We start from the raw sequence: 144,179 nt of genomic DNA, 5'->3' as shown, positions 1-144,179 counted from the left end.
TGCTGTCTTAAGCCTCAACAATAATAGAACAAAGGATGGGTAATGCAGAGTACATAAAGTGCACAGATAATACAGTACCCAGTTTAATTTTATAAGACATACACAGTTGGCGTTGTTAAAAAGTTTGCGCTGCACTTTAAATCAATGTCCAATTGTTTATTGGCCATACACTGATTGGCATTTTAATTTTAACTAGTTATTCCTGTCAGTGCCTGCTCACAATGATAACTGTTAAAACCATCACTTGCACACGAGGACATTAAAAACAGACTCGATTTGACCCCTTTGTGACTTGTTTTGAAAGCATACTTTAATTGGAGTTGTGAGCATATCTCTTACACTCTTATACATGCCCATTAAAAAGACATAAGCAGGAGAGCTGAAAATACTGCTTACTACTTTTCTGTCAACACTGAATATTCTGTTCTAAGAATGTTAAAAACACTTTCATATGTGCTCGACAATTCACTCCCAGGATTTAGCAAGCATGGCCACTGCATAGGCTCAGCTCCACCCAGTTGGCCATCAACATCCTGTTATGTTGGAAGGATGGTGTTACGTGCCGTGTTTTGTCTCTCTCTCTCTCTCTCTTCTTCCAGGTGGGTGCTCTGGAAGCACCTCTACTGGCACAGCTGAGGCCACTCTGGCATCAGGGTGTGGCCAATAAGACCCTGAGCAGAGCGTCAGCTGTCGCCAGTGAGCCAAGCAGCAGTTTGGGAGAAGTGGTATGTGGAGTGAGAGTGTTGATGTTCCGTTGTGGAGTAGTGTGCAGTGTTAGGTGTTATTTTGTGTTTTCTTTTTCCCCTTCTGTTGTGGGAGAGGTGTTTTGTGTTAACCTATAGTTCTTTAATAAATACTTCTTTCATTTTAAAAACTCATCCTATGGCTTTCTTGTTTTTGGCCCGGTTTATTTTCTAATTGTTTGTCCCTCATACCCTAGACATCTTAGGGACGTAACAGATGGACTTTGTTCTCGTTGTTTATTTACAAAATAGGTTAGACCCAGAGCATGTGTCCTTCCCTCTCAGTGTATAGTCGTCTTATTCTGAATTCATTCATGTATGGGTCAGTAGAAAACAATATAGGACTAGTAGGCCTGTTAATTAGGAGAGATATGTTCAGTGTTGAATATCCTTTTTGTATTCTGCAGCATTTGAGTGAATCACTGACAAGGGCAGCCATTCAATAATGTAATACAAGCTGTTCTAATGTAAGGTATACACACAGTGCTTGGTAGAGACAGGTGGTGAAAGGAGAGGCAGTGAGAGGCTGAATACAGTGAAATTACATTAGACAGCTCTTCAAAGGTGAGGTCAGGGCCTTCAGGAAAAGCAGGGAGAGAGCTCACTTGTACCTTCATATGTAAGTGCATTCAAAACAAGCGAGCCTCTGTGGGGTTTTGTTTGTGAAGTTGTTGTTTTTTTGTATCTGTTGAAGCCTTGCAAACACAAAAGTTAAAATATCTCCAAGCCAAATTTCTTCACCAACACATGTTCGCCTGTAAATAAGCACAAGATGCATTTGTACCGGGCATGTTTTTGAAGGACACCTGTGAGAGATGGGCCTTGTACCTTCAGTGATAACCAATGAATATTTGGTGATGGGTGGATGACAAGAGAAGATTTGATTGAAATGAAATATGTAGCAGTGGGGCTGAGAGAAAGACGAGGGCGGAAAGGTAGAAAAGAGTGAGACATTGCAGAGAAGAATTGTTGAGTCAATATCCAGTCTCCCCCATGGCTAAAGTACTTCTCTAAGCCTCTCACACTGGTCTGGCCTCTCTCCTGCTCTTGCCTGTTTATCTTTGTCCGCCGATTCTGCCTTTTCTTTCCCACTATCTGCAGAAGTAGCAGGGCAATGATAGACAGGGAAGCTTGATTGAGATTCGTGTCGATTGTTTTAATAATTGATTATTTTGCTGAATTATTATTCAATGAAATCAATTATAAAACATGATCAATCAGTTTATATTCATTCCAGATTAACATTGAGGATCATATTTAACAAGTGAAGAAAAGGTAATTCTGCTCAACTGTGAGAAACGGTCACCTTATGAAACCACATTCAAGATAAAAAGGGCGTGGTTGTAAAGAGCAATGAAAGTGCAGCTCCTACACTACTCGTTAGTACCAACTCACATTGGGTCTAAACACAGAGACAATTTTATCCTGTTGTCCCCGTCTGCTGTGGTTTAAGAGAGTTTTGAATATAATGTAATTTTTCAAAGTTCCATAATTAAACTTGTCTACATGAGATATAACAGTATTTAGAGGCAAGGTGAGTTGAACCTGCTCTTTATCTTCTTTCCTTCACTTAATGATATATTTGATATTGTCTCATCCATGGATTTCTTTATGGGTACAGCTGTGTCCTACGTTTACTTCTGTTCAATTAGCCATGAAGAAATTACAACTTTCCTTCAATGCAATTTACATGCTCTTGTTAACTCTAAATCGGTGATGAAAATGAAATAAAACACATTCTGTTACAGTGGGTACAGATTACAGTAATTTACATATCTACTGTGACCACTTATATGAGGGATACAGAATATAAATATCTTGCCATCTGGCAAGAGGAAGATCTACTTTAAAATATCATATGGGGAACTTTCAAGTGAGACAGAAGATTGTTTGAAACTAAATCAGTTTTCCCCTTGAGTTGCAGAAAGAGGATTATGAAACAATGGCAATGTACTTCAGTATGTGGAAGCTGCTTGTGTGCAGTTGGCGCCTCATTTGTTTATAGCACTGTGAAAACCTCAGGTTTACAACATTTTTCCAGCACTCGGGGAATAAATTATCTTTATAACAGCAGCGTCCTCTCCTCAGAATCAGATCCGAAATGATCCACAACAAATGCTTGACAGCCTCATCATTTTAAGATTTGTTTGTCTGCTATTGCTTTGTTTGCGATAAATGACATGCACGTTTTTGCTGTGCGTCTACACAAAATGAAGTTCATGAAAGCATCTCTTCAGAGTGTAACCTCACGTTTGGACAAATGCAAATCTTTTCTCCACATCCGCACACTTTCCACCTTAAACTTTATTGACGCCAGTTTGAGTCCGCGCTCTGGTCCATAGAAACGGTTCTGCTGAAAAGAACAACAGCAATTGCCGTTTCAGAAAAGTGTCCCAAAACAATGTGTGCATATTCTGAATTGACAAAGTCGTCTAGCTGTTGGTGTTACTATGATTGAAGTAAAGGACAAGGTGAAGTGAACTTATTAGAGATTGATCGAGGTCAGGGTGGATGGATGGGTCAAAGAAAAGACCGTTTCAGATTTCAAACCACAAGCCAGTGTTCTCCGGCAGTCGCTGTAAATGTGTACATTGTGTTCATTTTTGGTTTCACAAATAATTATGTTTCCATAGCCTTGTTAATGAAGTAATTTAATGTAAATCATAATCTTTACCTAAAAACCCCAAACCAGGTAATTTGTTTGCCAAACGTGGAACCTGGATCGTTGCGATTCTACAAAACGTTTGTGTTTAAAAATAGGACTTTGCTGGGTGTCCAACACAATCAGCAGCACTTGGGTGAATTGTCATACTGGAATAAAAGAAGAGGGAAAAAAACAACAAGAAAGAAAAAAACACTGTTGAGTCAAGTGATGGGGAAAATGTCTCTATTATGCAACCAAACTCCATTGTACTGTTACTTTGGAAAAGTCATCTGTGCTCTCTCTCAGAGGGAGCTGGTGTTCTCTGCGCCCTCAGGAGACAATTACACAACTCCTTTGTTCTGATTTGATTAAATACATTTCTTCCAGCAGCACCCCTTTCTTGCTTCTTTGCACTAGGTGTAATGTCTCCAACACAGTCTTTCAAACACAGACACATATTCACAAACACATGCACACACACACACAGACGCTTGACTGCCAGAAGAGCTGAACAGTTAAAGTAAAACTCAAGGCTTAACCACCGATCCAGTTTGCTGAACTTTCTGCTCTATCGACACTTCTGCTGAGATTAAATAAAGCCCGGCTCCTTCCTCTCCCTCTTCCTCTCACTCCATCACTCCTCTCCTCCCTGTCTCCCTCCCTCTTTTTTTCCCATTACCTCCTCTCCACCTATTCTCCATACTACTGCCCGCCGTGCCCTTTCATATGCATTCAGGATTATTATCAAGCTCTGATTCTGTTTGTGTGTGTATGTGTATGCATGAGATAGTGCGTGTGTACTTATTCATGTACTCGCATGTGTGGGAATGCTTGCTGAGATTACCATTTCTATCTTGACTGATCAAATCCGTGTTGTGGAATCAAGCGGAGGCATAAGAGAGGTGGGACATAAAAAAAAGAAAAATAATTATGCCAGTGGTTATTACATAAGCTCGCTCCTCATTTTATTGGTACTCGTTTCTCCATCACCTCTCCTCTCCTCATTGTTGGGCTTTCTCATGAGAAGATGATTTGCTGTGTTACGGAGGATTGCTGACTTCTGTTGGCTTCTCACGCTGCATACTGCTGACATGGGTATAATTTTTGTTAAATGTGTGAAGATCCCTCACACATTTAGGCAGTTAGTGGATTGGATGATGCGGTTGCTGTGGGGAAATGAACTAAATACACCAGCAAGCAATAGCACTGCAGAACAAGATGTAGGGACCGAAAATTGCATGAACAAATCAGACAGAGGATATGTTTGGAGTTGATGAAATACTGGTGGCCTCGCTCTATATACCACGACCATGTAGGCCATGTATGAACTGTGTTGCACACAGGTTTTGAAATTTAAATTGTATATATCTTATCTGTTTGTGTTAAGTTGTGTTTGGACTCTAGGTGGAAATTAGCTGTGCAGCTACATTAATATTGATTTGCTCTTTCAATAAATGCCAGTGTGATATAATGAGATGATGCGTTTTATTTAGCTGAATAAAGTTTTTAACATTTTCTCTATGATCTCATTGGATACAGTTTGACATTCTGGCATTTGTTGTCCTCAGAAAGTGAGTCGTCCTGAGGTTGATTTCTTTTGACCGGATCTACAGTATGTTAGCCAGTATTGGTGGTGGTACACGGGTGTGTTGCAACAGGTGTCGGCAAAGGAGACAATTAAATGGGACAAATTTGCGATAACCCCCTTGAATTCTATGATCGGCTATGTGCAGGAAAATGCATCTAAGACAACATGGTCAGAATCCAGCTAGGCCCCATGCCTATGTTATATGTACAATGCACCAACCACACTAAGGTTATGTGTAAATATACTTTAAAATAATTCTGATTCTGACTAGCTTTCAGCCAAAAGCTTTGTAATTTAACAGACTGTGTTAAGACTGGAATGTCTAAACACATGTGGAATGCCCTAGGATCTGTCTAAGTGAGTGTATCAGCTGTATTATTATTATCCATGCACAGTATGCTCTTTGCTTCTCATTTTGTTACTAAAAGAAACATTTAAAGATTTAAATTGTGATTTGGTATCTTTTTTTTCCCTTGGGGGTGGGGGTAATTTTATTCATGTAGGGCGCCCCAAGGTCTCTTTTGCCTCAGGCTCTTGAAACACTTCTGGAAGTACTTTGTCCAAGAGGTGCAGTGTGAACTACAAACTATTTAATGCACCCCAAATGAAATGAGCTGTACATAACATGCTCTGTCTCCCTGTTGCTCTAGTTTAAAAATGAATTATGTTGAAAACACTTCCTTGATAATACACAAAGAGAAAACCAGAAACTGAAGCTTTATCCTTGCTGACATACCATTTATCTTCACTCACACCGTAATGCAGTCACTGTGCAGAGTGTAGAAATGCACAAAAACTCCAAACTGCTTCAGATGCAAAACAAACTAGCTGCAAGTCCGGATTTGCAGTGCGGAAAATGACGCCATTGTATTTAAGTAACTGTTTAGGAATGTTTTTTTGCTGTGGATCTTACAACGGTGATGTAGCGAGGCTATTTTCATTCATTAATAATAAACTCTTGTTACTTATGTTGTTTTCCAGCTGCTAAGACACACCATGAGCCAGTATGAAGGAGCTTCCCGTATGTCTAACCGGACCTTGCAGCTCTTGCCACAGCATTGAGAAGCTCAGGAGTCGACAGAGAAGAAAGATGGTAAGGTTAGATTCATTAGATCATTTTTCAGTTACATGTATAGGTGTATGTTGTAATTGAACTGTGCTTATTGTACTGATTGTGTTTACAGCTGATTGAAGCGGGACAGATGACAGAATGGCAGCTGATGGAAGTAACTGAGGAGTGAGTCATCTCACTTCCTTCCTATCTCTGAAAGTCTCGCATGTGCAATAGCGAGAAAACATGGACCAATGGTGGCGTCCGCTGCAACAGCATCGCAGGGAGAACTTCACCATCAGCCTGTTAGCTAGCTTGCTATATAAACGTATATACCTGTACTAAGGATTCTAGAATCCATTACAAAAATATTGTTCAAACTTTTTTTTAACAAGTTTAAAAGAGTATGTTATCCTAATCTCTAACAAACGTCTTTTTTAATCACAGTTCCGCGGTCAAAAGAAGACTGAAGTTTCGTTTTTTTGATGTTTTTATTGCTGATACTTTCCCTGTCCTTTTTGTTAACAGGAAAAATGGATAATTGATTTTAATTTTTTTTTAGTATCAGCAAAAAAAAATCTTTGCTTTTGTGTCAACAATACCTTATATGCAGCAAAGTTTATTAAAAAGGAATTTTTTTAATGAAGTATCGATCTTTATTGTCTTTATTTCCAGGTATCACATGCCTGGAAATAAAGGCATGTGAAATAAAGCTCTTATTTAGCTGTTGGCTAAATAAGAGCAATTGAGAATTTGTGTCATTCCTAATCCGACATAGTCCATTATCTATCTGGGTGTCTTTTCTACTGTTTTCCACTTATATCGATGGGTTCCTCGCTACTATGTATATACGGGTAGATAAGTAACCACACCCTACCATATCCAGCCCTGCCTTTCATAGGCATATGCTGTACTATGCTGTTGCCAAATTAAAGAACATTAAGAGAGAGAAGATTTTATTATTTATTTACGAATTGTTGGGGGGGAACTGAAGTACTGCTTACTTTGCAGTGCGGACATTTCCCCAAAACACCATGTATTCTTTTTGTGATCCATTATGTCGTTAGTACTACTTCGTAACATCCACGAATTGTCTTTTTTTCAATAGTCTTTTTAGATACGTAAGTTTCTTTCTTGTTGTGAGTAAATCAATATATATGTGTGTATTTATTCTTTTTGATTAATGAAATTTGGAGAATATATTGTACAGAATATCTGGACTTAGATAAACACTGTTCTCAAGTTAGAAGGTTTCACATTTAGGTTTAGGCAAATGTCCATAGTGGTTAGGGTTAGGGCCAGGATCCATGGTTTGGTTTTAGGCAGAGAGAGCATGGGTTAGGTTTAGGCAATAGTAGAGGAGACTTAGGTTTAGGCATGGGTAAAAAATGGTTAGGTAAAGGGCAATAGGCCATGGCCAGTCTTATTTAGTCTATTTAATGTGATACGCTGTGCCATTCACTTTGCTTTAGTTATATGTATGTTATTTTAGAAATGGGGTTTTCACTTTTATATATCATGTATCCCTCTACATAGCATGATTGCTATCGGTTCCTAATTGGTATGGATTTTTGTGTTTCCTTATGTTTAGGTTTATGCATTTGTTATGACCCTGGGTGTGTATATGTGATACTGTTCTGTTCCTCCTCCTAGAGTGTGAGCAGTCTTCTTTGAGTGTGTGTGTGTGTGTGTGTGTGTGCCTGATTGATAGCAGGTTGGACCTGCTGATTGGCGTGAGCCGCCTGATGGCTGCTCCAGGATTGGCCAGAGTGAAGAGAGGAGTCTACTTGAAGCACTGACTGACTTCAGTCTTCCTCTCCACCAATTCACCCACATCCAACTGGGACCAGTGTCTGGCTGAAGTATTGTTTTGTTGCGTAATATAGAACAATCCACTGTCTGAGTTTTTTGTAAAGGTATGAAAGTAGAAAACTGTGTGTGGTAGCCCTGTAGGAGGGAGAAGCCATTTTCTTTTACCCTTTTTTCTCCTGTTTCCTGGTTTAGGAGTTAGGTAAGCTTTTGTCTTTTTGTTAACATTTTTGGTTTGTAGCAGGAAGGTAGGGAGATAGATTGTTTTTGTTTGTTGTGTTGGCCTTAGCTCCCTCTGAAGTGAAAATAAAAAAGCTACCCCTAAACGGAAATACCTGGTGACACTAGCCTGCTTCGGAGTGGGAAGAATGGGGAGAAGCACCACATGTTATGTCTCCGTTTTCCCCTAGACCAGGGGCGTAACACATTAAAGGAGTTTTTCCTTGTGGATTATCCTGACACTGATGAATCTGACGATTCTATAACGGACCAACATCAAACTCAGCAACATTTTTATGAGAAGGAAATGTTGAGAAGCACAAAAACCATTCTGGTTTGCTGCTGAAACTTTGAATACCAATAATTAGTTGATAGTCCATTACCCCCAGGATGTTTCCCCACTAATTCAATTAAATAGAATCTGAATAACAATGAACAACCATGCCTTGGCATTACTCTCTTTTTGCAGATTGCTAAAGTACCAGATGTTTCCATTAATTCAAGTGATGACAGTACATCGAGCCCTTCAAATCCTATGCCCAGAAGGGCTTCACAAAGGCCTAAGAAAAACTATCGCCTTCCCGTAAGCTTTTTTAAATTCCTTCATGTTGTCACTTAAAGCGTGGCACCATCCAAACTCAACACCGTGTTCATTAACTAGATCGCAGATATATCCACATATGGACAATCAACTATGCACATATCAGTTGTCTTGTTAGTGAGCCTGGTGTTGATTTTTAGGGTTGTTACCTTTTTAAGTAGTACGTAGGACAATACTGAAAATTGATAATGGCGGGCAAGAGACCCAGGAGGCGGGAGGAGAGGAGGCCGGAAGAGAGGATCCGGTTCCTGGAGGAGACTGCGGCGCCAGGCAGCAGAGACGCAGGAGCTGCGTCACGCATACCGGCACCAGGAGGCAGAAATGTTGGACCTGGGGGATGCCATGCTCCTGGCTGATTTTTGAAAGAGTGTACGACATCCTGTAATTTTTTTTAGTGTTTCTTAATAATCAATTAATAATTAAAAAAAGTTATTTTGAGAGACAGAAAGTTCAGGCGACAGAAAGTTCAGTTTTGTGTTTGTTAATTATCATTAAATTTAACTCTTGATTCACTGAAAAAAAAATAAAGGCTGCAATTGCCAATTGTTCAAGAAGATTGAGAAGGTAACTAGCCAACACCAGTATTTACAGCAAAAACTAAGAGAGCTTGGCAGTTTGGTACTGGCATCAAATGCCTGAGAGTCAGGACATAATATCAATAATTGTCTATAACAGTGGATGCTAGCATTAGCAGGTTCTAGCTATGGTCAGACCAGCAGCAGTTCACGCTTTGACAGGACAAGAGTCACAGCAGTTTACTTGATATTTTAAAGTGTCAGATTATTCCAGAACATACTCTTGAGAAAAATCACCAAAAAACCCAGCACATTTTTGTACACTGAAATTTTGATGAAATGGAAATATTTTATCTTACCCCATACCTCAGCCTATACCAAACTCCATACAGCGAGAGAGCCAGATGTCTTATTCTGTTTAATCAGGCTCAGCACAAACAAAATGACTCAAGCCAAAGTGCTTTACAAACATGGCAAAGGAAAAACAATGGATTAAGAGAAAGTGAAGACAGTGCGGGGGTAAGATGCAATAGAAGACATAAAATACAAGTTAATGAGATAAAAAGAGACTAGAGATTAGATTTACAATTGTCCATAGTGGTATTGGATCCAATTCCTGAGCAACAGAGAAAGCTTGGTCCTCTTTTAGTTTTTAGATGAGAAGGAAAGCAGTTGGTGTGAGGAAGACTTGGGGCCAGAGCAACAAACAAATAGACTGGAATTAAAACAGATTCTGCTTGACGGAGGTAACAATCTGCTGAATATGAGGTAGGGGGGAGTTGAAGCTGCGTTTTTGAGTTCATGCGAACGTTAAGATGATGTTATTTTCCAGTTTTCCCCCTCAGATGATCTTTGTGGCTGAGGGCCGTCACGTGCTTCAGTCATTTATGATGCCCCTCCACCGAACGAGGGGTTGTTCGATACGGCAGTCAGTATTTTGACCAGATTGAAAAAAGGGGACTTACTTGGCAGAACCTGGAGGTAGGCATACGAGTTGTGTAATCTAGGGTACAGTGGTGTATTAACACCCTACTATCTGACTCTTAGTTTGTTGACTAGACATTAAGTGCAATGGATTCCTTATTGCATTATTATGTTACTTACAGGTGCCTGGGAGGGTAGTGCTGCTGAAGGAGCAGTAGAGATTGTCCGTCACAGGCGGAGACTCGGATACGGTTCATCATGCAGGGAACTCGACCCCGTCGCTTCATTCCTCTTTCACGTCTGTGGAGCGCGAAGAGGGAGGGCCGAAGACATGACTCTGAACCGGAACCACATGGAGCCCGGCCTCTTTTTCACCCTGCAGAAACCAACGGGTGACGTCACAGACCCTACGAACATTATATATAGTTTATGCTTGCCACACGCTTCAAAGGAGCCTCGAACTGGAAGGACACTCGAAAATGACTTTGAACCAGAACCATCTAGAGTCGGGCCGTGTCGTCATTAACAACGATGAGAGGTAATGCTAGCTGCTACTGTGATGTGCTAGCTAGCGGCTAACTGGCAGGTTCCACACGGAACACGTCACAGCAAACTTGACATGTTTCTTTCAGGGTTCCTACGGTCATGAAAAACCTGAAAAATCATGGAATTGTAAAATGTTAATTTCCAGGGCTGGAAAAGTGCTTGAAAAAAAAAAAAAATTATATTCATATTTTCATGTCGTTAATTTACGCTAAGTTATAAATAATTCGTATACTTATCAGAGAAAAACTTTCTGTCATTACTTGGACTGAAAGTTTTAAAAAGCTCCCAAACTATTCCATCTGTCAGACATGAGCATTAGTATTATTGTAGGTTACATATTCATTTATTTAAATTAAAAAATAAAGCTTTAAATTAACTTTTACAGTTATCTGTGTTGGTCACCATCCACTGTTTGTTCTATTCTGCAATTAATTCACCTCGTATACGTGAAACATGTGTGGGACGGGAACTTGTAGGAACAATTTCTCTGCACAAGAAAGCTCCCTATTACGACTGCAGAGGACATTTTCAACTCCGTGGACTGGGACATGTACGTGGGTATCACAACTGATGGCGCCGCCGGCATGACAGGAAAAAACTTTGGGGGTTGTGAGGAGAATACTTGAGAAAACAAGTTTGAACTACTGTGTTTTGCATGAAATTAAATCAAAAACATAATAACTCAAAGAAACAAACTGAAAATAAAATAAAAAAACTGAAAACACAAGACATGTAACTGTGGTTCGTGCCTCCTAACGGAGTTTCGACAATCTTGGGTCTTCCTCAGGTGTTATTAGGCACGTGAAAAAGCAAAATATTTCTATCTGAGCTGTGAGGTCCTTCCACTACAATGTTCAGAGCAAGAGTGAGTGAGGAGACTGAGGGCTCCTCTATTTATAGGCTGGCTCTCCCGGCCCCCTTCCCCTTGTCTATTCCACTATGATCCTTTAATTCTATAACTGTGAATAAAAACAATCTTATTTATATATATTATCATTCATGATACCGTGTATCTATGAATATATTATATTTTATTGGACTTAAGTGATATATTATAATATTATTTATTTTCTATTTAAAATAAAATTGTGACTTGTGACTTTTAATGAATTTCGTATAGATAAACTGTGACTGTTTTAACTCACTTATCAAATAACATGTTATTAATTTGAGTTGTCTACCTCTATGTATTGTTTTTGTAATAAATCATGTTATTACTACTTCGTGAAGGCTACGAATTGTCTTTTTTTGTTATAACTGAACTGTGACTTGTGATTTTAAGTCAATTTCGTATACATAAACTGTGATTGTTTTAACTAACATATCAAATTACATGTTATTTATTTCCTTAGTGTTTATTTGAGTTGTCTACATCCATGTATTGTTTTGTAATAAATCATGTTTTATTACTATTACTAACATGAATTGTCTTTTGTTCAATAGTCTGATTTGTAGATTTCTTTCTTGTACTTGTGAGTAAATTAATATATATATATATATATATATATATATGTATGTGTGTAATTTGGATAATATGTTGTACAGAATATCTAGACCTAGATAATAAGTTCTCAAGTTAAAAGGTTTTAGGCTTAGGCAAAGGTCCATAGTGGTTAGGGTTAGGGCAAGAGTCTAAGGTTAGGTTTAGGCAATAATAGACTAGGTTTAGGATTTAGGCTTGGGTAGAAAATGGTTAGGATTAGGGCCCTAGTCCACGGCCAGGATTCTAAACCCACTGTACACTATGAATTGGGTCTCCTGGGTGCTGAATATTATCTTCATTCTATTCTAATTAAATGCCCCATGTTGTTTAAGAGTCATGAAATATTCACAAAATTTTTGAATTTATTTCAACATTCCAGCCAGTTGGTTCTTTCGTGTTTCGGAGGAAGATCCTTCTTCTCTCCATTTTCTTTTGTTCTATATCGGTCCGAGACAAATTGTATTGGAGGCCTGCTACTCTAAGTGATCGTGGTCCATGTAATATGAAGTGTTTGATTAGAGGAGTATTTGTGTATTTCTTTTGTCTCAAATTATACCTGTGTTGTACCATTCTTGTGGCTATGGAATTTTTTGTTTCTCCTACTATGGTTTGAAATGCTGTGAAATTATGAAATTGATCTTGGTGTGTGTGTTTCTGATGAATTTAACTTTACAAAACACAGGTCTTTTACGTTTTTATTCCTCCTGTAAGCCGAAAATTACTTGGAATCTGTCCAGTAATCCTTGATCTTGTATCATTGTTTGAAAATTGTTCTTAAGTTTGTTGTTCATTACTCTACTCATAGTAGAGAATGTTGTAATAAGAGGAATCATTTCTCTATCTATTTGTGGTTTGTGTTCTTTATAGTTTTTTAAACAGTGTCTTAAAAATGATCTTGAATATTCCCTATTTCGTAGAGCACTAAAAAGTATTTTGACTGCTGCTGTGAAATCTGAATTGCGTGTACATATTCTGCGTAAACTCACCAGCTGTGATTTTATTAGATCCCTGGAGGTGTGTCTGAGATGAAAGCTCGTTTTAAAGAGCAGTGCATGTGTATCCGTGTCCTTAAAATAAACCTTGATGTCCAATTTATGTGATTGTGAGAATGTCGGTCCCTTGAATACCGTGGTGTCCAGAAAGTCCACAGACTGGTCACTTGAAGTGTACTTCAGAGTGATGGAAGCATCGTGTGTGTTCAATATGTTAACAAATTCATCAAACTCCTCCTTCTAGTAGGTCCATATCCCCCAAATGTCATCTAAATATCTATAATAATGGAGTGGCCTTTTGGGGCATTTTGCCAGGGCTTCGTATTCATGCTAGCTAACGTTAGCTTAAATGAGCTCGTGTTCGCTTAAGCGACTGTTAGATTTTTGGAGTATGCAGTTCGGGACTATAAACACAAAAATGTATCTGAGAGTTTAGGTACTTGTTAGTACCATGACTGTGGAAGCTTTTATATGTTTAAATGCATCCACATGGTTTTAGTTGCATGTGTGCATGCTCCTGTTGTTATAGTAAACTCATACCCCTCGGCTAGCATAATGGGTTCAGGATAGTCTCACTCAGTGCTTCCAATGAATGATGAACGGACCTGATTGGGGCTTCTCAGATTCACAGCTTTTTTTATCTGCACTTGAAATGAAACCATCACCAATTTTTCCGAAATGTTATGATTTTGCTATTATCTCGATCAACATATTAATGTAACGTTAGTTACAGTTAGCCTACTGTCTTCAGTTAGGCTACTGTCTTCAACATCTTTCCATAAATGCCAAATCCTCCTGTGTACTATAGTGCTACTGTGTAGTTCTAAATATGTAGGCCATGATGTGGTAACATGGTATGTTGAATAGCCTCACTGGTAGTAGAGTTCACATATTACATTTAAAACAGATGATTATGATGTGAGTGAGTAGGCAATGCATAATGATTACTGTGAAGTGTAATGACACCATCAGCACCTCTAGGACATTTTATTTTGCCTACACATGTAGAGACCTACATAAGTCCTCTTTATTCTTACCAGCATAAACAATTTCAGTGTTATTAATTTGTGCTCTTTCTGTCTTTGTTTATTTTAGAGGAAGCATTCAAGTGTCTTGGAAAGAGCAGAAATTGCATGAGATGATGGTGGCGAATGAAGTGCCATGCCCACCACACCTCCGCTCAAACAAACAGCACCTCAGCAATCACCCAAAGGAAAGTAAACACCCTGGTTCTTGAGTTCATAATTGCAGATGTGCAGCCCTTTTCATTAGTGTAAATGCCCCATTCCGTAAGATGATCAAAGGAATAAGTGGGGGTAGGACACCTATGTGCGGAAAAAAATTGATGCTGCCCATTGAAAGGGGATCTCTATGGAGCCAGAACAGTCTCAAAAGGATTAAATGCACACAGAAATGAATACGTGCGCAAAAAAGATCCACAAATACATTTTCAATGCACACACAAATATGTTTCATTCCATATATAAGTAAAAAAAATTCACATGTAAAATATAAGATTCATAAACATATTTCCGATGCACACACAAATAGAAAAAAAATTCACAAATATATGCATGTAAAAGTATTTGCAATCTTCATCAAATACATATTTGGAGCTTGTTACATTCACATATAAACTGTTGGACCTGCATTTACAAAGTGCTTTTAATTTGTAAACCTCGCTGCATTTGTGTGTGAGACTTTTGAGACTTTTGAGACTCCCCTGACGCGTCTCTGTTTCACGAATGCATTTTTTCTAAGAGGGGATCGTCTGTAGCCAATCAGATGTCTCACTCCTGTACAGCCAATCACGTGAGTGCCATTACACGACGTCATTAAAACGCCCGCAGGCAGCCTGGAGGTTTTTAGCCCGCCAGCCAATAGACATAGAATTAGTAGACGCTGATCCCCGGCTCCTCACACACAGTGAACGATGACAACAGAAAAGGGCTGTTGATGACGCGACAGTTTTGCTGAAATAAAGTGACACCCAGCGGGTCAAAGTGCTTATGTTATCGTGTCTTAACGCAGCTGTTTCCCGGTCTTGTTTCCAAACTGCGTTGCTAATTCAACAGCTGCAACAGCTTGAAGCTACACGGAGGCAGCTAGCTTCCCCCCAGCTTCCACACACAGTCAGCCGGACAACGCCGCTGGCTCAACACACTTGTCACACTAATCAGCTGCGTTGTCCTGCTGACTGTGGCTGGTTAGAGCACTTACAGCATGTGTGTACGGTCACATACGGTTATAACGAACTTTGATAACGGGGATAGCGGGCTAGCCACCATGCTAACTGCGGTGGGAACAGCGCCAAAACCCGCTGACTTAATCCCAAGGCTCTCATGACACTGTTTCTCAAACACCGTCAGGTTAGAAGCAAACACTTGGTAGTAGCTAGTACCGGGTGTCCGTGCTGACTGTGTGTGGAAGCTAGCTGTGTGTGAGGAGCCGGGGATCAGCGTCTACTAATTCTATGTCTATTGGCTGGCGGGCTAAAAACCTCCAGGCTGCCTGTGCGCGTTTAATGACGTTGTGTAATGGCACTCACGTGATTGGCTGTACAGGAGTGAGACATCTGATTGGCTACAGACGATCCCCTCTTAGAAAAAATGCATTCGTGAAACAGAGACACGTCAGGGGAGTCTCAAAAGTCTCAAAAGTCTCACACACAAATGCAGCGAGGTTTACAAATTAAAAGCACTTTGTAAATGCAGGTCCAACAGTTTATATATGAATGTAACAAGCTCCAAATTCGATTTGATGAAGATTGCAAATACTTTTACATGCATATATTTGTGAATTTTTTTTCTATTTGTGTGTGCATCGGAAATATGTTTATGAATCTTATATTTTACATGTGAATTTTTTTTACTTATATATGGAATGAAACATATTTGTGTGTGCATTGAAAATGTATTTGTGGATCTTTTTTGCGCACGTATTCATTTCTGTGTGCATATAATCCTTTTGAGACTGTTCTGGCTCCATAGATCTCAAAATATGAAGGAGGCACTTACTGAAACTCTTCAGGATGTTCAAACCGTGTGCACAAAAGCAGATATATGGACGGCTCATCATAAGAGTTTCATGGGAATTGCATGTCACTCGATTAAGCCAGAGACATTAGATTGAAAGTCTGCTGCATTGGCATGTGAAAGGATAAGGTGCCGCCACACCTATGATGTCATTGCTGCCAAAATTAGTCCAATTCATGCAGAATTCCAGATCCAAGGCAAAGTCAGTGCAACAGTCACTGACAATGGTAGCAATTTCGTTAAGGCAAGTCTGTCAAGTGATGTCAATTCTTGCCTGCTTATTGCTCAATACGGTCAACACCATCAAATGATATCTCACTGTGAACATTTTATGTAAATTGAATCAATTTGAAGTTGATCGGATTAGTTACTTGTAACGAAGCCCTGTTACAAGTAACTCAAAGTAAAAAAGTGGAATATTGCGAAAATGGCCAATAAATGCCAAATAGAAGGCTTCCTGATGCGTTTTTATCTTTAGTGCTGGGATATATCAGCCAAGCATCTTTGAACCTGCACAAACAGCTCAGGTGAAAGAGCTGTCACCTCCACCTCTTCATTCATTCTCCCACTCTTTTTGAGCCTCCTCCTCCTCTAATAAAGACCTCTGTCTGAGCCGGTTTAGGGGAGGGTGAAAGTCTGTGGGCTCAGGGAAAGCACAGGGAGGATTTCCTGCTCTCTCTCTGTCAAGCTGTGGGGTTATGTTGGGTTATGGGAGTGTTAGGGAGGGGAGAAAAGGTCTTAGCAATGGAGGCTCCCAACTGTTCTCATCATTTGGAGGAAAGTAGAAAGGAAAAAAGAAAGACATCAACAGGCAAAGGTACAAATGATGTTGGAGGGAAAGAAAACGAGAGAGGGGGGAAACCAACGGAGGCTGGACGTATATGTCATGTAGGGCTGGTCAATATAACTTCAAAGCAATATCGCAATTATTTCCAAATATTTTTACCTCAAGATAAGAAATTTATTCAATGTTTTTCAATAGGTGTCTTAAAAACTCTGGAGCAAATTAAACAAACACAAAGGGAGGAGATGGGGCAGGGTAGGACGGCACAGTACAAGGTATACCGGACATGTGTGTCTGACCTTATCCTGAAGCTGCGGGCCCCCACCTCAAAATGAATGATTTCTCTGTGATTTCCTCGTTCCTCTTCATTCTCTTGTTGTTCACTGTATTGCAGTCCAGCATTTGAAAATAAAAAGCGTGAAATTAAACAATTCCCCGGTGAATCAGACCCCTGGGGGCCCCCTGCATCCGTCTTTAGGAACTTCTGATGGGGTAAAATTGGGTTTTCACTCCGGATGGGACAACTGCGTGTATTAGAAGAGGCCATTGCGAAAAAAGAGCAAAGCAGAGCAAGACTTTCCAGCTTCCCTTACAGGATGAGCAGCCATGTGGAAAAAGAGCTGTGTTCGCTATAGACTTCAACTGCTTCACCACACGGCTGCATAGTAATCCGTGCGCTTGGCCTTACTTTGACCTATAGTTCCATCCCAAGACCCAGAAAAACCTTGTATAAGCTGATGTTAGTCGGCGAGGCTCTTTCACACTTTTATTTTTTATACCTCCTGCCACTTATTATTCAAAAAAAGAATAGACCAGCAGACAAAGCAATTTCTTTGCTAGATAAAACTACGGCCCGACACATTTTAAAAGAGGTGTGGATTTCGATGGGTGTCATTAAATTGGGAAATTGTTTGTGAAGCACTACAACAAATACTAGGTTATAATGTCCTCTATGAGCTGTTTTGTACTTTGTCTCTGTAATTATCCTGAATAAGGTTTAATGAAAAGGGTCAGGTACTCAGACTTACAATCCAATCATAAGGAACTGGAGGACGGTTGCAGCCTCGACTAAGATACTGTAATAATAATCTTTGGAAGAAATGCTCTTGATTGACAAAGTGGCACATATTGTGAGATTACATACGACCTGAAGTAAAATGGGAAAAAATATATAGAATTAAAATGCTGCCATCAGAATGCATTGTATAGAGGACTGTATAAGTGATGGGAAAAATGAATGGACTTCCCAAAACAGTTTTTTTTTTACCTGAAAGTGTCATTGTGCACTGTGGTGCAGTGGTGCCTCACGCCACCTCTGTTCCTGGTTCGAATCCTGGGGTCTTTCAAAGTGGAGTTTGCATGTTTTTCCTGTGTTTGTTTAGGTTCTCAGTTGCGGACTTTGTGTGACTATCAGTGTGAATGGTTGTTGGTCCTGTGATGCGCTTCCTGAGACTTCAACGTCTCAGTGTCAACTGGGATTGGAATACCATGACCCTCAAATGGTATAGATAATGAATAGTGTCAATGTTTAGTGGAGCAGATCTTTTGTCAATCTTGTAATTTAGTTTTTATATATGCCTCATATGCTCCTGTCATCTCTGAGGAAGCCACAAGTTCAGTATCTTGATGCTTTTTAATGCGCAATGTTATTATATTATAATAACACACATGATGTGTTTAAAAGCAGTGCCATACCTCTGTAACAGTTTGACTTCAGTAAACCTCCCTGAGCTACAATACACTGCAAATCACCTCCTCTCATGTCCCAGTCACAAGTAATGTTTGGTAACATGTGTACCCTCAGAAATTGTCTCCATTTAATGGACCAAGTTGACATTCTGGACCCCCCCCCCACTGTGCCCCAGTGGCCTATAAAGTTCCACCATAATGATGCAGGAAAGAGGACTGTATTTCCACTGTGTCTTGGCAGAGCACGGTGAGCTATAGGGATAAGTCCAACAGCTCTCCTCCTGCACAGGCCAACACTTCTCCGTTCACCGTCTGTTTAGATCAGGTCCCTGGTTCCCTATTAAGTCTGTTTACTTACTGCAGTCAGAATTGTGTATGTGTGACTATGTATTTGTTCATAGCATGTTTTATTCGATGCCACACCACATAAGCAGGCGACGTGCAGGTCTGTAGAATTAAAAGAAAAAAAAACGGAATTCTCTTTCCTCAAAAAAAACTTTAACATTTAACTTGTGTTTCAACTGATGTGACAAAGTTGATCGGAAGGAAGTTTTCATCGTGAATAATGATTTGAAAATGATGGAATGAAAGTAGAATATACTTTTCGATTTCTGTGGCTGGATATCATTTGGAAAACATGGTGTTTCTGTACTGGAGTAGAAAAACATAACAGAAAAAACATAGTGTCTGCTGTTTTGTTGTCTCCATGTGTTAGACCTGCATTTCTAATGCCTGAAAAAAACATATCCGCAACTCTTGAGGAGCACAGGACATTTGAAATGAAACAGACTGTGGACCAAGTTTTCCTACCCCACAGATTGTGGCTCCATATGGTTGAAAGTTATATAAAGTGCTGCAGTATGTCGGGTAAACTTGGGTTAGTCCTGCTGCAACAGTTTGTTCCCAATCAGGGCAAGTTAACTTGTAGTATAATTTAACCTACTACCTGTAAAACGTCTTTAAATATTGATATCAAATTGAATATGTTACAAAAAGCTTAGGATCAGATTTAAACCTGTGGTGACACATCACTGTTGGGAGAGTTTGGCTTTGCACCAGACTCACACTTGGAATAAAAGCTTCCAATTGAGCAGGGCGTTAGTTCAGGGAGGCCACAGAGCCAAGCTCAGCCCATTCGCAGTACATCAGCTGATAGCAACTGATGGCTCAGCTTATTCTCTTCAACGCATCCAGTTTTCAAATTTCATACAGGGCGCTCCATCGAAGCTGCCTGCATATCCTGACTGTGAGCTGCTTTGCAACCCATCTCCTCCCCAGTGCCTCCTTTTCATACTGTGTCTGACTTAATCAATGTCAGATCTGTCGTCATTGATGTCTGCTATATTCTGTTCACTAAGAAGAGGAGGAGAGGGGGTGCACATAAGCACGTATGGAAGTGCTGTAACGTCCCATAGCAAAGCCCTATACTGCCAAATATAACTTATTGTGAATGGAAATAGAAGTTTCCTTCGACTAAAGTGTTCCTGACTGCAACGTATATTGTGCATTAAACATACTGCCTCAGGCTTCACCCGTCCAACAAGTCAAGTGAATTCTATTTATATAACCCCAAATCACAAATTCACCTCGAAGGGCCCCACTGTCTCCGGCTCTCGTTGCTTCTCTTGCATGGGCTCATCACACAAATAGATTCAATTAGTCAACTATCATCGTAAATCTATCAATTGGAGCAATACAACAAAATAATAATAAAATATATATATATAAAACCTCACAAAAAAGCAGACCATGTAAATCTTTAAATCTACATCAATCAAAATGACAATGTATATTTTCATGGCCACAACTAACCCTGATGTTGTCTGAGTGTGATGACCACATCAGAGGCACATTTTATATCAATGTAACCAATTGATAACTAGGACTGTACTGGAGTCAAGATATTCAGCTGAGATTAAGTTGCACTTTATGGAAACTTAAACAGGGTTCATATTTTATATAAGAGGTTCCCAGAGGAGGGTGCAGAAGGTTTTCAAAGAATTCTTCTCACAGGCGGATATGGATGACTGGGGGGGGATATACATTATATAACAACTGTGGTAAGTGTTAGCTACAAGTTTACAGATAGTTGCAGATATTCGTGGTCCATGAATTCTCGAGACTGACATTTTGTACTTGGACTGAAAGATCTTGTCAGCTGTTAGAAAGATTGACAGAAACTATTCGCGGTTCCCAGATGATGTATAGTGATCTGATTTCTTATAGTGCTACCAAGAGATTTACATTTGATGGGAAATTACTCTTTCGAAAGGAATGTTGTGAATTTTATATTTTCAAGTAACTTGAGGAGCTCATAGAGGTTTAAGATCCTTCTTGCAAATGAAAATTTTTCCACATTGGACGTATCTGATTTGTTTAAAAGAGCGACGACCTATAACTTTATCATCTGAAAGCATAATACCCTTCTTCCGCTGCCTGAAGAGACAAAGGCATCTATGGTATAACCCAATTTTAATAATGTAATATTCATTGAAGAAAGTTTTTTGCCAGGGATTTGCTTGTTCATCCATGCTTTGCTGTTTTATTCAGGTGGAGGGGCATTCGCTTCATTTTGCATATCAAAGGCACAGTGTCTGATGTTCAGGATATAGTGAAATATTTACCTGTGATGCCTGGAAGACAGTGTCTCTTGATTCAGCGACACTCTATCCACTGCTTCCTCGATATCTCTGTTTTGATCTCTCTCTTCCCCTCTCCTCTCTTCGCGTGCTCCCTCCATCCATAGATTATGTATTAAGTACATCATCATCATCATGTTCCGTATTTTACCCCCGTAACCCTGTTCCTGTGCGCCCTTTGAAGGCCTGTGGAAATAATAATGATGTGTTGTTGAACTGGCATTGGATGAATGTTTGCAGTTGTTCAAAGGATGAGGGGATCAGCATGTGGTGGTGCAGCTGGAGGCTGCATAGGAATGTTTCACAGGTACACTGCCTCACAAACTAAACAGATGTCAATATAAACAAGACGCATGCAGTTTTTTTCGCACATGAATAACAGGATACTTCATTTACAATATTTATTCCTTTTAGCTTAGCTCCAACCCAACTAGAGACTAAATATTAAATCCTTAAAGCTAAAGCCGATGTAAAGTGGGCTTGGAAAACAAGAGTTGTGTATAAAAGCAAATTGTATTTTCATGTATATTATATATATATAGCCTCAACCAGATCTTGAGCTCGCCTCCAAGATGTTCTCAGATTTGTTGCCTAACAGCTAAGGCGCACCAAAATAGAGGTCTGAGACCAAATGGAGATCACTGGGAGGGGAGTGAGGGAGTAGGTGGCATATTCATTTAACAGTGTTGACTGATGAGGAACAAGCATTGGCTGATGAAAGATGTAAATGGCTTGTCGTTCAATTTACCAACACACTTTTCCCGCGCAGGTTCATCTTCTCCTCCCGCTGCAATCAGCGGTCTGAAAGCTTGCGGATACACACACAAAAGCACCACGAGTATGAATAATTTAGTGCTAATGGAGAAATAAATAATCTCCTCATTTGCATCAGGGGTAATTGATTCAAGGGAAGAGTTTGCCCCTCTGCCTCCTCCCCCTCCACCCCACCCTTCTCTTGTCTTCCTCCTCTTAGTCCATCTCCTCATCATTCCCACATTCTGTCTATCGGCAGGCTGCTTTCTCCCCGGGGCATTTGTGTGTTCCATTACTGCTCACCCTGCCCATGACAGCTACTATTAACCTTGGAGGTGTACGTGTGTTTGTGTGTGTTTCTAAGTGTGAGCGAGCTAGGGCAAGAGGGAGAGTGTGTGACCACGTGTGTGTGTGTCTGTGTATGTGTGTGTGTGTGTGTGTGTGCATATGCAATAGTTTGTCAGTACATACGTTTCTGTGAGTGCATGAGATACAGACAGTTGGATTAAAGTAGAGAGTGAGATAACTTGCTTGGAGAAGTGTCTTTAAATGTGGTTGTGTGTGTTTCCCTTTGAGTGCGTTTGTGTGTGTGTGTTAACAGGTGGGACATATTAAAACAGCCGAAGGCAATGGAATTGACTGTTGGTCTGCAAATAAGGAGGGGAGCTCATAGGCAATAGTTCTCATTTTCACAGACCCTATGCCAAACTAAATAGAGGCTACACAAACACACACACACACAAACACACACATATATATATATATATCACTCTCTTACTCTGTGTCTATCTTTCTCTCCCACCCATACACTCTCACTTTGTTCCACCTTCCACTCGAGCCAACTCACCATTATGAAACTCTAATGGTCTGCCATTCGTTTCCGCTCTTTGCTTAGTGAGGTGATGCAGCGAGGGCTAATGGTTCTATTTGTGTGTGTGTGTGTGTGTGTGTGTGTGTGTGTGTGTGTGTGTGTGTTTGGTGTGTCTGTTCAGGACTGTATCACAGATTGGGAGACAGCGGTATCATCAGCCTATGGGCCCTATAACATTTCACATGGTGCTCTAGTGGCCAGGTGCCCCCAATAACTCGAACTAATGTCTCAATACCATTCTATTTACTGCTGTGGGGTAGATTTTAAATATAAGTGTGTGTGTGTGTGTGTGTGTGTGTGTGTGTGTGTTTGTATTGGCAGGAAAGAGAGATTATCCTTGGGGAAAGCAGATAGATGGAATAATGCATGTTTTGAATATATTTACTATGCAGAATGTGGATGGGATATTGTGAGGCATTCAAGCACTGATGGGACTCGGTAATGGCAGCAGTGTCTAGGACTGGACACACACACACACACACACTTCCAATAAAAAGCTGACAGGCATAAATGACTTAGATTAATGATGCTGCAAACATTGAAGAAATACAGGTGGTTCCTTTTCTTCAAACTTTGTCTCTGTTTTCTCATTTGATGACTCATCTCTGTACACCTTTAGTACTGGGCAGGGCATGTGTGTTCATGTGTGTTCATGTGTGTTCACGCTGATATGTGTAGCCCATCACACTGGTTTTGATTACCAATGATAGGCAGTGTAATGAGGTGTCATAAAATCAGATTAATTTGAAGCTAGGTTAGAAACCAACGCCAGATGCTGCCTGCCAGCTTCTCTCTCTCTCTCTCTCTCTCTCTCTCTCTCTCTCTCTCTCTCTCTCTCTCACACACACAAACACAGACTTCAAACACAGAGTTGGGGAGGGTATGTGGTCCTTTGTCTCAATACATCTCTCATGTGTATGCGTACCTGCGTCAGCTCCTGTGAAGGTAAACACAACTCCATCACGGTGACAAGATCGATACCTTCTCGTAATTCCTGTCTCCACACATTCACCCTCTCTGCCCGTTTGTGTGAAGGAGGAGACCCGTACTTTTCTTTTTACTCCATTTATTGAACATTTTACATTTGTATATTTAGAGGGGGATATTAAAATTCAGGCTTGAGAGGGGCTTAATTATTGATTAAACTCAAATGCACACCCTTTTGACAGCTCTCCCCTTGTCGTGAAAACAAATCCCTTCATGGCAAAAAAATGGAATATGAATATGGTGATATAGCCCCAACCCTGCTCACTGTCTCCCTGTGTTGGCATGTTGTGTTGGGTTCACATATAGGGATCAGTGGGCCAGCACTGTCTCACTGATTAATAGTAAACACTGCAAGTATGTTAATTGGTTTTACCGTGCAAATTACATATTGCCATCATAATATAATGGTAGAGGTAAATACAGTGCACTTATACAATAATTTACCAATGCTTCACACCACGAGTCACATTCACCCTCATTCAGCTCTTTTCTATCACTCGGAACATTAGGGTCAGTTGAGGGTTAAGCGTCGAGGACACTTGGAGATGCAGACTGATCCATTAGCAACCTGCTGTGAACTGACCCACAGCTGCCATAGTAAAACAGTTGTGATCATAATATCATATTTAAATCCTAAGTATTTTATTGTAGTTGTTGTATATTAAACCTTTTTATTGCCTCATTGGCCAGCCACATTTTCAAAGTCAGGTTAGAAAAGGTCGTTCTTACATCCCATATTCCTCTTAGATGGAGGTTACCAGTGTAACTTCTACAGATATTGCCGAATTGTGAGTCGTTGTTTGCCACGCAGGGATAAATCATTGACAACAGAAGACAATCACAGATGAAGGGAAGAGAAGTCTGAAAAATGTTGTCAGGGGAAATGATTTTTGACCCCTTCAAGAGTCTGACAAGACAGAGTGTGAGTCTGTGAGTTTGAGACTGACAAATGAAAGAAATGTGGCTTTTACATATTAATGTATTCGATGCTGGATTTTAGTTAAAAAAAAAGAAGCTTCAATGATGAGGATGCTCTTTCTCCTTGGATTGATGTATATCAAGTGTAAAAGTCTCTGTCTGTCTTTTTATCTATTTGGTTTCCCGTATGTTCCTCTTAGTATTACCTGGGATATAGGATGGACTTAATGAAGGAACAAGTCAATTGCTGTTGTCAAGTAAACCCTTATCTGAATTTATGACAATAGTCTGGCAGAGAGAGGATATGCAAGGAGCATCATTCTGCCCTCTGCATACACAGTTTTCTTGTCCAATTAACGACACACTTTAGCATGCTCACATACATACACACACATACCCACACACACACACACCCCTGTCTAATTAATGCAGGAACCTGCTGGCAACCGAGAGCTGACCTGAAAAGAACTCTCCTCTTTCCACTCCTCACCTCGCTCTGTCTGCAACTTTCTTTTTTACATTTTTTGAAACATGGGTTGACAGAAAGTGCAGCTACCTGTAACCTTAGCCATCAAATTTAAATCCTGCATTGCAACTCTGAGCCAGATATTAGCTGTCTCTATCCGACGGATCTTATTTGTTTTTCCTCCTGTTTTCATCAAACAGAAAGCCTGTTGTTGCTCGTTTGCATGAGTGTGACCGTGTGTGTCTTTGCATCTGTACTCTAGTAATAACTGCTAAGCATCCCTCTGCTAGCCCCATAGCAGCCCCCCCCCCCCCCCGAAGATTTCTTATTTGACCCAACATTTCTGTCCTTATGTGTATAAATATTCTTTCTTCATTTAGCTCTTTTCCTTTATCTCATCTACCCACGTGTGTGTGTCTGTGTGTGTGTGTGTGCATGAGATGTCCATGTCCCCTTGCTCATGTGTACAGATGTTTAACTTGTGGGTGCTTTTAATAAGGGCTTTATGAGATATGGTGATGCATCCTTGCCTGTGAATACATTAGTGCATGCATCACTGTGTTTGCGTATTATTCTCCTGCCGTTACCTATCTGATGATCCAAAGGAACCAGAAGTTCTCACTCACCTCCAGCTCCAGTAAACCCCCCACTGCCACCAACACACACTGAGTGCAAATGATAGTGGCTTTGATTTCTCTGTTCCTTGCTCGGTTCGCTGTTTGACTGGCCTGGAGGTCTGGTTAAATATAGAGAGGGAGAGCAAACATATCAAAATTAGATCGGGATGATTAGATGCCGCTCTCGAGTTTCACAGTGTTATTGAAGAACTCCTCTGATTGACACTTTCACTCACTTCCGTTAGAAGGAATGAAGATGGAAGTGAATGATTATAGAAGGTGCTGTATCAAAGAAAACAAATTTTTCATCAGTAATATGTAATGACTGCCTCAAAGTTTAAGTTAGTTAATCTCTCTTTTGCAACTGCTGTTATCTTTTAGTACCATACATTTTAACATATATACTCCTAGTTTTCCATAAAATTTGGTGGAAGGATGCAGTATGAGTCAGACGGGAACCCATTACATTTTGGTGTGGATCTGGATAAGATGGCGGATCCAGATCTTTTTGTGTTCACTGTTTTTAACATTTCGAGATTGTAAATTTCTCTCAGAATAGTTCATAGATCTTGTTGAAATCAGACGTGTTATGTGGAAAGATATTCATGAGTGTGTGAAATGTTGTGTAGATTTGGATCGAGTGAATTTACAGAGTGCAAGTCTATTTTTTACATTTTGTAAATATCACTGTTACATCCATTCATACTTTCGTCATCTCATTGTTTTATAATTCATTCTATGTATTAGTTTACCTACATTGATCTTGATGTTTATTTGTCACTGTTTGCAATGTGTAGTTAATGCTTGACTGAATATTATTTTACCGATACTTACTGGGCCAAATGAAAATAAGGTTGAATCTTGTGACCAGCACAAATAATTTATCATTCATTTAATGAAGGCAGAATACAAAATAAAAACACTGGAGCTTATAGTTCACCCCCATTTTACTGAATTCCTTCTGTCTTTTTCCTCCTAAGTTTCTGGTTTCAGTATATTCAATAAATGTTTCAGCTGATACCAGTTTTTTTTGCTAGACGTGTTGATCTGAGTTCAAAGTACGTCAAAATCAGTCAAGAAAAACATGAAAATGAAAGGGCTGAAATCAATGTTGACTCAAAGCGGTATGTGTTTTATAGAAAATAACTCAGGAGCAACAGAGAGGCAACTGGCAACTCTGCTGTGGAGATGCATAACAGATAAATCATCAGGTAAACACAGAGGAAGCCCTGGTTGAAATTATTTAAATCCTTAGCTCAGATGGAAGCTTGACTGTCTTGGTCATTGAGCTACATAGAGGCAACCATTTGAGAATTTATCCTGATCGGATCAAATTTACACTTCCAAAAATTCCTTGAGTTTGTCATTTAGGAGTTCGTAACTGTTACTATATGCAAGAGGCAAATACAGTCACTGTATAGCTCAAAATAAGTTAACCAAATAAAATGTTTAATGTATCGCATTTTGCAGGTCGTCTTCTGTGGCTCTGAACTGTCTCTGCTCAGCTCAGTTATTATCTGTTAATGGCTATGGAAGCTTTGTACATCCAGTTCCCTTTTTTCCGACACGAGCCCATGTACGTGTTGCTGTCGGCTCTCACCCTTATGGACTGCATGCTGTCGGACAGTAATGTCCCGATGACAGACGACCATCGAGGTAATTGGCTAATGGTGGAGAGAGCATTGCTTAATTACCTCCTTCATTTGATGGGATTGGAAGCAGCACCGAGGTGACATTTGGCTACATCATGTCCATCCTCTTAGTCAATTAGCCAACCGAGGGAAAGGGAATGAATGGGAACGGAGAGGATTCATTAGTCTGTGGAGCGACGGTAACCATCTTTTTCCCCGACAAGAAGATGACTTTAATTCTGCACATTTACGCTTGCATGAACACATGTTGTCTCCAAGTTTCCCAATCACATTTTTTCCACCTGAAGTTGTCCACTCTTCTCACACACACACACACACACACACACACACACACACACACACACACACACACAAGCATGTACACACCCCAATTTATGTAATCATCATAGCCTGTCTTCCAACAATCACAGGAGAATCTGGGCAGCCCTCCGAGGCTAGAATTGAGATGGGACCCACTCAGTCAGTGAGAACTTGCCTTCATTATTATTATGAAGCTGTCGTTTGCAACTGAGAACGCATAAAGATAAAACTGAGCTGTGTATTTTTCTGCCATTTACACGCTGACACAAACACACACACACAAAGTTACACTGTACAAGCACAAACAGACACACAGTCAAACACACGTAATGTTATGGCCTGTGGTTATATATCTCTTTTCGATGTGGACTCGAGGGACATAGATTTATGACTCCTGTCTCCACAATCACTTTTGAATTCAAAACTCGGTTGAGCAGCACAGAAAAAGACTGCATGTGTGTGGCACGGCAGGCAGTCATGTCACTACATCAGAATGATAAATGCACATAACATATTCGACCACACATAATTGAGACCGCTTCAGGAGTGAATACTTAGTGATGAATATACAAGGGACCAGCCAGAAATATTTGAACCACTTCTTCCATGTAGTCTGATTGCACATTTTTTGAATCAATAATATCCGCCCGCAGATTTTCTGATTATTTGCTGTGATTTATTTCATCGCAATAATTTTCTGATTTAAGTACATCTGTTTTCTAGAACTACTACATTTACAAACCCATTTTCCAGTTTATTAGCTACACCTAACTACAGTATAACTGATGCATTCTGTGGCACTCTTTCATCATGGTTACAATGTTTCGTTTTTAATGAAACTGTTTTAGAGATCATACTAACAGCTCGGAACATGCCATTTTTCCTTTAAGAAGTGTCTCTGTTATTTAGTCGACGACCTTCTCTAGTCGAATGAAAATAGAAATTTCTGAGACCAAGTGCAATTTACCACAATTGGCAACTCAATGCATATTCCTAAATAGTTTTTCCAATTACTTTATGCTGCCAAACGTAATTGGTGCCTGGATTATGTTCACAGGTACGTTTTATCTTTTAAGTTTTGAAGTGCTACTTGTCAGTTTCAGTGACGTGGTTGGACTGGGCAGTTCGTATTTGTAGAAACATTAGGTAGAAACACAGAGTATTCCAGTGTGGCATCGAGTACACACAAAACAATTATACCTAAACACAATTTCACAAAACAATTTTCAGAAATGTAGAAATAGTGTAGAAAATCGTATAACTTCCCAGTCCCAGGAAGGCAGCACTTGGCCTCTCAACCTATGCTGCCGCACCTCAACTTAGTGGTGGGCCAATGCAGAAGCTCTCTTTTTATTACCAACAGACATGGAGCTAAAAATAAGAACAAGAAAGCTGAAACAGACATTTAACTGTGCTATGTGCATAGATGTAGGCAAATCAATAGATATGTATGTACATATGTAAAGCATGCAACAATAAATATAAAAATACCATGTCTATAAACACAGAGTATTTGCTTTAATTGTTAACGATAATACAAAGTGCAGGACTGAGATACTGAAAACTGTTCACATCCTGAGTCCCATCCGGGTTTAGCAGCAGGACTTATCAGTGTCTCATGCTTACTTTCCTTAAACACAACCATAACAATGTTTAATACTGCAGCAGTGACTGCATGTGGATATTTTACTGCAAGATTGCTTATTTTGTAAACAGAAACCGAGTGAACACTGCAGCTAAACATATTACTGATATGTCCAGTATCAGCATTTCCTCGTTATGTTGATAGAAACTGTTATGTGGGCGCCATTACGTTTCCTTTGAAACATTAGCTGCATATTAACGTAATTTGTAGGACGCGACATTGTGGTGTGATAGTGTATCTCTGCCATATCATGAGCTGGAAACTTAGCTGCATCTCTTTGTTATCACGGACACTGGTGATTCTGGCCTGTATATAGATTCCCATAATGCTATTGTAAACAGAGCAGCCTTCCAGAATAATTCACCCCCATCCCACCTCACAACACCAGCCTCACTCCAAGGGCTTAGAAGGGGGAGCTCCTGGGACAAATCTGGATTTAGCGGCATCGCGGCTGCCCCAGGAATATTTTCAACACAGGAAGCATCCGCTTGTCTCCATCACATTCATATGCAGAAGGATTTATTTCTTCATTCAAGATTATAGCAGATTGTCTGAGCGTCTCAATAAGAGGGTCTCAACAAAAGTAATCCCCTTCGAGGGGGGAGGAAAAGAGGTGGAGTCTGCACGTCTTTAATCGGCCATGGTAAAACTCGACATTATGGACCAGATGTGTGTGTATACACTTCTGGCCTTTGTGAATGACTTCATGAAACATAGACTGTGCATTTCAAGTGGAGGCGCAGCCAGGGGTGTGTAGCTCGTTTTCGTGTGGGTGTCACCGGGGCTGCCAACCATGAATTAATGAATCAAGTTGAAAATGTCAAAGCAGGTCCCAGATCGCTCTGCTGTGGCTCAGCTGTAGAGCACTGTCAGCACCAGGCAGCTAACCGATGGTAAGAGGCCTCACTTGCAAAACAAACAGTCACACACAGACCCACACACACACAGTCTGCCAAGTCTCCCATTTCTCTTGTTATAAAAAAGGTCATTCTTGTCTCTTCTCCTCTCCCGCTTCAGTGGCTGGTCAAATCTCTACAATCTAGCCCCACTGTATACCCCAGAGTGGTTTCAGCATGCGAGTGTTGGTGCAGCATTATTATGTTGCGACTGTATTGGTGACAGTTTTTTTGTTTTTTAATCATCTGGTATAAATGGAAATGTTCCCCTCAGCCAAATTAACATTCTGATGTCGTACAGTATCTGTCAGTGCTTTACATCCCATTTAGATCCATCATACCTCATGACACCATGTTCTCTGTGAGACAGGGGGCGCACATGCATATATGTGAGTGTGTGCATGTATCCGGGAGTATGAACAGGTTAGGGCGCAGCTTCATTAAGAGCACAAGTGTGATAATCTTCTCTCCACACTCCTCTTTTCATCACCACCTCATCTTTCTTTGCCTTTCATCACCCTCTTCTCCTCGGTGTGTGCCCGCAGCCACATGTGATTGATAAGGAGAGAACAAACAGCACGACATGGAGAGCAGCTCAGTTCATAAGGAACACCGTGTCCTGAGATTGTTTGGAGGCCTCGCAAACACCCGCACAAACACACACCATCAAAACTACACATAATTAGATTGTGAATATAAGTGTATCCAATAGCGTGATACAATTTTCTCCCTCCCACTTGTTTGCATTGTGCGGATTTTTTTTAATCACGTGTGTGTGGTACCGCGTGATTCATTATTAGCCTCCAGATCTTACAGGGGCCCTCCCCACTTAAATCCAAGCAGAACATTTTCTAATCTCTATCATTGAGAATAATGCCTGTGCAACAAGGGCAGCTTTCCAGCTCTGGGATCGATACACCGTCGTGGACACACATTTCAAGACTAACTGAAGCACGGAGGCATGAGCCAGTGGGTGTCTCTCAGCCTTTAAAGTGCGTTTTTACACATGCTTAGATGCAAGTGCCCTCTTAAATGTTGTCACACATGTATCCTACATGGTTGTATTCTCATGTAGATGCACATCTGTCAGCGGGGATGTTGCTGATGAAGCTTGCAGCAGTCAAGTCTCTCACAGAGTATCCTCAGGACACTTTGGAGAACGATGTAAAGTATATATGTAACAATATTGAGATCATTCAAAATATATTTATTACAAACATGTTAGGTTATAGTGTAGATATTTCAAACACCCACATAGTGATAGGGTTACTGTTTACGTCCATAGCAGCTTTCGAGTGGCTTAAATCAAGTTCATAAATAATTTTATGTGCTGGACAATTTGTCATGATCAGAAACCTCCATTCGTTTTAGGGAGAGGGCAAGAACATCCCAGAATATCTCATGAGATTGTTGTATTTTACATCCAGTGATGTCATTATGAGTGAGCAGTGTTTGGCCTCATACTCCTCGTCTGTTCTGATTAAATCGAAAAATGTATGGATGAATTGATGCCTAATATATTACATAAACCAATTATCGGCACCAAATTTCACAGTAATATCTATGAGTCAGAGGTGCAGGTTTCCTATTCCAACAGCAAGTAGTTTCTAATTTGGTGGTCAGGGTCCTCACAAGTAGGGTTGAGCTGCACACTAAGCCCAACCATAGACCATATATATAGACTGTCAACTAGTAAAGCTAAATCATATGGATTGCCCCTGATGGCTGCCTGCAGTATACATAAACCCTGCCTTCTCCATGTTACCAGATGGGCCAAACTGAAAAGTCAAAGATTCAAACAATTGTGTCATTTAAGCTAGTTCTAATCACTATCATTTATGTTCAGCGGTTTTTTTGAGTAAGTTTTGATTTAATTAGTCATGTGATGCTGTAAAAATGGGATGAAACATTGTATTTGACAGCTGAGACTGATTTATGATTAGTCGAGAGCATGTTTGGTTGGGACCTCGCTAACTCTGCTCCAAGATCAGCATCTGGGATATTTTGTCATCTAAACAGTTGGGGAAAATGGAGACGCATCATTTATCTTTATCTATAGTCTTGTGAAGCCAGCACTGTGATCATCCAGGTTGAAAATAGGTCTAAAGTGAAAAAAAAACTCTGCGAGGGAAAACCGGGCCAATAAAAAGTATTAAAATGAAACAATCTGGTGAGATAAATACAATTACTTACTTTGACTAAACTCCTCAACATGTATAAATAGACAAACTGTGAAAAGTTGTCATGAGAACCTGTTTTGAAGCCAATAATGCAGTCCTAATCCATTGCATCTGGGGGGGGGGGGGTTCAGTCTGTATTGGAAGTCTACAGTGTGTCTTCACTGAACAGAAGAAACTGACTAAACTGTCAAAATGATCATGTTGACTCTCCCACAGATGGCTGATGTTCAGAGCAGGACGAGGGAACAGAGTCACCTCACGCTGACTGTGTTGATTAGCACCCATCGAGTGTGTGGTCTGTTTACCACAGACTGTACGCGTGCACGTTTTACCTTCTGCTGTACATGTGTGTCTCAAGGCTGTGACTCAGCTGCGCATAATCCGGTTGGTGACAGCGGGGGGGTGTTCAGTGTAACTGTACTCGCTGCCAGTAGCTTTGGTTCACCATTTACCTCTTTTTTCTGTCAGTCCCAGTGGAATACACATCAAGCCTGTTTCCATGTTGTGGAGATTTCAGCCTTTGAAAGAAGCTTCAGCGACCGTGCAGTCTCCGCGATGTCTCTTCGAGTGAAATCCAGCATGCATCAAATGAAGAACAATAAAAAGACTCTCCTTTAAGAAAACATCAGCAGACCTAAAACAGGACTTGTTGTGACAGTTTGATGGAATGGAGGCATGACTGATTTGGTACGCTGTTTGCACTTTTCTACTCTTGAAGAGTCGGACGGCCACCCATCAGGTACAGCAACATCTAAACAGATCAAATAAATAAGATCTTTCTAGTACTGAAAATAAAAGTGTGATCATATAATTATTGCAAAAATACATCAAAGACACATCAGGAATTTGTGTAGGAATAATGATTTTACTTCATAGAAAAGTTTTAAACCTCAATTATACTGTTAGTATTTGATTTCCCTTCATAGACGATGACACTCCCTTTGTTTACTTCAGTGACTGAACATATTTGCAGAGGCAGCCAGGGCTCAGTTCCTTCTTTCAACTCCATTTTCTTGTTTTACCTCAAGCTGAAGGAAGCCTGATGCACTTGCTTAGATAAATCTTCTTAATGGTGAAACAGACCTTTTAAAATCTTTTCAGCGCTGTGGCTGATAACAGGATGCTAAAAGGCTGACCCAATAAAGAGTTATCTAAGGTGGACAGATGCCTTGGAGAAACAATCACACCAGTACACGCGCAGGCACACAGATTCCTACCTTTTCCTTCAGCACTACACTCACTAAGTGTGGACATATATTTCTAGTCATTCTACTCACAGAGGGGACCAGCACGGCCCACAGTGGAACTGATTGTGGTAAACACAGAGTGGGCCATCGATATAAACATAAACTTTCTTCATGTCTTTCCATTTTGATCATTTTGAACATTGAATCATCTTAGTTCGACAAATATTTTGAAAATAGTCCATAGTGTTGCATTATATTAGCACTACACCAGTTAGATTTTATGCAAACTGGCTGAACCGACATTTGTCACTGTGACAGGTTCTGGCAAATTAAAGCAGCCGACAACAACATCCTCTGCCGACAGCGTCACAAAGCTAAATCCAACTTGTATTGCATCGGTAATAAGCAACACGACAATTAGATTAACAATATATATGTCTGTTGTCTGACGAGTCGTGGTGGAAATCTACTGCAGAGTCGAGGCCTGCAAGGAGATCACAGTGCAGTAGAGGGAGGAGGAAAGTTGTGTCAGTTTAAAGACATTAATTCTTCATTAAAATGTCTAAATACCACTAGACATATGTTATATATTGTGTTGATTTATGTACTTACCATTGTTCAAAATATTTCACTCAATGTTCAAACCCTGAGGCATCCCTAATTTCCTTCAAGCTAACAAAACATTACATTTTGTTAAATTTTAACTGCATCATATCAACTTTACCTGTGACTTTCTGCAACCCTGCTCTAACTTCCAGTTCAAACCATCCACGGCAAAGGACACAGTTCAGCCAATATACCAGTTAGCTGTTTATTGCTGTTTATCAGCTAGATTTTCATTTGCAATAGTGGTAAAGACACTAACTCCCATGAGCCCCTGCTGTTTCACTAACAAACTAAGTCTTCTGTGATGGTTTTCAATTAGCAAGAGTTTTATTTAATTATGAATTCATCTTACAGAAAGTTAATGTGTGCTTTCACAGGTGATGATGAAATGAGACATCATTTGTTAGTCTGAAAGAAAAATAAAACCTGTAGGTAGATTTAGTAGCATTATGCTCATATGTTTTTCATCATCTTCTAAAACCCTTCCTTCAGAGATCGAAGTACAGTACATATAACTGTGTATGATCACATGTGCATCAGTGTGTGTCTGTTTGTCCACCACCAATGCCCGTGATGTCCACTGCTTTTATGGGCTTTTTGAGTTACGACCTTTAATAAGGATGCGTTATTATTATGCGTTATGGGAGTTTTTGGCGTCTCTGAGGTTGTGCAGTGATAAAGCTGTCAACTTAATATTACCCAGCCAGAGAGAATTTACTCCCCTTCTTTAAGTGTGTGAGTGTGTGTTTGCTCTGACTTGTGGCTTGGTCATAGCATTTACGTGGTGTTGTCACCACAAGGAGGCCCGCTGACTGACAGATATTAATTGCACTAAACAGTTTTTTTAGTTAATTTCTTCTCCCTGGTTCCCAGCATCAGAGAGAGAGACATGTGTGTGCTCTATTAAAACTCAGGAATATCTTTTCCCTTGCAGACACATTTGAACAAGCACAGATGCACCAATGCACCCTCGCTGACCCACATTCTTACCCCACATTCCAACATTTCTGCCACAGAGATTTCCTCTCTCCATGGGGGAGAGTTCCAGGTTTAACCCCCTTTTTCTCCCTGGATTTCTTGACCGTGTGTAGCAGTATATCTATCAATGATGGATGCTCCCTGCATAAAAGCCCAGTGTGTGTGGTCCCACAGATGAAGTCGTACACTGGGAGCAAGCTGCCGGAGTTTGGTTGTCACAAGCTGAGTCTCTCCTCTGCCTGCGGATCAGAATTTGCGCTTATTGGAGGAATGTAACACTTGCGTTGTTAGCATGAGGTGGATTAATGTGCAATAAACACCCTGAAAGATCGCAGATACATTCAGAGCTAGCCTTTATTTATTTAAACATTCTTTCACTAGTTTGTTAGGTCAACTTGTGTTTCTTCTCTCCCCCACTCTATGCTGATCATATCATTGGGACTGCAGTTTGTTCTCTTCTCGCAGCGGGAGCCCCCTGTGTATTTCACTTATTTTGTTTTATTTCGTTAATCAATTGCAATTCAATAGAGACATGTCTTGTATACGATATATTTTACACACATAGACAGTCTACAGCTGTCTGTGGTTTGGTAAAAGCTCTGGCTGGCCGACACTCCTCTGCATGCAGATTACTAATAAATGAGAAAGACACAGAGAGAGAGAGATGGGAGAGGAGTCATCCTCGTTGTCCCCTGAGAAACTCGGCTCATACACTGTTCTACACGGAAAGCCTTGGGTGATGCTGGGAGTTGGAGGCACTTGAATCGCTTGACTGTAGTTCTTCAGCTAAATTGAGCCCCAGCTGAATTCCATGTGGATTATCCCAAAAACGGCAGCAGCCGGACTTACTGGCAGTTCCCAGTCGCGCCTGCTGTCACTTCAGTGGCCTCAGTGTTACGCAGCAAAGTTCTCCACAGCTTCCCACTGCATGTAGTTAGGCATTATTAATGGGTCATCTGCCTTCTAACACCTAATAGTGTTGACGTTTAGATGGACTTTGACTAAAAGTGGCCCGGACAGCGTGTCTAAATATGTGAGACGTGGGGATAGAGTGGAGAAGAGAGAGAGAGAGAGGAAGAGAGGGAGAGCGATGCAATTAAACTGTTTTTTAGACCTTTTTACTGAGAGAAAAGGTCAAAGATCAGGCAGACATTTTTTAGAGCGAGCTCGGAGGCTCTGCTTGTTGCCGTGGGTGTGCAATTTGATTTATAATGCAGACGATCAATTGTCATTGTCTGTGCAATTGTTTGAGCCTCTTGGGAACCTTAAAGTAGTAAATCCAAAAAACATATTTAAAGAACCGCTCCTCTGTGTGACAGAAGCTGCTAACTATATTGAACATTAAAACTTTTAATCTACAATTAATTCTGTGATAAAGTTTACTTTGAAGCTGATGAAGTATAACACATGGAAATCCAACACGGCACTAACCACATTTCTACAACAATACACGAACACGGCGACAGCTGGAAGACAACAGTGAAATCAGATTACCATGACAACACAATCTGCTCAGTGCCTGGTGCTCTTGCATGTTATTAGCTGTTGTTATGGTTTAGTAGACGATTAAAGCAAAAACAATTGTTCATTGTCACAACTGCAGCACTGGGATATATGTTGTCTTCAAACAAATACTTGAGTCGACCCATTTAAATCAATTTTGATTATATTGAATGGGTTTAACATTTCATATCACTGAAACTAATGTGCCACTCTAAACAGTAACATCCTCACCTGTCCTTCCTGCCTCCCACTTCACAAAGTTGGTTTCCTCTCCCTCCCACATCAAAGTTTCCACCAATCCCTGGTCAAGTCTCTAACCACATGCTAATATATGCTAATCCACTCTGAATTTACATGCCACTGTTGGCCAATGAGCTGAGCTAGAACAAAAGGCTGGAGTTAACCTTTCTGTCATCACTCAGCTGCTGCAGCTCAGGAAAAAATACTTTTCAGATAAAGATGTGCATGAAGAAACACTCAGCTTTCAAAACAGCTCCTGCTGTGCATGCTGGATTTGACTTTCCACCACGCTCTCTACATGTATACATGTGAGATTTCAGAGCAGGAAAAGAGTGAGTAATATCCGGTCTTGAATCTGTGTACATTTCAACGGCTCTTCTGCAAACGAGACAGTTCTCCTTTTGAGACTGTCCTCCACGACTCTCCACAAGGATATGGAGCAGCCAGCCTGAGGGACAAAATAGTCTGAGGGGGTCTTGGGGCAAATCTCATCTTCTGGAGACCGATTTTGACCCCCAACCAAAAATAAAATAATTAATACTAAATTTTATTTCTGTGGTGCTTTTCCTAACAAATTTGCTAAGTGCTCAGAAATAAGAACGATTAAAACAAAAAACTCATAAAACAGGAGAATTGAATAAAGTTACAAAACTACAGAACATATTTATAAATGTTTGGATACCAATGTGAGTATTCAATCATATACATTGATCTTATTTTTAAAGATATATACAAATGTGGAAAATGTGAATTTGGATAATTTTATTACACAAAGCCCCATTTAATCTCATTTTATTCGTAAAAACACAAGCTAGGCAATCTGAAATTACAACTAAATACTGTTTCATGAAGAGCAACAATAATGTTCCCCACAGCAAAGTCCCTTTACTGAAAATCTGGCAGTGGAAACTAATCTTAAATATCAGTAGGCTGCTGCACACTGGAGGATTTTCAACTCTTAACCGATTTTATAAACGCCAGAGACCACCGACATAATGACAGATTGAACCCATTATTAATATTATAATCATCAGAACACACACTGGATGATTCTGCCAGAACTTATGACCACACACTTGCTGTTCGTAGGAAACTATTTCACAGAAACTTGCAATATCTTCTTCACTTTTATTTATGACGGTTGGCAAACAACTTTTAAGTGCATTACCGCCACCTTATAAACTGGAGTGTGGAACTTGCGTGATTGAACATAACTTCAGAAGAAAAAAATACATGGAGGAAGACCAAGTGTGAATACTTTTGCCCACCCCCCAAAAAAGGTAAATAAACCTATGGATGTAGTCATGGCTGAGAAGGCAGAATTGGCTTATACATTTTGTACGTTGGAAATGTGTCGTTTGTTTTTATTCGCAGCTGAACAAATACGCTTCCCGTTCAGCCTCACACTTCAGGATTATTTGGGCAGATAATCTGCACTGATTGACCCCGTTTGGAAGACCCCAGCGGCTGTTGGAAGGGCCAAATCGGGTCTAAAATCAGACCAATTAGTCTCCAGTGTGCAGGAGCCTTGAGATAAACAATATTCCTCAAGTTGAAAGACTGAGTGAAGATCAGAAGAACAGGCCCGTAGCTCATCCCGTAGCTCGTCCCGTAGCTCGTGCAATTAATAAATCCTAGTTAGGTATTATTGTGACATCTAATTGGTGTAAAAGTTATGACTGAAGGAAGTTATTTGATGTAGTAATTGTTGATATAAAGATTTAGGAGGAGGAAGGTTAAGTAACATTGCTATGTCGACAAAACACAGGATCCTCACGCGGGGGACTGCTGTTCATTTCTCTTGTAAATTGTAATAATGGTTTCTTATTGTAATAACCCTTGTACAACCTTAACCACCTGTTTAATATTGTAATCATGATTACCCCCCCCCCCCCCCCCCCCCCATTTTTGTTTCTGTACCTGGCCAAGTAATTTTGTTACCTTAAACAAACTACATAGATGTGGACCATTCCATAAGCGAAACTGTATGTTTATTATTGTCACACATTGTGCTGGAACACGCCTGTGGTCACATAAATATATACATAGACACAAAGGGTAAGAAGAATACACATGGAAGACATGATGTCTCCCCAAAGTGAAGCCAAATAATCGTTCCCCTGGGGCTGGCTGCAGTATAAATCATGAACCCTGTCTCCTTCATGTTAGCAGATGGTTAACATGGATGGTTAATCGCGTGTATCAGAAGGACTCAACACGCCACACTCCACAAACACTACTGGTTCCAAATGACGTGAAATGAACAAGATGCCTGCACCTGTATTGAGAATATTTGTCCAGATTTCTGTACAATCGAGGGAAATGGAGACGGACAAGTGACCTGTGAGGATGTTTAAGATGAAGGAGTCGCTGCTCATACCCGGTTCTCTGAAAATCCTCCAGAGAAGAGCTTCTTTCCCTCCACATTGAATTTGGTCATATTCACAAAAGCGTTTGCTCCATCACCGCTGGAGTTTTCTTTTTTGGCCTCTCTGTGACTGGAAGGCTGAGTGTGAAAAGCCTGGTTAACCTCAGTCAGGTCCTTGGGGGATACTAGAGTGCTGTGTGCTACATGTCAGAGGCTTAATGATGGCTCACAGTCAACTCCAGCTCAACTCAGCCTCCACGGTGTGAAAGTGCACGGACTCGTGTGCACGTCGGCTCACGTGTGTGTGAGCGGGTGGGGTGGGGGGGGGTTATTAAACATCTGAGTGTGCATCTGTGTGTGTTTCTCAGATCAAGGGTTAACCACATAGGGCACGATGTCAAAGGAAAACACTGCCGGCTCCACTCAGCTGTTACCATGGAGACAGGACTGCTAATTCTTCACGGTTCCTTAACATCGCTGCCACAGTTATCAATGTTGTCTATATTGATTTGGTCCCTTTTGCAAATTTAGTTCAGTGTTTCACGAGTATTTAAACTTATATTTAAAATCAGAATTATTTATATCCGTTAATCAGTTTCAGTCTCTCTGCTACAACAACTGCCACTGACACACTTTAATGGCAGTTGCAGTTTAAATGATGTTGGGCCTCTCTCGATTTGTCTTCAGACTTTACTTGTGTTCCTGGAGACTTGTGAAGTACAGGTCCAATTCAAAGTCCAGATAAACATGGTCAAAATGTTGTTTGCCAGCTGTGTCACTGTGCACCTCAACACATATTTGGATAATATATCATTTGAGTAATAAGTAATAATAAGTGCTCACACCAATGCAACCCTCAAGAACGTTTTTGGAGAAAAGCATCTCATGGACATTCAAGACTTTAAATCAGACAGAGAGGAGTAAAGTCACAGCTCCTATTTTAAATTATTTCCCCCTGTTACCAAAAGTTGTGAGATTCTTACACATACAAGACAAGAAACTAATTAAAAGTGGACAGTGGAAGCAGCTATCTTAAACCGAACAGACTGGAAAAGTGATCAAAATCACCAAAATATTTTCTTATCTAAATTGAAGCACTCAAAGCTCAGAGAGAAATGCTTTTAGATATTGGAGCTATGAAATGACAAACTCAGTACCTTTCATCTGATATTTAATTTGATTTGTAAGCTGTTTTTTTCCCTCAGATCTTTCATTTCTGCCAAAGGAAGAGAACTGACTAAAAAAGATAATTCTGATGCTTTGAGGACAGATATCTTCTTCAGGGAAAATAGGATCTTTGGATGGCTCAGCAGGCTTTTTGCTGTGTGTACAGTTGTCTTGTCAGATCACATTCAATTGCTTATCCAACAGTAACAAGTACTTTCTATGGTTTGTGAGTTGCTCAACTCATCAGTTCACTAACTGAGAAGAGTATTGCGGTTTCTTGTGCACATATTTTAGTGGCTGATACAGCACATCCTAATTGTATTGTGACCGAGGTCATTGGAGCCCGAATAATATGGGTGGGTGCATTAGGGGGGTAAAGCTTTTTTGATGCAATATAGCAGCTGATATATATTTGAGAATAAATGGTTATGGAAGTAAACATTGAGGCTTGATATTTTACAGTTTAACCATAAACTTTATTACGAATAGCCAGTAGTAATATCAACCAGTGTAAATACCTCTACCGACACCCATGTAAACAAATATATGCCTTGCAAAAGATGCCTCCATGAGGTGCAGGACACCATAATCATACATCTGTGTGTGTGTGTGTGTTCGCACATGCACAAAACAAGTCAAGAACACATGGACACCCCTGCAGTAGAGAATTAAATGCATGTTATGCTGAGCAGAATGACTCCTCCATGTTTGCTAAGGATGGTAAAATCTTTATGTTCTTACGGCCACCAACTCCTGAGATGCTGATGATCAGTCTGACTGTGATAATGGTCAGTGTGTTCGTATGATGATGCAAAAAACTCTGTAATTTTGGTTGAAAAGGAACGGCATAGCCCCCTAAACCCACTTCAAACTACTACCGTAAGCCCTGAATAAAAAGAAAACACAAATACAACCAATTATATGGAACTTGAAACTAGAAAATAAACATATTTTTACTTGTGCTCCTCTTTTCTGCATTGTTTATTGTTTTAATATCAGTTGATTTTCATCGGTGGAGCTCAGGCTCACCTGTGTCTGTGGGGGAATGTGTGTATCAGAATTCACAGCAGTTTTCTACTGTGATAATCTACATTGCGAAACATCAGTAAAACTCTGTTGGGCCTCCACCATTGCATACACACAAACACACACGCACAACCCACAAACAGTTCTTCCCACAGAGAAGCTTCCCTCATTGCAGCATTAAAGGGGGAGAGATGATTCCCTCTATTTCCAGGGAAATAGATTTTATATCAGCTGTGTGTTTGTAAATCAGATCTCCATTTCCAAGAAAGCAGGGGGTATTACTCTTATCTCCTTGACTGTATTTGTAAAAGCACAACAATATAGGTTACAACTTCTCACATTTCCTACCTGCCTGCCTTGGGAGCATGTTTTCCTGTTGCAGCTGGCAAAGCTACAATGGAATAAATCAATTAAAGTGCAAAAGCAGGATAAAGAAACATGAACACAACGCTGTTTCCTGAAACTTACAAAAATAGATATTTTCCCCTTGCCCCCACATCTTTCCCAATTGATTATTGCTGTCTTTAAACCCTAAGTTCCAAGATTGTAAGGGTTACAGTATATAATTTGCATTTAGACATACAAGCTACTGGAGAAAAATTCTGATCGTTCTATTGACTACGTATTTTATCACAGACATGTAAGATACAGAACAGAGTGAGAGAGGGAATTGCAAACAGAGAGCAATCGCAGATGGAAATCAATGAGGATGATGGAGACTGAGATAGTCGGATAGACATCTGCAGGGCTCATAGATATATGAGATCATTTATGAGATCTACAAAACCAAACCTGATTACCTGTTCCTCCTCGGACCTCCCTCCCCATCCTACCTACTCCTTCTCTCTTTGCCTTCTTCACTGTATCTGTCACTCAGCCCTGAAATATTCATGCCAGGCTCTGAAAAATGAATGCATCTGCTGAAAGGAGCAGAAGTTGAGAGAGAGGGAAGTTAGTCGTTTCGATGGATACTCCGTCACGATGAAAGCGACTGAGGGATTTGAGTCAGGCCGCTGCTTCAGGAAACGTGGATGACGTGGCGAGCTCACAGTAGCGGTTGCGTGTGTGTGAGCGGCTGTTTGGGAAAAAGGGAGGTAACGTTATGCCACGTTAAGTGAAGCGGGAGCAAAGAACATTAAATTTGATTGAGAGTGTTACAGAGCTCTCGGGCCGGAGAGTGAAGGAAGGAATGCATGAGAGAGAGGAAGGGGGGGAGCCTGAGATTTGCTGAGTGTGTATCACAACCACATAAATAATGGAGATGTGAGTTCTGCCACGTTTGACCTCAGGACTCTACAGGTTGATGAGACTGACAAGTTTACACAAACTGTCCACAGAAGAACTACAGGGTGAGACTGGTGGTGTTCAATCAATGCATTGTATTTGAAAATAATGGGCCTTCATAAAAGGGTAATTACACTACTATTACTACTCTTTCTCTCTCTCTCTCTCTATGTCTCTCTCTCTCTCTCTCCCACTCTCTCTCTCTTTCTCTCTCTCTGATCTCTCTATTTAATTGGCTGCAGAGTTTCTCTGCTCTCAGTCTCCACAAAGTACATTTTATATTGATCCTCTTTCCTCTGCTTCACAGGCTCTGCTTCCCATAGTTATCCCATCTACTGCCGGTGTCTCTATCTGCTGGATACACACACACACACACACACACACACATATATACATAAACACACACACACACACACACAGACATACACTAGAGACCACAAACACTTAAATTGTGTCTCTTTATGAAGTCGTATAAAGAGCCTAGGGAAATTAAATTGGACAGAATTTGTCACGGACGATCCAGTAGGTTCCTAATTTTAGTCTTTCGTTTTTTTGAAATACTTTGTTCTGCAAGTAGCAAAGTTTGATCTCCTCTTCTGCTGAGACGATATGCTGATTGATAAATTCATTAATGACAGGATTATTAATCAGCAGCTAGTTGATGATAAAATTTGTGCCCAAGTCAACTTTCAAGAAAAGCATCAAGGCTCTTAAAATGAGTTTATTGCTTTTCTTGGTCATACGTGACATACGTTTAATATTTTTTAGTTTCATGCTGCTAGTTACACAAAATTAAACATTTGAGGATTTCATCTTGGAGTTCAGGATCTTTCGATGGGCTTTGGATCCATTGTCTGATGTAATTGATTTAATGATTAATCTACTGTATTATAGGTGGATTTATAATAGATTTTCGCAACCCTTAAACTTTTCTGCACAGACAACATAGTTCTGAACTCATTCTTGGCACAGTGAAACACTTTTGCACTTAAAAAAACAAACATAGAGACAAAAGTGAACAATATGTATGTGTTTATTTTTCAATAGTGTGTAATGTGTATGTTTAGTTTTTAAGGGAAACATTCCCAGTTGCTGTATCGTTTCTATATTCTTGTTAGTGCATGATATAAAAGAGACACAGTTTTATTTTATTTTGTGTTATCAACATTTAACTTTCATCCTTTTAATAGGAATGTGTGATATTTGTGTACCTTCAGTGTAGAGTACTATAGCAAGGTGACAAATCTATATTTAGTGTTATGGTGATGAAAATGGTAACCTAGTGACCTGAACAGGAAATAAATCCCTGCAGCAGTCATTGAACAGCTCCTGTTGATGTGGTGTGGAAGTCAATGAATGAAGATAGTCTCTTCCCAGCCCAAATCCCAGCCCAGTGATATCAGAGGTGATGTCACCTGTGTGCCAAGCTTTGATGCCCTTTGGTTTTCCTACATGTTCGTCAGACCTGCTGATATCACATAACTAGTACTCATGAATAATACACATCAGCAAGTCGAATAACAACACACCACTGTTCTGACACAACTTGTGTACCAACATTCTTACAACATCACTTCGTCTGGAACAAGATGTCGGGCTTGATATTCCTGCTGTTTCACGCTCATCCTGTACACTGAAACACACACGTGGTGGTGCGTCCCACAGGTAGCTAATGGAGAATAACATTGTTTCCAGCAAGCTGGGCTATTAATCATGGATGACCTCCTGCATCACTGACGAATCAGCTTGATCTCACAGGGGAGGGTGTGAGTGTATATACACAAACACACACGTACTCGAACACACATAAATGCATGCATACACACAGAGGAGTGTGTGTGGAAATGCACATGCTCTTATACACGTGCATTTTATCAGTCTAATCTCATAGGAAAGAGCATGCTCTGAATGGCAAACAGAGAATTAATGCAGAGCAGGGGGCTCCCTCACTCGCTCCCTCCTCCTGTCTGAATCTTTACTTATCTGTCTCTCTCATGTCCTTCTCCTCCTCTCTCTCTTTTCTCTCTTGTCTCTTTTTTTGCAAAACAACAAAACAACATCTGCACGCAGTCTGCAGAGGCTGACGAAACACGGCCAGCACACTGATGGTCTCAGCGACAGTCCTTGGATTTTCCATGATTTATTTATTTTCCACACAGCACACGTCTCACACATCTACTGTAGTAATTATCAAAAAAGAACAAAAAACAGGGGCTTCTTAATTAAGCACAACCACACACACACACACACACACACACACACACACACAAAGAGGAGACATGAATACCGACATGCATACACCTTTAATGACTAAGTGAACAAATGGCCTAATGAAACATGCTGGGAAGAGAAGCTGCACTGCAGCAGAGCAGTCAAATATCCACTACGCATGATGGTCAAGAGACACTGAACAAACGAGGGGAGAGAGATCTGTGCAGAGAGCACATTATTGGCTAAATAAATAAAATGGTGCAGGCTGAACAAATCTGTTCAGAAGGAAAGGGGGAGTTGGGGGGGAAAGGTTCGGTAGAAGCGGTTGATGCAAAGTGCTGAAGGGTAAAGTTATTTAAATGTACGTTGGCGTGTGTGTGTTACGCATGTGCGGTACATCGGTGTGGATGGAAACGCACATACTTGTATGTATGGATCTAGTGATCGCAAACAGCCGTGTGACTTCTAAAGCCTCTTTCTGCTGTGTCTCAAACACTTGCATATCTCACAGCCCTGTTGGAGTACACACTGACATCCTGTCCCCTTAACGCCCACCTCTGTTCCAGTCCCTTTTCCCTCAGCCCTCTGACTGGCTGATCTGTACCCTGACAGATATACAGCTCCTGGCTGCCCTACAGTGCTCTGGGGAAATGAGATACAAATGCCACAGTATCTGCGGTATCGCTGCCCAAAACCAGTGCTGTAGCCTGTGGCGGTAAAACAGCAGCTAGGACATGGACACCACAATGGTTGGGATAAAACAACACAATAACCCAAGAGTATTGTCGACAAATGGCTTTAGTGGATTTCATTCTTGAACATTTTAATATCATGCATTTAACCTAGTACAATGTGTTAAACTTCTTCTGGCCTCAAAGCTAATCTATATTTCTTTGCTGCATTTAAGAGGTTAAGCTTTAAAGCAGTGTACAAGTCATTATAAAAGCAGGTCATGTTCTTCTTTCCAGTACTTGCCATAAAGCATAAATAGGCTTAATCTCTGTTCCAAACATGGAAGACACACAGATGTTCTTACATCAGTGTGTATCTAACACAGTGTATCTATGTCCTTTAATTTGCCTGGCTAATGCAGCACTCTAGCATAGTGATAAGCGAGTGTAATCTTCTTAGGTGTGGCGAAAGCTTAATCAATATTAACATATTCCTCAGCTCCCTCTCCATTGAATAATTGATATCCCCACACAGTCTTGCTGAGAATGAAATAAGATGTAGGAGTATTAAAATAACTTCCCCGAGATAAAAGAAAATTGATTAAAAAAATATGGCTGAAAATTAAAGAGAATGAAAGGGAGCCTAAGGGATTGGACTTTGCATACAAATGAAGAAAAGGGGTTGGGGGTGGAGAAAAAAGGAACTTTAGGGAAGTTATGAGCCCATTTATCTAACTCCAGTCATTGCACTCGGCCGACTGGGTTCTTACCGAACCAATCAAAGCGGCTAATCTGAGGGATCCACTGTAGCTTCCCCAATCCCTGACCTCCTTGTAAAACATGCAGTTATTAATCAATGATTGCTCATCTGTAATTTCCGCATGATTACCCCTTCATTAAAATTTGCTGCGCTGACATCTCAGAGTTCACCTGAAAGGCTTCCTCCCCTCCCAACTCTAACATCCCAGGCATTCTTCCGGCCTAACAGACCATGCCTGCAGGCTCTGGCCGACCAGGGCAGTAATTTGCCTAAAAGAATTATAATCAGAATTGAGAAAAAACAGATTTCCAAAAGATTCTCTGGTTCTACTGCTGTATTTTAAGTTTAGTTTTATGCCAGCGCACCACAAATTGCTAAATTACATAAAAGTAATAAAAAAAACAAAAAATGTGTTCAAGTCCCTGGCCTGGGGACTGTAAGATTATCCTCCACAGCTGCAGGGACAACACATTGGACGATTTTCGAGATGGATGCAGTGAGAGGATCAGGGTTGGGAAGAATCCTGCCTTTGGACCAGCTCAGCGCTATCAGATCACTGCTGACACCTCACCTACCACCCCCAGGGCTTTGGAGCAGATCACAAGGTGAGAGAGGGAAGGCAGATGGACGCCCCCAACTGTGTGTTAGTGCACATGAATGTTTGGGACGGAAACTTCTTCAGCTGTCAGTAAACTGGGACAAATTCAGCCCATTTCAAGGCTGCTATGTTTATATGGAAGACATTTAAAGGACAAATGTTCTGGAAGGGTTGAGCAGCACATCTGACACCTCAGTTCAGACGGCGAGAGGAAAGCTGACAGGTGAAAATTATATGTCAACAAGATGAAGGGGAGGCCAATATGGAGCAAAGATATAGGGAGCAAACGAATATGCATATATATGAGCCGTATATGATATAGACACACAGGAGTTGTCTATTGTTCTCTGTTGGAAATTAAGATAAAGTATTGTATTGTCTGAAGATCGACTGCTGCAGTATAGGTCATAAATCCTGCCTCCTTCACCTTAATGCATGTGACCAAACTAAAAGGTCAAAGTACACATTGAATATTTTTTTTTAAGATGCTTTCTGTTTTTTATATAGTTCTTTATTTGTCCTTTTTGTTTTTATTGTGACTTCCTAACTAAACTATGTATGATTAAATAACTTGACCACATAAATTAAGTTAAATCTCATAGACCAGATGCAGTGGTTAACGACAACATATTTTTGTCATGTAAAGGAAAATTTTTAATTTAGAGTGATTTTTTACAAATTTGGTAAAACTTACACATTTATATTAAGAGCAACTAATTTGGTTTTTCTTGGTGCTTCTGGACGGAGAAAACTTTCCCGTATAGTCTGAACAGTTACTCTGTGGCAACACAACTCTGAAGTTGCCGTCAGTGCATTAAAGTGGTCTCTAATTCATTCAGGACTGTATCAGATATCTTCAATCTCCATTTGACAGGCAGGTGATGTGTGGTGAGGTGAGATAGCTGCTCAGATCAATGTCTTCGATCTACACACACTGACAGTTACTTACACACTCAGGGACCTATCATTCATGATTAACTGTAGTTTTTTTTACATGATTTAAAAAAACAAAAAAACATTTTAACTCTGACTGGTTATCCTCCCCCTGTCTTAACTGAATCCACCATCTGTCACAGTTAATGGTTGAAAGCTTCAATTAAACACCTGCTTTGAATTTTAAGAAGCGTGGTGTAGCCATAATGGAAACTTATGACAATTTAAAACGGCTAAAATCTTTCTTCCCAGCATGTGTTGGTGTTTTTCTGTTAATGGCAGACATTAAGATGTTGAATTCATCGAGGGAAAAATGGAAAATTGCAGCCGTTTCTGCCTCGGTTTTATGCTTCAGACTAATCTGACAAACTGGAGCCCATTAACTGTCTGTTCTAATTACGCTGGAGTGATAGACAGGCTGACTTCACTACCTGCCTGTTTGGTGGCCTGGTTGTGCTCTCTTATGTGGAAACAGCTACAATAGGCCTTGGAACTAACTATCCCCTATTTTCACACATTTGTTTTATTTTCAAGGTGCAGGCTGACACAATTTTCATTCTAATCTGTGTGAATTTTTGTGGATTTGAAGTGGGTGAAATCTTCCATATCCCAGACACTCTCTGTCCTCGTTCCATTTTTCACTTTCTGTTCCATTTCCTTTCTCTTTTTCCTCCTCTCTCTGTCTCTGCTGCCCTGGGCTCCTGTCAGCTGAAACAAATAGTAATGTCTCAAACCCCGTAGAGTGCAGGGCAGATGTCAGTCAGGCTGCAAACAGTAGAAATTTATCACGGTCGGGGACAGAGTCGCTATAACGTTTGTATTTTCTCACATGTATCCATACACTGGCTGTGCACTTACCCATTTGTTAATCTAAGCAGAAAGCTTCATTGAGTCTCAATGCTGCAATAATTTTGAATCTAAATTCTTATTCAGTAAATTCTTGATTTGTTGGTGTCCTTAATGTTGGGAAATACTCAGCTAATTTAGAACCTAAAGGCAAATTCCCACCATTGATTCTACAAGTTTTTACTGATCAGGAGGTGTTGCCTACAGAGGACTCCATGAGACCAATTACCTCTGGCAAGAAGGTTATGTTTTAACCATTTGTTCGTTTGTTGGTTGGTTGTAAGACTACACAAAATCAATGTAAATGTAAAAACTTGCTGAAAGGATGGAGTACAGGTCAGGGAGGAACCCATTAAATGTTGGTCCGGATCGGGATTAGATCCAGGAATTTATTTTTCACCTTTTTGCAAGGGAATAATTCATGGTTCTTGTTATATATCATAGGTCTGGGTTTGTGAGAGGCCTGTCTAGTAGTACGTTGTATGTTGTTGATCTATAGTTCAGGGTCTGATTCCTCATCAATGTTTATTCCTAATATCTTCTAGAAAATAGGAACTGTTTACCTTGGCAATATAGTATTTTCCAGAGACAAGGTACTACTCCAGGCATGATACATATTTGTGTTATATTTTAATAAAATCTTTGTCAAAAGGAGGTTACATTTCACCTACATTTCCTGTAATGCTACTCAACTCCAGCCGGGATTCAGGTGTGATATGTCTGTAGCAGCTGAAGTAGCCTCAAGCACAGCTGAAGAGCTGGCTACCAACAAAAAGGTGATTTAGATTCACCTTGTGATATGGACAACACTTGTTTCATCATTGAATATTGGACAATTCTTTGCCGCCGTTATATTTATGTTGTTGCTGAAGGTTTACAGAGGAGATGGTTTTACTAGATCTGAATTACTGAGTAGGAGAAGAGAAACTGAGCAATTTTTCAACTTCACTATCGTGTTGTCTTCACTATCATGTTGTTTTCACTTTCGGTTATCTCTACTGGTAGAAACGAGTAGGAGAGAACACTAGCAGTCCATGATAACCAATCACAGGTCTCGCAGTCTCCATCAGATATCTCCGTAGGAACCATATGTAGTTAGATTTCTGGGGAGGCTCATGTCAGCTGTGGGAAAGCAGAAGGGGAAACATGCATCTTTATTCACTAAGCACAGAGGTGTAAGGCAGCTGTAATCACAAGTAAATCAAAAATCTGAAGCAGCGATTTTAGAAGACGTAATTGTATAAAAATGAAACGGAGGAAACTTTTGTAAATAATGTAAAGCTATGAACTATATGTATGAACAGTCTAAGGATAAACTTAAATGTGATGAAACAGCTCAGCGTCTCTGAACTACTGTTGTGTACACAGTAAACCTCTTCTTGCAAACTCAAGAAAACTTCCACTTGTGAGATTCCCATGACTACAGCTGATCACACGAGAATGGTGTCGACTAATGTTGTTCCTGTCAATGCGTGAATCAGACCCTGTTTACAGCCAAGACCCGGTCTGGCTGGCTCTGCCTTCTGGCCAACACTCAGACGGCCATCTTTACTTTACAGTTTCAGTTTCTCACCATCTCCTGGTCCTCTGTGCTTTGTGCTGCTTGGCTGTAGCGTGTGGCTCTGACGGGGAAAGTATTTACTTTTTGTCGATAGAAGATCAAATAATCTGAAAATTAACAATCTGATCCTACTATATGTCATCTTCAGATTAGTGACTTTGTTTCACCAACAGTCTAAAAAACAAAATATTTTCAATTTACAATCATGTAAAGAGAGAAAAAAACACAAATAATTTTAACTGAGTACTGAACTAAAGACTATTGGGATTCTATTTATCAACAAATGTATATTTTAATTAATTTCTATTAATCACTCAGTTGTCTTAGCTCTACTTTCATGTTCAGTTTAATTTACAATAACCCTTCTTTTTTTGGAAAGTAACTGCTAATTAATGCTGTCAAAAGGTAAAGTACTTCATATTTGTACTATAGTGCAGTACATATGTAAATTTACATTCATATATCAAAGCTTATATTGATGAACTATTACCAAACAAAAGATGGACAAGTGGTCTTGATGGATAAATTATTCCCAGCCTAACTGTGAAGACTCGTGACAAGTAATTTGTTAAACTAGGCGACACACACACACACACACAAACAAACACACACACACACACACACGCACACACTCGCCTTGTTTGTTTGTTGGTATGCCTTCCCCAGCCCCTCATGACAATCACAATGAATCTAGTGTCTTTTCAAACATGGATTTGAACAAAAACTAAAATATGTCCACACAACCATAGAAAGGTATGTGCACACACACAGGCACACACAGTGACACACATCCTCAACAAATCTGCTCCTCACAAGGTGAACAAAAATATAAAGAAAAGCTTCACAGGATGGCTGGGTGTCTTGCTGCTCTTTTCTCGTTTTACAGATGTCCAATCCACGTTGCAGCTATTTTTGACTGCCGTTTTTTTTTTTCCTGCTCTTTTTAGTTGACATGCAATTGGAGCTGACTTCTTCCATTTACATCCAGGAAAACATGGAAAGAACCCCATCTACCTCATCTAGTCCATCAGAGGGAGAGAGGGAGACAGACAGCGCAGGAAATGTTTGAAACCGCACAGGAAACACCACTAAAAACTATTTCCATCGTTAGACCCCACAACGCCATCTCCAACGTCACTCCCGGCCCTCCCCACGCACAAGCTAAAACATTTATACAGCCATGCCTGTCTACTGATGGTTCTGCCTTTGAATAATTTACCAGTGGAAATGCAGGGACAGTTTAATTGAAGAGAAGGGAACTCTATTGGAGATGAAACTCTGCTTTTCCCTCTTATAAGATAAATGCTTTTCAGTTGATGAGGTCAGATTCCGTTACCGTCGCCTGTGTCGTTTCTTATCCTCAAAGCTCGACGTCTGCAGCCGTCCACAATTACCACAGCATTAATGATTCCTCAGCTGAGAGTTGCATATCAGAGTGCTGTCTGAATAGAAATTGAAATGTGAGAGGTCTAAATATCTATAATAATTCTTCTTTATTTTCATGATGGACACTTCTTCTGCACATGCCTGATGCAACATCCCATTTCTCCTCCTATCAGGGATCTCAATTAATACGACTGTAGCAGCAATTTCTACTTAACAACTACTTCTACTGGTGGCTGAGCTCGGTTGGATTGACCCGTGTATAAAAGATGAGGAGTAGAGGTTTGTCCAGTTGGTCCCTTTGACCATTTATTGTAGAAAGGTGGATTACAATTTGCTTGAAACAAACTAAAGAGACTCTCGTAGAGCAGTTTTCCTGTCGAACGTCGCAGCACATGGTAAAAAAAGTGTTGCCTTCCTCAGCCACCTGGCTGCTCTGGCTGCTGGCTCTTTAAGCCTTTCCCCTTGGGCTCCACCCTCAGGCTCTCAGGTCCAGTTCAGGTGTCCTTTAGGTGGGGGTAAAAACACCTATGGACACAGTGTCACTCATTCACACACAGACACACACACATGCACAGACTAATAAAGAAAGATAACATTAATTAGATAACGTTAATTTGGCTCCTACAACGACCAAAAATAAACTTACATAAATTTCACATTATAGATATGTCCAGTGCAGCGGCTGTTCTAAATAAGCCTGTTCGGTGTTGGTCATGTACTTGGCCTGTGGTGATGCTGGATGCAGCTTTCTTTCTGAAACTGTAAAAGTGACCAGCACTAATTGAGCCACGGCAATTAAAACATGACTGAAGCTGCTCCACCGCTGCTGCACAAACCGCTGTTCACCTGTTTATTCAAAGTTTGGTGAAGCTCGACTCAGTATGCAAAACCTCAAACTGGAGTAGTTCTAGAGTCACTTTTGTTATTGAATCCCAGCCACTGCTGCTACAGAAAACTTGCTGCCTATTCAGCCATATGTTTATTTAAAGTTGATCAATACTGATTGTGTCTCATGTCCAAATTGCTGCAAATTTGACACTTCTTAAGATATCCATTCCACGTCAATCAGACAGACAGAGATTTCTGGAATTGGTAGATAGATAGATAGATATATGTAACCCACATACAGGCAATTGCTTATGTATTCTTGTTGTGCCCCCTGCAGAATATTTGGGCTGCTACTTCATGTTTTTGGTCAAACGTATTGATTCACATTTTCCTCTTTGAAATGGACTCAGAAATGAGTGCTGCTGCAGCAAACAAGCCTCCCTGCAGAACATCACACTTTTGAGCCGAACCCAAGTTGCTTACAGCACATTCCAGATTAAGAATAGAAGAAAAAGAAAGAGAGAAGCTGTTTGCACGCACTGCAGGATAAATATTGGCTGGGGACATCAATGTTGTGTGCCTGATGATGAGATTCCCTGCAAATAGCAAAAAAAACCTCCCTCTCTGACAGTGTAATGCACTTGTACACATGCTCTCCCACAGTGACATACACACATGCAGCTCCCCTTGCTTTGAAGTGCTGCATCACTGGGCTGTAATGGAATTCTGTAGCTGACTGCTGACTGCAGGCTTTGGAGGGGGGTGGATGGAGAAATGAATGGATGGAGAGAGAAATGAAAGGAAAGGAAGGTGGGAAGAATTGATTTTAGGACTGTTTTTGTGGCCATGTGCTTGAAGAATGCTTCCGTGCACGTGTCAGTGTGAAAATATGTGTGCGTGTGTGTATACTCCATGATGCCATTGATATTCTGTGCAAAACGCCATGGTACAGATGTTCATTTACTTCTAATCCCTGTTATAAAACCCCACCTTGTTCACAACTTCAAAAGGCCCCCAGGGTACGGATGTAAGTGGGTGCAACACCTCCTACCATCCTTCCCTTCCTCCTTCTTCCACCTATGTTTCAGCAGGGTACTGTAAATTACCTTTTGATTCATCCCCTTTAATTATGTAAATAGACTTCATTATCTGCACTGACTCTAAAGTGTTGTTGTATGCATTCATTACACTCTGCGTATGGTGCCGTGAGACTGTTCATTGAGCGTTACTCAAGTGTGTACAATTTTCCATGCTCCAGTTTGTTGTAGGTGCAAGTGTACAATGTGTTCAACAAGGGGTGTGTGTGTGTGTGTGTGTGTGTGTGTGCGTGTGTAGCCCTGCCTGCTTATGAGTAATTTCTTGTTCAGAGTTAACCCTTAAAATCACAGTGAAACTGATTATATGACTGGGGTATAATTTTAAACAGGGTTTGAATCCTTATAATTTAATTGGATCACTGTAATGCTGCCTTGAAACTGAATAAAACCAAGCTGGAGCACAGTATGTAACTGTAGAGGACCATTGGCCTCCACCCACTCCCTTACCAGTATTGTTAGATCAGCCTGGGGAGGGAAACATTCATAAAAAGACATCTAAATGTAAACAAAGTGCAAAGACATGTGGTTTTTTCAAGGCTAAGTCCTTCAACATTTGTTAGAAATGTGGCCGCTGGAGCAAGAATGTCCCTCAGTGTACCTCATTCTGCCCTTAGCGGTGAATACCGGCACCAAGGCCCAACAGTCCCCTTAAATCAATTAAGCTGCACCAAATTACACGCGGAGTAGCACTGGTTGTGTACATCGGCAACGCTGCAATGCCTTAACCTCCCGAATTCAGCTGTGTTTGTGTGCTTTCATATCTCAATCCATGAAACTTCGCTCTGTGACAAATACAGACGCAGTGTTTGTCGCAGACACTGCGTCTATGTTTAGAGCAGAAACTCTCCTGAGTCTTGGATCCAGCACAAACTGCATGTGACTGTAGTTATGCAAAAAAGTCATTAACTTAGGAAACAGAGTGTGTCAACAACAGCACAAAGACACAGTATCCTTCCTTCCCCACTCGATCCCCTCCCTATGTCTCTCCATCTATTACTTCTCTCCCTTTATCCCTCTCCAAGTTTAACACGGGGGTCTTTTCAGTCTCGGTGATGAGCTTCTGATTTTGAGAACAGTGTCTGAAGTCGACAGAGGAAAACATCCGCAATATCTCACTAGCTGAATAAACAGCTGATGGCGCAGGGGGGGAGCTGAATGGGTTTAATGAGTAGACTATGGCAGGGTGACCCAGATCCAGTTTCTAGACTGTCACTAAGCTGCCTACAAAAAACAATCTGACAATACCAATCATCAGCAACAAGTCTCATTAATTACAGTGGTGACACTCACGGTCTCCATTCTCAAAATCGACCCAAACTCTCTCCCCTGTGTCCGCCGTGTGTGAGTTAGATATCTCTCCCAATCGTTGTCCCCGTCTCCCCCTAATCTCCTCCACTCCTCCTCATCCCCCTATCTCCTCCATGCGCTGAAATGCTCGTACTCTGACTTGGCATCATCCCACCCTCACATCCTCGGTGCTCCACGCTAAATGTCAACAACTGAATATTCATCACAACGCCGACATCCCTCCCCTTTGTCCCTCTAAATCTCATCCCAGACATGGGATCTTTTTTTGTCACTTTCCCTGAACTGACTGATTATCAGCACATTTGAAAATTACCAATTACAAATATTACTAAAGTAATATCCCGCAATATTCCGCTCCTCCACCCTCCTGTAGCAGATGGAAAAGAAGGCAGCTTTCACTTAATATCAAGACTTTAAGTTTTTACTAATACAGTATTTCCCAAATCCTTGTAAATGCTTTTTTGAGTTTTTACAACTAATTCACCACATAGGCTACCTATTGTACATTTGCAAACAAAATACGGAATATTCTTTCAAAAATGGTAAATGGACTGAGAGAATGTCATAGTTCAATGTGGCTCTCAGAATGAGAACCTTTCATTTAATCGGTTTCACTCTTCAGCATGTTTATTAATTCTTCATGGCTCAAGTAAGTGTAGTGTCAAATTTTATGCAATTTGCACACGTTATATGTTCAATATGTATAAACTTTAAATAAACAAGCGGCCAGCATTCATCAACGTAGGAAGCATTGTCTAAAACAGCACATTCATGATAACGGCAGCAAAAAGTGATTCTCTAGTTGGGTTTTCTGTGTTTTGAATCGATCCTCACTGTTCTTTGAAGAAACAGGTGAACAGCTCTTTGTTCTGCAGTAGTGGACGTTCCAAGGTTCCTCGGACTGAGTCCTGCAGTCAGTTTTTACTTGCCATGGCTCAATTACTGCGGGTCACTTTTACAGTTTCAGAAAGAAAGCTGCAACCGGCATCACCACAGGCCAAACAAAGAGCCCATTCCAAAACACTGCTATAGATTCAATCTTGAATAAATACCCCCAAAAGAACACCTCTGGTTAACAGCATGAACAGTAACCATTCATAGTAAGGACACAATCATTTACCACAGGAGCTTACACAGCAAACTAACACCCAGCAGTAAACTCAGTAGGGTACTATACAGAGCTGCCCTGAGGCATACAGTAAAGAGGCCTTCTACTGGACTCAATCTGAGAAGACAATCACAGAAAGTGGGGTGACCGAACCAGAAACGACAGACCCAGCACCCTGACTGAAACCCTTGGGTTATGTCTGGGTTATTTTAGAAAAATGTTCTGCCTGTCAAACTACTTCATAAATGAGGTTACCACTTTGACCGTTGGGTGTCACCAGCCCTGAAGGAGTCGTTGTCTTCTGTCTGCCAAAGTTGCCTTGTCATTCTCATATAGCAAAGACATGACAGCAGCAGAAAATAGAAAGAGAAATGGCAGCGTTTGTTGAATTAGCAGTTGATCTCTTTGAGGAAGGACACATTTTTGTTTGTAGGGGTTTTGAAACAAAACATGAATCCTTTAAGTCCAAATGGAAAAGACAGAAGGTCAGACAGTTTTCATTCAGATCAAAATCTACGTTTCAGATCTGTACCAGAGGACAGGTGACATCACTTTCGTAACACGTGCTATTAACTGATGAGGGGAATTCGTGACATCTTTTTGATGTCAAATAAATATACAGCAGACTGCCTACTCGTTAAGGAGGTCCCCAGACTGTATGTTTGACATCTGTCTTCACGCTATGAAAGGTTGAGTCACCTCTGTCTTATGAGGAATAAGTGATTATAAGCAAGGCTGCACAGCGATGATGGTTGTAGAGTACAAAACAATTAGTTCACCGGCTAATTAGAGAGGATATTACAATATTAATCTAAAATGCATATACTAAGAATCAATTGACGTCTGCAAGAAGCTGAGCAGTGAGCCATCTACTTGATCTGCTAATGGAAGAACTTTCCAAATACTTTACTGACTAGTGAAAGTACTTAAAACATATATATTTTTCTACAAAAAAATATACTCATTTTCATGTACAAGTACTATATTAAAAACCCCATCTATAGGTTCAATTATGTAGGAAAATCCTGTAATGGTCTTAAAGTATCACAAGCAAAATGAGATTATTGGTACAGATGCATTAATGTTTAAAGAGTGTTTTACTGTTACAACTTTTTAGCTGGGGCTAGTTTTCAATTATTCAATATAAGGCTATTGCTAATCACTGTTTTCATTATGCGTTAATTTACTAAAATTGTTTTTATATTCATGTAATTATTAGTATATTTACTCGCAATGATAATACTTTTTATTAAAATGAACTGGTGGAACTATAAAAGGCGCTGTTGCATGATCAAATTGGAGAAACTTCAGAGACAACTCACCTGACTAATGTCATCCGAGTGAGACGTGCATTCTGCAGCTGTTACTCAGGCTCATATTGAGGTCTCTGTGAAAAAGAAGGCCTTGCCAGTCATCTGTTGTACAATCACCGGTGTCAGACTTGTTGAGGAAAAGCCTTCTGAGCTTTGCCACAATAAACAAAAATGCGTGGGTTGTCTTTCTGCGATGCTGCTTGTGTCTCTGCGGACATGTGTCAACAGCAGCCTGCTGTAGTGAGTCTACATGTCATGGATGTGTAAACCACAAGACCACAGACAAAGAGACAGACACACACACACACACGCACGCACACACGCACGCACGCACACGCACATACAAAGTCATTATGCAGCAGGTATAGAAGAGGGGTCGTATCATCTGTGAGTCATCAGTGCAACTTTAATCACTGTGACTCTTATTTAACGCTCATTCAGGAGAGAATAGAAATAGGGAATAGGGAAGCATACACCTCCTTTCATGCCTCCCTTGAAATGAATGATGATACCGTCAGGGTTGGGCTGCCTTTGTTTGTGTGTGTGTGTGTGTGTGTATGTGTGTGTGTGTCTGTGTTTGTGTCGATATCAGTAAGTGTGTTTGAGTTAAGTGACAGGTTGAGACCACCATGTGAAGAACTCCTGGGGCCTGCACTGCTTATCAGTTTCACACACACACACACACCCTTTCCTGATCTGTGGAGTTCGTTTGTAACCTGCTCAGATCTGCTCTGTTCTCCAAGTCTCATGACAGAACCCTTATTATTTTTAGGCCCTCACTTCGCACTAGCATCACAAGTCTCCTCCCTCTGTTATTTGTCTTTGCACTTGTCTGACTCTTTCCTCGCAATCCCCTCATGTCTTTATCTAAGTGTCAAGATAAAGACAAAAGAAGAGTTATGGCTGTATGTCTGCATATCACACAACCTGGATGGTGCACTGAATCAGTTCAAGCATGGATGTGTTTCAGTAATATAGTTTTAAGGATTCATGGCAGGAGAAGCGTGTGAATGTGAGTGTGTATGGTTGTTTGTCTCTGTATGTCGGCCCCTGCGACTGGTGACCTGTCTCTCACCCCATATCATCTGGGGATGGGCTTGATCTTGACTTTGCGTATCCTCAACAGCAATGCCCTTGTGACAGGTACATGTTGCCATTTTGCTTTCCAATGTGATCTATTGCCAAACTGCTGTCGTTTTAGCTTTGGCTAACGCTACACTACCACAAATCTCTTCTTGGCTCCTCTGATAACAGCACTTGTCTGCGTCAGTGCAGCAGAACTTCTGTTTTTGGAGCTGCAAACAGGGAGTGATTTCTAGGAGAATGGAACTGTTTTATCTGGGTGAAACTAACATACTTAGAACTTATATAATAGCGTATTGGATCAGTACACAGATCTCCATATACTCGTCAATGCCTTATTCTGAATATTTGGCAGTAAAATAGTAAATGTCACAAAAACAACATTAATTGGCAATGATAGCAACAATGTCTTGGCCTTCCCCCCTTAGCAGGTAGGCCTCGTGCAAAAGGGGATCGTGGCACATTCACTAGGTTGTTGTTTCAATCCCCGGCTCGTCCTGTCCACACGTCGAAGTGCACTTAGGCAAAACTGAACCCCAAGTTTCTCCTGTTGGTCCAGCCTGGCATGGTAGCGCACTGCCATTTGTGTGTGAGTGTAATGTGTGAGTGGGTGAATGAGAGTGAAATTTGTAAAGTGCTTTGGTTGGAAGCACTATGTAAATGCAGTCCATTTAGTGCCACTTACATAGACAGCTGTGGGTACACTGTGTCCAACCTCTAAACATGATACCACAACATTATCCACACACAATCCATCAATTAAACACTCTTGATTAAATCTAGCATGGTCTGATTGGGTCGTCATGATTTCCCAAAAAAGTTGAAGTTAGTTGTTTACAGTTTAGTCCAGGTAAAGTAGCGTTTTACGACCGACTAATTGTAAAATAATTTTTTTCAGCATAGTTTTCAATAATTTCAATTAATTCTATTTTTGGCTCCAAAAATGAGTTACTTTGCCTGGACTATTTGTCAAGTACAGACATTTCTATGCAAATAAATCTACTCAGTATCACTGACAACTCCAATCGTCTTTGTAGCGAAACTACTGACACCTCTTCTTATGCTGTTTCGTTACCTATAATGCACCGCCAAGGTCAGATAAGGTATCTGGCAAAGTGACTAAATATTGACTTTTATGCTAACTTTGTTCAAAGCTGTCTCCGAAATAATGCAAATGCAGAAAGAAGCGTCTGTTTGACAATCGCTGCATGATTCATGTTACATGAGGGAACAATTAAGACGGACAGCTGTTCATTTTCTCCTCTGTGTCACAGGCACTGTGCTTCATACTATGAATGGCAACACTGTTGGCACATGATGCATCACACTTGAAATAAATCCTTGAGTTTCATGTTCATGCTCGTCATCAGCACATGACAGATTTCTTCTTTTTAAGTGCCTGTCCTTTTCATTGTTTCAAAATGATGCAATGTTTTGTAACATAATTAGTATAACTATTATAATTGAATGAGCAATAGTAATATAATTATGGTTCATTATAACATAATTTGTCAAATAATGTGTCTTCGTGCTTTGCAGCCTCTAAGGCCTGCAGGCCTCTGACAAATGGTTTAAGGAGATGCAGAAGGAGCCAAATATAGAAAACTCTGAAAAATGAGCCTTCTCTGAGACGACTTATCCGATTATGAAAATTACAGGTTTTTCTGAAGTAACGACTGACAGATCTGTTAGGTAAGCCATTATGCACAATATCATTTGTCCTGGCTCTTAGCTGGTACAAATACAGCCACTGTTAATGGTAACACAGGAAAACAACAGAAAAAGCTTCCGGCTCATCACAAATACATATACAATTTGATATACTAGAGGAGGTGAAAAGGTTAAAAAATTTTGTTTCATTTGTTGACAAAGGGTATTACGGATTACTTTTTAACAGCACTCTATAAATTTGAATATACTGTCAACAACTATTAAACAAATTTGGGGAATAGACTACAGGAACAAACTGCTCTGTAGTCAGAATATGAAAAGTAACAAAACTGGAAAATTTGCTGTGTAAGTATAACTGGAATAAAGATTAAATGATATTGTGAATTATTTTAAATGAAATAATCATATAAATTATTGACCTGTTGCAGACAATGATCATTGTAGTGCATGTAATATTAGACCGAAAACCTTTGGTGAATTTATGATACATTTACACACATAAATATATTAAATGTCATAAAATAAACACCTTTAATATGTATTTTGGAAGCTTTCTGTCCACTAGTGTATGTGAAGACAGGTTATGGAATCAAATTAATTCAAAATCTGAAAATGTACCTGTAGTGTCGTTCTTGTTTGGTATACGCCCTAACCATGCTGTGTTCTTTTACAGCCTTTGCATACCTTTGTCCTTATGTTAAGAGTCACGAGTTTGGGCTCATGGGAAATGGTGTTTGTTGAGAGCCTGTAAAAAAACGGGATTATAAATAAACATTACATTGTTTTTCAAAATAATTCTGTCCTTATCAAAATATATACTAAACAAGCCTCGCTCTACTATTGAGTGTTCCAGGGCTGGACTAAAACTTATCTATTCTGATACCAATGACAAAGAGATTTTGAATGTGATTTTTCCACTTCTGGAACCGACCTTGCCAGTTCTGAACTCATGACACGTCTGGGAAACATGCAGACATGGTCATTCTCCTCCTAGTGTGTCCCTTCCTCCTGCCACTGTCCTAGTAGGGATGTGTCAGCATCTATTGCCGCCTGTGTCATTGTTAAGGTCCTCTATAACATCTGCTCTGACATCTGTTTGTTAGCAGCAACCATTTTGTCGCCAGCGCTACGCGGACAGCACACGGACTAATCTCTGCGTCGTCGTGATACTCAGAGCATGGTCACAGATGAGATTAATGCTCAGCATCAGTGTTGAAGATCAGTCCTGGCAGACAGATATGATGAGAGTGTTGGAGCTACACCTGACACTTTGTACCAGAACCAGTGTTAAGTGCTTTGTGTAACTACAGGAGAACGAGGCTGGCTCGGTATCAGAGGTGCTGTGGAAGCGTTTCAACAAGCCTCACATGGTTGACTCGTGATTGGATTCACGCACAGCTTGAGAAACACCTTGCGAGCAGTTAACAAGTATACTCAGAAATGGAGGCTGTCATATCCTGATGTCAAAACCCTTATACACATTTCTCTCTGCGTAATTATAGCAGTCTCGTCTGTGCTCTGCCCCTCGTTCTCGCCTCCCATGAGTGTATGTGTGAGAATCTGTCTGTGGGTTTATTCTCTGTAATCTTTTAATGACATGCACTGACGACGCATTGAGGCTCAGGAACAGCACATGCCATGAAACACACAGACACCCCCCCCCCCCCCCCCCCCCCCCACACACACACACACACACAGAAACAAACACTGACTCAGTGGAAGGCTGTGGCCTCTGAGGAGATTAGCCAAATCAGAAAAGCGTTTTAGAGAAAGGCAGCTTTAATGCAACACAACACAGATTTGTATGTGTGTTTGTGTGTGTGTTTGTGCAAGGTTGAGCTTTAAAATGCATGCAACCACACATTACAGAACATCTGCCATTATGTCGAATTCACACAATACTGCTAACATGAAGTGAACAATCTGAATACACAATTTTTCCTTGACCTTTTATTTTCCACAGTATTATGTGACAACTAGTGAACAAGACAAAAATATTACTTTGTGAATTTTTAACATTTTAGTTTCACTACATCTCCTCTTAAGATAAAACACCAGAACAGATCATCCTTGTTTTTTCCCAAAGCCCAAAGGGGTGAAAAAGACAATTAAGAAAAATAGAAATTTGAAGTGTTTCATGTGTGTGCGTGTGTGTGTGTGTGTGTGTGTTTGTGTGTGTTTGTGTGTGTTTGTGTGCATCATAGCCTCAAACCCGACATACGTTTGCATCTCTCAGCCTGAGCCCACGTGTGTCACCTCCTTCATCGTCACTTCAACAGGGACATCCTGCCACTCACTATCAACATCTATCATTGGCCATTGCATGTTTACAGTAGAGCACAACCCCTGTTTGGATTTCATCTTTCAGATTACTGTACTGTCTATGAATGGATCTATATTTAAACCTACATCAACCTCATCTTCCCGTAATACTCAATATGACAGTACTCTGCTCTCCTGGGTTGTGACTGAGTGGAAATTCTCATCTGCTTGTCAAAGCTGAAGCCTTACACGTACAGTAGGAATGGCAAAGCCAGAAATATGGACAGGATATATAGAGCAAATATATGTATATAATCTGATTTGAGAGTAGAGTGCAGAACATCATCGTCTGCCATGTTGTCATGTATGTCATGTTCCTGTGATCATTCCTCGGTGATCCATTGTTATCAGTGATTGACAGCCGTGGGACTGTCCTAGCATTTGTATTAGGTTTCAAGCACAGCGCTACTGGGTCCAGTTGAAGTGGATGTGAGGAAATTAGTTGTGACAAGGAAACATATTTAGTCGATGTACCAAGTTGAATAACTAATGAGAGGCCAATACTAATGGGATTTTTTTTTTTAAACATGTAATTCTTCATCTGGTTTTTACTGAAGCACACAACATCCAACAACTAAACATAGAGCTTTAGACATCAGGGTGAAAAGGATATAACCATATCAGGACACACCAGTATAACAAGTCATGACATGAGGCTGCTTTGGTCCATGAACTACACAATATCCCAGAGTCATAAACTGTCAATTTGATATTTGACCGGCTTATGTGTCAAATCTGTCATGATAGGTTCAACAGCAAGTAGTGCATTGTGTGTATTTGAGGAAGAGAGACTCAATAATAGTCCAAAACTTCACTGTATGGAGTTGTTGGCCTCAGTGCTGGAGCCATTATGTTCTTCGGGTTAGGGTTAGGGCTAACCCTAACCCTAACCCAATCGATTTTGTCTATTGAAGATCAAGGGTCAACACACCGGTGACCTCATATGATTCTGGAACACAATTACAGCAGCAGTTATTCTACTTGGATAATGAATTCAGTTCAGTTTAATTTAATCCAATATGCTTCAGATATGAAATATTTTCCATATTAAATACTTCTAGTTTGTTTGGTCAGGATTGAAGGAAACTAATTGTTAGAGAAAAGTACTATTTTATTTTACGTATTTCCCTAGTAACAAATCTAATCAAAGTTACTTATAATTTCAGATATTTGTGATTATAGCTTATTCTTGTCACAGTAGTAACACAATTTATCATCATTGTGATCAATAACCAGGCAAACATGACATTGAACTGTTGAAACAGTGTTTCCCACAGAATTAAATTCACTCTGACGTCAGCATAGGTGCTTCTACAGCATCAGTTGTATTAAAAGTGTTTTCATTGAACGAACAAAGAACGACACTGAAGGCTTTCCTCGGTAGAAAATGTGTTTTATTTCCCCCCTCTTCTCCAGACCCGCTCCTGTGATAGTCAGACGGTTTATCCAATCATCTGCCAAGTCTTTTTTTTGAATGCGCATAACAGTTTACAGCGAAGCCTTCCCGGATGGTTCAGTGTAACCGGTGCATCAGGTTAAGCAAACACAGAATCTCTGCCGATATACAATCACTGTGGAAAAAACTCACCTGTTGATCGAGCTGCACAAAATCCCAGAAATATAGAGCCACAACATCCTGCAATCAATCATGTTTACCAGCGCGGTTTGTTTTCTCCGTCCTGGCTGAAATGTGCTGCATACAAATATCCTTTCTTTCTTCCTCATATGCTTGGGATTGCTGTGGTGTAAAATCCAGCCAAGTGTGCGTGTTCCTCCTGTAATACTGCTTGGATTGTTCAGCACTACATGGAGCTCAGTAAATGCTATTCTCTGAACTCTAACCAGCTAATTAATGACATGTCACACATCGCAGAAGACGCCCAGGGAAGTGCAGTATTTCATATTTTCTCTCTATGACAAACAGTCTGCAATGCAGTTTGTCAGAAGCTGGGGGAAAAAAGCTATATTTTTTATGTCAAGATAAGAAAAAAAAAATGAAAAATAACGGGAGAGAAATACAGTTGTTGATGACATTTACGGGCTAAAACACATTTCACCAGTGTTTGATTCTATTAAGTTTCTATTTGCTTCAATGTTTCTTTAGAAATGAATTACCACACACAATTTGTGCAATGATGCACTCCTTTGGATTTATTAATTGCAGTTTTATGCGCAGTATATAATGTGTGATGCACTGTGAGTGGAGTGTGGAGCACTTACAAAACAACCCTTAATTTAACCTGAATCTTCACAAAAGAAAATTTTGTGAGGCTGAGGCAAAATTGAGAGACATATCTTTTCCTTTGAAAGGTTTTATTCATTTCGTATAATACTGACACATGTACTCAATAGCGGTTAACAGGCGTTTAAAAACACAGATATTAAAACCATTAGAGCATCAATTTATCTTTAACCCCATTTAATCCATGAACCATTTTTACACGTTTACATGTTTCAATATACCGTAACATCTACTTGGTATTAGTCTAACCTCACCCCTGAAAGGATTTTTTATTCCTTTGTCAAAAAAACAAAAGAAAATAGACGACTGCTAAACTGTCTCCCCCATTTAAAAAAATGGCGTGTGGTGAGCCACAAACGATTCAAGGTAAAACATGTCCATGGAGGTGAAGTCGGAAAAAGAAAAAGGTTCAGTTTCAGGTCTGAGAAACAATTTGACAGCATCCAGTGTGTTGTATGTGGCACAAATCAATTTAAATATGTCAAGCGGATTAAATGACACCGCCATTCTGGATCCACCCCCTTATTTTTCTAGTATACAGGGTAGCGGTCTAAAAACCAGATCCCCTGCATTCATTTCCAGTATGCATATGGAACACAACTAAGCCATAGAAGAGAGATGAAGACTACAGGTTGCCGTAAAGAAAGTCGTTTTTTTGTCATTTAATCCAGTGTGTGGTTAGGTCATAGTTCACTTTGTTGAAGTTTGTAGTTGCAGTAAAGGATTGTGGGTAATGTAGTCCTCTGCATTTACAGACCAAGGACACTCAGTTGTGTTAAAGGTGACGGCAGCCAGTGTTAGAGTCCTGTCTCTTCAGCCGCCATTTCTCGGGATATCCTCAGCAAAATGAAACAATTACTGCTTCCTCATTGAAGTCCATCAGAGTGTGTTTCCTCACCACTGGTCCATTGTGCTGTGTCAGTATCTCCACCGCCATTTTCTCCTTCTTGTTTTGAGACGGGTGAGACTATCGGGTCACCTGAAATGGGGAGAAGAGAAGTAGGTCACTTAAAATAGCCCAGAATAGAAGTGAGGATACAGCTTGTGACGGTAAAGGTCACAGAGCAGAGTATGAGGCCGGTGCTGCTTGTACATGTCAACTGGAGGTTTTGAATAATGCGCTGTGGAGCCGCGCGGCCCACTCTTTGGGAAATTATCTGAAATGGTTCTTGCTGGTGGAGCAACGACAACGTGGCTAGCACAACCTCTTTCTCCTCTGGCGAGAGACTAAACGAGACACAGCTTGAATCGTGGAAGTAAGCCCACGACACCTCCCTCCCAGCGCCTGGCCCGCTGCCGTGTCATTTTGTCTGTTTGTCGAGACGGCTGCTCTAATCACATGGCCTCTTTATCTCGTCGGCCATTCTCTCCATTTCTTGCTCGCACACTCACTTTTGGTTTGTATCAAACCATTAGGTGACTTTTTCTACCAGCCAACGACCGAACAGACACAAATTGCTGTATAACTGCCAGTGCTTGGGCCTGTAATAGGCCAGACTCTCCATGACAGCTTTTCAGTTTTCCTGCATGCCTCTCTCTCTCTAGCTGTCATTGTGTTTCACTGTGACTTCCCCCCCTTAGGCCCCCAAAACATGCGGTCCCTCCTGTATGTTCCTCTTGAGGGAGTGAGCTTTTTGTCCAGCCCAGGTGCCAGCTAACAAAGTGTGTAGGCCAGCCATCACTGAGGGAGATCAGAGGAGCGTTTCCTCCGAGCTGGCAGCTCCTCTACTGTATCTGCTCTCAATAGGCTCCAGGCCACCCTTCCTGGGCCCGCTCCCACCGCCTTCAGGCATCTACTCCTGTGGCTGATCAAAGAGTCTGCAGGCGTTTATTGTCATGCCAGTTCACTGTGCGAGCACAATGCTACGTGTCTCTGTGCCAGCTTGAAGGTGCTACTTCAAAATCCCTTCAGGTGTTTGCCGGCTTGTCTGTTCTAACATGCCTGCAAGTGGCGGTTTTGTGCCCAATTAGAAAGTGGATTTAGGTGTTTAGATATCAATTTACAAGAGCACAAAAGCAGCGTTTAGATGTCATCTCCATGGGCCCATAGGACACATTTGCTGTTTATTTTACTATCTGCACTAATGGCTGCTGTTTTGGCCACAAGGCAGAGGTCCCCCCCTCTCTCCTACATCTCACAGACTATGACATCTATCTTTTAAAATGAATGATCTAGACATTTCATCGATGACTTTAAACAGCGTTTTCTAGGTTTTTACAGTTTGTATTGTTTCATAAAGGATAAAAGTGCCTTCAGAATATCTTTCCTCAAGAGGTTTATGTTGTTTGCAGACTGCCACATCTGTTTAATGTTGATGTTGGCGAACTGCATAGGAAGTAAATTACATGTGCGACTGACATCGACTTGTCATTTGTTTGTTAATACGTGTAGATGACTGCAGGTCTTTACACAGACACAAACACACACAAATACACACACACACACACACACACACATACACACCCTTGCTTTCCTGTGTATGACAGCTCAGTGGCCTGGCAGCCCAGCCGTGTCTGTCTGCTCATCCATATGATATTATTTGGCATTGATCGAGCTGTCTTCTATCCCTTCCCTCTCTCCTCCCTCTGCCCTCCTCCTCTCCTCCTCTTGTTTGCTCCCAGCCAGAAAATGGAGGGAAGGGCAGAGAGAGCCAAACCCTCTTTTGTGGTCTCGCCTGCTCTGTGTGCTGTGTATAAAAATAAGCTCTTCATCAGCTGACCTGTTCCAGCATTTTGGTTTTTAAAGTGTTATTCTTTTAACACCTCTGCCTTCAACCTTTCTTCTCCGCTTTCTACTTGTTAGTTGTTGTTTTCTTTCTCATCCATCTCCACCTGCCTCTTTCTTCTGCTGCTCTTCGTATGTGTGTGTGTGTGTGTGTGTGTGTGTGTGTGTCTCGCTCTCCCATTCTCTCTCTCTCATCCTCTTTCCCTCTCACCTCATCGTCAGTTTCAATTTACGAGCGGGTCGTAATGGGACTATAAGAGAACGTTCGATGCTATTGATCTGGATGCCTGCTCGTCTTGACCTCAGCGTACCACATCAGAGGAGGAAAAAAACATGACTCTTTTCATCATCAGGCAAACACATCAGCTAACACGCTCAAATAGTGTGTACACACAGACTCACACACACAACAGACACACACGCACACACACAAGCACACGCAGATCATTGATCAAAGACCTGAATGCAAGAGACAGCAAATATTTGTGCTCTTTCAAGATATGACAGAATCAGTGATAAAACGATGCCTGGCTCCTACTGGTTCGCTTTGATCATGTGCACAAAATCATAAATACACACTTTATGACTAAATGCAACAGATCTGATATATGCCGCAGCCTCTTAACAGCATTCACATATTCATTCATTACATCATACTCATGCTTGATTAACCTCTTTCTTTAATTATGCCTATTACCTACTCTAAGACCACCCCGCCATTTTCTGCTCGTCTCTTTTCTCTTTTTGTATTCCTCTGTAATGAGAGCTATAACTTGAAGAAGTTCAGTTACACACTCATGAGCAACTTAACACAATTTGAGCTGGGGCCCAGCATGACAGAGAAAGTCTTTCAGGGTGAGAATAGGAGGAGTTGCTGTTGAGAAGGAAAGGAGGAGAGAGTGTAACTTGAGGGGCGAGATCCACTCTGCTGGGTGAGAGGTGAGCAGAGGAAAAAACGTTGGGAAGGAATACTTTATCAGCCATAGGTGATAAAGAATAGTGTTTTAGCGAAAGAGACAGCGGTAAAGAGACAGGAGACCACGTGAGTTTGAAAAGCTTTTCTCATCCCTCTCTTTTTGCCCAAGAAGATGCACTCTCTCTCTCTTCCGACCACGCCTACGATTAATTATTTAGGCAAAAAACAAAGGTCTGCGCCCGGCCATGAATAATGAAAGGGTGAGAAGGCAGGGAGAAGGATGGAGGTTAGAAACAGAGCCACACAGCCAAGAGGTGAGTCTCGCACAGATATTCCCCCTCCTGTGACAGACAGTTCACAGGCTGCTCGGGATCAAGCCACCGAGGGGACGCCAACAGGTGCCGACGGGGACTGAGCAGGAACCATTCATGATGTACATCCACACCTACACACCTACACACACACACACACATATATAGATAAGATGATGGGAGAGTGGCGGAAAAAATGTGGAGAAATGAAATGAACATGCACAAACTGCACATACAGTTTTACGGGTGAATTGGAGCATAAAAACTATCCAAGGACAATTCCCACTCTAGTGTATCCAACGTGGTGAGTTGTTTTTGCATCGAGTCAGATGGCATGCCAGTCAAACCCAGGGAAGCAGGGCAAGTGGGAGTGAAGGGAAGTGTGATGTTCTCTCTCCCTCAATGTGTGTGTGTGTGTGTGTGTGTGTGTGTGTGTGTTTTGTGTTGTGTGTGTGTGTGTGTGTGTTTTGTGTTGTGTGTGTGTGTGCCTTGTTCCTGTTCCTGGCCTTATTTTTCTTCAGAGAATGTTTGATGTTAGATCCAAGATGGGGCGGGGGGAGAAAGTAAAGAGAGAAATTGGGTGAGAAAAAGAGTGATAGGGAGTGCAAAGGAGAAACAAATGAAGGTAGAAACTAATAAGAGGGGAGAGGACAGATGTATATAACAGGAGATACATGGAAGTGGGTCACTTTGTGTTTTCTGACCGTGTGTGCGTGTGTGTGCGTTCACCTTTATATATATATGTGTATACATAAAAAGAGGGATGGGAAGAATTTGTGCAAGATAGAACAGAGGAATATAGAAATATAAAAGAAAGAAAGATGATGTGCACACCGACCTTTGTGGTCTTGACTTTGTTGCCTGTGCTGCAGCTCCATCCTGTGAGGTCGGGAAGAACCTTGCACTCCTCACTGTCCATACATGGATGCATCTGACACCACCACTTCTGGATTACAATGGAGGCTGGAGGAAGAGAGAGAGAGATGGAGAGATAGAGATAGAGCTGTAAATATTTATTTTGATATAGACACGACTCAATGTTCCTCGGTATGTTTTCAATTGGTTGCCCCACTACAAATTCTTAAGCCTTGACATTAAGCTTTCCTTTGCTAAATTTCCATCCAAATGTGCAAATTTGAAATAGATTTTCCAGACAAAATATTATAAGTGCACTAATTTGTGTTCCCATCCAGTACCATTATGCTAATATTAGGGGTTGGATGATAAGATGATGTAATTAGAAGAACAACAGTCAAGCTTCATATACAAAAATCTGACGTTTTGTTTGTTTCATGTGTTTATTTGAGGAACATCAAAGTCTCACATCTGATGTTTTCATCATGTTTTCAGTAGTTTATGTCACACGCTTCATCTGTGTCATCATTAATTCACTTCTGTTACCATTGCACTGTGTTGCGCTTTGTTTGATTATGTCAACACACCAGCTTTTCCACGGCAGAAAAATGTAAAGCGCTTCTTTGTTTGTTTTTTTTAAAGCGCATTTTAAAGAGAGATTTAAAGTTAGTAAGAAGTATAGCATGCCTACTTTCAGCTGGTAAGTCATTCCACAGTTTGGGGGCCCGTAGTGCAAAAGCACGACAGTCTTTATTAATAAAGATAATAATAATAATTCTAAATATTTTTTTTGTAAAATTGTTGGTCTCAAAATGTCCAATTTTAAAAACCAGAATACCTTCATGTTACTGAAAAACATTTCATACCGTATAGATCTAACTGTCAAGATTGGGTTCACGATTCATTTACATTTCCTGTTCAACCAAAAGCTGGGGCCAACACATGAAAGAGATATTCGATATATGCTGTGATCTACATGCAAATATAAAAAAAACAGAAACTAGAAAATGATAATTATCACCAAAAAAAAATAATACCCATCCCAGTAGAAGATGGTAGAAGATGTGTGCATATACATGTATACAAAAAATATATATTTGGAATTTCATTTCCTTTCGGGTACTCCAAAGACTGTGTGGTTTTTTACAGTCACTGAGATGATAATTGGATTTGTAGCATGTAAGCATTTAAGTAACTGTCACTCCAACTTAGTAATGTAACACTTAAATAAATAAACAGCCATTTATCCAGTGACACAATTCCCACAGGATTAGTAGCACTCTCTGCACAGTCAAACTCAACAGCAGTAATTTCTCAGGAAGTATTTCAAAAGTAATAAATCAAAAGTATGAAAGGTGTTTTAGTCATATTAAATTGTAAGTGTACAGAGCCATACACAGACCTTCATCAAGTCATCACCACGTGGTCTGTAAGACAGCTCAGTGTATGTTGACGTATTGCCAGCAAAACATTTATGATTTCCATGGTTCATTTCCCTTTTTCAAATGACGGACATGAACACTTCAGTGTTATAACCTCCACCATGGAGGTCATGTTTTCATCTGCATTTAATTGTTAGTTAGCAGGATCATACAACAACTTTCCATGGAATTTTGTGGAGGTTTGGATGGGGCATGACCTAAAGAAATACATTTTAAAAGCGGATTTGGATAACATGATGAGATATGGTGTAAGGTTTGGCTGAGGTATGTACTGATAAACAATAAACTTGAGAGATGTTCCAATACTATTTATTCTTCTTCCCAATACCAATTCCAAGGCCAGGATTTTGTAAATTGCTGAAAACTGACGTCTGACATTGGGTAACTGTTGCTGTTTTACTTGCCAGCATGAAATGTTACCAAATTGCTAACTTTTGAAATAGCTGTGGCTAATGCTACACGACTGAAAATCACGTCATCTTCTTTGCCACCTCTAAAAACAGTACTAGCCTGTGGCAGTGCAGGGCAACAGCTGTGAACGGTGAAGAAGAATTGATTTGTAGGAAAAGAAAATTGCAGTTATATCTGGGGGAAATTAATGTACTTTAATCAAGTATTGGATTGTTAAATAGATTCACATACTCTCCAATGCCTGACTCAGCATTTTCAGCAGTATCGGAGGCATTTCTGATGCTTTAATCTGTGTCGTAACATCTCTAATAAACTCACATTAAATCATAAACATGTAGTAATTCTGTGGAAGAGCTAAGAGAATCATTGGCACGTCTCGTTACTGTGTTTTTTGAGTTATATTCGTGGCAGTGTGTGCAATTAACTGTGATTTTTGAATATCTACTCAAAGTTGACTTTCTTATCTTTCCCCGTTTCAAACCTAAAAGTCAGGGTTGTGTTGTGCGAGTATGTTGCATTAATTTCAAATGAAGACCAATTCGAGAATGATTCCATTCAAAAGCATGAAACAACAGGGCTGCAGAGACTGCAGTCTTTGATTTCATCAAGCACCACTCGTCATAGCTGCAGGGGCTGCACAATGCTGATTTTGTGTACACAGAAACAGTAGCCAGGGGGATTTTCCGGGTGGATGGGTAAATTCTGTAGCTTTGAATTGTCAGCACTGTTGCAAAACAAAGCCAAATAAACATTTGGGTATACAGAGTCAACCTTTCATTCATTGTCAACAAAGCAGCTCCAGAAAGAGAACACTTTCTGTAGATTATGTTTGTTATCATGAGTCAAGTTGGCAGAGTTTCATCCTATCATAACATTGACTGAAGTCTCAAATACACAGTTATTTGCTGAACGGTGAAGCAACTTTTCACTGCTTTGGATTGTTCAGATTCCTGTTATATATCTTAACAATTTATTTGGGTTACGGCCAGAGTAGGCATTTCATTACTTTAAAATAGCTTGTGGGTGCAATAAAACATTGGGCCATCCATCATCTTTGTAACTCATCTGAATTTGTCACACAAGTATAATGGACTGTGGCTGCATTTATAATTAATCAGGCTCCTGAAGTTAGCAGCAGGAAACAGTGTTGGAGAGAAACACAGCGACAGACGGAGCACTGCTCCAGTATGTCTGTCTCTGTTTTATGAATAGTCAGTGTTGGTACAACGACACCCACTGTATGTTGGCCACCAACAGAGAAATATGTTCTGACATCATGTCTTTGCTGTTTTTATCAAAGTTGACTTCAATCCTCAAATTTTATTTAACCCTTGTATTGTCGTCCCGTCTGACACGGGCTGGTTTGCTTGTTTGAAAAGCATCAATTATTTGTGACATAGTCTGTTTACATTCCATTTTGGAACGTATGGTCAATAGACATAGTTTAGATGAAATCAGACCTCATTTTTGAAAAGATAAAATTATAGATTCTTTGACTATACTCATGATCAAAAGAACATAAATTGAATGGTTATGATTTAATGGCCGCACATGACACCCGTTGTCTTCCTGTCAAAATTCATCAGCTAGAAAGTATAATAGTGAGACTTATTGCAACACCAGGTCAAATTTCACCTGAGAGTATGTGTATGTGAATATCGATTCTATTAGGAAAGAGCGTATGGATTCATCTATGTTGTTTTTATTATTAATTAGATGAAAGAAACCTTAGTTAGAAATTAATAGATTTGGAAACAGGTGAAATTTTCAGTAAAGAGAAGCACACACTATTAACATGGTTTAAATTGATTAACGTATGTTATATAGTACAATAATATACAGTATTTCATAAAGGAACTTCCATTTGTGAACATTACTGTATAAGGACAGGCCACTGAGAAACAATTATATTTCAGTAAGTGACACTTAGGTGAAGGAATTGGCCATTTGCAGCAAATGGCTTTGCTCTTCCAATGAACCCTCAAAGAATACAAACAGTAATGGGGTCTGTGCTGGGAGAACTTACCTCCCCACCCCCTATAAAGAATTAGATATTACACCAGGAGCAGCAGCAGTTATCGTAAACAGGAGGTTGGGGGGGTGGAAGGAGCGTATCAGCAGAATTAAGACTCATTTATGCTGCTTTTATGTAGGAACAGAGATAAGTCTGTTATAAACGATGTAACCGCCACTGCACATACTATGCGTCCTTTACGTTTGTATAGTTTTTTGCCAATACCTCCACTAGAGGTCAGCGCAGAGTCGAGAAAACAAATATGGCAACTGTGTAGGAGGTTGTGATAATGTAACTCTCAAACAAAAGGAAACGCAGCTGTTTGTCACTTTGCTCAGGTGAAGTAACATCATATAGACGCCTGTAATTTCTTAACATTAAAAAAAACGTTTCTCCTTGAATCATTGTCTACACTGCCCCCTGACGAGTTCCGCTGGTACTGCTCTGTTTCATCTGTACCATTCGTATCTGTTAGCTTTCAGAAGACATGCACAACTATGGAGGAATTGAACACAGAGAAGGCTCCGTCCATTTCTGTAAACGTGTCTAATGTAAATAAGTCTCTTTTGACAGAGCAAAAAGTTAGAAGAATACGATACACTGCAATACTGTGTGAATCAAAGCCAATCGGAAACGATCTTATTCTGCCATTTTAATTATACAATTGTTACTATAACACATTACTTCCTCTATTTCAATGCCAACCACTGATCAGACACCCCAGATAATTTGCCAACAGTAAACATAGCCAATAGTGTACTGGATACTGTTCACTCAGTTCAACCTCATGATTTTAGTATTTACTTAACCATGTGTGGTCCCACCTCCCTGTAAATACAAATTAGGAATTAGGAAAGGTAGGAGCATTAAAAGCTAACTCGATCTAACTCGATCCTTAATCATCTTGCCCGAGTGTCGCCTGCTTGCCATGTGGGCTTTTTCAGCACACATGGCCTACATACACCAGCACTGAGGTGTGTGGTACCATCACATCTGATGATTTATGTTGCAGCTTCACATTCTGCCTGAATTAACACTGCACTCTTTTAAGTCAGGGAAATAACTGATCATTGTAAGCACATTAATAACACCACACACTGTGGGACTGTGCAGCCAGTGATACATACCATCAACACAGGAGGGCATGGCCCGAGTGGTGCCGGCGACCTGTCCAGGGAAACAGGAACATTTGACAGTCTGAGATCTCTCCTCAATCTTGTTTTTGTTGCAGCAGCGGTGGGCAGCGATCACCTCACACGTCCCTGCCTTCACATGCACTGTGAAAGAGAGAGACACACAGACAGTTTAATACACCGGCCAGACCGCGGCTAGACTCTTTGTACACTCTGCTTTAGTTTTCAATCAAACATGTATAATTCATTTCAAGCATCGGTAACAGATAGATAGTCCTGTTGTTATTAGATAAGCTTTCTCCCTAAACTTCTTAATCACTCATTATTTTGTTGTGATTCAGAAAGCTGTGTTGTGCTAATTGACAGATGTTTACACAGTTGAGAAAATAATCTGACATTTGTAAATGGGATTGAGAGTGAGGATGTGCTCTACCTGTGCCAGAGCCAGAAAAACACACACAAACACACGATCGTAGATCAGATTGATGCATCGATACAGGTTGTTGGAAGAGGACTGCCACTGTTAAAAGGCTGGGGCAAAAATACCACCCCTTAAATGTCAGTATGAGCATGATATCTCACTAAACAATGAAGCCAAATCAGATTTTAGCAGATTGCTGCAATTTTGTAAGACTAGAGATTTTAAGATGCCGATACCAGAATTGGGCGTCAGCGAGTATGCAAATCTATGTCCTTCAAGTATGTTATTTCCACCAAGATGAAATCAGAAGGTTCTTTTGCCGGAAATCATTTGATTTTTGCCACTCCAAAACAGCACAACCGCTTCTTGCCTATATTTTCAAAGTGGTTAAGAGGATGTAGAAGTAATATCCGTTTAGCTTCTAACTATTTAAATGTAGTAAATGCTGATTGTTGCTAGATTTCTTTCTTTCAGTTATTTTCAGCTACCACTGTGACACTAGGTAGGTCGTTCTATGACGTTCACTCTCTGTAGGTATTTGTTTTTCTTAAGGCCATACAACAACCAAGTACTTTCAAAACCAGAACTGGCAAATTAATCATTTATGCATTGTAATGCTTTACTCATACTTTGATATATTCAACGATAAATATGTACATAAATATATGTAAAAATACATATTTTGGTTAACAGACACAAATATCGAGAATCTAGAAGTCTCTTTTTACTGGACAGCTTAACCAGAGCTACACCTGGTTACAAGATTCTTAGCTCTGCTGCTAGACACAAATTTTTATTGAAAGAGAGAATGTGAGAATGTTTGTATTAAAACTGACCTGATTCTACATATACAATAACAAGTGAGTATTGGCTGCAGTGCTAATGAAGGATAGATGTGGGAGGCTACTTCACTTCTTCCTTGGCTACCACTTTGTGTGTGCCTCTTCACACACGGACTTCAAGCAAACAGCCTTGTGGTTAATTAACAAGTCCACCCTAGGCACAGAAGTCCCCTGAGTCAGCCGAGAGGGAACAAAGAAATCACTCTACTTTTGAAGACTTGTGATGTCAACACATGGCCCTTTCATACCAGCCTTTTATCAAAAACATGAAAATGTCAAGGACAAACAATAAGCCCGTCAGGATCATAGTGTGCAAGGATACAGTGTGTGTGAACGTGTGTAAGCCTATGTTTGACAATCTTCATGTATATCATAGAATGTGTATTTGTCCATGTAAGCTTGTTCAGATATGCTCGAATCTGTGCGTTGTGTATGTTTGTGAAGGCTTCATGTATGTGTAGGTTTGTCAAAGCCAAAGTCTAATCTGTGTGTTTCGGCTTTTCACGCAGTTGTTGGAAGTTACTGTCATTTCCATTACAAAAGAATCCACCCACAATACAACAAAGGGTTCCCACTGAATGGCAATGAAAACTAAAGCAGCAAACAATGAATTGGCTCTGCGTGAAGAGTATTTAAAAGTGAGACAAGATGGATTGAAAGCCCGGTATGAATATGCTAAGGAGGCTAACAGAGATTTGAAAAGTTCTTGAGTTGCTCCATTAATGAGGAAAAGACAAAGAAGCAATCCAGCAGAACCCATACCAATTAATATCTCAGTGAAAAGCCCATTGTAATTCCTGATCCACTGTGTATCTGTCCCTCATCGTACCTTTATATCTTCTGATTTAGGTTTTTTTTCTCTCTTAGCAGTGGGGCCAAATAATGTCGACTGACTGATCTGATCACATGTTCATCCATCAGTTTAAAAATCTATTGCGTTATTACAGTCGACTTGGTCATGTCTGTGGTTTCTTTCACTCCAAAAATGTTTATAGTCTCTGACCACCTAATGTGCCCCTATACACCAAAATGTAACTTAACTTTATACAGGACACTTGCTGTGTACGTCTATTTTCCCAAAGGAAAAAATTCATTTCATTTGCTGATAATAGAGCCTAAGGTCAGCAGTTCCATTCTCGTGAATCATGAACCAAAACCGAGGATGTTTGGACCAGGATTTCGGTTTGGGAATCGCTAAAGCTCTTAATGGAAGCATAGAAGTATGTGGGAAGTGCATTTCTTTTTTCATGGGTAAAGGCAGCAAAAATAAGCCTTTACAGGGTTTGTGTTTTTGAAACCAAGCTATTTAAATAATGGTGTCAGGTGTGAGTGGTCAGATAAAGCTGCACGCCGACAAAATAGTAAAAGAGCCAATTCATTTAATGTGACAGTGAAAAAGTGTAAATAAAGGTGAACATTTGACATTTACCTTCATTAGCAGAACTCGTGTCATGGGTCAAAATGCAAATCGTAAAAATTAAGCGCTTTACTTTTGTTTAATGATCAAAGGTTATCTCCTGTTTGCCCTCTCTGCCTCTCTGCACCAACCTAATTGACTTGCTTTCTTTTAAAATTAGCCTGAAAACCCTGTTGGCAGATCCACAGCTCAGGAAAATCAACAAACACAGCACCTAATCCCAACCCCCACTGACATACACACACCCCCTAGCCCAGTTTTAGGCTCAGCACCTGCAGTAGTAATTGACTCAGCATTAGTAACAGCGGCAGTGCACTGAGCTGAGCGGGAGCAGAAGAGTAATGAGGAGGCAGGGGTGAGAGTTTTACTGGAGGAATGTAAAACTTCATTAAGGCTTGATTGCACATATTAATGTTAATAGGGGGCTGTAAATATCCTCAGTCTGCGCCACATGGTAAGATAAATATGAGCTGGAGCCATATGACAGGATGGTTGAGTGATTATTTTGATATATAGATGTCTGCAGCAGACTGTCTTGCTCTGTTTTATGCAGAAGTCTAATTTGCAGCTGAACTGTTGCCTGTTGGAGCTTCTGCTCTGACGAGTTAATTTGACAACTTTTAAACCACTGCTGCTGTCAGGTGGCACTAATGGTTTTAATATCACTGACTCTGTACCGTAGTTCCTCAGACAGCAAAAATGAAGAAATGGAAAACTGTGCGCGGAGGCACCACTGACCAAATTTGTCGTATTACCATAATTCTTTGATTGCTGCCATTCATGGTTTTTCACAAAATGTGGTAATCATTACTGCCTGGGGTTTGGATGTGATAATAACTGACTGACTGATCAAATGACGGTTTCCATCTTTAATTATCTTTAATAAGAGGGAAACTAGGTTGGTGATCACTGTCACCTCTCAGCAACAAGGTTATAGGACTGACTGGGGCACCTCTGTGGGGTTAGGGTTAGGGTTCTTCTCCAGCTTCGTCCCACAGTCCAAAGATATGCAGGTAAATTGGCAAATCCACATTGGGATTGGATATTGGTGAGGGTGATATGGTTGTTCATGTCCATCTGTTTGTCTCCCTTTAATAAATACTCTGATGACCTTTTGAGGGTGTATCTCAACTGCCTTCTGATTTCGGCTGTTGTACTTATCTGTGTATACCCTCTAATATTGATTTCAAAGAGGTAAATGCCAGCTGGGATTGACTCCAACCTCCCACAACCCTTGAAGGATAAATAGTTTAGGATTAATTGAAGAAAGTGGCTGTACATAAGGTCTGTATGCTCATACTGTGAAGTATATACCATATTTATTTGTATCTCGTTCAAGTCGTTGCCCTTTTCAACACTGAAAGTAAGAGTGTTTGTGTTAAGTGTGTTGAACATTTTCTGAATATACTTTTGGGATATTTACGTCTGCAAATCTTTCAATGGCAAAATGGAGGATATAATAAAAAGCTCCTGGAGATAGCTCATCATTTCAAACTGTAATTTTCTGCCATGGTTTCACATCACCACTGCAGGATGGAGGAGGGGCACTTCACATCAGGAGTGATTGATGTCAAAACACGAGCAAAGATAGAAAACATGGACCCTACAGAGGAAGTGGAAGAAGTTGATGTGTTACTGGCATCATTCGCTAGTCAGGATGTGCTGTCCTTTATGTCTGAGCTTCATGCGGAGCAGATAGTTGCTGTTAACTGATCCCAAATACCCACCAGGGGACTTTAACACAAACAGATTAGTGAGTTGTCCAGCTGCTTTTAGGGGCTTAACTCAGTTTTTTTTTTGGTATCACGAAGCATGGCTCACTGTAAACAGGGGTGGATCAATGTGGTTACCAAAGTAAATCACTAAATGCTGCTCCAGTGAAGGTGACTTGAACATCACATCGATAAATCAGTTCGCAATAAAAGGACATAATAAATATCTAGCAATATCTAATTGTATAAATCAGTTGTGTTGTTTTGCTGTTCAGGGCTTTCCACTCAGGCAGGGGGGGGGGGGGGGGGGGGGGGCTACAGACTCCAATAAACTCTGATAAATATGCCTCCAAATCAAGCATTATTCTCACCACCAGGACACTCACAAATGTACACTAATTCAATTTTTTTACTATCTGGGCATTTGTGTATGCTCTGCTACGATGAAAAGTGACCATGAAGACAGCAATGTTTCAACCTTTGCAGCTATCAAATCTTTGCCTCATAGTGTGTGTTTAGTGTGTGAAGGATAAAAATAAAAAGCTTTATTTAAAAAAAGGACACATTTTTACGTTTCATCTCTAGCGCTTCCTTCTTTCCTTGCGATCTCTTTTCCACACTTTATCCATCCATCCATTTCTACTCCTCCCTTCTCCTTCGTGTTTCTCCTCCTCTCCTATCTTCTTCATCTATCTCGCGTCGTCCTACCACTATTACATAAATGAGCCCTCCTTTCTCAATCTCTCTCAGCTTCTCCAGCGCATCATTGCTCTTCTGCTCGCTCTTGCTCTTAGCTCTGCACAGCAAACTCAGCAGGGTAGCAGACCATTATCCTCAATCACAGGCTCTAAATCAGACAGCTTTAACACTATCTATTATGTGTTCTTCCTCTCTCACCTTGTCGCTGTGTCTCTACCCCCTCTCATCTCTCTCCATAGCATGAGTACTTGTTACCCTTGCCTCTCTTAACACAGCAGTGGCTGTTAACCCCATTTACTAAGGATGATGTACTTAGTGACAGACTAGCAGAGGGACAGATTGCCCCAAATCAGACCAACCACGAGCCACCGTGTGTGTTTGTGTGTGCGTGTGTGTTTTTTTCGATGCACATGAAATGCTGAGATAGCTTTCTTGGTCCCAGCGGGGTACTTCTTTTAAATGTCATTCCGACCACAGGGGATCTGTCTCTCTCTCTGTCGCTCTCAAACATACACACACGCATCTACCACACACACACACACACCACACACACACACACACTCACACACCCACACACATACAAGTGCTTATATCATTGAAATCTATAGAAATAAGCAAATACAAAAAACTGGATCAAATTTACTCTCAGTTTCTACTGTGAATGTGTAAAAGGGTCGATACAGAACAGTTTCTATATGGAGCTCGGCTCTGTTAGTCTTTATATAATCGGTTATTATTTTATTTAACATGATTATATTATTATATTGTACCATACATCCATCAGCCTCTTCCCTTGTCCATTTCTTTGTCTGTTTGTATGTTTCTGCATGGATTTTCATGAAAGGATGGAAGGATGTACACTGGCCATGAAGATTCTAGGTCCTCATTGTCACCATTATCAGGTACACTGAAATTGTAAGAGGCTTCTCGCTCCAAGATATTACTACATAGAGGTGTAGAAATAAATATAGAAATAGAGTGAAAATAACAAAAATGTTTCTTCTTCCTCCCTGAGAGTGGGGTGTGTGTGGGATGTGCGTGTGTTTGATCACAGTCCTTGATGCGTGTGAACGTTGGTCAAAGTTTGTGTAGCATGTGCACTCGGCATTCACTGAAAGTGTGTGAGTCTTTGGCGTGTTTGGGCGGGGGGGGGGGGGGGGGGTGCGATGGAGGTCGCAGCTCTGGGATGAAAATTGGAGGATCTTAAAAAAAGCAGGTCCGTAGAAGTTGGCCATTAGCTTCTGTTTTCTAGTTCTGTTGTTATACTACAATAACCACAACCAATGGGAGCCCCTGGACACACTCTGGTCAACATTTTGTCACGAAGCATCATGCTTCTATCCCACCAGCTGGATGATATATTTACTCAAACATGTTAAAATGTTAAAAAACACCACGTTTAATTCAGGTAAAGTTATTGGACAGAGCAATGAAGTTTTCATGGTCGTAATTCCTGTGTTCTCATGAGACATCGTCACAGAAGAAACAGCTATAAAACTAAGGACTCACACATTTACACACGATATACTCTTTGATTGATCTCAACCTATAGAGCTACAACCTTATAATCAAAATATACCTAAAGGTAAACAAAAAGACGCACACCAGGATATTGCTTTTGTATTCGGGCAAATAGCCACATGGAGCCATGGACAGATGCAATTGTGAACGTGTGTGTGTGTGTGTGTGTGTGTGTGTGTGTGTGTGTCAACACTTCATAAAGCTAGATAATTGTTTTAGTCATATGTCTTGTGTTAGCTGCTTTTATCAGAATCAATGAGTCGGCATGTTTGGAGTCGTCATCATTCGATATTGTCCCTGAGTTATGCTGAGCCAATAATGCAGCCAGCACCAAAAATAACTGCTATGGAAGCAAAGGCAGCTGCTGTGGCAGTGACAGCGTAGACGATGAATGGATTCTGTTCTCGCCGTACAGTCTGTTGACAGTTTGCAAACAGTGAAGCTCAAGTCTCCTCTTTTTCTTTACATAAAAAACCCCAAACGCTCACTGTCGGTGCACTTTCAATGCCAAGAGACTGTGTTGGCAGCGCAGCATCAGGAGCTGACAAGCCCTCGTCAGGTCTGATTATTGTACTGCCATGCTATGTGAATGGAGATAAACGCAACCTGTAGTTTTGGTTGTTTTTTGTAGTTGCTGGTTACACAAAACGCTCTGATTGAAAGAAAAGCTCGGTCATGCTCAATAATACACAAGCTATATTGAGCAATTCCTCAAAAGACATAAGTTGATGGACATGTACAATGTTTATAAATGCTTCTTAAATTAATGTAACATATTTGCCTGGCATTTTGAGATTGTGTATTAAAAAAGGTTTTAACCGTTGCTCAATTAAAAAGACACAATATATATTATGTAATCGAGATAATTTCAGAATATCGAGTCAATTTGTGACACATATAGAGGCACTATTTAATTACATATTTACAATGTACACATTTCTTCCCCCAAGGCCCATAGGGTTCTTTAAGAAAGAGCATATACTGAAATGGAAAATGACTTCAGTTCGCTTGCCAAGTTAATTAGATTACGACGTATGTTTCTCTGTGCATATGTGTGCACATCAGTGCATTCACGTCCATGCATTTTTGTTAATAATTAGATTACATTGGCCTCCGAGATGCAACATTTGTTACGAATCGTAAACACAGGGCAAATTAAAATTCTGCTTAAGCGTATGCCAAGAAAATTAGCATGGAGAGAAAGGGTAGGCACGAAGACGCGTCTTTTTTGTTTTCTCTGCCTCGTTTTGCTCTTCTCCAACATGTCTGAAATCTTACTGCAGGCTGACAACTGCTTCTCAGCGACTCTTCATAACGGTGATCATCCCCAGAAGGTGCATGACAACTGCAGGAGGCGACTATTTATTAGCTTTTAATTGACAAATTTTAGTGTTGCACTTGTCCTGCGTTTCCATGCTCATATATGTTGATTAGGAGCGTTTCCCCTCTCACACCTGAAAGGGAAAGAAGATGAAACTGCTCAGCTTGTGTGGATCAGTACTGATCAATAATCTCAAGTTTTGGAAGATATACATCTCATAATGCTTTTCGTATGATCTTCTAATTGAAACAATATTTTCTGCAAACTACACTTTAGTAAATGTTTTACGCAAATGCAAAACCTCTGAGGCTATAATGGGGAAAGCATTGTTGACATCAAATAAATGAATGTCCTTAGAAATACTTAGATTAACCAAAAATATTCTATGTCATCTCCCACTAAATGATCCCAAATATTACTAGTATTTCATAGACTAACAACTGGAGTAACTAGATACTGTGGAATCAAAAATTAAAAAACACCAGCCACAAAAGTGCAGACTGCAGCCTCTCTACACAGCGTCCACGCAGACTTGCCCTATCACGCAGCCTCCCTCAGCTCAGTGTCCCTGAGTGACTGAAAGAGTGAGTGACCACAATTGGAAAGTGTTTCCTCGCAGCGGCAGTTCCTGTTCCTGATGTGACATAAATAAAGATTGGAAAAGAGAGGAGGAAACATTGGGAACTGGCTCATCAGAATTTTGATTTGAAAGGGAAAAACAAAATACCATGGGTGTCCACACAGAGGGGATCATCCCTGTCCGATGCGCCTTGCCAAAAAACAAACAAAGAAAATGAAATCGCCCGACCCATTTAGATACACTTAGTCAGGCTGCAGCAGACACAGAAAGCAGCCTCCACCTCATCAAATACTCATAACACTTCTTTTGGATTGCGTTCGCCTCCCCCCCCCCCCCCCCCCTGTAGTTCTGTTCTGCAACTGGCTTCCTTCCAACTTAACAAAGTGACACTTAATCAATAGTCGATAAGGATGTGACGAGACGCCTGATGAACCACTCCATCTGTAACAGCCTCCCGCCACCACCACTAACTAACCAGCAACCAGCCATCAACCCAGCTCTGCACTAATCATCCTCACTGTTAAGACACCAGCTCCTCGCAGTTCCCCGTCACTGGCAGCTCAGACAAAGGGAATTATCCCCCCCCCCGCCCGACCCAGCTCCACCGCCCCCGTCCTGCTACATCATATGAGATATTAGCTCATGCGACAGAGCGGGCCTGCTGACACATGGTGTGTCCTGACACATTACTAACCCCACCACCGCGGCCGCTACCACCCCACTGCAGACGATTTGTACTAATTTGTGCTGCAGGCGTGATATTAGCGCGTTGAATTGGGTATAAATTGTTAATATGCTCAGACGTATTAACAAAGCATTACCAGTCAACCATTAACCCGTGGCAGCGTGTGCATGAGGCCCTCGTGTTTTAAACCCGTGTTAAGCGCTGAGTGGAGGTGACTTTCTGCAAGCCCTTGGGGGGGGGGGTCCACGTCTCCTATCTCATCTGCATTGCTGTCTCCCTCGTTCGCTCCCGCCTTCCCCTCCCTCTCCCTCTCTTTCTGTCCAGTACATGGGAGTGTTTGCATCTTCTTTCCCAATCTGTAGCGGTTTCTGATGTGCATTGTTCCGCTCAGAGCCGTGCCAGCCTCTTTCCATATGTGGTGTCTGTCTCTTCCTCCCTCGGCCTCTCTTTCTCCTTCTCCCCCGTCACTCTGGCAAACCGGCATCGAGACAGAAACACAATCATTGCGCTTAGTCCAAACACCTCCACCCCTCCCCACCCCCAGTTCTGGCTTTGTCAGTCAGCAAGCTGAGAGGAGAGATCTATAGCACAGCGGCCATGTTGATGAGGATTTCATTCTGTCTGAATTCTCTCCCTGTCAGAGGAATAAGGACGGACTCTCGTAAACGTCGAGCTCTGCGTATTTCACTTGAACAGGTTGCCGTGTGTTTGTGCGTGCCCGTGTGTGAGTTATGGTTGCTGTGTATGTCACGGCGTTGTTGAGGTGTCGTTTCGCAGATCTAGATAAATGGTGTACTATCAACCTGTTTACTCTCGGTGAAAGACTGGACGGTCCCATATGTTACACCACACAAGACCAGTTAGCGCACAGCTCACAACTCACTGCTGCTGTCATCTGCAAACCATGTATGTCTGATGCTCAAAGCTCGTCTGGAGCTTGTTTATTATTATTGAGTCAATAAATGGGTGTTCTGCTGAAGCAATAGATCATTTTCTTGTTGATAAGCATTGGCACAAAGGATGGAGATAGGGGAAAATATCATTGAAAATGAACCTTTCATTGTAACCCACAAATAAACAGACACATTGCACTGTTGGAACCGTGCTTGTCGGCCTTCAGATGAACATGATAAATGATGAATGAAGAAATGAGCTGCCTCAGTTTCCTGACGTCAGATTCTAATCTTACCGAGCACAGCGGGTGTGTCTGATCTCTTAAAGGGCTCCATGTCATAACTGTGACATTTCAAACCGAAATAAACTCACTCCCACAGTATCATTGTGATCAATGGATTCAGCTGAAACCCATTTGCATGCAGCAGGAACACACAATCAGTTCAGAATTTTCTAACTTGTATGACAGTGATGCATGAATGGTTTCTGCAGTGACCCTTCCCTGGTGGGATTGGACACTTTCTAAGCAGACAAGTACTTCAGGTGATCATTTAGAAAAAAGGGGAACAGGGCAAGAATCTGAAGCTGCGGTAAAGAGGTGAGATAAAGATCTGCAAATCCTTGGGAACTGTGTCTGATGCAATTCCTGAAAAAAAGGCCCAGCAGCATTTTCACTGCAATGTATGTGAAATAGAGTTTTCTAGAACAGAACAATGGTTGGTTTCTCTTTGACTGGAGGTAAGATTTCCAGTTAATTGGTGGTTTTCTTTTGTTTGTTAAAGGACAAGAAGGTGGTTGCAACTTCATCTCTAAAGTCAAAGGCAAAACACAAAATCCCTTCAGCCTAATACTCAACAATTCCTTTAAAAGACAGAAACAATAATAATGACCCAACACATGTCCTGTATGAATACTTAACGTTTATGTCATCAGAAATCAATTGTACAAGCATGCAAAACAGATACAAGCTAATCTGCTTTTACTCTTCTAGCCATTAGACTTGTGAACAACCACAGCAGTAAAACCAGTGTGTTTATCTTGTGTATAAACCAATTAATGCTCTATTTGAACACAATATGTGCCTTTGTGGTGTTGCCACTGTTATAAATTATTGTGTACTTCATCTATTTCTAATTGTTTTTATGTGTTTACTTAATTGTCACGGTGCACTTTGTTTGCAAACTCACTTTCCCCTCAAATTGCTCCTTGAGGGACAAATCAAGTATTTTAAATGGAACTGAACTGAAGAGGAGCAGACTTTATCAGACCCTCTGGTGGAAAAACCCACAGCCCACTGCTAGCCCAACTTCCTCTATTGTACCAATGTGCTTTGTTTGTCATTAACACTGATGAATTCATCGTGGATTACTCATTAAAAACCCAGAGATCATATTTTATTATGTTGTACTTTCCTGGTGTTTTGGAGTTGCCTACTACTTTTTCTCTCACACGTAGCGCTTCAGAATCCCAATAACTACAGGATGTATTGAACCAGCACCTTAACAACCATTAAACCCTGGTATTGAATAAGCAGGTCCCTGCCAATTTATACCTTCAGTGTTAACATAGTCTTGTATAGATTGGACATTTGATGACACTGACATTAATTAATGAAACTTAGTATTTTTACAAATAAACAGGAATCAAAGTTTATCTTTTATCTAAGGGTGTGTTCACAGCTGAAAGTCTGAACCAAGGCTCATGTATTTGTTATATTGTTTACATGTGATCCATTTCGGTTCTTTGATTCACTGATTTTTAGAGGATGTGTGTCCGATGTCGATGTGTTGACACGTCGGTATTGACTAATTTGTTCGAAAAAAGGGCTTAAAAAAACAACCCTTTCTGAAAACGAGTGAGCTTGCTCATTTCATTAATTTCATTGTGAATATAATATAATCATTATCTATTTGTATTATTATTATTATTATTATTAATACCAGCAAAATTAACATCCTATTGTCCATACATTATGTCACCGGAGCTGAAGTCTGCAAGCATCCGCAAGCCCTTTCTTTTTCTTTTTCTATTGTTGAGGCTTTGTCAACTCCATACAGTTGGTCCAAAGTGCAAACAATCAAGAAAAGTTTAATCTGAACTGAGTCTACTTCTTTTAGTGAAATAAAATGTTGTTCTGTTGGTCCCGAGCGTTATTTTGGTTTGTACCAATATTTTAGGTCGGGCTAAACTGAAAAGTTCGAAGGTGAAGACCAAAATGGAAGATGTGAGCCATCGAAGTTTTAATTATTTTCCTTCAGACCGTAGAAACAAAAACTGTTTACCCTAAAAGATGTTGGAACATAATTACACAAGGTATTTATAAGGTAAAAGTTATGTTGATGGTTTATACATATCGTTTAAACACCTTCAATGGCCACTGAACATTGACGGGTGATCTGATTAGCTCTGTGATTGGTGCACTAAGCTCATCTCTCCTTTAAGCCTCTCCTCCATTGTGTCAGCACTTTCTCTCTAACTGCATTCATCAGGACAGAGCATTACATCTTTCCACTCCTCTCCTCTCTTGCCGCTCTCGGTCTCTCATCCCATCCTTCACTACCGAATGAAAGGGAAACCCTGGTGCGTCTGAATCTGGCTGGTAGCAGAGCCAGAGGTGAAAAGATGAGAAGAGAGAGGGAGGGGAGATGAAGGCTGTAAAGAGGAGAGAGGAGGAGGGGGAGGAGGAGGAGAGAAGGCGCAGCCCGTTCTGACTGTAAATGGAGTGAAAGAAGTGGAGAGTTTGTTTTGGAGGGATGATTAATCTCTGTTAGGACTCTGTGGGAAGGAAACTGAAGAACCACCATAGTGGAGCTATTAGTACACAGCAGGATAAACCTAAGCTCCGAGTCTGTCTGCTGCGACTTTTAAAATCCCACTGAAAACAATGTGTCTGAAGAGCCACTTGCTCAGTGCCATTACTCTTGCTACTTCAGTTCAGCTTTGATTAAAATATTTCTTTGCTCCTTTTAAACCCGTTGACAGTTCACACTTGTTACATTGACTTTTTAGCGGTCAGATTCAATAAAGCAAAATTGTGTCCCTTTTCACTAATTTTTTTTGTTTTGTTTTGTATATCAGTGTTGGACCTCTGTATCATGTATCTGCCATTATAGCCACACAGATGTATCCTTTTAAATTGCCTCATTGAGACTTTCCTCTTGTTAAAGAAAATAAAACAGAAGTCATCTGGGCTGCAGCTTACTACTACCCATATTTTTAGCTCAACTTTTTGTTTCAGATAGATGATGAATCTCTGTTAGGACTCTGTGGGAAGGAAATTGAACAACCGCCATAGTTGAGCTATTAGTACACAGCAGGATAAACCTAGGCTCCGAGTCTGTCTGCTTTGACTTTTAGAATCACACTGTCTGAAGAGCCATTTGCTCAGTGCCATGTCTCTTGTCAGTTTATTTCATCTTTTGGATTAAAAAGAATCCAACTCACGTTTCACCATTAGCCTGGTTACATTAACCTAAGATTTATATTTAGGCGTCAATCCCCCCAAAAAAGAAGACCATTCACAGTTTTGGTCCTTCAGTGTTTATGATGTAATCGATGTCCAAAAGCATTTAACTTTCCTAATGATAGTTCCTCTAAATTTGTGAGTGTCCTCTTGTAAAAGAAAAACATATGTGCAGCTCATTATCACCCATATTTTTACGGAAGCCGTAGTGGCCATAGTCAATACCATAGCAGCTAAGGTGTTAGTCCGGTGACGTACTATAAAGAGCGATAAAGTCCTTGTTAGGTGGAGGTCGAAATGGACTGACCAACAAAACACAAGAAATTTCAGACAGGAGATATTTGTCGTTTCGCGCGTCCATGTTGTTTCTTTTACTTGTGAACATTCCACAATCCTAACCGCAATTGTATAATTGTATGACAATAAACATTCTGTAATCTTAATAAGAAAGTACTTTAATCCAAACTATGATCTTTTCCTAAATCTAACCAAGCAGTATTGGGATGTAAACAAACATTTTCACAAGTCTAGTACATCAGTATCAGTATAATTGGTACACGTACGACCAAAGATTTCCAAGCAAAACTCCATATGGTTTAAATCTAAATATGTTGCTTTAACATCCCAAGGAAAATTACCTTCCATGGCCGCTGTCATTTAAAAAAACAAACACGTCATAACATATGAGTTTTCAGAAGATTCCAATGTCCAAGGCTATGAAAACCACAGGAGGGGGCATTAAATGGACTCTTCTCATGATCATAAAAACATTTTCAAACATAAGACGACATGACTGCTCCCTAAAAGTGAAGCAGAATCGTAAAGTTCATAAACCTGCCTCCTCCACGTTGGTGGATGGGACAAGGTCGAAATCCAAAAGTCAACGTCATCCATATCAAGTATATGCTTTTTTAAAGATGACTTCTGTCATTCGTGTTTGTTGTTTGATAAAAAACATCATGAAATGTTATGAATGACAGTCTGACTTACAATTGGTCTGTATCAGCTCCATTCTCTAATACTGTGAAGAGCCTGGCTCCAAATGGGTAAGGGGGCAGCTTTCATATTTGAGACATTTTGGCTTCATTTCTTGATGAAGTTGAGATGCATCAGCTATCTTTTTATATAGTCTACAAATCACACCTTTTGTGGGTGTGCATGATAAAACTGCTTTGAGTTGACCATTCCTTCACTTTTTCACTGAGCTTGTTGCATCCGTGAAGGCAGAACAAATCACATGTTTATCATTCTTGTTCGAGTCTGGAGGTCTAATTAGCCAGGCTATTTGAAAACACCAGTGTGGGTGTATGGGACATTTAAAGGCCACAGTGGGATGATTGTGTAATTGCAGCACAGCACTGCCCTGCACCTAACAGAGCTCGTATCCACAGACTAACCCCCATGTGAGTGCAGCCTTCTAAAGGGGCAGGATGTTTCCCAAACGACTTTTCCTTTTTTGCATATCCCTTCAGTTCACACGCACAGTCCCACGTATTTTTTTTTCTTGTTAAAGTAAAGCACACCTAAGTTGTTGCAGCAAAGCAATATTTGCTTCAGGCGGCATGTATAATTCACTTTAGACCCGCCACGGGAGATATCAAGGAAGCCTGTGGCAGTTTCATTTTGAGATAAAAAATACAAAAAAAACACTTATTTATGGGATACATATTTTAAAGGTTCTTCAGTTTTCTTGCCAACAGACTTACAGTGAGGTACATGTAGTACACTCTGCACACACTGCTTCGGGAGCTTCAGGGAAAAGCTCTGAGCAAGGATTCCGGCATCTATGTTGTCTGTCTAGCACTCGGCTGCATATTCTCCCTGACAACCTTTTATTTACACATACATTTAAGTCAATGTTAACTCACCTCAGGATTTTTGGTTGAAAGCAAAAGCCCATAATCCTGACAGTGATTTTGTTTTGCAGTCTCAAGTGGTTCGTCTAATTTAAATTCCAAAAGAACAACTACTTGATGAAATATTAAAGCGGCAACTGTTCTTATTAATTATTAAGGAGATATTTTCTGATTAATTAGTTTACCTTGTTATTTGGCAATGTCCTCGTAATTACATTTTTGTATAAAAGTTTGCACCTCAACTTGAGCTCAAATGTCAAAGAGTCAAGGAGAAAGTCACTTTGCTTTAATATATTAGTTCAGTGTGGTTTTAGGTAACGATGGAGATGAGGCTCTCAGTAAATCAGGTGAGACATGAAGATCAGATGGAGACAAAATGTCTTGATCACGTTGGTAGGAAAATGCAAATATGAATCATTATCCTCTTCTTCGATGATGCTTCACACACAGTCGAACAATCACTGGCATCTACAGTGTCATTGCCACTGAATCTTGATGCACCATCTCAAGCAAGCAGTCTCTCTTTCTTCAGAACAAAAATACTGATAAATGAATGAATGAAAAAAATTAAAAATACACAAACATCATGCAGGAAATATGAAAAAGGAAGCCCAGTTATTTCCGGGGATGTAGATTAAAAAATGGGAGAATTTCTATTAATCTGAACCAAAATAAACACTCAGTGAGGGATTGAGTGATTTGTGCTTTAATGCAGCCCACAGAGTGTTTACAGTGGTGTTCTGCTAGGATTACTTGTGTGAGAGGATTAGTGAAGCTGCATTACTGCTGTTTTATTTAACTCACAACAGCAAAAGACTAAAAATAAAAGCCTCTTAACCACATTTAGGCAACATGAGAGGCCAGGCTGGACAGTTAGACAAACATGATGTTTATATCCTGTTAATTTTTTTAAGACCAGAGCTAGAAAAGGGATGTGCATCAACACACGCACAGTCGTTTAACCACACACTCAACTTTCTGTACTTAATCTATAATCTAGTAATCCGCTGAAAGTTGCCCTCTGCAGCATATGCTGCGCACAGAGACACTGTCATGTTGGTTAAGGCGATGATGTTGGCTAGAGTGCAGCATATGCAGATACTGGCAGGATCAACAGAGTGGGAAACTCACCGTGAGAGGAGAGGATTCATGCAGAAAGACGGAGAGAGAGAGGGAGACAGTGGAAGCGAGAGACGGAGAGGGAGAGAGAGAGAGATTTGCAGAGGCAGCACATTGCCTCTCTCTCCCTCTCTGTCTGTCTCTCTGTCTCTCTCTCTCCAATACTCTTTCCTTGCATCAGCATTGATCACAGTACATCAGTAAAGTAAGAGCATCCCATCCATCAGTGCATGGCTCTGGACCTGCCGTCACGAATACTAAAGCTGCTCCCCACAGTGTGCACACACACACAAAGGCTCAGTCATATAGATACTGTTTACTTTATCAACAATAGTATGAAACCGACCACAATAGAGGCACTTTTAATCACAATGCTTCACCAAGTAACAAAAAATCTCTAAGTCATATTTTTCATGTCAGTTTTCCTTTGAGTTGTGTATTAGGTCCTCTTTTAGTTCAAGTTTTGCCTCGAACTCGTTTCATTTTTCACTATAACATATATTTGGGAAAGTATTCAAACAACAACTGGTTTGTTCATGATTAATCTTTACTGTGTAACAAATTGCTCCCATATCGGTGGCTCTATTGTAAATCGTGATGGTGGCACAATCCTGTAAGTGTTGAAGAATAAGGGCAACTGCAACTGCCTGTGTTGGTTAACAACCAAATTCATCTATTACCTCAGCCAAGGAGGTTATGTTTTTGTATTTGTTTTCTTTTTTTAGCAGGATTTCGCAAAACACAAATGAAAAACAGAAGGATTGATATCTATGAATGTTTAGAGTTGGTGCAGATCCAAAGATAAAAACCCAGATCCAGTGAATGATCTAGTTAAATGTGGTTTCATAAGGGGAATGTTGGGCCTTGGCGGAGGTATGCGGTCTACTAAGTGACATTCTAGTTCTTTAACACACCCACAAAAATAAATCACAAGCCCTTGATTTAGGTGTTAACACAAAGGAAAGAGAGTCAATTGAGGTGGGGAACAAATACAGAATTTACACCAGACGTTCAAATGTCTTTTGAATCAGATATAAATCAGCTTGACCACATGGAGGCACAGATTAGGAGAACACATTTATGCCAATGTAGCAGCAGTAGGTAAAGTAACCAGTAAACACAAAGCAGTCCTCTCCTCAGTCATCACATAACTCGAGACACAAGTATATAGTGAACATGACCAAGCAGACACAGTAACACAGCTTCAGAGATGGCTGCCATCTTGTACTCTTCCTATCTACATGTCGTCGACTATAAGTTTGGACCTGCAACCCCGAGAGGAGAATGTGACATGAGCTGGACAGACTGATCTGATCTTAATCAGATCTGAGTGTGGACACTCGAGATGCATGTTGATAAGTTGTACATATAATCAGGTTATAATCATATCCAAGTTTAATCTGGATAGAAAACATATTTTAATACAAGGTGTACATGGAGTCAAAGGGCTGTGCATGATGCCAAAAAGCCAGAATCAAACAGATGGAAATCCACGTAGTTCTACCAAATGCCTAATAGGTTACTACAGTGGCTGAATAAAACACAAATTAGCGAACCAAATTAGCGCACTGCCTAATTGCACCGCTCTGATTACAGCCACCACTGGCAATTTCATAAAACTGCTTCTATATCAGCTTGAGCAATCGTACAGTCAGGCTTGTAATTGGTGGCTGGAACCAGGGACCAGCTGAGGATTGGGAATTCTCAGCTAAAACACAGACGCCCAATCAGGGGCGTTGACTGGGAAGGAGTAAATATTCTGTGGATCAGTCTTCACTGACAAACGAGAAGACTGCACCACAATGAAACTACACAACATCCTATAAAAGGCTGTCAACAAAGACTGTAACAGGTGGTCCATTATCTCTGCATGAACCTAATGGCAACATGACTGAGGGTCTGCTGCTTAATGGATTGTTTTGGGAAACGACAGCGTAAACATGTACGGCCACAGCTTCTTAGCCCAAACATACGATGATAACAACACATGTGAGGCTCCTTGGATATGTATGATGCATTCATTATTCACATTGCTTCAAGTGTGCCTGCTCTCCTGGGAAAACTCTGGAAAGAGGTTATTCTACTTCAGACCCAGCCAAGAGAAGACAGGCAAACACCAGGGAACCATAGACATGCAACTAAAATAGGTGGTGAGGGTTGTTGCTGGGTTTTGATACACAATATCAAAGCTTTAATCTAATTCCTGGTACGCATTGCATGGGCTGGAGCCTTGCTTTTCCCGAAAGCCTTTCTGAAATATCCTTATGGTTCAAAAGGTAACGCATTTGTTTCCTTTCCAAACATCTGGTCATTTGCAGAGTCTCCAGAGAGTGTAAATCATAAACAGTGTACATGGAGAATGAGAGGGGAGGGAAAACGGGGGCAAATAGGCCCCGAGGAGGCCGAGCAAATCGCTTTGATGTTCTCTGAGCTCGACTGTTGGAAATTATAGACTAACATTCAGGGAGTTGTGTTTTTCAGTGTTAATTCTTAACTATGCAAATAAGAATAAAGCTCTGCTAATAGTCTATGTAAAGTGCTCCTTGGTGTTATGGTTTCTTTCCACTGTCCAAAAACAAGGAGTTATTGACCAAAGCATGATGGGATTGGCTCTAGACCCTCACCACACTGAAGAGTTTAAAAATAAATGTCTTGGGGGTGCATTAAAATGATCCCATGCCTACAACATTCATGCAGCACAATTCAATTGTATTTGTATATTGATATTATGTAAAAATCATAATATCCATTATCTCAAGGCACTTTACATAGTAAGGTCGAGACCTTCAAAATGTTCAGCCTGAAAAACAGGCACAAAGAGGGCCATGAAAGAGAAAGAGGGGAACACTTGTATTTGTTGGTAGAATTAGTAGAACACTTGTGCACACATTGTGTAGTTATTTTTTGTCTGAGAACATGAGATTAACCAACAACCTTCAAGTCCTAAAGTAAACTCCTTGGCTCTAATGAAAGAAAATGGTGTGTATTGGTTATACATATTTCAGCACATCTCTCCTTGCTTGTCAAGCGCTTACTTGAAAGGGCGATTCCCTTCTCAGTGTGACTTTCATGTAAAATAAAGCCAAAAGAATTGCAGAGACAGAATTGGAAATTCAAATGCATGTATGCGTAAGATTGTGTTCCTATGAATACTAAAGGCGAATATTGTACAAACACATAAGAAAAAAACCACCGCGCCACCCACCAGGCAAATACCTCTGGAGGACAAATTGGAAATTGAATCATAAACTATAAAGAGCCAAGGTTGAGTTCAGCTGCGAAAGAAAAGAGAAACGAGATGGAGGTGGAGAGGAGAAAAGAAAGAACGGCTACATTAAATAAAAGTTCACTCTTTCTCTCCTGCCCCTGCAGAAATTCACGCTGTGCTACCTGATTGAAATTTCCTGGTTTAAAAGCTGTGAAATAAAGTAAAACTTGGGAAGAGGAAGAAAGAGAGAATATGAAACAAAGGGCAAAGGAGAGGAATAGAGTGGTCGCAGAGCGCCGGAGGCGTGAGACCATCAGATACAAGGATATAATTGAAATGAGATTACTTTATGACTTATAAAAACTCCAATCAAGTCCAATTAATGATTCATAGTTTAATAAGATCTCCCTGTAGCTCTCTTGCCATAATGTTAATCCACACTTCATCTCCTACCATCACAGCTGCATTTAGTGGCTTAACCAAAGGCAGAGAGTCGATAGGGGCTTTGGTTCTGCTTAAGAAACCATAGAGATGTTCCAGGCTGGGTCAATGCTGGGTTGGCTGGTGAGCTAACAGGTAACGATTAGCACTAATGAATGCAATGAGAGGGCCCCAATGAGGTAATCTCTCTGTGCAGCCAGAGGAAACTCTCCATTTACACCAATTAGTACAACCACATAATCAGTGACCATAGCACCCAGACGCAGACTGTGAAGTTTTTTTTCTTCTTTTTTCCTCTCTCTTCACCTTGAGAGTTCAACTCTTTATGTCGGCGTATCGTGCTATTTCATCTTTTTATCTGTTCACTTGAGGAAAATTGAAGGATCAAATGTTTGTCAATAAAATGCGGTGGTTGCAGGTATCTCTGAAGAATTCCTCCTTTTTGTGTGGTTATGTTAAGAATACAAGTTCCATCACCATTTGTATCGGCTTTAGTGTTAAACTGACTTAAAACTAACCGACATCAGACGCAAGCCCATCTACAAATCAATCAATTAACACAAATGCCCTCAGCAGTACATATGTGTACCTATGTTTGGATGTTAGTATGGATGTAAAGACATGCATGGCCCTCAGAGGATGAATTCTACAGACTTTGATGATCCAACATGAAGATTGACACATTTGCTTTAAGTGAAATGTCTGACAAGCTGAACCATCTTTTCTATTGCATTACTTATTCAAACTGTGATTGTGATCCCATTAATAGTTTATTATTGTATACAACCATCTAATCATCACCATCTAATTACCAGCTCTCTGCTGTTATGATATTAATATCAGTTATGACCGCATTTGTCAGATACCTGATCAGAGAAGACAAAAGTACCAATTAAAATTATTAGAATTTATATGCACCTAGATAACAAGAGAAACATAGACTGGCTACAACGGGCCTGTGATAAATTTTTTGAGAGAAGTTTTTATTTTATTTAATGGTTCAATGTTGGCAGCTTTAGTTTCCGATGCTATTACAAAGAGACGTCTGTTGCATGAAGACACGGCCGATCTAAGCCAACAATACACCTCTACCTTTTGATCCTGAGCCCATCTCATACACAGCACATGGCTGGTCCTTAAAGGTTATACATATACACGACATTCACCGGCATTAGGTGTCAAACAAGATGATCCTGTGATAGACTACAAAAGGCCAGAGTGCCTGTTGCCAGTTGACAAATACACTCCTGGCACCTCACTAACAGAATAGTTCATGGTTAAAACATGTGCGTTACCAAGGACACGCTGATTGGGAAGGTAAGTATATGTAAATGTCGTTCTTTGGATTTTGTCAACAGCACCAATTCAAGTAGAGCGAGGGAGAGAAAAGAGGGAGAGACAGCCATGGGCCGATGGAGCAACCGTAATGATGAGCAAACGGATAGATCATAATTATCAGGTATCTTGGTTGCTTTAAGGCAATGGGGCAAATGCCATTTTCAGTGAATATCAATATCACAAAAAAATATGTATTTTAATCTGAATAATGAGCAAAAATCTACTAAATGTTCATTTTCTGACATTTTTCGACCTGCTCAGAAGTTAAAACTACCTTTTGTGTCATCTTTTCCACAGTCCATACCACGGGTATATAAACCCTCTTTGACCCATGGTGGCGTGCTGGGGTTTTCATACTTAACTCACCTTTTAATATGGTCATTTTTTATTTACTGCTCAGCTGTCTTAATGGTTTTGGGAATGTTACATTAAACATAGTTAATGTTGGCTTGATATCACCTAAATCTTGCAGCACGTCAGAGCACCTCGGGGCAGAAGTCATCACGGGTCCACTTTGTTTAAATTATATGAATTTGTCTTTGAAACCTATAAATTAATCGTTTTAGCTTCTATGACTTAAATCCATTTTTATTTTATTTTATCTTGCTGCCCTTTCACACAGTATCTGCTTGTTAACTGATCAAACTAACTGTTAGTTAATTATGTGTCTGTGCTCCTTCTATTCTGGTCGTCTGCACTTAGAATCAAGTTTAATTATCGTCTAGTCCTTTTGAATCTAGCTGATCTTGGGTCCCCCTCAGATCAGGTCTTTCCTTTATGAAAGTAAATGTAATCGTCGGGTTTATTGAGTTCATCCATTTGCTGCAATACATCCTAGAGGCATAGTGAAATAAATACTTTTTCTTATAGTTCTTGTTCCCTACCGCTGTGTCACTTTTTTTAAATATAAAAAAAAGATATATTATGAAAGACTGTGGTTACTATAAATAAAAAGTAACATTAATTAAACGTTAGTTCCAGTCTCCTGGAGGTAAATCAGACGAGCTAGACCCGCATCCACCACTTTCTGCCTCCATAAAGGGCACCCTGCTTGTCTGCATTAACAATGAACCTTGGCATTCAACGTAAAACATTAGGCGTGATATGAACCTATCTTGATCTATCCATAATGAATGACCAAATGACAATAAATTGTAATCTTGCTTGTAATGAATAATAATTTTCTAATTTCATTAATTTGATCTCTTGTTCTCTCTCACATTCATGAACATGTACACCGTCTCCCCATCCCTTGACCTGTGAATTCAAAGTGTTACGGAAAGCTGGTTGGTTTCTTAGCATGAAAACTTTCACGTTTGTAATTTTCCGCTTTAATTTTTCACAAGCCATATGGAGCCATGTTGTACACCAAGCATGGAGTGCAGCTTTACTGTGGAGCAGCCTCTAAGGAGGGCAGACAGCCTGTCTCTGCACATCACATTAGAGAGCCTCTTGCATGTTAGTGTGTGTTTGTGTGTGTGTGTGTGTGCATGTGTGTGTGCGTGTTTGTGTGTGCATTTACTGCAGGCCTGTCTGCGTGCCTGACTGGATGCACATGCCCCTCTGAGCTTGTGTGAGAGCAGTTTAGCACATGCACCTCAGCATCCATATATGTCTTTGTCTTACTTCTCCGTTCCCCCTTCTCGGCAGACAGAATGCCATTCAGAGCAAGTTAAGTTCTTAGGGGCTTCTAATCAGTGGCGATGTATGGAGATTGCAGCGTACCGACTGAGAATCAATGCCTCGACAGTGTGTGGTGAAGTGATCAGCATAATCGCTGTTCCGCTTAACTTCAAAATCCAAGCCAAGCGGTTTCTCCAAGACTATTGGCAAAGCCACTGAGACACTTCACCAAGGCCGAGACTTTGCCTGCAAATAAGATCTCTTCATTGCAGGAGATCTGCAGTCCACGTCAGAGAGTTAGAGCTCGATGGTCTTGGTTTAAAGCTCATAATTTTCTCACAGTTCTGCTGTGATGTGTATAGTGAAGCATGTGACTAAGCGAAAAAGACAGGAAGATGGATGATTTAACAGATGGAGAGGCTGCAACGGAAAAGGGGAGGCAGCCTTTCTCTGTTCTGGCCAGAGAGATAAAAATCGGTAGTATAGAAGGTGAGCAGGAGCTAGGAAGGCACGCACACAAGTTCACACACACGGAATCACACACGGACCCACACACGCACAAACAGACACACACACACACACATGCTGAGACTTCTTTTGCCACTTCCTAGCCATCTTGACTATTCTTCTCACCACAGCTTTCCTAGTCAGCACATACTGGTGGCAACAGCACACCCCCCCCCCCCCCCCCCCCACACACACACACACACACACACTCACATTAGTGCTAGGCGATAGGGTGAATAATAAAATATTTTTCAAGCCTTGGAATGGGTCAAAATTTTCATCATTTTTTCCCCCTGCAAGATGCAGGAGAACTATATCATGTTTAAAGCATCTTATCTTTTAATGATTTCTTGTTCATTTAAAAAAGTTTTCCCATGTATCCATGTCTTTACCACATGCTTCTACTAAGTCCAGAGTTAGTTAGTTTCAGCACAGGCAGAGCCCACCAGTAGGGATGTCCCGATCCGATATTGATATCGGAAATCAGTCCGATATCAGCCAAAAAAGTGAATATCGGATTTTATCGGACTGAATCTAAAAACTCCGATATAAGCGCTCCGATATAAGCTGTCCATTTACCGCTACAGGACTTCTATAATAGGTGACTCTGGTTTGATCACACTCAAACACAGTAGGTGGTAATGCCCCTTAATTAACGTTGGTGCCGGCCGCGGAAGAAGAGCGTCTCTGATCCAGCATGCACAGCCCACGTGATCACAACAACGACAACGTGTGTGCCTGCAGCAAGGTGTAGTGATGTCGGCTGTGTGGAAGTATTTCGCTCAATTGGATAGACCTACAACCAATCAGAGCAACGTAGTATGTGACGTATGCTAAGCAACGCATTGTGAGTTATTTACTAACGCCGGGTTCACACCGGACGCTTCAGCGCAGCGCCAAGCCTTAAATAACAGCTGGCTCCCATCCACTCCCATGTTAAAACTTTGTGCCGGTCACACCGGAGGCTGAAGCACCGCGAGGCAGCCTTGGCGCAGCGCGGTGCTTCAGCCTCCGGTGTGACCGGCACAAAGCCGTGCAGCGATCTACTGGATCAACGGGTGATATTATTAGCGCTGCCCGTCGGTTCAGCGTCGCTTCAGTGTCCGGTGTGAACAGCCAAGCGCCGGGGCGATAGGGATTAGCGCGGTGCTCTGGCGTCGCCTCCACGTTCTGTGTTCCTCTTTCAAAATGAATGCGCTGTCGATGTCTTCTAAAACAGACTCAATGGCAGCATCTACACATCTCAGCTCGCCAGCGGCAGGCATGTTTGTTGAAAACGAATTCAACCCGAGGGCACTTTGGTGACGTGGTTGATTACGTCACCGTTGATCATCTGTCAATCATCGTATAAAGCCCGCCCTGACAATCTGATTGGCCCAGTCCGGCCATAATTTTTTCCCAATGGAGCGACCCCAGACCGAACTGCCCGACCAAATCTGTTGTGGGCGGGGCTAAATTCGTCTGGCATCCAGGCTATGACAAACTACCACGGGACAGCAAAAAGGCAATGGCCATAACAGAAAAGATAGCCCAGTTTATTGTGCTTGATGACCAGCCCCTGTCGGTGGTGAGTAATGTCGGGTTTAAACGCTTAATGGAGCACCTCGAACCTCGCTACATTATTCCTATAGTTTTTGTTGTTTTTGTCCCTGCCCACAGTTGTTTCCAACATATGCTGACAGTAGAAAAATAACTGAAGTGAACTTGAATTGTTTGCACTTTAAAATTTAATTTATTCTATTCAATTGTATAATGATGTTGGTAACCAGTGGTTATTTTGCACTTTAAATATAACATTTTGTTTTCATTGGATTTGTTGAGGTAATACTCTTATGTTGAAGGTTAAAATTTATGTAACCAATTGGTTAATAATACATGGGTCAGTTTTTCCTATACCTACTGTTGCTGACTATTGTTTTCTGTTATATCACTACAACATCAGTAACAGTAACATCACTTTATCAAGCCTTTTCTAACATTCCACACAACAAAATAAGGAATAAATATATGTATGATTTGTGCCTATATCGTATCGTATTGATATCGGTATCGGCCAATACTCAAGGCTACAATATCGGTATCGTATCGGAAGTGAAAAAGTTGTATCGGGACATCCCTACCCACCAGTCTGACCACTAATATATTTTCTCCTGCTGTTTGTGTTTCTGGAGATGACCTCATGCTTATAGCAGCAGACAGCTGGATGGCTGAAGTAGAGTGTGCACACTGATCAGTCAACTCCCATAGCTTCACCTCATGTAACAAGAGATAACACCTGGTCAGCAAACACCAACTGAGCTCAGATCAGTTTCTGTTTTCAGTCTGTTTCTGTCACAGATTAAATTAAATGAAATTCACTTCATGACGACCAGAGCCAGAAACCAGGGCTCATCGCATCCCATAAACAGCAGCATGTTCATCGAGTCCAACCATTCGTGTCTTCGTGTTTACAGCTGCCAGCCATCTATCACTTTTTAAAATACAACTACAGTTTTTATGTACATTTTTATAACTTCATATTCATGATGTAGATGCACATACTCATTATCTTTGGTACAACCTCATCAGAGAAGTTTAACTCAGTACTGAATGTAATTAGCCCCTCCATCCATTATAATCAGTTCTTCTTGAATTGCCTGTGTTTGTGTGTGTGTGTGTGTGTGTTTGTGTGTGTGTGTGTGTTTGTGTGTGTGTGTTAGTGCATGCGTATGTGTGTGTCTGAGTGAAAGCCTCAACCTTGAAGTGACCTATGGGATTGAATTCAGTAATTATCTGATTACTCGTCTGTTTTTTCCCACTCAGACAACCTGCAACTGGATAACGCTGCAACTCCCTGATTACAACTTACTCTACAATCAATGACCCATTAACAGCAGCACGCAGTTGCTACACATGTCCACACCAAACACACGTACACACGTACACACGTACACAGACACACAAACACACACACACACTTGTACACCTATCCTTGTGTGGACTCGTCATTAACAAATGCATTATTCCTTAGTGCCATACTCAAACCCCAATGGAACCAACTGAATGTACAATCCATGTCCTGAGTCTTACAGGGTTTCCACACCTGAGAGTTTGGATTATGGTCTGAACCAAGGTCAATGTCTTCGATTCATTTGTTAACATTGGATCCTGTGAGTTTTGATTGTGGTGGTGGATCCTGATCGTGGTGGCAGCTGATCGTTGACTATGATTACAACAAGACTGATTGACATACAATAAGTCTCTCATGCACAATACTTTTGTGTCATATTTTTCCATTATGTTACAAACTGTCTCTTCTAATCAATGTTGTAAAAACTGTTATTTTGTTGATGTTCTCAAATCCCACGCATGTGGCTTTCTCTGTGGTTTTTAGATGAATGAAATTTGATTGATTTGATTGATTGAGTTTTGGTTTCTTTTGAAAGGAGAAAATAAACAACCCTGTTCACATAATTATGGTACTACTAATAGCTTAATGAGTATCCTATACATAATCAGAGGTGATTATTGTCCAATTGTTTAATGCTTTCTCAACTTCCTGCAAATGCTCTGCATGTCCAAGCTATTAAATACAATTTTTCACATTGCAAACGATCCAAACTGTTGTTCTTTTGATCCAAGCTAAGATCACCTCTCTAAGTTTCGCAACGTTTTGGTCTGTTGATCTGGACATTGGCATCTTTTACCAAAATCCAGACCAAACAAGGTAGGTGTATAAGCTCCCTTTCTACTCAAACAGGGGTCCAGCATTTGGTCCCCACAGCTCCTCAATCTGAGATCCCAAGTATAGACGGAAATAATCGCCAAACCCCAAATTTGCAAGGAGGTAGTTGGGGCTATAACAGGCATACAAAGTATTTGACTGTCACAGCAGGGGCCAGAGTCAAAAGTAACAACATGCTGGTTAATATCCAGGAGAGATTATGGTTTTAGTTGCTGTAGTATACAACGAGGGTCTTTCCTTAACAGTAACCAAATGGTGTGGTGTGAAACATTAGAGTAGAGGGAGTACAAATGGTTATTGCAGTGCAGTCTGAAATCATTTTACTGGTGAACTTAGTTTCAACATTGTTGCAGCTTGCCAAAAAAAGGAAATGAACAACATGTCTTCATTACAGCTACAACACATATTTGCATATAAGTTCTGTGTTAATGTAATTTTTAGGAGACAGAGTCGGCTTCGGGGGAGGGAAAAATAAAATAACTACGAAGGAATCCTCAGTGACACAAAGCTGCAGCTGCTATCTTGTGACTTTGGTTCTCATCTCTCTCACCCGATGGTTTCAGTGTTTCCATGGCTTTGTGCAGACCTCAGCACTTCATTGAAAGCCCAGTGATGCACCACAATAAGGAAGCGCGTCTTCCCTTCCTCCATGTCTTTTCACCATCCTGCCATTTATGAAAATGTTTGCCCTTGCCTTGTCAAGAAACGCTCTGTGAGAGGAGGAGATAATGTCTGGCAGCCAGACAACGGCAGAGTCAAACTTACACACACTCACACACACACACACACACACTCATAAAGCTGTCATTTACTGTACATATACATGAACTCACATAAAACAATATAGAGTCTCCACAAAGTGATAACATTATGGTAATTTTTCAGGCTGTCTTAGACACTGCAATCTTTTTAAAGCGTCAAAGAAAAAACTCATCAATCATTTCCCCCTTCAGTCATCTGCTAATGGAATAGTCGTACAAAGCAGATATTGAGACACACAGTACACTGACTGCAGTATAAATATCTTTGGCATCAGTGACGTGAGACACACAGTAACAACAATGACAAACAAAGGCAACCGGTTCAGATGAAGGGCAGCTGGTGCACGCAACAAGGTCGGCATGAAAGCCAAAGGCTCAGCTTAACATTTTCAAGCCATCGTTGCTTATCGTTTGTAGCCAAACCAAACACAAAATCCCCTAATGTCACATCTTGGTTTTATCCTCAGGTGTGTCTTGTCATTGTAAATAAAACAAAATTGTCGGATATGTTTTGTTATCATGTTAGTCACATCCCTGCCTTGGTATGTTCTTTCCCCCACGAATCTTTAGGAGCAGCCTTGAAATAAATTGTCTTTAACATTAGCTTGATTTTGAAACCTGTGGAGCACCGAAGATCTTTAGCTTTAGTGTCACACGAGTCGTGCATCTGAGGAGGACTGCACAGCTCTTGGTGTTCATTTGGTTCATATGCAATCAACACTTTAGGTTCTGCTTTCATGAATCGATAGCAGATTGATTTTATCCACCCCCGTTGACATGAACGCATTATCTGATATAACGTGTGTAATCTAATGACACCTCCACTGGCTCTGGTTAACACACACAGACTCAATATGAAGTCCTTTGCTTCACCTAAAAAGCAGTGACCTCAACAACTCTCATTCAGGACCAAGATCAGACCCAGGCTGGTTCTATTTTCACAGCAATGTGTTAGTGCTGGTCTGGCTTCCCCAATTCATTCTGATGTAGAAGGAAGACGCTTTGACTTGATTGGATGTCTTAAAAAACAGTCAGATATGCCTTGGACAGCTCCAAGCCAAATATGCAATGAAATACTGCAGTGTTAGTACGAACTTGTTTTGGGCGGGAAATTTGCACACGTTCAATCGCCCAATAAATTAGCTTCCTTTCAATGACTATGCCAAAAAAAACAATGATAAATGATATACAGTTCAAATATTTTCAACATGTAGTTTGGCAGCTACAGAATGTTTTTGTTGTTTCTTATAGTAAAGTGAATTTTGAAAATAGTGATTACAGGCCGGAAGTGTAATGGAAGGTAAATGCCACGTCAGTTACAAGCCCAATGGAAGGCTACACATTCAACAATCAGTGTAAATCTCCTCAACATGGGCCTGTAAACCTCTCCTACCCAGGCCCGAGCCCACTGAACTGTGGAATGGGCAGTTTGCCCCCCCGAGAATCAGCCCCAAGACCCTGCTCAACTCCTACTATATTTGATATATTTGATATATTTCTGTTTATTTAGACCTACTACCGACCTACTATTGGTCGGTTTGTCAGTTTCCATAAGCCTGTTATTATGTAAATGATCAGCATGTTGTTATACCTATATTTGCATTTCGCTAAAAGTACAGCTGTTAGCCTTGGTGTCGACATGTGTTTCGCCTTTACTGACCTGATTTGTCCTATGAAGCTTATTCATAATGTAATTCAATTCATCATTTCATAAACTGCAGCCATCAAAATAGCACTAACACAAGAAAGCCACATGTAGGTAGGTTGGATGTAGCTAATCATCTTACAACTCATTACAACTATGCTTTTCACGACTGAAACGCAATTAAGTACAAAAGTAACTCTAATCACCTTCACAAAGGGACTCATCAAGTAGAGGTCCATTTTCATATTCCCACCACATGTAGGTTATTACCTGAACAGCAGGACTTAAATAACTCTCATATGGACGTAGCAGGTACACTGTTCCCTCACGGCCTTTTTTCTGGAGGTTGGCAATTTTCAGTGTCTCACTCAGGTGATCATTGTTAACCAGAGAGGCAAAGATACCCCACCTTCACATGAGAAATGAACTGTGAACCAGTAAGAGGCCTCAGGGCTCAATCATGCTAGTGATTATGCCACATAAGGCTCACTGCTGGCTGTCTGTGCTGCGAAGTACAGACAATTTCAAACTGTCGCCCCACCCTGATGGGACTGCAAAGACGTGAAAGTCTTAGAACTTAGAAGACCTTTCTCTGTTGGATTACTCTTATTCCTCTTCCTTTTATTAAAGAACTTTTTTGTGTGTGTTCTTCCTGGTGACCTTCCTCTGTGGACTCATATTTCACTGTGAATCCGACCTCTGCATTCCCTCGGGTCGCACACGGCCTATTCACTCCAACTTTACAACATGTGAAAAGAAATTGGCTGCAGAGACTGCCTGCAGTGGTAATCTGGGATAGAACCAATACTGTGAATGCTGCACTGAAATGTGGAACGACACACAGGAATATGTACTGTACACACACGCACGAGCGGACATTAACACATACATGTACCTACCTGTGTGGCTCCGGTGTGCATGTGTCAGGGAGGCCAGACAGAGGGACAGCAGTAGACTCCATACACCTACTCCACAAATGCAAGGGCCCCGTTCCCGCATTCTGCCAGAAGGAAACATAAACACATATAGTCAATTAGAGAACAAACTTAAACTAAATTACTGTAATGTGCTGTGCACTGCATGATGTTTTTCAACTGCTGGTTGATTGGCACGGATGAGAGAAGTTGGCCCAGCTTCTCTCCCTGGATTAAAAAGGCTGCAGGAGAGCTGCCACGGGGAGAAACATGGAAGAGAGACAAGAGACGCACTAAGAGACGTGAAGAGAGAGACTGAGCTGAGCTGAGCTGCAAAGCCGAGACGCCAGACGTTTAAGTTGAGTTTTTGAATTTTTGTTTGCTCAGTGTTATAAATAAAAGATGTTGAAAAGCAACTGGTTTGTGTCTGGCTGTTGTGAGGGGACCCCAGTGACAACGTCAATTGCCACAACATCCTTTCTTCACATTTATTACAAAAGTTCATTTGGATGAACTAGTGAGAAATTGGTGGTCAAAGGTCAAGGTCACTATAACCTTAAAAATCATAGTTTTGTGCTTGTAAACACAACGGCTCAGAACACAACGGAATGTTTCAAATTTGGCAGAAATGATCACTTAGACTAGATTGTGAAGATAAACGGTCAAGGTCACAGTGACCTCATGTTCTTGTAAACGTGATATATCACACACGAATGGTTAATATCCCTTTTCAGGGGGTTGATGGGTGGGGGGGGGGGAATATATATATATATATGTATATATATATATATATATACATATATATATATAAACCACTGTACACCACTGCCAGAAACTTTACACAACCTTCTAAGATAACTGTAGAGCATATAGAAACAACCAGCATTCACAGACTCATCCCGGTGACTCTTTGCGTAGCCAAAGAAAAATATATTTACACAGGCAAAATTATTGTGTACTTCAAACACATCCAAACAGAAGGGGAGACAGTGAGAGACGCAGAGCGGGAGAGAAGTAAAGACGAGGAGAGATAAACAGAGGGATGGCAGCGATGAAGAGCAGGAGAGGACTACGGTGGCTTGTAAATTTGGAGAGTGGTGTTTAATTCTCTGTCTTGGCAGCCAAAAGGGAAACAGCTTCAAAGAAGGAAATGATCCAACTTCTGTTAATAGTCTACACAACGCTGCCTTTCCATTGATTAACTACTGTGTATGTATTTTTCATAGCTACAAATAGACGGCATCTGTTGAGTGAGTAATATTTCAGTCCAGACCGAGGCGGTACAAAGCATGGCTCTGCCGGTTGGCTGCAGAGAACACACTCACAAAGCAATAATCTTTGTAATAAAAACATAATGGAAACTTTCTAATAAAAATGAGTTATGTTTCATTATTAGTAAGCAATATAGTTTTACAGTGAGTTTTATTGTCTTATTATATTTTTCTGTGGATGTCGCAGACAATGACAAAGTAAACACACTACAAACATACGGATGCTCTGTTGTGTCTCCCTCTCTACGTTCAGACCTGGTTAGTGTTTACAAGTGATGCACAGGGCTGATGTGTTTGAAGCACTTTATATTCTGAGCACTTAGTATAAGTTTCTCTCTTCACCGGAGAAAGTGGGTTTTGTAAGCAAAGTTGAGCCTAGACCCCAAAGTACTGCATATGAAGGAGAGGACATTTTGGTGAGTCCTCAATTTTTCAGAGGGCTATTTGAGGGTTTACTGCAAGTAGGTGTGATCATTTTGTTTGTTACCTCTTTTGGGCCCTTTCCAGCAAACCAAAGCCAAATATTAAAAAGGCAAATCATAATGCAGGTCCTATTAATGTTAGGGGTTAGAAGGAAATTGGGGTTAAGTCAAGCTCAGGGTTAGGCATCAATGTGCGTGGTTATGGAGAGGTGCAGGGTCAGGCTGTATAATGATTTAATGAATGGAAGTCAGTGGATGTGATCATGAGCATTAAACAAACCAAACTTTCTAGGTTTGGTTTGGGCACTTTAGCTCATTGCACACAATATTAAATGCAAACCTGGTCAGGTCTGAGTATGATGTGTTTACTTGTGCATATATATGTGTGTGCATGTTTGTGAGCACTTTTGCCATGAGGTTGTGTGTGTTTAGCCGTGAGCAGGGTGTGTGAGTCATGTTGCCTGTCATTTCTAGAGCTGGGAGAAGCTGCAAAGCCAGACAGGCTGAGCCAGGGCTTTCTCTGGTTAGGAGGCACGCACGCACACATGCATGCACGCACACACACACAAACATGTACGCACGCACACACACACACACACACAGTCATACATGTATATGCTTTATTGTCTCATTTCGTCTCCTCTTCCTGTATCCTCTCCCTTCGCCCTCCTCCTCTTACCACCTCTCCTAAGCTATGCTCAGCTTGTTGTAAATAATTAGGAAACAAAGTGGAGATGCTGCCCACTTCCTCTCCCCATCATTTAAACACAAAGCAGTGTTTGTAATGATGCAGTGCCTCTTCATTGAGGCTGGTGGTTCTCAGTGGGTGTGTGTGACATCGAAATGGATTCAGAGAAGAGCCAAAAAAAAGAGAAGGAGAACAAGGGGAAGGTGGGGAGTGTAGGCAGGTGTGTGTGTGTGTGTGTGTGTGTGTGTGTGTGTGTGTGTGTGTGTGTGTGAGAGAGAGAGAGAGAGAGAGAGAGAGCGATACTGCTCAGGAACACAGGGTTCTGATCGATCAGAGCTAAAAAGCTTGATTTTCCATCAGTATCAAAATCAGCAGCTGATGGTGATTCATGTCACACACACACACACACACACACACCCTTGAGTAAAAAGTCACAAACAACAGCCATTTTTATATAATAGATAAACCAAACATGCTGGATAATGTGGGCTATGTTTTTTAACACCCGATTGTGTCCAACATCTGTATGCACATGTGTTGTGAAGGTGTTTCCAGCAGCTGCTTCACCAAATTCCTTAACACCTCTGATGTTCTTTACCAGCATAGATTGTGGTAAGAAAGCAGCACTGCATCCCATGACCCTGGATGATGTAGCTTTCATTAAGCAAACACAGAGGAGTATGAGAGAAACAAAGAGCGAGAGGAGGGAGAGAAAGAGTGGTGGTCTCCGATGAGTCCTGCAGTCTGTTCCATAACTTTAATTAGTCCCATTGGAGAGCCCTCCACACGGCTGATCAGCTTCCCCTCCATATCTCCAGTCTGTATTTGTGCGTGCGCGCGTAGGCGTGTGTGTTTGTATGCATCTTAGCTAAAGCCGGACCGACATCTCACGGGCATATGAGCTCTGGTTGAGCTCCCAACGTTAGAGGAGAAAAATGTAGTGGAAATACATTAATATTCAAGGAGTCTCCATTCTCTGAGATATCCGCCATTTGGAAAATGGGGTGCCTGTACTGCCTACAGTGTTCGAATTACGTGGGAGCCAGAGGGAGCCGAGCTCCCAGAGAGTGAGGACTAGCTCCCATGAAAGCAACAAAGTCAAAAATCTGAGGGGGTCTCTCATATCTGAAGGTGTCTGCCATACCTAAAGTGTATAGATGCTAATTAAATAACTGTTGATAAAGCAAGGGGATATGGTTGGGCAATCATATGTCTACATAGTTTCAGTAATAAGTTAAAAAAGTAAAAAAGGTAGAGTGTAGTCAATCTAACATGCTAGTTAGGTGAAATGGTCAGCAGTTGGTGGTAATGACCATCACTCAAGAATAGTGACTCCCTATTGGTTGAGAGGCGGGATCAAAACAAACACACGGGAGAGCACAGAGAGAAAAAGAGGTGAGAAAGGTGACCGACTGAGTTGAAGTAACAGTGAAGTAAAAGAGGGACATTAATAAGGATGCTACAGCAGTATTAAGAAGGTGACGTCACTTTCAGTTTAGTACCTAAGAGTTTTTTGTTTTCATTCAGCTCGCGAAAGGGCACAGTATTTTATGTTCCGTTTTGGAGTTATCTAGCTGGCTCAGTATTGTGCAGGTATACAGTGCTAGCTGATTTAGCGGAGGTGTACCGCCGTCATCTAGCAAGATAACGTGCTGCTCAAATAGCACCCGAGCAACCCGGACGCTCGTGGTTCCTTTGAGGAAGCTACGCCACTTAATAGCGCCGCTAGCTACCGGGAACGCTAGCGGTTCCATTCAGCTACGTGGGACGACCAGTTGGCCAGGAACGATTGCCGGTTAGCTGGCAATATTATCGGTGCACGCGCCACAAACCAGGTGGTCGTGAGTAGCCCTTATTGGGCGCCAAAGAACCCAGTTAACAGGCCTGCAATGGGGGGTTGAACTGATCGTTTTATTTGTGCCTTTCCAGTGACTGCTTTTGTATTTTCTTTTATACCTGTATGATGTTCCTGTTTGTAACAGGTGACTGTAATTTCATGTGAACACAAAGTTTATGTTATACCAGGGAGAGTTTTGTGAGAGTTACCATTCTGTGTGGCCTATTATTAGCTCCCATATTGATAATTCAGTTTTAAATGTGAAGTGCTGTTTTATGCAATTAATTGATAAGGGAGATTGCTATTGTCATTATTGGCCTAGTGCCCATATCCATTGAGTTTGTTATACAGGGACTAAATATAGTTTAAATAGCCTAAACATAACTACATCTTATTTCCGGTAACGAATCATTATTATTTCAGCTACATGACTGCTTTGGTTAAATCAATTATTTGTAAATAGTTGACAATGTGTTATGGACTCCACTCATTTCCATTAGTAGACTATATTCAGGTGGTTTAAAGTGAACTCAGGTAAAAGCCGCGTCTTAACAGGGAATTGACTATAGGGCTACATATATATGGACTATTACAATCAATAATATATTGAAATTAATTAAAATAAATCAATTTCTGTACAAAAATGTGTCTGTCTGTTGTGTGCGTGTGTCAAGTTATATACAGCCTATGTCTACCGTGCGCAAAAGCGCTGCTCGCGCCTAGGCTATTTCATTGTTTAGCCTTGGTAGGCTATGTGCGTGGTGCGCCAACTTTTTTATGAGATAGAGACCCCCTTAGAGACAAAAAGATAATTCGAACCCTGACTGCCTACATAAGTCACTGTGGCAATTAGCGTGAAGGGATTTTCCATACCAGAAGATATATACTGTCACCACATTATCCCATGTCCAGAGAAACTGAAAGTGGGTCTTTTTTAATATTGAAAATTAATCCAAGTCTACGTCAGTGGAGAGATTTTGCGAGAATAAATTGTTCTGAGGCAGCAGGTTGATACAGGCCATGTTCAGGGTGTTCAAGTGATTCAAGTGAAATGAACTGCAGTACATTTGATCATTTCATTTGGTCTGTTTGAGTCACTACACCAAGACCAGTTGAAAAGGAGGATTTGTTAAAGTAAATGGATCAACAATTTGGTCGGATGAGTTGTTGAGTTGTTAAATATGCCAATATATAATTATGTTCTTCTATAATCTTAATTTCAGAGTATAAGAGTTTGAGTCTGAATATATTTGATCACACTGTGTTGAGTGTGGCTTGGCCATCTGCACAAGATAGTGGTGAAATCATTGATTCCCTGCAAGCTTTTCTCTTTTTGTTTGTCTGTCTTTGTGCAGTCCTCCCCCTCACATACAACTGATCAAATAAATGTAATATATTCATTGTGATAACTTCACAAAGAGATGACTGTTTCAGTGAAGTAGTACCATACCTAAGGTCATCAGGATACTCACATGTCATAATATCGAAATAAAATGGAGTATAATGGCTCCATCATCAAGAGGAAACAAAGAAAACGGAGAGGACACCGAGATGATAGAAAGGAAAGATGAAAGGTAATGAGATGAGTGCATGGAGGGGAAGTGAAGAATAAGATAATGGTACAAGGATGAAGGAGAAGGAAGGAAACAAGGGCAGAGAAGTGATATTTCAAACAAGTCAAAAGTGGATGACAAATGTTGGTGAGAGCACGTGAACAACCTGTCAGAAACTACGAGTTCAGGAATTTGTGGACTTTGTTTAGTTATGACATTGGGTGTTTTGTCAGTAAAATGAGCAGAGAGCAGTAGCAGTGAAAATGACTTTTTCAATTCATGTAAAAGGTGGTTAATATGCTAAACCTACACTGTGTTACTTTTTTCCTCATCACTCAGTGGATGAAACTGAAGTGGTTGATTTATGGATCTGACTGTACTGGAGCTGCACACTACTCTACCAACACGGTAGTTTGATCTGAGGAAAATACTCAACTGACTTATTTGGATTTGTTTTTAGCCAAGTTACGTCAGCTAGGCTCTAGGGATGACAGTGTCCTTCAGTCCTACACTTTGGATGAACTGGCATCAAATTTTATTCAGAAATTCATGGTTATGAGACAATGTATTCTCCTTTTGAGCCGCTGATGTTTCCTCTAGGGTCATCGTGAGGCTTGCATTTGCAATTGTGGAGGAAATGTTTCGACAGCTATTGGAGAGAGGGCTGTCAAATTTGTTGCTAAACTAAGATGGTGCATGTATATCGGAAAAACGATCTGGTAAGCATTGGCATGTTAGCTTTGTCGCTAACATTAGCAGCTTCACAGCCTCACAGGCGGAGGAAGATTGTTCCTCGGTTTTAAGTTGAATTCATAACCATTCATACTTATTTATCCGTTGCAAGGCTGCATAGGACTGGAGCTCACATTCCATACACATCCCAGCAACTCAAACACATGTACAAGTACGCACACACACACAAACACACACACACACACACACACACACATACACACACACAAACACAGCTGGTTCAGAGAAAAGGGTTTAAGGCCAAAACTGGGTTTACTAATAGGAGGCACTGCAATGCCAGAAGTAGGGCATGAAGGGTTGCAGTGTGTTTGTGTGTGTGTGTGTGTGTGTGTGTGTGTGTGTGTGTGTGTGTGTGTGTTTGTGTGTGTGATATTTGTTTGTGAGTCTGTGTGACACCTGTACTTAAGTTGTATGGAACTGTAGATGAGACAAAATTAGCCCACAGCTAAGATGAATGCAAATGGACAGAACACACTAATACGATGACTCATCAGAGGAAATCTACGTATTCTTGTGACCTAATTGAACAGTTTGTTTTGTGGCCAAACTCAGGACTGGGGCTCTCCGAACCTAATTGCAACCTCTGGATATTTCAGCTTGATTAGGCCTCCCAGATCTTGCCAAGATGGTGTGCAAATAGTGTGTGTGTGTGTGTGTGTGTGTGTAAGTGTGTAAGTTCGTAAGTGTTCATGTGTATGTGTATGTGTTTTATTAATGAAATCCACAGTTTGGCCTTTTTGGATAAATTCACTCCGTGTGACCTGTGGAGGAGAAAGCCAGCGGCTGCAAATTAGGCCCCCAATTTAACAAGCATTGTGGAAACTCAACTGTGTGTGTGTGTTGGGGGAAAATAAGGAGGAACAGGGAGAGAAATTGGGAGAGATGGAAGCTTTGGGCCCCATCCTCCTCCACTCCTCCGCCTCTTATCTGGCTCTCACTAGTTAACAGGACTATATGACTTTAGCAAAGTGCACATCACAGACTTGACATCCCCATCCCTCAACACACCCATCAGCTTTTGCCTGCTGCTGCTGCTACATGTGTGTCCCCACACATCCCTAAAGCTCGATGCGTCCCAAGGGTGTCACACTCCATCTATTTCCCCTCTCTCTCTCTCTCTCTCTCTCTCTCTCTCTCTCTCTCTCTCTCTCTCTCTCTCTCTCTCTCTCTCTCTCTCTCTCTCTCTTGCTCCGCGTCTGTCTGCCGCTTGCCGCGTTAACCTGGAGATCTCAGTGCCCCGCAAGGTAAAATCGTGGTGTCACTACACATCCATCGTCCACACATGACACAGCCACCCTCTAAAATATCCCCGGGTCAACCCAACACAAAGACACACACATATGGGAACAACACGCCGCTGAGGAGCGCGTCTGCTTACAGTTCCGATCCAGGTGGTAAACGCGTTTATGTTGTCTGAGGTTTTCTATCACCCACAAGTCCAACAGCGTCAGACAATAAAAGGAAAATGGAAAAGCCGGCCCTCACCTAAAGGAGCTACACCGTTGCTTTAAGCTGGCTTAACACTGCAGAAATAACATCAAAGTCCCCCTCTCCAAAGAATACACAGTGCAACACTTTCATATTTATCTATCATATTTTGACTACACAGTTTTTTTGCAAGGTTCTTGGGCAATAACAGAAAAAATTACTTTGAAGTAAATAAACAAATGCATAGTAGGGTCTCTTGAAGCTTTGGAATTTAGGAAATATATTAAAGCAAAATGCAAATGGCCTCCGCTGTGTGGTCCCTGGTGCAGTCAGAGAGAGAGGACAGCGTCAGGCCTGGGAGAGCACTGGTGAAAAAAAAGAATCCAGGGAGAATAAATGGCTTCTCTAATTCAATTTCCGTCCAGGTTTTTTGACTTTCTGTCGCCTCACGTCTGGGATTATTACATCACTAGATGAGCAAAGTGGAAATGTAGAAGAGCAATGGTAAACACATGTAGTGGTTGTTCTGCAGAGTAAGAACAAGAGCGAAGAGTTTCATTCCCCAAAAAACTGACAATGTTGCTGATCAAGCAATAAGACAAAAGCTGTAAGAAACTACTTTACAAACTCACTTGTAGTTTAAGATAACTACCTCCAGAACCGTGAATAAACAGGAGGTTGAAAAAAGAGGGAGCAGCCATTCCCTTGTTTCTGGATTCACTAAAGGAGGAAGATTGCAGCCTCTACTTCTCCAGCTCCCTTTAAGAGTCTGACTTCCTCCGTCCATCTCCCAGAGAGACAGGTGAAAGTGACCAGCAATAAAAGCCCTCTCTCTCTCTCTCTCTCTCTCTCTCTCTCTCTCTCTCTCTCTCTCTCTCTCTCTCTCTCTCTCTCTCTCTCTCTCTCTCTCTCTCTCTCTATCTGCCTTCCACTCCTCCCTCCCTCCCCTCTATCTCTGTGCTCTATTCTCAACTCTGCCTCCCATCTTCATTTTTCATCACAGTGTGGTTTTCAAAGCCCTGGCGCCTTTTCTCCTCTCCACCGCCCTCAGCTGGTATATTTAGATTGTGTCTCTCCACGCCTTCCATCTTCCACTGTCTCTCTCTCTCTCTTCTGCTTCATCTCACTCATTCACTCATTAATGTCTTCATCACTGACACAGATGCGCTGAAGGTCACTTACACAAATGTATGTTGGAGGAGTTATGCAAAGTACGAGCAACAATTTTTATCCTCAGTTCATCTTTTTCAAGCTTTGTAGGTCTTCATTCTGCCTCAACAAGAATTTGCTGTTTTCTCTATTTATACCATTTAAAATAAAATTTATTTTTCAGAGTTTTGGTGTCGAAACAAAAGACATGTTCGCACTTGAAAGACATGAAAAGATGTTACCTTGGGCCAAGCAACTTGATTAACTGAGTCATTGATCAATTGTGAAAACAATCATTAGTTGCCGTCCCAGATTTTATGCAATTTTTCTGTTTCTTTGAGCAGAAATATTTTCTGATCATCTGCTCGACATGATTTGGAACGTACATATTTGGCCAAAACTAAGTTGTTTTTGATGAACTGCTAGTTTGTTCTTTCACATTATTAAATAAAGCTGCAGCTAAATAAATCATTTAGATGCAGAAGAGGAAAAAAACAACCAAACCTCAAAATATCTTCCACAACTCAGAAGCTGCCAGTTCACTTTTTTGACTCGCTGTCAAATCATCCCCAAGACATTTTTTTTGGGGGGGTTGACCCCGGCCTCCTTTCTCTGTAGACTGTTTTCCAAGATACATAAAGTGTTTTTCCTTGTGACATCACAGTGACAGTTTGCAACATGGGAACTACACTTTTACAGTTTTATACCTTTAACCACTCACAAAACGCTCCAGCTGCTGGATCACTGCTCAGAGAAAACCTCTCATGTTTCTCACTGGAGCTTCAGATTTCCTATGAAGACCACACCCGAAGGTCGACTCCGATAGGACAAACCTCAAACGCTCTGAAACCAACAACTGCCACAGAGGACAACCCACAAACAGACACACACACACACACACACTTGAAAACACACAGTACAAACATTCCTTTGAAAAAAAACACCATGTTTGGTTAAAAAAGTAACTTCAGCGAGCTGGGAACCTTGATAATTTCAGTCTGAGCGTGAAAAACTGGATTCATCCATCTGTGTCAGTGGAAAACTGTAAACACCGCTGGTTTCAGTGTTTGTGGAGAGAAAAAATGTGGGTGAAAGAAAGAGAGCAAGAGCGATGGAGCAACATAAACATATTATTAGAGGAGTCAACAATCCACATCCCTGTTGTTGTGTGTTTTTCCATTTTAAAGAGATTGTCTGGCCAGGGGAGAGAGAGACAGCGTCTTAACAAAAGCGAAGTGTGGCGATAAGAGGAGGTAATGATGAGTGTCCAAGCTCAGGGAAAGAGTCTGAGAGATAGGAAAGGGAAAGTGGTGCATCTTCACTCTGCCTTTCCTGGTCCCTTTCTTTGTCTCGACGTCTCTGACAGATTAAGACACAGTTCATGAGTTTCTGAAGAACAGTGCAGAGATCACAACGGGACATCTTCCGCCCTCTTTGGTCTCATTCTGTAACTCTCCTAAATCCCCTGGTTCAGACCTATTTCTCTGCCCCAAATGCATAATTTGGAAAATGAAGCATCTGCTTGGGTGGTCCCAGTACGCCCGTGTGTATCAAGCTGAAACTGACACACAAACACACACACACACAAGAACACAAACCATCACTCAAGAGTAGTTTTAGTCCCCAAAAAACCTAGCACCTAAGAATGCATCTGTTAATTATGCATGTTTTTGAATGTGATATCAAATTGATATTTCTGTGTGTGCAAGTTACTGAGGCAATGAAAAGAATGGGGATATTTGCCGAGGGTTAGATAAATATGACACTCGCTAATAACTGCGTGGATTATGAATTGTGACGCTGAGAAGTTTGGTTGCTGTGTGAACCTGACACAAAGTCTGTATTTAGGTTTTCCTAAATTAGAAAAACACAATTGTTCTGTACAAGTCTGGAGCCGTTCAGATACACCTGGGACTTTCAAACAGAAGAGCTGTTGTCAACTTCCATCACTGATCAGCCACAAAACTGCAGCAGGTAGCTTGTTTTCATGTTGTGGTGTAACTCTTGTACTGAGACGACGACAGCAATTAAATTTAATGACAGAGTTAAGCTGGGGGGGGGGGGGGGGTGGTGCACTATACGTCCCGATGACACTACACAACATACAGAATACAACACATGAATCGCACCAACCTTCTTGTTCTTTTTGCAGATCTCTCGTCATATCTTGTCCATTTCACACACAGCCTGGTGCACATAACTTATGCATGCTGTTTTCATACAGGTTGTCATGATTCGGTGTGTACCTCTGTGTGTTTGTGTGTCTCTGTGTGTGTTTGTGTGTGTGTGTTAGCAACCAGTAGCCATAGATAGCAGCATCAGCAGCAGGACAGTAATGGTGTATAAGTCACTCTAATGATGTAACAGTGAAGCAGCAGGTAAGGTCAACACAAGAGAATTTGGTGGAAGGTGAAATGCCTGAATTCATCACACACACACACACACACACACACACACACACACACACACACACACACATACACACACACCTATGCTCATGAATGAATGAGTCCCCACAGACACACCTTCAAGCCCACGAACATGTACCCTGCCATTCTCTATTTCACTCCCCATTCACTTTCCCCCATATTCGCTTGCATCCTGTTTTTTTTATTTCACCTGTGAATTTTATTCACCTCCCCCCTGCTCTTCTCTTCCTTTCTCTCTTCCCTTCTCTCTTCCCCCCCTCCCTTCCGCTGATGGTGATATTGTTGGAGGTCAGTCGACGCCCTGAGGAAGAGGGCTGATTAATGGATCCGTGATCACTGGCTGTAATTACAGTGTCAAATGAACTGTTAGCTGTCCAGTGTGTGCAGGTTCTGTGTGTGTGTGTGTGTGCGTGTGTGTGAGTGTGTGTGTGTGTGTGTGTGTGTGTGTGTGTGTGTGTGTGTGTGTGTGTGTGTGTGTGTGTGTGTGTGTGTGTGTGTGTGTGTGTGCACGTATATGTGTGTGCGCGTTCTTTCCTAATGTGCTAGTCAGCTCCCCACAGATGCAGTTGCCATATCAGCATAGACAACAGATGGGCTCTGGTTACACACACACACACACACACACACTCACATACAAATACACACACAAACACGATAAACCACTGTCTCAAGTAGCATTTCTTCTTAAGTAACAGAGAGATAAAAGTAGCGCATCATATTTGAATAGTTTAACTGTAGGTGTGCCAATGAGGGGCATGGTGCTTTTGTCTTTGTCGTAACTGTGCCATATCTGTTCAGGCTCATATGGGAACAGGCAGGTTAGTATCCAAACATTTAACCATAATACACCCTGTCGTAGCAACTCAAACTCAGCAGGTATCTCTTTATACTGCCAGCAAGCACTGGCGGATGTGGGATCATGCATACACACAAAACTCAAATTCCCAAATTATTGCCAACAGATCAGGGTGAGTTATTGACTTCTACACACGCACCCCCCATCAGACATGATAATGGAGAGGTGAGGCCACTTGGGCAGGCAGATCAGCAGCTGGGCTGGCAGGAATCCGAGGCAGACAGTTGGCCAAACACAGAGTTTAGTTTTTCGGGGGTGGGTGAAATTATGTCTCTTTTAGCTCTGTCTCGTCCGTGGAGAGGAAGAAAAAAAGAAAACAGTCAAACATGATGCACTTGAAAACGGTCCAGTCTACTCGCAAGAAATAGCAATTATTCAAAGTCAAAGCTTTTCTGTCCGATTAATGTTTTATCTACTGGCAGAGACATTTTCTTAAACCTACAATAACCGATTGCTTTATTTGTTTGTGTATTTGCGTGTTTTTGGCCATCTGGGGGCAGTGTTGTAAATTGTGAAGACATAATATTATCGTCAACTTTAAGTTAATACGGAGAACTAAGTTGTGCTTCCTTAAACATCCCGTATATATATATAGCAGCATTATCTTCACCAGGGGAGTTTAAGTCGGATGTTTACGAACATTCATCTCTACAACACGTCAGGGAAATATCTGGTTCTTCAGCTGCCAAATGCTGCGTTACGCTCACAAGTTGGCTGCAAACTGTGTCTGTCTGCTGCTTGGGATGGTTTATAAGAAGATCCTTACTGACAACATCTGCCTGCTCCTGAAAACAGCTCTGTGAGCGCTGTGAGAGCGAAATGAAAAACAAAAACAGAATGAGCTGAAACTCAATAAAAAGATCCATAAAGCCGAGGAAAGCGGCGGATTTGGGGATTTGGTGCTAGTTTAAGGTTGTGTCACATTGTTTTCAAATTGTCATCTGATACAATGTTGATATAAAAGTTTGGATTATAACAGCTTTAAACTTTGCTCTGTATCGTTATGTGTTCAGTAGAATCTAAAATAGGCCTCAATATAAAGAGCCAGACTGTTTATGGGTCTAAGTTTGAGATTCTTTTTTTTTTAACATCCTGTTAATGTGAGAAGCAATTTCCCTCCACTGTCACAGCAATTCATACTGTTGAGCCTCATGCACCCACAGACGCACACCCACACAAAAGATACCTATTCAAATTCTACAGCTATCCAGAGGAAGGGTAAACATGGATATGCATTCGAGTCACGCGTGTGTATGTGCGCATGCCTCTTAGAGGGTGTGTGTGTGTGTGTGTGTGTGTGTGTGTGTGTGTGTGTCTGTATGTGTGTCTGTAAGTGTGTCAGAGTGAGAGAGAGACAGCCGGAGAGTGTGCATGGATTTCTAGTTGGTATTCCAGGGTGGCTTGTTGTGAGTGTGGTTTCCCACAATTCTTATCAGAGTTGTGATCACAGAAAACCGGTCTCCTCAAATGGAACACATCCCTCCCTCACACTATCAGGGATAAACAGACACACACAAACACACAGAGTCATCCTTATGTTTCCCTGTCTGTGGTTCCCTTTCTTCAGTCTAATTCAATCCCTAACTTACGACACAAGTCTGAAAAAAGCTCAGCCAGGAACTTGAATACAATTCAGAAGAATATGAGGTAGACTATGTGTCTGACTTATGAATATATATAAGAGATTCTCTTTGGAAGTTCTGCTCAGAACCAGCAGGGGAAATCTGCCTGGGGATTGATAAAACAATTGTTGGCTTAGAAATATTTAAAACAAAGGAGGAAAGAAAAGTGCTGCAGCAAATATACAAAGTAAAGAGGTTGACATTTTGAGGTTTGCTGGTGGTTGTGGGGGTTAAGACAAAAGAAAATGGCTGCCAGGCTATACCTGAGTTTGCCTTTTCCACACTGCAGCTTCATCCCGGAGATGGAAGCACCCATGTGTACACACTTTTATCAAGAAACGGTCTAATTGACAAGCCAGTGATGTAGCGTAATAACTCAGGGTACATAGGCTGTGTACTCACATTAAAGAAAGGCAGCCCTTCAGCAGCGGTGAGGAAGGTCTGCATGCTGATGTGTGAGGAATGCATCACACGGAGCGGTTCACGCAGAGGTAAAAAAGTGACAAGAACTACTTAGATAAGAAGACTTTTGCTTCATTCCGGGATACGTGCCCTAGTTAGCACCCTGCTGCTCGGTGTACCCACACACACACACACACACACACACACACACGCACACACACTCTACTAATGAACAGGCTGCTTTCTCACTTGGGATTTCTCTCCCTATAAGTTTCCCTCTCTCCACCTGTACCGCATCCCTCCATCCCTTCTACCTGCTCTTCCGTGACAGCTTCTCCTCTCCGTTGTTTAGACGTTTGACGCGTGTCACTCATACACACTCAGATTGACAAGTTGTGATCCAAAGCACACGCACATTTGTATGCAAATATCACACACAAATGATAAAACAGTGCCCCCCCCCCATAAAAAATACGTCAACAGAAATGTATTGAAATAGCAATGCAATACACTTCCTGCTCTCATAAACACACACGCACATACAGACAAACACACACACACACACACACACACACACACACACACACACACACACACACACACACACACACACACACACACACACACAGACACACACACACACCTGTGATCTGAGGTAATCTTCATCCTGTGAATACATTAGCATGAGTCAGACTGACACCTCATTCGTGACTGCGCTGTCACCTCTGCGTTTGCTACTTGGATGAACAAATGAATCTGTAATTCTCCAACATCACAGTCGAAAAATGTGTCAATCCCCCGATTCATAATGTATTCATGTTATTCATCTCCGTGTTTGCCATACACATCCCCTCTTACTCAAATGCTCCCTTTCGGATCCTTTTAATCAAATTTGCATGGATTAATTTCCCGCATGTGTAAAGCATTGAGAGCCTCCTGCCTATGGTGTCGCTCCGCAAGCCTGAGAGAAACCCTTGCGTCATAGTTTTACACTGCATTGTGTGATATGTGTGGTAATTGAAGCAACTAGTTATTTCTCCTCTTTTGTTGCAGGTCACAGTTGTGTTTCATCAAAGACTTACAGCTGTGAGCCTCAGTGTCAAACAGCCTTCAATTTGAGGCAGACTTCAAACAGCTCATTTCTTTGTCAATCATCTAAGCTGTTTCACTCTGAGGCGGAAGACGTTCGTTTGCTCAAGCCAGGTCTGAAACCTTTGAAAATTATCTGGTGCGTGCAGATGTGTGTTATGGAAATGGAGGGGGGGGGGGGAAGAGAACTGCTCATCATCACTGATGTCGGTTAAAAAAACACAAAGGGAAACGTGGCGACAACTTGGCTGTTTGAAATCTCATTTTCGGTTCAGTGAATCCCTAACATGGGGAATCCTGGGATGTAGAAAAGAGGGTTTGAATTTTACCACCCACTGTTCAGCCCGCAGGATGTTGGCACCATGTAGAATCTGACTGTTGACTGGCACAAGGAAAGAAAACACACACATTTGCATCAGTATATTGAGCTGTGACGTATTTTAGATCGTTCTCAAAGAGAAATAATTCAGGTAAAATATATATAACTAAAACCTTAAAAAGCTCCATTTAAAGCAGTCTCACAGTCGGACAATTAAAAAATCATTTTAATACTTATGTCCTGTTAATCCTTGTGTCCAAATCCACTGCATAGTTAAGTGTCAGAGTGTTTCCTCCAGCAGACAGCATGTTACATACATGTAGTGAGTTTTTCTTTGCCAGATTGTACTTCTGAATGGGTCGTTTGTGAAAGGACACATGGGATGCTCCGGGGATCTGCTGGTATTGAGTGATGCTGCTCCCTCCAAAATATCACATTTTAGACTCCACCAACATGAACTCGTGGAGTCTTCTGCCTTGATCGTACCTGTGTATTATTGTTTCTCCAACCGCAGTCAGTATTTTGAATGTGGTTACAACACTGCCCAAGGTTGTAATCCTTCAGTTTCCATTACTGGCTGTTAGCTCGATAAACACAGATGCCAGTTAAAGCATAATAAGTTGAGGGGTTTTGCTGATGTAGCTAGATTGTGTCACACTCATTTGCATATATGGGACATTTTAACACAACTATGTACAGTAGCCTAAATACAGAGATCAAAAAAGACTCTTATAATCGTGTTATTTCAAATGCGTCAAATCTAAATAGCCAAACTATATCACTTTCCTCTAGATGATCCGTGGGGGTTATTGATCTGTTGATAGGTAAACACAGCTCAATCATGCTGGAATGTGGCAGGTGATAGGTTCAATGAATTAGATGGTGCTTTCCTTTCCTTTAGAGTAAGAGCCACAGCCACCTCATTTACAAGAAAGTTCATTCCAGTGTGACCCCTACTGTGGCAAAGATTAGTTCACTCACTGTTTACCAGCATGATTGCAATGGTCTGAGGTTTGGCTGTTCGACGGTTAAAGAGAATGTTATATATTTTTTTCAACTCCACATGTGTTGTGTTTATACGATTGCGCCAAAGGTTTTGAGTCCGACAATGTATTTCCTGTGGTGCCAATTAATGATAGTGTTCCACTTGCCCCCTCACTGGTTTGACTATCTAGCAGCTGTAGTTTGCTGTAGGGTGTGATCTCACAGACAAGATAACATCACAAACAACAGCGGACAAAACAATTAAGTGATCACGGAGAAAAGAATCCCAAGAGCCGGCTGTTATTCTGCTTAAAAACTGATACATGCACCGAGGAGGAATTATACAAGGCTGTGTGTCACAGTGTCTATACGTGTGTGTGTGTGTGTGTGTGTGTATGTGTGAGAGAGAGAGAGATTTGTGTTGTGCTTTCCCCCCCCCAAAAAAAACATACACAATGCATGCATGGCCATTCGTAGGACTTGATAATGCCTGATTTCAGACTGTCGTGTTCAGGATGTGACGATTCAGATGTACAATTTAACGCACACACACACACACACACACACACACACACACACACACACACACACACACACACACACACACACACACACACACACACCACAGACCAGTGTATGGGATCTTCTCATACGTGACCTTTAACACAGCCAGACCAGAGCGTGTAATGGTCTGCAGCTCTCAAGTGACTTCCATAGATTTTATCCCGAGCACAAGAGCAATTGCAACACCGGACGAGAGGGGAGAGAGATACAGCACTGGGGGAAATGGAGAATCCTTGAATAAAAACCTATTAGTTACAAAGAAAAGTAGGTTCCCTCTTCTTTCTTCTCAAGATCACTCACTCAGATTCCTATTTTTCTCAAGAGAGCTTTGTGCCCCTGAGACGGTATTAAGAAAAGCTTGAAATGGTGCGATACTCTCTGAGTATTCACTGGACTATTCTGTTTATCCCAGGTTAGAGTGGATGTACTGAAACACAGAACAAGATCCTCAGTCGGCTGAATAGGTTGCCTTACTCTGCTTCCTAAAACACATTCAAACCCCACATTGTGTGTCTTGGAGAAAATAAACACTCCAGTGTTCCTATGAATTACAGACATTTGGGATGATTCTGCTCTGCTATTTCAACTCAGTGCCGGGGAGACGCACTTTTGAAAGCTAAAAGCTGCTCAGAAACAGTCTCCCGCTACTATGAAGCTTTTTATCATGAAGCATTGTCTATTGTCAGTAACATACAAAACATAATTAGTTTGTGGTGTTATTACAGGCTACTGTGAAAATAATGACTTCAACAATTTAGAAAATAAATCCTATTATCCCTGTGGAGTTGAATCGAAAGACACTAGTTTTTTTATATGTGAAGCTTAAAGTGGATCATCACTCCCTCTGAAAACACAGCTTGTCTGTCAGTTTTTCTACAGAAAAACAAGACATGTTAATATGTCAGATTTAAGAGTGATGGTAGATTTTCATACTGTGTGACGGACAGGCTGAATGTTTGCCCCATCTGTCTGTACAGATATGAGAGCGTTATTGATCTTGTCATCTTCATCACAGAGTGAAAAAGTATTCCTCAAAGTGCCGATGTAGCTGGTGCTTGAAAAATAATGGAAATCTATGTTGGAGATGGGATCGCAGCTTGATGCCAGAGACCAGAGTTTGCCTCCTTGCAGTTGAAGTAAATGTAAAGGACAGTGATTTAGGAGATCCATCAGCAGAAGTGTATGATATTCATGATTATGTTTTCACTGTATAATAACCTGAAACTAAAACCTGGGTCCAGCTTTTGGTTACCTTACAATGTGCCCTTTATAGCTACACTGGAGTCCACCATGCTTTTGTTCTCACTGCTGTGTTGCTATGGTAGAACAGAATGAACAAATACTGGCTCCAAAGAGGGTCTGTTGTATTTTCTGAAGGCCACTCTAGATTCTTCGAGACGTTTAGAAAGGGATATGTAGTCATTTGGTTGCAACCTTCTGCCTCACTGCTAGATGCCACTTAACCCTGCACACTGGTCTTTAAAACTGTAAAGGGGGCGGCTGTGGCTGAGGGGTAGAGCGGTCAAACGCCAACCCAACCATCTGCATGCCGAAGTTTCCTTGGGCAAGAAGCTGAGCCCCGCACTGCCCCTCATAGAACAACAAGGAGTTGCTAATGGATGCACTGTATGCACTGTGAATGGGTGGATGTAAACTGTACTGTAAAGAGCTTTGAGTGGTCATCGAGACTAGAAAAGCGCTAAATACAAAACCATTTAAAGATTTTTCTTTAACCTTAATACATACAAGAACTGTGCTATTACTTCAATCCAATTGTTTCTTAACCCTATTTATTTACCATGTCTGGTTTTGCAGAATTGTCTAATGTCGTCCCCTCATGTACGTTTAACCAGGAAAGTTCAGCCATGGAAACCATCATGGCAAGTATTAATCATTGGGCAACGACCTCCCACATCCTCAACTCTCTGGAGCCAGGGAAAAAGAGATAAGGGCAGGCTTTGACCTGCCACCCGCACCCCTGACACCTGGCACGCGGGTCATTCAGCCAGGGGTGCCACGTCTGTCAGGGCCAGGGTGAGGTGGGTAGCTGGTCACCGAGCGGTTTAATCTCCAACAGATTCCCACCACCTGGCTCTACTGGCACTGCACCAAGCCCTGCAGCCCTCCATTCTGGCAGGTCCCACTCTCATGTAGCAGAGGCTTCCACGGGAGCTCAACTGGAAATGGATGGATGAATAAATGGATGGATGGAGCACATAAGTGCACGTAGGCCTTGCATGCTTTTTAAACCTCCATCTCCTAGAGGAAACTGTTTGAGCACATTATTTCCTCTATTTCTCTGATCGGTCCTGCTGCATGCTGGGTACAGTTGGAGCTATGGGTGGCCCGCAGGCTATACTGCTGCATAAGTGTATGTGAATACGTGAACGTTTGCCTTGGGGAAGGATTTGCTCTCGGGTCTTTGATTACCAGTTTGCAGTTAGGCTTTTCAACATGACACAATTCTTAGAGTCCCCTTCAGCAATTTAGTATGTAGCTTATAGTTAAATCCGCCATCTGTTGGATGAGGACTTAGCTTTTTGGCTTGGCTGTCCACTCCTTTGTTGTAAATGTGTGTACTGCTGAATTGTTCTATGTCTCTGCATTGAGTGCGAGGTCGACCATTTCTGGCGCACAGCTTCAAAGAGATGCTGATGTAAAGAAACATAAATATTTCTCTCAGTTGTGTAGAACAGTGGAGAAAATCACACTTTGTGTCAGCAGTAATTTACAGAGGTGTAACTGGCTGCACCGCATTGCATAACCAACACGAATCTGTGATGAAATTTGGACACAGCAGCTTCATTTCCCTATCCTCCTAATCCTTCACTCAGCACATTATCAGCCTTTGCACACACAGAAAATAATAAAAAACAAAGATGTGCACACAGACACACAATCTGACCCCATTCCACAACACCCCCACACACAGATGTTGGTTTTCAAAAGATTTTACAAAAGGAATGCATAAGTCCTCTGTATGAACTTACAGCTCCTGTGTGTATCCGTGTATGTGTGTATGTGTGTCAACATATGTATGTAAGCCCTTCACATTATGCCAGTCAACCTGAACACATGAATAATGTTGCATGTAGTCAAGCACGCAAATACAATGGATGCATCCACTGGGTTACATCTGTCCAGCTGCTGTTACAACAACGTGAAATCAAATCAAACTCACATCGTCCACTGACACAAACACGTGCACAAGGAGCACATTAACCGTGACTACAACTAATTACTAATTTTATTATTTATATATTTATTATTCATATTTTCCTTGTAAAATTGTTATTTTACTTCCCAGAAGAGTAAACAACCATCAGACCTTAGAAAATTATAAAGGACAAAAAGGTTTTGGGGAATAAAATACAGAACAGTGAATAATCTAAATATATGGCATCCGTAGTAACATGTAGAAAGAAAAATAACTTTTTTAGAAATAAGAAAATTTGTGCAAAAATGTCCAAAGCTTTCCAAAAGTGTGATAAATTGTAAAAGAGAAACAAACCAGGTTTTATGTCAGTGATTTATGTGTCATTCATAGTCGCTTCATATGATACCCTCATATTCATTTGGTGACTGTAAAACACTTAATTCAGAGACAAATGCAAAAGCAATCTGTTATAATAAGTCTTTACTTTTCCAATGCCAAAACCTGCAAATATTTGATAAATGTATCTGATAACCGACTCAAAAGATACACACTACATGTTTTTTGGACTATATTCTGTTTTCTTTATTTGGGCTGGCTTATAATAGTCTGTATTGTTCCATGAATCCTGGTTATCGAGCACAGTATTTTCACCTCAGCCTCCTGGCTGTTTATTTTTTCTGTCTCATTGAGCAGAAAAAGTGAAGACACACAGGCAACGAGCACTTATTCACAATGGCGAAGAAAAAACAGCAAACGTTATATCCAGTGAAGCAAATGAAGAGCCCCAATTTGAGCCACATTCATCCTCCACTCAAGAAAAGAAGGGCATAGTTGGAGAAATGGAGAAGACGCACTGAAATAGATAAGTGTAAGATAAGAAAAGAAGCTGAGAGGCGGAGAGTCATGGAAAGAGGAAGCCAGACAGAGACGCAGAGAAATAGAGAGGAATGGTTAGTAGGTGTGGACCTTGAAAAGCTATGTTCTTTCAACACGGAGGGTTAGTGAGGCAGCGCTTGGCAGTTGGTTCAAAGCAGCAAACTCTAAATCAATCTTTGACAGCTTGTCCAAATAGACTCTCTCTCACACACACACACTAACACACACACACACACACACACACACACACACACACACACATACAAACACACACACACACACACACACACACACAAACACACACATACACACAACAGACACCACAAACAAGCAGATAGGACACTTTGTAGTAGACCTGAGCTGAGTAATAGAAAAGAAGGTTTTCACTGCATGGTTGGCTGGAAATAGGATAGAGTCTGACTGGATACCTAGACTGTGTGTGTGTGTGTGTGCTTTTAATGAAAGTGTGTGTTATTGTGTGGCCAACGCTGTGTTTCTTTAATGAGCTCAGTTTACACACTTCGTTAATTGTCTGGCACAGCAGAGGACTGTCCAAGAACACACACACACACACACACACACACACACACACACACACACACACACTGTGAATCTCCATTTCACTGTGCTTATTTATTCATGCATTAGTTAGTTTGTTCCACTAGGTTCTCTTGCATGCTGCTGTGGTAATTGCCACTATATTTTCTGCATTGATTTCCTCTCCTATAGCAGCACTCTGTGGCATGCACATAAAAACATAAACACACAAACAATCATGCACACAGCCATTGACTCAATGAAGGTGTCACAATCTCTGTGACTTCCCACTTGACTCTGCAGTTATTTCCTGTTTTAGTTTGAATCCATTTATCTTCTGGGTTTTTCAAGTCTCTTTTAGTTGTCACTTTTTGTCTGTAAGGATTTTACACCAACAGATCTGTTTCTTCCTGATCATCCCCGGTTTACCTGTGTTTTTTCTACCTTATTATCTGTTTATCCATCCGTTTGCTTGTAAGCCAGTTTTTGTTCATTCATAGAAGTATATCAGCTGCATGATCCTCCCTGTGTGTGTGTGTGTGTGTGTGTGTGTGTGTGTGTGTTAGGGTCCACCCTGCCTGTGTCGCTACCAGCAACTGTAATAGGAAGTTCCTTTTCTTTGCTGCCTTCGAATAGAGACAAAGCGAGAGCAAATTGCATTCCCAGTCGGTTCATCTCTTCATTTACACATTTACCTGAATCTACCTAACACGTAATCATTCCTGCAACAAAGACGACGCAGGTGAGACAGCAAGAAGTGCAAGCATTCTAATTAAAGTATCTGGCAGCGAGGAGAGCTCGACTCTCCTTCAGCACGCTCCTCACCACACTGGCCGTAAAAATAGCATCAACCCCACAATCCCGGGCAATGTTCTGTCTGCAAGCAGCTCAGGGCTTGTTTCTGGTGAGCAATAGGAGGAACAGTTGAGGGATTTTGCTGTTACTGCACAACAGATACAGAGCGGTCGCAGACTTTGGTCCACACTGGCATTCTGTTCTCGCTGGATGTGTGTGTCCATTCAAACTGGATGCGTGTGTGTGTGAGGGAGCTATGCTAAACATGATTACAGATGGGAATGGTGTACATCTTTGTGCGTGTTTGTGTGTGTCTGTGTGTGTGTGTGTGGGGGGGGGGGTTGTGGGCAGGCAGGACAGGAGGTCTGCAGGGAGAGATAACTGCTCAAATCTGTCCTCTCCTTCTCACTCACACCCTGCTCAGACCTCTGAAAGCTTACCCCTGGGCTTACCCCGCACGTACACACAAGTACACATGCACACACCCACACTCACGTACGTACACACAGGATCCTCAGATCAACTCTATCCCCAACTCCCATTTCAGTCTTCACCGTAGTGTAAAAATGAGAGAAACAGACGGACTCAGAGAAACAACTAAAAGTGGGCTGACCAACAAGTGCATTAGCACAGCTCTGTCCAGTCAGGATCATTATCTATTAATAAGGTGCAAGACACGCACATGCACGTATACTCACACATGCACTCACTTACACTAGCAAATGCACATGCATTGAGAGGGCAAGCTGGAGAGGAGTCATTTAATATTTAAACAGACTGTGTTAAAGTTGATATGAATTTGGATGACATGCAGGAACACACTGAGTTCCCCGAAAAAAACAGATTCACAGGCATTCTGCAGGTAATTTTTACTGCAAAACCTACATACAGGACAACCCTTCCCTCTCAAATCTTTTGTTTATCCACTTTTAAGAATCCCTTTTTTCGTTTTTTCTTGTTGTTCTTCCTTCCTTAGTAACCCGTTGCCCCCCCCCCCCCCCCCTCTCCGCTCTCTCTCCCCATGAACAAACAACCCCACGTCAAATGGGTTTTCTTCACACCATGCCTCATTGCATTAGCTCCTCTTTTCCAAACACCTTCGGGGTTGAAGAGGACCATGCTCTATCAAGGAGATTCTTGAGACAACTATCTCCCCACGCTGGGAAGTCTCAACTGTGAACAAATCTGTCCTTAAAGACTCAGTCAAACACAAACACACTCACACACAATCCCACACACACTCATACCCACTGCACACTATTCCTGCAGTACCATGGACAGCTCTTTCTGTGACTGTAGCTCCTGAAAGTGGTCAGCACAAGGGACAGCGCCCCAGTCCTTGTTACCACCTCTTAGCAGAATATATAAAGACTAATGGCTCCAGCCTGCTACACATGTGGTGAAATCTCTATTTACACCGTCACCTATTTACTTGTCAACTGAAGGAAATACAAGAAAAATAAAGCTTGTCTCTCTATCACAATACAACAAAAAGGGCTTAGAGTAAGGATTACTGTATATAATGTTACACTGAATGTCCACCAGGATGGAGATTCACCTGATAAGCACTTAATACTGATAAACTCACTGCTTCCTTCATTTCCCGTGCTGTAATCTGCTTTATGTAAAACGTGTATTGTCACCCACCTTTATTGCTTTATCATCACAATTGTGATTTTTCATGCATGTCTATCAGTTGTAAGCAGTTCAATCAGAGACATTTTCACCTTGAACGTATCTGACATTTTAATTTAGGCATCTGTTTAAGACCTAAAGAAGAAAGTTTAAAAAATATAAGTATCAAATATTTCACATAAAATACAGATTAAGTCCAAAAATTAAAACAGGTTCATTTGGCAGAACAGGTTTTTCTTCTCTTCTCCCATTCATCATCTCATGTCCCCTTAGATTTATCTTGTAACCTTTTAGAGGGACCTGACCCACAGATTGGGAACCACAGGACTAAACTTTATAACAGTGTATAATGTAGTTGAAATCAGATCCACTTCAATCAAATATAATTGCAAATGTTTCTTACACATAGTTGCATCAGTATTAACAAGCTAATTAAGTCATGTGTAATGCCATTTTACTGCATAACTGCAGTAGACTTTCCCTAATAGTACTGCTATACTCTTACTCATGCACAATTACACCTGAAATGGAGTTTTTTGACAGTGTTGTATTGGTACATGTACTTAAAGATCTTAGATAAGAGTTGAAAACATGTATAAAATAAAACATATCGATAACAAATAATTGACAATGTAATTCCTTGTGACCGAAACCCCTAAAGCCATCGGCATCACAAATTAAGCTCCTCTTTGTGCTCCTCTCTGCCACAGCTGCAGCCCGGGAGAGGACACAAGGCCGGTTCAGCCTCATCACGTAAAGGCAGGCGGAATGCTAATAAAGCTGGATTCAATCAAATTGAAAGCAGCCTTTTGGTAATTCATGGCTTTAAAATTAGAATTCTTGTTCTGCATTCAGAGCCTCACTCCTTCTCTGCCACACAGCCTGAGTCTTATCCTGGCTGGAGGTGAAAGAGTGATGTGTTATCCACCAACATCTGAGCATTTTTTTCATTCTAATCAAACAAAAAACGAAATGAAATGCTAGGATCATAAAGTGGGTATATTCTGATGTGATATCGTCCTTTGTGCGAAATCACTGCATTGATCCTGTTTGATTTCCTGCTGTTGATATAATCATATGTTGATTCTTCCTTTTCTCCATTGGTTGATAAGTCTTGTTTCCTGTCTGCACTGACACACTAAGTCTGGCTGAGCAGCAGGGTCCTGTAAACATGGCTGCTGGTGGGAATATAAAGAGCATTGTTATCTGTCCACAAAATGGATTTCTCCAGAAATGACACAACCAGATATGGTTACGAATAACTTTCAGCAAATGTAAAAGCTAGACTGCGGTTGTTGGAAACTGAGCGGCAAAGTATTTAAATTTATATGAAAATGTTGCAGATTAATACTTAAATCCTTCCTATATGGAATATGTTTGCGTGCCGTGTGCGTGGCTGTGGTTTCCTCCCTGTGTGTGCCCTCAGAATGCTGTGGCTAATGGCAGTGTCATAATATTAGTCATATTAGGAGGGGATTAGTAAGAGAAACCGTCTTAGGGATGTGATCCCTGGGAGGGGGTGCCAGATGCTGCTTGTATTACTGTCAGGGCTGTCTCGCACACACACTGGGAGCCTAGCAGCCTCGCCTGCTTACTTCAATAGGATCTGTAGAGGAACATGACACACTGAGGCAGACCACCTACTGTAGCATTCCCCTCTTCCACTGTGGTTCTTTTTTTTATCTCCATCTATTGAAGTGCTGGTGTTGAAGCAGGTCTTGTAGAAAAATAAGAAATGTTATAGGGTTGAAGTGTAGGGATTAGGAGAACCAGACCATCGCTTTCAAGCTTCTTAACAAGGTGTAACTGGGCAGACTGGGTAATTTATCGCCAAAGCCAAAGTGGCAATTTAAAGAGTGTGACTGTACAGTGTCATATTGAATAGGGGTGTACAGTGTGCCTTGAAAAATGGAGTGTTGGCCAGTAGAGGGCACATGTGTTTAGCAGCCACAAAGCTAAATTCAGAGCCAGAAAATGTTAATGGCAATCGGAAGAGTGTGCCCCTCTGCCAACGCCAAACAAACCTATATACGTCTGTGTTGCTCTTATCAGGGAAACACCAAGGAAATTAGAAGTAATCATTATAAAATTACACAAACTCATAGAGTTAGAAAACCATAAATCTAGGATTTTTTTACATCAAGATCCAAAAATGGGAAGAAAGAAATTGCCTCATTTCACTTGCTATACACACACATCAACATTTATATTTTGGCCCATGCGCGATCTTTCCACCAAATTTAGTGCAAATGTGCTCAATACTTTTTGATAAATCCTGATGAAAATACAAACCAATCAACAAACAGACGTAGTTGAAAATATTCCCTACTAATTGAAAAATATTCTTCTTTAAATCTTTGTAATTCTCCCTCCTAGTAGGGGACGGATCCTCCTGACCATCGCCAGTGAATGGATATCAAAGGGACGACAGGGAAAGTGCCCTAAAACCAGTGAAACTATGGGATTCATAAGAGATTGGCTGAATAGCCCCTGAAGGCCTCACACAACAGAGGCTCGCACAGTCTTTCTCACACTGGCGGTAACTCTACTCTATCCACTTTGTTCTTCCCTTTGAAGAAATGTATTATTATGTTGTGTGGTGTTATGTTTGTCGTATTGGTACAAAGGGGACACACTGCAGTACTGAACTTTAACCTTATTTAACTCCTTCCTATTTCCAGGTAACTGTCGTACAGCAGCCACATAGGGCACAGAGCTATTACAACATTAGCTATTATCCATTTCCAGAGCCAGGTGGCAACAAAGTGATGAAAGGGAAGAAGTCAACAGCAAGATGGCAAGTGAGACTAGACTGTAGGCTGCTTTGACACTGGACTATTGGTGCTGCTGTAACACAAGCATTCGGTCTTTACGCCTGATTAACTTAAATTTAGTTAATGTCCAAGGTTTTTCCAAAAGGATCCAGTTAGATGAAGCAGCTGAGCTGAGCTGTTGGGTGGTGTGTGTTGTGTAGTTGTATTCATTTCTTTGCTAGAATGTGAGTCTCTTCTATAGTTGGAGTCAGAGGTTAGTGCACAAAGCTCGACAACGGAGCCCAAATTACTTCCGTGGTGCACATTCTCCTAATGTTTAGTGTCATTTGGCACTGCTTTGCATAGTTGTGTCTGCACTGCTTGGCTTAGATTACTGGTGGGGCAGAAGGTCATGCAGAAGGTCACGTTGAGAGTAATCTTTATAAACACTTTCTGCATGTGAATATGGAGAATCTGTAGGCGAGGGACAAGATTTGGGGGAAGGTTCTGGTTTCTGTTTCTAGTGTGACCATCTCATTTGAGCAGGATTTGGTTGCCCACAGGTTAACAGGAAAAGATGCGGAACACATCCACCAAAATGCATTGTCTTTTTAATATATCTGTATTCAGGGAGCACCTCCAGCTGTACCCGGGGGGTAATGAGCGCAGCTGATAGCTGATGTAGCTGTAGCTGGTTAAAGGCAGCAGAGAGAAACGCATGGAGAAGAGACTGGAGTGACTAAGCCATAAAGCTGAACTAAGCTAGTGACAAAAATAGGTTGTGTATTGTATTTAAGTTTATGTTTATGTTTGCTCTTTTTTTTTTGCACAAGATATTGAAAAGCAAGTGGTTGGTGTCTGGCTGTAGGCAACGTTCCTTGCCACTGTCACCTTGACCAAAAACACCTACATAAGTATCACTGGTTGTGTTTTGTTGGGAGAAAGATTAATGCGTAAACGTAAAATGTAATGCAACAGGTAGGACTTTCTTTTGTGATTATAGATAAACATTTGGAAACTAAACTGGTAAAATTTGATTACTTCATTTTTTACCACATTTGAAGAAAGTTAAATACAAAGTGTCATCTCTAAAGCACTGAATGTGTGTAGCCTCATCAAGGAAAATATTCACCACCCGCATCGGCGTTCTATGTTGACATTAAGTGATAAAACCTGTGTGTGTTTGTGCCTTCATATTTCTCCATCATCTTTATTATCACTGCCATTAGTGAGCTTCACATACACAACAGCTACGCACAAACAAACTGCACTAATTACCCCTGCGTATGTGCTACAGCGCAAACATCCACAGTATATAAAGCTTCATACTGAATTCATAATTGTATAATTAGATGTAATTGCATGTGCCGTGGGCTTGTCTGACAGCCTAATGAGGCCGCAATAAAATAGCTAGTGCTTTCACTTATAAGAACATAATCAAAGACTACAAGATAAAAGGGCGTACACAGACAAACACAGGCAGCCAGTAGGACTGGCCCAGAGCTACACACTGGCAAAAGAAATATATGAAAGGAAAGAGAAGGCGGAGTGAGAGAGTGAGTTTATTACCATCATTACACTCTGTCAACAGTGGCTCAGTTCATCAGTGTCTCCGCGGTTCTCATGTCACAGCCTTTCAGACGTCATTTATTCTCGACCGTTATTTACTCCTCACCATTGCCGAAGGAATGACCGAGGCAAGAGTCACACACACAGGCCTCAGGAGAGCAGGGATAGAACACACCCACACAGACACACACATATTCAAGGCCTGATTATGCCGGCCTAATGACCACAGTGATAGCTTTGGAGTTGTTGTTGATGAAGAAAGCTGCCAGAGCTGGAGGGTTGTGTGTGTGTTCGGTGTGTGTGTGTGTGTGTGTGTGTGTGTGTGTGTGTGTGTGTGTGTGTCTGTGTGTGTGTGTGTGTGTGTGTGTGTGTGTGTGTGTGTGCAACTCTGACTTCTGGTTCCTCTTTGCCATAATGAGTCAGCTCTGAGCCCCCAGAGCTACAGCCTCGAAGTGTGGGTGCGTTTATAACCACTGCTGAAAGTGACACCACTCATTACCAGAAGTTGTAACTGCGCAAAAATCAACAAATTAAATTACTTTCTTGATAAGTTACCGACTGTCCGATCAGGTTGGCTACAGCGCCGGTAATTCACCTGCACCACCATGAATTTAGCTTCCATGATACTGCCGCCATGACACTACAATGTGAAATCTTTCTGAAATACTGTCAATTATTAATAAGTGAACCTGCTTACGAGGCAAATTATTTTCTTTCCAGCAAAACAGGACTCAACACTTTCCCAGAAACAAATTGTGATGTACTGATGTTAACAAGGGCATTCAAATGTTCTGAGCTTCATATGACTGCTTCCCAAAAATGAAGCTGAAGTTTCTTGATCGCCACCTGGTGGCTGACTGCAATATAGTTCATAAATCCCGCCTCCTTCTTGTTAACAGATGGGATATGAACCAAACATAAAAGTCAAAGTGAACATCAGGTAAATTTCCTATCATACACATGTTCAAGTGTTCATTTGCTTTAGTAACTTTGGTTTTATTTACTTATTTCACACTATAAAAAGGGGTAGAAACATCATGACTGAAAGCTGACTTTTGATTGGTTGAGTCTGTATTTTGATTAGACATCGCTGCTGAGACTCCTTCCACCAATCGCTACTGCTTGATTTCTGGATAAGTGGGAGGAAGTGGAGAACGGAATCTTCAAACTGAACAGACTCATTAGCACTTTTGAGTCGTGTCATGAGATTGCAGCATTTTTTGAATTTATATTTCTCATTCTTTGATAGAGGCACACACACACACACACACACACACACACACACACACACACAGACATACACATCATGCTCACATGTTCCGGACACAAACTGATATCAATTCCTGACAATTTAGAGCGAAACTGATGATAGTAAGTGTAATGCAATTTCAAATTATAATGTAATATGCTGTGTATTACTGACAAAACTAATCACATTACTGTTACTAAGTAATGTGTTAACTAAGTGATGTGTTACTGCCCAACATGATAACAGTATGTTTTGAAAACCACACACATGTTGATTATGTGATAACACTGTTGTAAATGTTTTGCTGCTGAGCTATGAACTGGTATCAAGAGCTCGCATCAGAATCGAATGGCTTTTACCAGCAGACTGACTCTAGCAAAAACCAGTTGGGATCTGCACTCAACGGCTGCAGCTTTACAACCAGGGATCCATTCACTTACTGATGCAGAGGCCTCTGTATCCAAGTGCTTTTTATCAATGGTGTGATTGCTTAGCTTCGGAAAAAATTTACATTTTTAATTTAGGGCGAGACCAACAGTGAGGCAGCAGGTTTGGCGAAGAGAGATGGCCATTAACAGTGTAAATGAAGGGAAACATGTAACGACAGGACCCCAGAGTCACTGATGAGGGTGATGGATGGCTCTCAACTCAAATACATGGCAGTTCATCACTCACCTCGGACACACACACTCTCTCAGGATGCAGTTTCACACACAGGAGCACACACTCACTCATGCTCCTGCTCATTCTCTCCCTTATTAACCTTCTTCACGTCCACTTGCTGTTTTGCACAAGCCTTTCAGCATTGTATCGCTGGCGCTGCAATCACCTACTGTAGAGCCTTGGCAATCACTTGTGTGTAAACATGCACACACACACACACAGAGCATCACTCACCGTTGCCCTATCACATACCGTCATTAGTCAAAGGAGAGCACTGCCATCAATGTCTGTGCCTGGTCTGAACTATTATTATCTATCACCTAGTGCTTATTATTCTCAGTTAATTGAGTAATTATTTGTACACGATGTCAAAGATAATGAGAAATGGCAGAATCACAGATCGTTTTGTATAATCAACAACTCAGGAAAATCAATGTCACTTTTTAAGCAATACAATATGTTTGACCACTGAACATAACACAAACAATTAATTAACAATTGCAAATGGAGAATATTTATATTATTGATCGAAGTTGGAGGATATTTGGCATTTTAGTTTGATAAAGGAACTAAAGCAGTACTCAGTTAAGTGTGACATCTAAAAAATATGTTTTGAAATGTCTTATGGACCGTCAGTTTAAAAAAACATTCAAAATAATACTATAAGGATGAAACTGGTTATATTTTTGTAGCATTTATCCAACTTTTTTATTCCTCAGATCAACTTGTAAAGTGTTCTGCAGAATCTCTTAAATTATCTGTTATCTGTCATTATATAATGTAGAATGTTTTAGAGGCTGTAACCAGAACTTTTTTGTGCTTTTAGTTTGATAAATGAGGGGATAGATAACTCAGTTATAAATACAGTGGATAATACTAAATAAGAAAAGTGGTATGTTTTAAAAATGTATTATTTTACCTGACCAACAGTGAGAACAAATTTGAATAACAAACGTCAGATTAACACAATATGGTGGTAACTGGCAGGAGTATTAATAATTAATAACTAATAACTTTAAATACAATTACTTACTTTGATTTTTTTGGTTAATTGTATCATCTACACTCTAACTTTAAAACATGCTTATTTTCTTTGACAACTTGTCCAAAACTGCTAAATTGACATGTGTTATTTCAATATAGTTATATATGTGCCATTTATATATATATAATATATATTTGCTTGTAAACTGGTTCTTAAAATGTTTGGCATAAATCCTATAAAAATCAAGTTGATTAATTATTCTTGTTGTTTCTGCACCATGCTGCAAAAGACCACGAGAACACCTGACTGGCTGACTTCAGGTTTTCCTCCCATGCAACTTTCTCCTCTCTCTTCACCCCGACTTTGCTCTGTAGTCAAGGGAAACAGTGTGTGGGGCACAGAGGTGCTGGGTAAACAGCAGCTCTGCAAAGTGCTTTTTGCCGGGCTGTGTATACCCGGGTAATAGAGGCAGTAATGGAGTTTGTTCAGGCTAAGGTAATCCTGGAGCTGTGAGCGCTGTATCTGCCGCTGCTCTGTTCCACAGCAGGTACCCATGTTTTTGTAGCTGTCACCGTTACTGTCCCACAGAAACCATTTGGGAGCAAAGTCGTGTGTGTGTGTGTGTGTGTGTGTGTGTGTGTGTGTGTGTGTGTGTGTGTGTGTGTGTGTGTGTGTGTGTGTGTGTGTGTGGGAAAGTATTTGTGCAATATATCCACGCATTCTGAGCAAAGATTGCATATAAATAAGACGAGGTTCTGCTGAAAGATGTGTGTCTGTGTGTGTGTGTGTGTGTGCGTGCATGCGTACGTGTGTGTGTGTGGAGAAAGAGAATCTAAAAAATATATGTGTTTGGATGTTATAGCTCACCTTTGGGAGGTGGGATAAGAACGGGGCTTGCGGCTAGGAATGAATTTACGGGACCCGATCTCCCAGAAACAATTTCTTTATGTGGGTTACACACATTTAGAGTGGCTACTCGTCCCCCCCCTGCCCCCCCCCCCCCCCCCCCCCCCCCCCCCCGGGCCTCAGCACACCACACACAGCTTCTGGAGATGGACAATGAAATACAGAACCCTTTTTATAGGACACATGCTTTTTATTTATTTTTATTTATCCCCTGTAGCGTTGTTTCTGTTTCTCCCCTTTCTCTTCCAATGTCTAGGTGTGTGTCTCTCTTGTTCTCATCCTTTTTTCCATTTGCTCTTGTTCTCCTCTCATCACGCAAAGCTACAGGAGGTGGCAAATGAAAAAGAGATCGCCTTTTGCAGGACACATACTGTACTTTTTATTTCTGCTGGTTGTTCTCTCTCTCTCTCTCTCTCTCTCTCTCTCTCTCTCTCTCTGTTCGCCTCTATGGACAGGAGCTTTGACATTACTCCCATGGCCCGGGGGGCTTATTGGTAGAAGCGATAAAGGCAGCGTGTGAGAGAAATGCAGGGAAGGGGTGAGTGTGTGTTAAAGGTGCACAGGGACACATACGGAAGTTGTGAGGTATGGAAACATAAAAGCTTACTGTATTTTTGAGTATGACTCTGCTTTTCATGTTCTTGAGACAATTGATGAAGTCACCTTGAGCTCTAAGGTTACTGTGAGGAGCGCTTTCTGAAAAACACCTAAAGTAACAATGAGTTAGATAATTTGGTAAATTGAGTATCCGCCTGGTTTGCAGAGAAGTGCTTTATCCCCTGCAGTGCTTTTCATGGGGCGTCCCTATGGTATAGTGATCAAGATATTAGCCATGATCTTTGTTGCATCTCTCTGTCGTTATTAACCTGCCATCTTTACATTAATCATTACATACTAATGGATGCTCTTCATTTCCTGTCATGCATGTTCCATAACTTCAACCAGGTGTTTATATGGTCCAGAATTGCACAGCCCCGAATGGGTCATATACTGTAAGACCTGCATTGTCATTTATAGGTTGGTGGACTTGTTGATCATAAATCAATAGACAGGAAATGACCATAGGGATCAGCTTTTTGCTCCTGATGAGAGATGAGTCCCCACATTGTGACTGTGACAATAAATCTGAATTCCCATAACATTAAGAAATTGTGAACACACGTGACTTTATACTTTTATGCTTGAGAATACCCTTCTTAATGCAGCCCATAACCAAAATCTTAACCAATACTGTGACCTGAACCCAGGCCTCTAACTCAAGCTCCAGCAATGGCCTCACAAAGATGGAAGTGAAGGTGCACAGACACACAGTTAAATCGCCTCATTTCCAGTTGCTATAATGTGATTGAGCCAACACTGCATTTCATAGTTAAGAAATAAACATGAGGAGAAGAACTTCACTGTTGCTTTATTTATTGGAGCGTGTGTGCAGCCTGTGGCTGGAGGGAGGCTGCAAATGTTTCCTAAATGACACTTCACAAAAGTCGATTTGTAATGATATACTTACACAAATGCTTACAACATTTTCATTAATAACTCTGAACACAGGTTTCTCCTGCTCACATCAACTTCCATCCTCTGATTATCTATCTCTCCTTTCGTTCTCTTCATTTCTTTGTTGCACATCTGTGTACCTGTGATTAGTGGTCTGAGCAGACGACCAAAAGCATTTATCGAATAAACCGGTGATGTAACATTTCATGCTGGTATTCATCAGCCTGTGGCCACATTAAAAATACATTTGAAAACCATTCTGGGAGCAAGTAATCAGTGACCACACATTTGTTTCTTTGAATGTAGTCCTCCTCCTCCTCCTCCCCCCCCCCCCCCCCCCCAACACCATCGGAATCCAATCTTCCTTATATCCCACTCTACTCGCCACATCCCTGCATCTTCCTCTCCTGTCAATCATGTCTCACTGTCAGTCCTCTGTCAGCTTATTTTGTAACTTCCTCACGCCACTCCTCTGCCTCACCTCCTCTATGTGCTGTGAAGAGGTTTGTGAAAGTAGAGGGAGAGGGAGAAATAAGAGGCAGCTGGAGCAATATACTCACAGCAGGGATGATCATCTTTGTGTTGGATTAAAATTGTGTTTCCAAACAGATCATGGTTACGTAAAGACCAGAAGCAGTCATCTGTTTTCAATCCTGTGACCTTTTGTATTTTAAAATATCCAAACCTAAAAGTAGTCACTCTCAGCCTCAGAACCAGAGCCTCAGAAGAAACTGATGCACTAGTTCCATCACTATCACCAGATCATCAGGTGATCCATGGCGCTGCGCAGAGGACGCTCAGCTCTGGTGTCATGGTGCATGGGTTTCCCCGCATCTTCCCTTTCTAAATCTGTTAAAACAGATGCACGTTATATTTCCTGCCGAGTGAAGTCAACACGAACCACTGCTGAGTGAGTGCGTCTGTTTTCCAGTATCATAGTGCGTCACGCGCCAAAGGGGAGTATAGAGGTCCCTTATATATACTTTCTCTCATAAATAAAGGCAATGATGTAGTTCAGTTAGCACTAGTGGAAATATCTCAGCTCATACAATCGATCTACAAGAAGTAAGACAGCTGTTTCCCGCTGCTGAACACCAGCTCTGCTTAAAATAGCGCACTGAACCCGGCGCCATATGCCAGAATACGCGCACATCTAAGACCTGCGTGTGTGTGTGTGTGTGTGTGTGTGTGTGTGTGTGTGTGTGTGTGTGTGTGTGTGTGTGTGTGTGTGTGTGTGTGCGTGTGAGTGTGTGTCAGAGAGAGAGAGATGATAGAGAAAGGCAACACCTGGAATAACCGCAATCATTTGTCTTCGCTATAAAATCACAACCGTGATGATAAAACTCATAACCGAGTCGGTTGATGGGAACTAACCATGATCAGTCTTTTCGGCACAACTAGAACCTTCAGAAAATCGAATCTCTTCTCCTAAATTGAGAGGATGCGGTGTAATCTAATCCGTGCGTAAATTGGTTTCAAAGACACGACCAGTGGACAGCCACTTTTTTTTTTACATACATCAAGGACACTTTTCATTTACTTAAAACCACAGCAGGCACCGTGGATTTCAGATCCATGGATCCATACCTGTTGGTGCGGTGTGGTCTTGTTCTCTTTAGCCCAGCAGGTTGACCTCTCTCCTCATAGCCGCTCCGCTATCCGAGACGGAGGAGAGGCTCGCATCCCCCTCTCCAGCACCATAAAACGGCTCCTGTCTGCACACCGGCCGCTCAGGTTCGGCTGGAGCGGAAAAGTTACACCATACCATCCACTTCCGCAGCCTCCGGTCTGGAGAGAAAGGGGAGCCGGTGGCAGATATTTGCTCCTGTGGCTAGAAAAGCGCGCACTGTCAGAAAAGGTGCAGGGAATGGTCCCGTGAAAGTTCCGCTGCTCTCCTCCTCTTGTGCGCAGCCGGTGAGACGGGAAACTTACTTATTGAGCCATGCCAACGTGGAGGAAACATCCAGCTTGAACCCCCTCAGTCAGGCTTCTGGTGTGCACCGGTGCCCTCCTCTTCCTCCTCTTTGAGGGGATATGATGATAAAGTGTAGCCGGTGTGGCGGGACAGAGGTGCGGTGCGGTCGGGGAGTCAGGGAGACTGTTGTTGCGCTCCTGTCTGGCCGTCTGGAAGACACGGAGACGCGCTGCTCCACTGTCAGAAGTGGAGCAGCGCTCCCTAGCGGCTTCATGAGAAAACAACCGCTTGCAGAGAGGTATATGCAGTATACGTGAATTATGCCGTCCAATTATGTGAAAAGGACCATATGGGCTGCGAAAAAACCTGTTGGACACATGATATTCATCGTGGTCAGGGACAGAATTGGTGACAAACAGAAAGAGGCATGGTCTAATGCCTCGCAGCTAAAATACACACACCCCCACACACACAGTCACACAGCTCTAACTGCGTCATCAGTGCTTCTCCTGGGGCCTAGATGCTCGACTTGCGGAGAGTCTGAAATATTTGTGTCACTTCATGAAGGACAAAACAATATTGGCTCCTTCGCTCCCTCTCCCCGGGCCGTCTGAAGTTCAAATTAGATTGAACTCACTTTAGCTGAACTATGGGCATTTCCCAGTAGACTACTCCAACAGGAGCAGAGGGTGATCGGCACCATGTTGACCTATGTTGGTGTGTGTGGAGGAGGGTGGTGGTGGTGGTTGTGGTGGGGAGCTGAAATGACCCGAAATGCCCAAAGAAGTTTACTGACAAATAACTTTGTCCAGACTCAGTCACTCTGACCAGGGCAGTTCATTTAAAGATGCAGCTCCACTGGCTCTGGTGTATGTGTGTGTGTGTGTGTGTGTGTTAGGTGTGCAGTTTTTCCCTGTGGCTTCAATATATGGACAGTAGTAGGTGTTAAGGTGGTGGCGAAACGTGGTCGTAAAACACTCGACCCACACCCACAAACACAGTCCATGAAACAAAGTACAGTTGAAGTTCTAGTGGAGTAGATAGAGGAGTCAGCATAGAAGTACCACTGTACGTGTGTGTGTGTGTGTGTGTGTGTGTGTGTGTGTGTGTGTGTGTGTGTGTGTGTGAGAGAGAGAGAGAAAGATGTAATCGAGGGGATGATGTATGGTTGCACACATGGATGACAGAGTAATTGATCCATAGTGGGGGGTGTGATTGTGTGCGTGTGCATGTGAGGAGGCCCGGTGCCAGTCATATATCATTTCACCCAGTGAGCTAATCTGTTACTCTGACAAAGAGTTCCGATTACTGATCTCTCTCCTCCTCTTTTCCATCCTCACTCTCAAACCTTCAGCACTCCTCCTCTCCTGCTCCTATTTTCTTTTTTTACCTTGTGCCAACCGCTGTTTTTATTCCTCATTTTGTGATCCCTCTATATTATCTCCTTAATATACCAAAGCACTCTCTCTCTCTCTCTCTCTCTCTCTCTCTCTCTCTCTCTCTCTCTCTCTCTCTCTCTCTCTCTCTCTCTCTCTCTCTCCCTCTCTGTCTCTCACTCGACCTCCTCGTTCTTAGCTCTCTCCCTCTCTCTCAAGTAACATGGGTGAATCATGGATAACCCGACCATGGGATTTGTGCACTGCACCGTTCGCTGGCAGCACAGTTACACTCAGCATGTGGACAGCAAGATAACAAACAGAAACATGCATGCAAGGTCCCAGGGCTGCTTGAAAGCCATCGGAAATCAACCTAATTCCATTGGGATCCGTGGCATTTACACACATACATCCTCGCCCACACATTTACAGTACATACACACACACACACAAATAAACACACACCCTCTCACTTGCTCCAGTTGATGGCCTCCCAATGACACAAGAGAGGAATTCAACATGTGCCAATCACAGACCTTGGTGCATCCCTGTAACAGAATAGATAGTCAATTCCCAGAGAGGCGAGCTTTACAGACCACATGACAGCCCAGGATGTTCTGTGGACAAGCAGTAGCACACACACACACACACACACACACACACACACACACACACACACACACACACACACACACACACACACACACACACACACACAAACAGGGACAGCCTCGTGGACGTATTAATAGAGCAGCTCAAAATAGTTTAATCACATTTATTGTCATACACGTCCTTCAATCACTGAAGTGAATGGTGAACCAGCTCAGTAAAACAGCTGGAATTGAGGCAAATGCTACTGGACCATGAGATAATCCTTACAGACATGAGCAGTTTGCCACATGGCCGCGTATAATAAGAGAAATTAATGATTGCAGACATTCTACCATATGGCAGCTCCGCCATGTAATCCTCACTGTGATTCTCTCTGTTCTGTACTAGCAGTAACCTGGTTCTGGAACAGTTGATTCGTAGCCATAAACCTCTTGTAACAGAAGTAAATGAGAGCATGAAAACAAAATTAATAAGTTAATACAAATATAAATACATTCAAATATGGCCCAGTAAGAGGATCCAAATCTTTTAGGCTTATGACCCTTTGAAATTGTACCAGTTCACTTGTGACCCCTCATCATAAATGAAAATGTCATCACCATTGACCTTCCCATCCCTTCTTAAGTCAGTGATTTCTAAAATATATAATCAAATTAATCAACCATTAAACAGTTATCCCTTCATTATCTGTTCCACCTTTGGAGAGGCACTGGGATATTGGGCAAGGGGGGGATTGAAGAATCGCCCTGGCCAGGTCGCCATGCCATCATTATTTCGCCACAAAGAGACAAACAACAGTTTGAACCCAGAACTTTCTTCAAAATCAAAGACGTCTAAAATTAACAAACATTTGTCTTTTTTTTCTTTCCTGTTGGGCAGAGAACCCTCAGGTTTCTCTCACTTGTCTGCTTGAGAACCACAAATTAAAACTTTTCACATTAAAATCTAT

General features: G+C 41.1%; 1 protein-coding gene across 1 annotated transcript; it reads right to left on the bottom strand.

The window, feature by feature from the left end:
* Window positions 1-64,942: 64,942 nt before the first annotated feature.
* LOC128442347 (chemokine-like protein TAFA-3) lies at window positions 64,943-141,412 on the bottom strand. Its single transcript, XM_053424766.1, has 5 exons — window positions 140,915-141,412; window positions 105,328-105,428; window positions 74,646-74,795; window positions 69,635-69,759; window positions 64,943-65,823 (listed from the first exon to the last, which is right to left on the bottom strand). Exons 2-5 carry the CDS (start codon window positions 105,425-105,427, stop codon window positions 65,812-65,814), a joined length of 387 nt encoding a protein of 128 aa, XP_053280741.1. The 5' UTR covers window position 105,428; window positions 140,915-141,412; the 3' UTR covers window positions 64,943-65,811.
* Between the last annotated feature and the right edge of the window lie 2,767 nt (window positions 141,413-144,179).

Source organism: Pleuronectes platessa, chromosome 6, assembly GCF_947347685.1.
Source record: "Pleuronectes platessa chromosome 6, fPlePla1.1, whole genome shotgun sequence".
In the NCBI taxonomy this organism is placed as follows: domain Eukaryota; kingdom Metazoa; phylum Chordata; class Actinopteri; order Pleuronectiformes; family Pleuronectidae; genus Pleuronectes; species Pleuronectes platessa.
Note: the sequence above shows the minus strand (reverse complement) of the source record. Positions and strands in the feature narration are given on the sequence as shown.

Excerpts from the sequence above, each read along its gene's own strand:
- LOC128442347 (XM_053424766.1), bottom strand. The coding sequence starts at position 105,427 with ATGCGGGAACGGGGCCCTTGCATTTGTGGAGTAGGTGTATGGAGTCTA. Across the intron at positions 74,796-105,327 it reads TGCACACCGGAGCCACACAG|TGCATGTGAAGGCAGGGACG; the intron begins GTAGGTACATGT and ends TCTCTTTCACAG. Across the intron at positions 69,760-74,645 it reads CATGCCCTCCTGTGTTGATG|CCTCCATTGTAATCCAGAAG; the intron begins GTATGTATCACT and ends CTCTTCCTCCAG.